The 139,958-nt window shown below is 36.7% G+C and overlaps 18 protein-coding genes across 27 annotated transcripts; 11 read left to right on the plus strand and 7 right to left on the minus strand.

Moving 5' to 3' along the window:
- The first annotated feature begins 894 nt into the window (after positions 1-894).
- Positions 895-2,889, plus strand: LOC118439364. Its single transcript, XM_035860614.1, has 3 exons — positions 895-1,255; positions 1,330-1,535; positions 1,750-2,889. Exons 1-3 carry the CDS (start codon positions 963-965, stop codon positions 2,499-2,501), a joined length of 1,251 nt encoding a protein of 416 aa, XP_035716507.1. The 5' UTR covers positions 895-962; the 3' UTR covers positions 2,502-2,889.
- A 5,594-nt stretch (positions 2,890-8,483) lies between these two features.
- On the plus strand, positions 8,484-12,457 carry LOC110860829 (oxygen-dependent choline dehydrogenase). The gene is made up of 8 exons (XM_022109945.2): positions 8,484-9,006; positions 9,086-9,294; positions 9,359-9,560; positions 9,624-9,749; positions 9,983-10,101; positions 10,453-10,623; positions 11,038-11,711; positions 12,133-12,457. The coding sequence occupies exons 1-8, from the start codon at positions 8,856-8,858 to the stop codon at positions 12,293-12,295; spliced, it is 1,815 nt and encodes a 604-aa protein (XP_021965637.2). The 5' UTR covers positions 8,484-8,855; the 3' UTR covers positions 12,296-12,457.
- A 378-nt stretch (positions 12,458-12,835) lies between these two features.
- LOC110860730 (oxygen-dependent choline dehydrogenase) lies at positions 12,836-17,420 on the plus strand. The gene is made up of 9 exons (XM_022109827.2): positions 12,836-12,975; positions 13,061-13,325; positions 13,404-13,612; positions 14,359-14,560; positions 14,622-14,747; positions 15,157-15,275; positions 15,648-15,818; positions 16,027-16,700; positions 17,097-17,420. The coding sequence occupies exons 2-9, from the start codon at positions 13,175-13,177 to the stop codon at positions 17,260-17,262; spliced, it is 1,818 nt and encodes a 605-aa protein (XP_021965519.1). The 5' UTR covers positions 12,836-12,975; positions 13,061-13,174; the 3' UTR covers positions 17,263-17,420.
- Positions 17,421-18,164: 744 nt separating this feature from the next.
- Positions 18,165-20,533, plus strand: LOC110860812. Of its 2 annotated transcripts, XM_035860639.1 has the most exons (4): positions 18,165-18,248; positions 18,435-18,742; positions 19,196-19,300; positions 19,393-20,533. In XM_035860639.1, exons 2-4 carry the CDS (start codon positions 18,665-18,667, stop codon positions 20,320-20,322), a joined length of 1,113 nt encoding a protein of 370 aa, XP_035716532.1. In that variant the 5' UTR covers positions 18,165-18,248; positions 18,435-18,664; the 3' UTR covers positions 20,323-20,533. The 2 variants fall into 2 exon arrangements, with proteins under 2 accessions (XP_035716532.1, XP_021965615.1); XM_022109923.2 differs by having other exon boundaries at positions 18,208-18,742.
- Positions 20,534-20,949: 416 nt separating this feature from the next.
- On the minus strand, positions 20,950-22,548 carry LOC118439385. Its single transcript, XM_035860640.1, has 5 exons — positions 22,310-22,548; positions 22,089-22,231; positions 21,605-21,798; positions 21,459-21,505; positions 20,950-21,390 (listed from the first exon to the last, which is right to left on the minus strand). Exons 1-4 carry the CDS (start codon positions 22,516-22,518, stop codon positions 21,479-21,481), a joined length of 573 nt encoding a protein of 190 aa, XP_035716533.1. The 5' UTR covers positions 22,519-22,548; the 3' UTR covers positions 20,950-21,390; positions 21,459-21,478.
- An 8,407-nt stretch (positions 22,549-30,955) lies between these two features.
- On the minus strand, positions 30,956-33,139 carry LOC118439316. The gene is made up of 8 exons (XM_035860552.1): positions 32,662-33,139; positions 32,387-32,581; positions 32,243-32,316; positions 32,042-32,178; positions 31,879-31,972; positions 31,468-31,803; positions 31,249-31,393; positions 30,956-31,161 (listed from the first exon to the last, which is right to left on the minus strand). The coding sequence occupies exons 1-8, from the start codon at positions 32,747-32,749 to the stop codon at positions 31,016-31,018; spliced, it is 1,215 nt and encodes a 404-aa protein (XP_035716445.1). The 5' UTR covers positions 32,750-33,139; the 3' UTR covers positions 30,956-31,015.
- Positions 33,140-35,023: 1,884 nt separating this feature from the next.
- On the minus strand, positions 35,024-38,957 carry LOC110860774 (oxygen-dependent choline dehydrogenase). The gene is made up of 8 exons (XM_022109872.2): positions 38,743-38,957; positions 38,092-38,300; positions 37,469-37,670; positions 37,265-37,390; positions 37,051-37,169; positions 36,770-36,940; positions 35,704-36,377; positions 35,024-35,326 (listed from the first exon to the last, which is right to left on the minus strand). Exons 1-8 carry the CDS (start codon positions 38,891-38,893, stop codon positions 35,164-35,166), a joined length of 1,815 nt encoding a protein of 604 aa, XP_021965564.1. The 5' UTR covers positions 38,894-38,957; the 3' UTR covers positions 35,024-35,163.
- Positions 38,958-45,309: 6,352 nt separating this feature from the next.
- LOC110860786 (zinc finger and BTB domain-containing protein 41) lies at positions 45,310-49,984 on the plus strand. Its single transcript, XM_035860605.1, has 9 exons — positions 45,310-45,381; positions 45,476-45,572; positions 45,695-46,180; positions 46,271-46,354; positions 46,427-46,459; positions 47,710-48,192; positions 48,526-48,759; positions 49,087-49,595; positions 49,811-49,984. The coding sequence occupies exons 2-9, from the start codon at positions 45,488-45,490 to the stop codon at positions 49,892-49,894; spliced, it is 1,998 nt and encodes a 665-aa protein (XP_035716498.1). The 5' UTR covers positions 45,310-45,381; positions 45,476-45,487; the 3' UTR covers positions 49,895-49,984.
- A 2,966-nt stretch (positions 49,985-52,950) lies between these two features.
- On the minus strand, positions 52,951-74,997 carry LOC118439341. Of its 3 annotated transcripts, none has more exons than XM_035860582.1 (3): positions 74,688-74,979; positions 74,418-74,615; positions 52,951-53,209 (listed from the first exon to the last, which is right to left on the minus strand). In XM_035860582.1, exons 1-3 carry the CDS (start codon positions 74,872-74,874, stop codon positions 53,175-53,177), a joined length of 420 nt encoding a protein of 139 aa, XP_035716475.1. In that variant the 5' UTR covers positions 74,875-74,979; the 3' UTR covers positions 52,951-53,174. The 3 variants fall into 3 exon arrangements, with proteins under 3 accessions (XP_035716475.1, XP_035716474.1, XP_035716473.1); XM_035860581.1 differs by lacking the exon at positions 52,951-53,209 and adding an exon at positions 67,108-69,556; XM_035860580.1 differs by lacking the exon at positions 52,951-53,209 and adding an exon at positions 72,865-73,788 and having other exon boundaries at positions 74,688-74,997.
- LOC118439340 lies at positions 53,205-57,388 on the plus strand. The gene is made up of 3 exons (XM_035860579.1): positions 53,205-56,604; positions 56,732-56,865; positions 56,980-57,388. Exons 1-3 carry the CDS (start codon positions 55,431-55,433, stop codon positions 57,124-57,126), a joined length of 1,455 nt encoding a protein of 484 aa, XP_035716472.1. The 5' UTR covers positions 53,205-55,430; the 3' UTR covers positions 57,127-57,388.
- A 928-nt stretch (positions 74,998-75,925) lies between the features above and the next one.
- LOC110860779 (zinc finger protein 37) lies at positions 75,926-80,866 on the plus strand. 4 transcript variants are annotated; one of them, XM_022109883.2, is made up of 10 exons: positions 75,926-75,978; positions 76,070-76,097; positions 76,630-76,664; positions 77,053-77,364; positions 77,459-77,889; positions 78,024-78,201; positions 79,171-79,425; positions 79,703-79,873; positions 80,134-80,302; positions 80,552-80,866. In XM_022109883.2, the coding sequence occupies exons 4-10, from the start codon at positions 77,070-77,072 to the stop codon at positions 80,628-80,630; spliced, it is 1,578 nt and encodes a 525-aa protein (XP_021965575.1). In that variant the 5' UTR covers positions 75,926-75,978; positions 76,070-76,097; positions 76,630-76,664; positions 77,053-77,069; the 3' UTR covers positions 80,631-80,866. The 4 variants fall into 4 exon arrangements, with proteins under 4 accessions (XP_021965575.1, XP_021965577.1, XP_035716471.1 ...); XM_022109885.2 differs by having other exon boundaries at positions 75,940-76,097; positions 80,552-80,642; positions 80,714-80,866; XM_022109884.2 differs by having other exon boundaries at positions 75,947-75,964.
- Positions 80,867-81,262: 396 nt separating this feature from the next.
- LOC110860778 (zinc finger protein 599) lies at positions 81,263-85,996 on the plus strand. Of its 2 annotated transcripts, XM_022109881.2 has the most exons (10): positions 81,263-81,332; positions 81,428-81,455; positions 81,548-81,582; positions 81,654-81,968; positions 82,054-82,505; positions 82,606-82,783; positions 82,866-83,126; positions 84,705-84,872; positions 85,212-85,380; positions 85,720-85,996. In XM_022109881.2, exons 4-10 carry the CDS (start codon positions 81,686-81,688, stop codon positions 85,790-85,792), a joined length of 1,584 nt encoding a protein of 527 aa, XP_021965573.1. In that variant the 5' UTR covers positions 81,263-81,332; positions 81,428-81,455; positions 81,548-81,582; positions 81,654-81,685; the 3' UTR covers positions 85,793-85,996. The 2 variants fall into 2 exon arrangements, 1 of the variants encoding a protein (XP_021965573.1); XR_004837359.1 differs by having other exon boundaries at positions 81,299-81,455; positions 85,212-85,438.
- A 266-nt stretch (positions 85,997-86,262) lies between these two features.
- Positions 86,263-90,277, plus strand: LOC110860785 (zinc finger protein 629). Of its 2 annotated transcripts, none has more exons than XR_004837358.1 (7): positions 86,263-86,384; positions 86,596-86,922; positions 86,993-87,790; positions 87,853-88,095; positions 88,432-88,893; positions 89,160-89,557; positions 89,908-90,049. XR_004837358.1 is itself a non-coding variant. In XM_022109893.2 (7 exons), the coding sequence occupies exons 2-7, from the start codon at positions 86,628-86,630 to the stop codon at positions 90,077-90,079; spliced, it is 2,286 nt and encodes a 761-aa protein (XP_021965585.1). In that variant the 5' UTR covers positions 86,263-86,384; positions 86,596-86,627; the 3' UTR covers positions 90,080-90,277. The 2 variants fall into 2 exon arrangements, 1 of the variants encoding a protein (XP_021965585.1); XM_022109893.2 differs by having other exon boundaries at positions 89,160-89,475; positions 89,908-90,277.
- Positions 90,278-90,761: 484 nt separating this feature from the next.
- Positions 90,762-91,741, plus strand: LOC110860819. The gene is made up of 2 exons (XM_022109932.2): positions 90,762-90,919; positions 91,222-91,741. The coding sequence occupies exons 1-2, from the start codon at positions 90,837-90,839 to the stop codon at positions 91,643-91,645; spliced, it is 507 nt and encodes a 168-aa protein (XP_021965624.1). The 5' UTR covers positions 90,762-90,836; the 3' UTR covers positions 91,646-91,741.
- Positions 91,742-99,685: 7,944 nt separating this feature from the next.
- On the minus strand, positions 99,686-100,621 carry LOC110860826. 2 transcript variants are annotated; one of them, XR_004837384.1, is made up of 2 exons: positions 100,481-100,593; positions 99,686-100,290 (listed from the first exon to the last, which is right to left on the minus strand). XR_004837384.1 is itself a non-coding variant. In XM_022109940.2 (2 exons), exons 1-2 carry the CDS (start codon positions 100,610-100,612, stop codon positions 99,803-99,805), a joined length of 522 nt encoding a protein of 173 aa, XP_021965632.2. In that variant the 5' UTR covers positions 100,613-100,621; the 3' UTR covers positions 99,686-99,802. The 2 variants fall into 2 exon arrangements, 1 of the variants encoding a protein (XP_021965632.2); XM_022109940.2 differs by having other exon boundaries at positions 100,579-100,621.
- Positions 100,622-101,499: 878 nt separating this feature from the next.
- LOC118439318 lies at positions 101,500-106,834 on the plus strand. Its single transcript, XM_035860554.1, has 8 exons — positions 101,500-101,815; positions 102,302-102,562; positions 103,031-103,127; positions 103,367-103,542; positions 104,188-104,364; positions 104,469-104,600; positions 105,002-105,154; positions 106,514-106,834. Exons 2-8 carry the CDS (start codon positions 102,379-102,381, stop codon positions 106,609-106,611), a joined length of 1,017 nt encoding a protein of 338 aa, XP_035716447.1. The 5' UTR covers positions 101,500-101,815; positions 102,302-102,378; the 3' UTR covers positions 106,612-106,834.
- A 299-nt stretch (positions 106,835-107,133) lies between these two features.
- Positions 107,134-109,663, minus strand: LOC118439326. Its single transcript, XM_035860560.1, has 2 exons — positions 108,271-109,663; positions 107,134-107,570 (listed from the first exon to the last, which is right to left on the minus strand). The coding sequence occupies exons 1-2, from the start codon at positions 108,794-108,796 to the stop codon at positions 107,134-107,136; spliced, it is 963 nt and encodes a 320-aa protein (XP_035716453.1). The 5' UTR covers positions 108,797-109,663.
- Positions 109,664-112,094: 2,431 nt separating this feature from the next.
- Positions 112,095-114,206, minus strand: LOC118439361. Its single transcript, XM_035860612.1, has 3 exons — positions 114,110-114,206; positions 113,035-113,576; positions 112,095-112,605 (listed from the first exon to the last, which is right to left on the minus strand). Exons 2-3 carry the CDS (start codon positions 113,558-113,560, stop codon positions 112,346-112,348), a joined length of 786 nt encoding a protein of 261 aa, XP_035716505.1. The 5' UTR covers positions 113,561-113,576; positions 114,110-114,206; the 3' UTR covers positions 112,095-112,345.
- Between the last annotated feature and the right edge of the window lie 25,752 nt (positions 114,207-139,958).

Here is a 139,958-nt window from a genome sequence, read left to right on the forward strand (position 1 = left end):
ACATGCGTCCGTACTTGTATGTATCTTTATTGCATAAATAGCCAGTAGCTCTTGCAAGTCACAATCACATAGTTAGTTACATAGTTAAGTCAAATTTTAGATTATAATAATTGTGATAGTAGTAGTCAGGGGAGTAGAGGGAAAACCAGACTTTGGTGGTCGGTCTGGAAAACCTCTACCTGAACTGGGAATGATGCCTAGTTCACCATTCGGCCCTGACTACCTGTAAAACCCAGGTTCGACCAATGCAAGACAGAGATTATAGGCGATTTACATATGAGGAAAAATGGTGACATCCAAATGAATAGGCGCCGTGCTGGCGGAGACACGACGGGTTCTGGGCTGGAGCGGAGCGTCCATGGACCACAAACTAACCAATGACCCATCAGGGTTATGCGTCCGTACTTATTAAAATTATTTGCTAAGTTTAGAAAAGATCCAGCTTTTCGATTTCTACCAATATAAATACAGTCCAAGTATAAGTAAGTAAATACATCTAAATATGTACATATGTAAACGCTGTGGTACAAAATGTACCAAAGCGTTTATTTATAATTGATACCCATTAGAAAAAATACATATGCAAATATATTTCTCCGATTTGTCGACTTGGCAAGGTTTGTCCATAAAAATAGAAACACAACATGTCACAATGCTTATCATCTTCAAGGAACTGTCAACTGTTCAAGTCCCCAATTAGTGTAAACATGTCCTATGCAATTTAGAAAATTATCTGATGTTGCAAAAATACCTTACCTACTTGGTTTTACTAACCTTCCCGTGCACTAATTTACATATACCAATAATATGTATATAATTTACGAGACAACGGACAATTTGCATGTCGAATATGATTTTTTATTATTTGTGTATTTGCCTGCAAAGTGCATTCACTTGTACATTTTTAGTTCATCTTACTGCATTGTAAGTATTTTCGATACCATTTTTGGTAAAAAGAAGATATGAAATCTAATCTTGTGGAACTTTTCTTCCGAAAATTTTCCCAGATGCAACCCTTAATCCCAAACGTAACACGATATTTTAGTCTAGCATTTTTTTCGACAAGTTATTCCCAAGGTTTTAAATTCTTCTTGGCAGAGTGTCCCCTCCTTATCAGAGTGCTGCCGTTCAATTTTGACCAAAATGAAGGCAGACTTACTTCTCCGAGGAGGAGAAAAGTGGACAAAATCGTGTTCTGGGCGTCATATGCGGTGATTATCGTTTACACCGTGTTTTTCCTTTGGAAAATCTTGGGGTACGATTTTGAACTTTTAAAAAAATACATAAATCAGCTTGTTTTTTTTAATTGTTAAAAACCCTTTCTTTTAGGCGGCTTGGAAATTATGAGGGGACTTCAATCAGTATATCGACCCCAGAGGAAGAAGGAGAACATCAGACCATCATGTTTCTGGGAACGCTAAGTTGTTGTTTTTTCTTCTATGACACGACACTGTTGTTACCTGGAGAAACGGCTGCAGTTTCGGCCATGATCACGGAAACGTTTGAAATAGAAGCTGATTTAATGACAAGAACAGGTATATAAATGAATACATGTTTGTACGAATGTATGTACATCTGATTTTGGATTTAGGACATATAACTAACATATTTGTAAAAATTTCGCACAAAATGTGTGAAGTTTTGCGGGCAGACATGCCACGCATATGTACATTCATATTTATGTACATACATATGTAAAAATGTAATAACTAAAATAATTACAATGTCATTTAAAAAATAATTTCCTAGCTGGATCGCCTCCCCACGTCGAAACCATCATGAGGATCCTTCTCGCCATGTTATTCGCCTCAAGGACGAACCTACCCTTAATCATGGCACTCTTGAGCATCATTATGCCCCAGTTCGGTTTATCATCTCTTTTTCCCGCAGCTAATTTTGAAACCCACTTATCAACCCTGCTAAAAACCATGCTGGTCATTGTGGAAGGTTGGTTCTGGTGGAGTGGCTGCTGTTCCGTTCTCTTCACAAATATGATCGGCTACATGGTTCCCGTCATGGTAATTAAGGCCATATTGGATCAAGAATTGGGGGAAAACGGTTCAAACTTTTGCAGCCTAAAAACTAAATACCAGAGATACCGCGGACTTCAAATTTTCGTCAATGTTTTCAACTCCTGCTGGGAATCGCCTTTTATCCTGATTTTCCTCCTGGGCTGGACCATCGTCATTACTCACAGCTTATTCGTGCTGATTCACTACCACGAGAAAATTGGAATTTTGACCCTAATGGTTTTCGCAAATTTGACCATTTACGGTATAATTGTGATTGGAATGTTGCACATTTTCGCGGCACCGTATAAAATGTCGCGGGAGGTGGTGCGTGAGTGGGGGCGAATGGGGGGAAATAAGAAAATTTTACGATCTTGTGCTCCATTAAAAGTTAAAATTGGCCGTGTAAATTTCTTCGATAAGTTTACTTCGCTTTTGGTCTTGCAGTTTTGTGTGACGGGGGTGGTGAATTTGCAAGTGGGGATTGGATAATGCCCTTGTAAAACTCAGGCAGGTAGTGATTTCTCGGTAGTAAATCTGGTACCGCTGAGGAGTAAAATTATACCGGTCCGTAAAACTTTGCTACGTATATGGTAAAACGTTAATACCGAGCTATTACTATACCGTATTACTAATCAATACCACTTGATGTTACTTGAATATTGGATTACCTATAATCGACATAATCGTTAACCTCGACATATATTACTCTACCGGTACGGTAATAACAGGAATTACCGTTTAGTAATGTTGCACAAATGAAAAATTTACAGTTCAGAAACCAACTACTTGGTTACTACCAATCGGGTAGGAACTTATTATAAAATTAATACCAGTACGGAGCGTATGTACATATGTTGCTCAACCAGATTTGTAATAGTGTAGATGGATACTGATATAGAATAAAAACTTAACAATTCATTTTTAAAATTACTGCCAATTTAAAAAATGCAAACCCATTTGCATAACTTATGCACATGACATATGAACATACATATTTAAATATTACATATGCACACCTTGGACACATGAAAATGAATTTTACTTGTTTAAAAAAGTTAATTATCTATTTGTCGGTTCACAGTTTTTCTACGAAATTATGGAAAGTTTTTTTTCAAAACTGGACAATATGTAACATATATAAAATTTAAATATGTCCCTGTTAATGAAAGTCGTTTGCTAAAATTAGCAGAAGGTCAAACTTTTCAAATTCTATCAATATGCAATCCTAGTCTATGTATGCAAATGCATATGTATATGTAAGTAGATACGTACACAAGAATAACCTGATACCAATGATACCCATAAACAAACAAATATATGAAACATATATGCAAATCTGTATGATTTGGCAACTTGGCAAATTTGTCCATGGAAATAAACACATAACATTTTGCAATGTTTATCTTCTTCGAAGAGTTGTCATATATGTACAAGCCCACAATTAGTAAATATGTCCCATGCAATTTAGAAAATTGGCTGAATGATATTGCAAAATCCTCTAGGGAACATGCATAAATTATATTACACAAAAAAATCCGATTTCTCAGACCCTACCTCTTCCTTACATGTTACGCGTTACACCCCTGCCTGTCACGCGGAACCCTTACCCCTCCTCAGCCATGCCATAATTTATGAACCTCCCCTTACTTGACTTACTGTAATCATTTATACCCCGAATTCGTGATAATTGACGAGACAACGGTTATTTCCCATGTCGGATATGATCCTTCATTATTTATCCAAAGTAAATATGCGTATCTATGTACATTTGTCCCTTTTTAGTTCATCTTAACACAAACATATCTTCACAGCACTTTCGATTTCATTGTTGGTAAAACAACATGAAATTTACTTTTTTAGAATATCTACCCCTAAAGTTTTTCCAGATGACAATCTTCATTCCAAATTTCAAGCGACATTTTAATCTAGTATTTTTTTCGACGAGTTATGCCCAAGGTTTTAAATTCTTATTGGCCGAGTGTCCCCTCCTTATCAAAGCATTGCCCTTTAATTTTGACCAGAATGAGGGCAGACTTACTTCTCCGAAGGGGAAAAAGGTGGGCAAAGTCGTGTTCTGGGCTTCATACGCGGTGATTACCGTTTACACGGGATTTTTCCTTTGGAAAATCTTGGGGTATGATTTCCAACTTTTAATGCACAAAAACACTCTCTTAAAAATAGTTCTGCCATTTTGAAAAGGAAATACACTCTAAATTCTAAATAAACTATACTAAATCCAAGGTAAACTTTACTCTTTATCAAGTTAACATTACTCTGGATTTAGCATATTTTACATAGAATTAAGAGCGCATTTACTTATCAAAATGCTGGCATTATTTTTAAGCGTGCATACACAAATTAATTTTTAGCAATTATTAAGAACAATTTCTTTTAGAAGCCCTGGCAGTAATGAACTGAATTCTATATCGACTTGTACGGACGAGGGGGAACATCAAACGATCCTTTTTTTGGCGACGCTAGCCTTTTGTTTTTTCTTGTACGACACAACGCTTCTGTTGCCTGGAGAGACGGCCGCAGTGTCTGCCATGATCACAGAGACTTTTGAAATAGAAGCGGATTTGGTGAGACTAACAGGTAAGTAAATGCGCCTGATCATAACTTAATTTATAAGTATGTACGTACATTTACTAAAATACGCAATTATCTATTTGAGTCTCATAAAATAAAATAATTATCAGGTGGGTCACCTTCGCATTCGAAACCATCATGAGGGTCATTCTCGCCTTGGTATTCGCTACAAAGACGAATCTACCCATAATTATGGCACCCTTGAGCATCGTCCTACCCCAATTCAGTTTATCATCTCTTTTTCCTTTAGTCCATTTTGAAACGAATGTTTCAATCTTGATTAAAATCATCCTTGTCATTTTGGAGTTCTGGTTCTGGTGGAGTGGCTGCTGCTCTGTCATCATAACAAATATAATCGGTTATATGGTTCCTATAATGGTCATTAAAGCCGTATTGGGACGAGAAATGCTGGAAAATGGTGCAAATTTTCGCAGCCTAAAAACTAAATACCAGAGATACCGCGGACTTCAAATTTTCGTTAATGCTTTCAACTCCTGCTGGGAATCACCCTTTATCCTCTTTTTCCTCCTGGGCTGGACCATCGTCAATATTCACAGCTTATTCGTGCTGATTCACTATCACGAGAAAATAGGGATTTTGACCCTAATGGTTTTCGCCAGCTTGGCCATTGACGGAATAATCGTGATCGGAATGTTACACATTTTTGCAGCCCCGTATAAAATGTCGCGGGAGGTGGTGCGTGAGTGGGGACGGGTAGGGGCGGGAAATAGGAAAATTTGGCGGTCTTGTGCCCCACTCAGGATTAAAATTGGAAGTGCTAATTTCTTTGATAAGTTTACGTCACTTTTGGTCTTGCAGTTTTGTGTGACGGGTGTAGTCAATTTGCTTGTCGGGATTGAATAGTGAATTGGACATGGTTACGCAGTTAGAAATCTGGTATCCCCAGGCAGATATTGCTCTCCCAGTCTTAAGGTTGCTACCGCTTGGTATTAAGATTATACCGGTCCGTAAAAATTTGCTGCCGATATGACAAAACTTTTCTGCCGAGCTGTTACAATTAATACACCGTATTAATACACGGTATTACATACATTCATACATATCAATACCAATTTTGTGGAGTCATAAATACATGATTTAGGCTTGGTATTATTATACTACTTGATTTCGGAGAGTGTTCATAGATAAATACATACGAAGATGGAAAACTTTTTTCAGGTAGGAATATCGGATTTTTGTTTAAATTGATTTAATTAACTTAAACGAGTTTTTCCGAGAAGTTTGACCCCAAAAACAGACAACATGATCAATGGATAAAATTAAAAATTGAAGTTGTTGACAAAGTGGAGTATGCACATAAATGTGTACCTTATTTAAACACAGACCAGTCAGGATTAATTGTTTTTGGTTCAGTATTGTAGAAAAATTTGAATTTGGAGTGCAAATATTGGACGTAAATTGGCAATAAATGACTAGATGTAAATAAAATCCGTTTTTTGACAGTTCTATGAATGTGTATAGGTATGGATAGTTTTATTTCACGAAGCATTTTACTTTGTTAATCAGACCTATAGTTTGCATGGACTTTCATCAATGGTATATGTATGCCTAAATAATTCGTGTCAATTTACACCCAACAATTCTCTATACCAATCTCGCCCCACAATTCGGACTCTATATCAATTCTCACTTATTTAGCAAATACATGGTCCATCCATAAAAATGCCCCCACCTGAACCCTAACTCCTTTCATACAATAACCTCCTTAGATATGGGTGTACATATGTACAGTATAGGCAGAAAGTCATTATACCCTTATACTTTTTGTACATAAAGCCTCATATTGTTCGAGAAGCTTGAGAGGATGAACTGCAATTTTGCACAATTACTTACTATGATGTAAGGTTTCCGGAACCATACTTTGGATAACGGCGTGGCACAAGCAACGACATGGTGAAATTATATCCAAAATTCCGACAGGAAAAAAGTCTTTATACCCCAATTAAAGTTTAATAAAAATTGTGTTCATAATTTGTTTGTGTTAAATAACAGTCAAATTAGCACCTGGCATGTCCTCCCACATCCTTTAGGAGGCAAAAACACATCTTGGCATCGAGCCAAAAAATACGCTAGTGACAGAAGTGTCCTAATTCTCCTATTCAAGCTATATGGCGAGGACCAGTCCTTTGAGGTTGGATAGCATGTGCTGTGTAATTTTGGGCTTCACCATTGACCATAAATGTGCATTATCATGCTGTCCGATGATTATGGATGGCAATTCAACAATCAATCTCCTTTGTTGAAAACCAAATCTTCAATAATTTTGATGTATGCTTTGGATCGCCTTACTATTTGAAAATATAATTAATTCCCAACGGTTATTTCCTCACGTTACCATCAAATTCCAACTCAGAACGTCGCAGTAGTAGTTGGAGTACATTATTACTCCGATTGTACTAAAGTTTTGGACGTCCCTCCAGAACGTCACGCCCAAACAATTCGATTTTCACCCCATTCTTAATGGTCACCGTACTGTAGTTGATTTTGTCAGCGTCTCGTTACTGAATCCATATTCCACTGGTCCCAATTTGAACCAAACAGGTTGATGTTGACGTCGGCGCACAATATCAGGAGTTTCTAACATTTAGCCGTCCAATTATCGTTATTTTTAGCCCATCTAGAGCTGTCTACAATATAGGCCTCGCGGAGAAATAGAATTTTCCATGTTGCTCGCTATGCAAATCCATCTTACGCGATCCTACCCTTTGTAATTCGCACAGAAACTCGAAGATTATATTCTTCCCTCGTTTCCAAGTTGATTTTTGGTGAAGATAACCGTGAAATCTTTGGCTTTTGGAGAACTTGCCGTGATCCGTCCATGGGGGCGTGATCCATGTACATGATAAAGCTGTTAAATTCCATTCGATCCCAAACATTTTGCAGTTCTGGACTATTCTGGCAACTCATCCATTCTCAATGGGTAATTAGTCGGAAATTCTTTGATGTCGAAGCCTTTCATCATCAAAATTTACGACAATTTGTCTCAGGCCGGGGTTAAGGTGTTTTTGAGTGATTATGAGCTTATATTAGTAACAGACAACTAGTTCAGCATTAGACAAATGCTATTTTTCAATTAATGATGACTCATTTGGTGCGTGATGAGCGATTTAAGAGCATGTGTTCAAAAATTATATTAACAATATCAAAAAGTCAAAGGGTGTAAAGACTTTTTTCCTGTCGGAATTTTGGATATAATTTCACCGTGTCGTTGCTTGTGCCACGCCGCTATCCAAAGTATGGTTCCGGGAACCTTACATCATAGTAAGTAATTGTGCAAAATTTCAGTTCATCCTCTCAAGCTTCTCGAACAATATGAGGCTTTATGTACAAAAAGTATGAGGGTATAATGACTTTCTGCCTATACTGTACGTATGTAGGTTTCGGCCTCAAATATTTAGTAATGAGAATGTCCAATATTCTTTCACAAACATGAGTATAAACTAATTAGGATAAGAAAGGCAAGTACAAGAACAGAATACGTATAATCCTTCCTACCTTTTTTTTCCTTTTTGGTGATATACCGTAAATACTCTATTTATTGCCGGGCTAAAATCCAACAAAACTGGGGGTCAAAGACCCGGCTACAATTAGAGACCGGCTAAATTTTGTTCCGCGCTAGTTTTTATTTTTAATATTATTAAATCACATACAATTAATGTTGACTCAATTTGAGTTCTCTTATTTAACAAGATATGCCACCAGTAAAACAATTCAGTTTAAGTTGAGGTTGGGTTTAGCTGTTTGTTTTTTTTAAATTTTTTCTCATCATTAAATGTATTATTGGTCAAATGAAATTAATAGTTTTGTAAATTTTGGCCTAATTCGTAAATTCACCGAATGTGCAGCATTTTGTTTTGGATGGGCTATGAACCGGGACAGAGCTGACAAGACAGGTCATAATTAGAAACCCGGCTATAATTGGAGACCGCCCACAATTAGAATAAGGCTATAAATAGAGGTTCTACGGTACGAACATATGTATGTACTTATGCTCATCCACATTTTTTCACCCACATTTCATCTCATCCACATTCATGTCCCTGCTTATGTTGGCGTAGGCTCAACGTTTAATTTACTCCACTTATAGCTGCATTATAAGTTGCAAATATTTGTAATTTAACCTATGTATGTAGTTCTAATTACAATTTGAGACCTCAACCTCCGGCATTGCCAAACCTGAGTGTACAGAGGACATACCACGGGCTTTGCTCCAATTACATACTTGATTAACTAATGGATTTAACCACCTTCGTATTTTCCGGGCTACCCGTGATAATTCAACATTATGCAGATTTCTACAAACAACGCGATTTGGACGCCACGCTAAAAGAACTAGAATCCCAACAAGGCCTACCTAAAATTGAGGAATATGACTTTATTGTGGGCAAGTAAAATAAGTAATTTTGAAATGTTTGAAGTTGGAAAAGTAAATATTTTTTAGTAAACAATTATTTATGCTAAAGTTGGCGCCGGAACGGCGGGAAGCATTGTGGCGGGCAAATTATCCAATAGGTTCAGCGTCCTTTTACTTGAAATGGGGGGCGACACACCCCCACCCATTTATCCGGCGTATATCGGCTCCATCAAGTCTTACGATATAAGAACACATCCTGCAATCAACGAAATTTATAACTCAATACCTCAATTAACGTCAGCGTTGGATGATAATGGGGTAAGGTGAATATCTGTAGATTTGACGCTAGGTCTTTATATTTAGTGATAACGGTGTATTGTAGATTGCCACAGTCCACGCGGGTCGAATGCTGGGTGGTTCAGGTTCCCACAATGCCAACGTGTACAACCGGGGTTCTCCGTTGGACTTCGACAATTGGGCGAAACTGCTCGGTGACCAGAGTTGGGATTATAAAAACATGCTGAAGCACTTCAAAGATTCGGAAAATTTTGTGGGGCCACTGGTCAACGAGGGGCAACGCTACGGTAAGCAGAAGAATTAGAAAATTTAAATTTTCAAAACTAAAAATTTCCGGTGATTTTTTTAAGAATACTACGGACAACGTGGACCCTTCAGGGTGGGTGTGGACGTTCCCGACTTTTTGGAAAATTGGAGCAAGGCTGCGAAAGAACTGGGATTTAACTTTAGCGATGCAAATGCCTACCAAACACCTTGTAAGTATGTAGGTTGCCCCGGGGTAGTAGGAATATTTCCGGTATCCGGCATGTTTTTCTCAAAAATTGGATAAGATAATATTTTCCTAGATTTTGTCAAATTTTTCGTAAGATTTTGAGTTTGAAGCAAGAAAATTGAATATGCAAATTACTCAGCCGATTCCAGCCAGATCCGGGTACCGGGATATCCCTAAATAAATTGATAAGTGATTAAAATCTGTTCAACTTCTTAGCATTTACTGCTCAATCGGTTTCCCTTCGCAATGGATTAAAGGAGACCACTTACGACGCGTTTATTAAAAGGAAGCTTATTTTGAAACCCACAATTCACAGATACTCGCAAGTGGAAAAGGTAAGCCTTAAAAAGTAAAGTGTGGTCACACGCTATGTACAATGCAAGATTTTGCTAAGATAAAATCCCCTAAATCTCCTTTAGTTACGGATTTGGGAGTAAGGTTTTTATTAGAAATTGCCGGAACAAAGAAATATTTGGTGACAAAATTCTTAACATGTTTAATTTCAGAGACAATTTCGGTTACTAAGAGAGATTTTCGAATTTTTCCCAAATGAAAAATTTTCCATTGTAGCGAGACATTTAAACCACCCTGTACACAATTTTTTCCCCCAAATATGTAGCAATTTAATCCGAATAATATAGATGCTAAAAGAAATTTACAAATAGTAATACTATGTAAATCTACAGATTTTAATTGATGACAACAACACCGCTTATGGAATCGCTTATACTCGTCACGGAATACCGCAAATTGCTCATGCCAAGAGGGAAGTTATCGTTTCCGCGGGGACATTTGGGTCCCCCCTCCTTCTAATTAAGTCTGGAATCGGACCAGCAGATGTCCTTCAGGCTGCTAAAGTAAGAAAAAAATATTTATTTGGAAATTCTAGGACAAAACTCGGAAAATAAATGTAACAAAAGTTTTTTGGGAACAGTGAGACAAAAATTATTCAATAGAGAGCATCGAACCCTTGAATTTTTAAAAACCATTATTTTTCTGTTTTTATGTAAAAAAATACAGAGATTAACTATTTTCATTCCCCGTATCGTAAAATACGTAAGTTAGGACGGTGACGTTAAGATTTTATTATCGAAAATCGCCTTACTAGCACAATGATTTTAGGGGGAAAAAGTGTGACAAAAATTATTCCACCGAGACCTTCGACCCTTCTAATTTAAAAGACCGTTACTTTTATCGTTTTCGTACTAGAAAGATTATCTTTTACTAAAGTACAACTGATCTACACAATCTTATACCTATTTTTATAACAGATTCCAGTTAAGAAAGATATGCCCGGCGTCGGCCAGAATTTGTGGGATCATGTCATGCTTATCATCCCCTTCCACAGGAATGACCCCACCTATCGCGACCCCAATTTCGAAGAGGAGCTCAAAAAATTCCAAAATAATACTAACAATCGCCAAGGCATTTTCGCACATCACCATAGAACGCAAGGCTTTGTGGTTTCCTCGTGGGCCAAATCGGACGGCGAGGAAGACTGGGCAGACCTTCAAGTTCAGCTTATTGACCAACCCTTCATCAAAGAAAATCCAGACACCGTTCTTTGGGAGACTACTTTATCGCGCCCAAAAAGCGTGGGGGAATTCCTCTTCAACACGACCGCCTATCTCGCGGGGGAAACTGCGAATGGAAAATTGGGGAACAGCAACTTTAAATATTTTAGTGATCCGACCGATGTGGACGCCAATATTGAAGCTATTGACCTTGGCCTAAAGGTTATGGAGGGGACGGAAGCATTCAAATCTGGCGGGTACAAGTTGGACGAGTCTCATATTCCCCAGGCTTGTCGGGGACTGCCCAGTAGGTCGGCGGAAATGTGGAAGTGTGTCCTTCAAAGGTTGGGGACAACGCAGTGGCATTGGTGTGGGACTTGTAAGATGGGGAAGGACAGTGATCCTATGGCTGTGGTTAATTCGAAAATGCAGTAAGTTTTTTTTCAGGAATTTTACTATAATAGTAATATCCGCTCCGACCGGAATTAAACCCGGGCTTTTACACTCTTATAAATCTGGTATTAAAATAATACCCAGCGGAAATATGACTCTGCCAATATGGTGTTGATATTATCAACATTACTTGAGCAGAGTCAGCCAAATTGCTTGTCACCTTATCAACTTGATAAGCAATATTTAAGTGTACTATTAGATAGCTCGGAATTAAAGTTTTACCATATTCGTAACAAATTTTTATGGACGAGGATAAATAATTTTAATTAATACCAAGCAGTAGTAACTTAAATACCGAGAAATGAATATCCGACTGGCTATACCAGATTTATTAGAGTGCGGATTGCAAGCATTCATACTGATATTTCAACATATTTTAATGAAACTTCTTTCTTTTAGGGTACTCGGGATTACAAATTTGCGAGTTATTGATGCGAGTGTGATGCCAAAGATTACAAACTCTAATATAAACGCGCCCACGATGGCGGTTGCGCAGAAAGGGGTGGCAGAAATATTGCGGAGGCATCACGTAAAGGAAGGTGTGACGGAGGAGGAGGAGTAAATACATACGAATTTTTACTCTCCCTTGTCGAAGTTCATAAAATTTTCATGTATATAAATATGTAATGTTTACATCGTTAAAATTGGTTAACAATTGTTGAGTACATATTTATTTAAATCAAAAACTTGTGAATTTAATAAAATTTAAATTTATTTAGTATCAAGAAACCTAATGATTATTGAATCAATTTATCTTATTTATTTATGTATTTGCTGCCCGAGGCTGTCAACTGATGATGGAAAAAATGACAGATTTTGACGCCTTTTGGATATGTCGTAGCAAAAATGCTCACCCAACAATGCCCACTCAATATGGGTTCCGTCCAGCCATAAAAATTCCCCCAGCAGAAACCTCCTGACTCCTTTGAGACAATTGCCCTTTTAGACATATCTATATTTATATTAAGGTTTGGGTCTCAAACATTTAGTCAAAAGGATTTCCAACATTCTTAGAATAAACTAAATTAGGGCTGGGAAGGTAGCTATGTACAAGAATAGACTACCCCACTACCTGTTTTTTCCTTATTGATGATACATATGTACGTTTTGCCGTATCCATACATATTTAAATATATTTAATTGGCGTGCACATTTTTTCACCCACATTTTTTCAACCCTTTCAAATTCATTGTTTCGTCATTCTCCCTGGATCCTAAGTAATCAGAGCAGTCCAACAAATAGGTAAGAAGCGAAATGTGCATGTGGCATGGCATCATAGTCTAATTAACTAAATTATAATCTTGAAATATCTGGAATTCAATTATAGATAAAGCCAGAGGATAAAAGAGAGTACAAATTTGCCCTTAAATCCACCACTGACACAGTTATCCCCCAAATATTCAGGGCATACCAAGTTTTGTCCCAATTCATTAATTAACCAATGGATTTAACCACCTTTGTATTTTCCGGGCTACCCGTGATAATTCAACATTATGCGGATTTCTACAAACAACGTGATTTGGACTCCACGCTAAAAGAACTCGAACCCCAACAAGGCCTACCTAAAATTCAAGAGTATGATTTTATTGTCGGTAAGTAGATAAAATAATTTTGAAATGTTTGAAGTTGGAAAAATTAAATATTTAAACAATTTTTTATTTATTTCAAAGTTGGCGGCGGAACAGCGGGATGTTTGGTGGCGGGCAGATTATCGAATAGGTTCAGCGTCCTTTTACTGGAAATGGGGGGCGACCCACCCCCACCCGTTTATCCGGCGTTTATCGGTTCCAAGATGGCGTATGATATAAGATCACACCCCTCAATTAATGAAATTTATAAGTCAATACCTCAATTAACCTCCGCTTTGGATGATGACGGGGTAAGTTGAATCGTTTTTGAAGAAGTCTTACATCGGAATACTAAAATGCTCTCCATTGCATTCATTCGCACACAGTTGAACTTTTACAGAAATTGTGTAGGAATGAGAAATAACGGTATAGTGCAAAAATTTGGTGACCCCGGTCTCCATCGAAGGAAACATTTCCCGGTATAGCCCCAGACGTACTCCTTTGTACTACGCGACCACCATATCAATGCACCCGTCAAATCTCACTCATACTTTTCTTCCCCACAATTGGGAATTCTGAGAAACTACGCCACTGTCAGTCTCGAAGTTCCCCGTCAACATGATTTGAGGGAAATTGAGACTGGCAGTAGCGTAATTTCTCAGAATTCTTAATTTCTGTAAAAATTCAACTGTGTGCGAATGGAGAGTATAAAGACGGAGGGTAGCCACCACCATGGCCTAGCACGCAGGCTTTAGTGCTTCCATCTTACGCATCGGTATTTTTAGGGCACACTCAATTTAATTTGGTACCCCTTGCTACTTTTTGATCTATGCACAGTAAAAACATATTGTACTCCCAAGACCACATTTCATTATTCAATATTCTCCATTCAAAATTTATACGGCAGCTTTTGTTCTAAAGTTTTTAATGGAGGGGGTGCGAAACCTTTCCATAGAGATTTTATAGCAAATGAAACAAGACTATGACTTCATTTTAGAAATTTGAATCAGTGCGACAGCTACTTCACAATATTCATTTGACCCGATTTTTATCGCAGATTGCCACAGTCCACGCGGGTCGAATGCTGGGTGGTACAGGTTCCCACAATGCCAACGTGTACAATCGGGGTTCTCCGCTGGACTTCGACAATTGGGCGAAACTCCTCGGTGACCAGACTTGGGATTATAAAAACATGTTGAAGCACTTCACAGATTCTGAAAATTTTGTGGGACCACTGGTCAATGAGAGGCAACGTTACGGTACATAAACAGAACAATTAAAAACTAAAATTAAAACTAAAACTAAAGTTTCTTTTTATAGAATATTATGGGCAACATGGACCCTTAAGGGTGGACGTGGACCTTCCGGAATATTTGGACACGTGGATTCTGGCAGGGAAGGAACTTGGATACAACTATAGCGATCCAAATGCTTACCAAACACCTTGTAAGTAGGGTTGCCCCGGGTAGTAGGAATATTTTCCGGGTACCCGACTATCCGGCACCCGGCCTGAAATATATCCTGTGTGCACCGCTACCCGCCGGGTATTTATAATAAAAGGACCTTCGCAATTCTCTCTGAAATTTGCAAAAATTTTATACGTTTAAAAGAATTTTGAAATTTGTACGAGAATTACCATCTTTCCAAATTTACACCGATTCCTTTCAAATATTTTCTTTTATGCCAAGTAGAAAAACGTAAGCCATGGGATTGGAGATTTTTTCTAGGGTTTTGACTTTTACACAAGAAAATTCAACGTGTAATTACTCGGCCGGGTAAACCGGGTATTTGTATACTCGACCGGGTATCCACTGAAATGGGTGTCCACTGACTTTTTTTAACTCCTCTTTTTTAGCGTTTACTGCTCAATCCGTTTCCCTTCGCAACGGGTTAAGGGAGTCCACTTACGACGCCTTTATTAAAAGGAAGCTTATTTGGAAACCCACAATTCACAGATATTCACAAGCAGAAAAGGTTCGTACCGAATTTTTAATTAACCTTCCGTGCAACGTTGATTTCAAAAATATGTATTACACCTGACAACAACCAGTTAACATTTCCAACCACTTTCCAATTTTTTAACAAAAAAACAGGAAAAATTCACTTGTTAACATTGGTCAGTGCAGACAAAGTTTCAAAATTTTAGAAAAAAAATACCGAAAAAATTCCACCTTTGAGTTTTCCAAAGAAACATTCTTCGTTTTTATAAAAATTCTGGAGTCAGGGTAATTTATACGTGCTATTATGCATACATTTGTACTTTGTCGTTAAGAGGTTAAGAAACTCGTTAAATATGTTTTTCCATAAAAATGTTACAAGAAATTTTAAATATTAATTAATTCACAGATTTTAATTGATGACAACAACAACGCTTATGGAGTTGCCTATACCCGTCACGGGATCCCCCAAATTGCTCATGCAAAGAAGGAAGTTATCGTTTCCGCAGGGGCATTCGGGTCCCCCATCCTCCTAACGAAATCTGGCATCGGATCAGCAGATGTCCTTCAGGCTGCTAAAGTAAGACAAAATATTTATTAAGAAAAAATAAAACCTTATATAGTAAGGAAAAGATTTTGGGAAAACTGAGACAAAAATTATTCCACGGAGAGCTTCGAACCCTTGAATTAAAAAAAAAATCGGTCCTTTAATTTGCACAGTTTTTGTGTAAAAAATAGAGTTTTTGCACAATATTTTACTGATTTTTCTAAAAATTTCAAATTTCCAGATTCCAGTCAAGAAAGATATGCCTGGCGTGGGTAAAAACCTTTGGGATCACGTCATGCTTGTCCTCCCCTTCCGGCGGAATGATTCTTCCCATCGCGACCCAAATTTCGAAGAGGAACTCAAGAAATTCCAAAGGAATCCAAGCAACCGCCAAGGCTATCTCGCGCATCAGCGCAGAACGCAAGGCTTTGTCGCTTCCGCGCGCGCCAAAGCGGACGGCGAGGGAGACTGGGCAGACCTCCAAATTCAGCTGGCTGACCTACTCTTTCGCGAAGATTATCCAGATACCGTGGTTTTGGAGGCTTGTTTAGGGCGCCCAAAAAGCGTGGGGGAATTCCTCTTCAACACGACCGCCTACCTCGCGGGGGAAACTGCGAATGGGAAGTTGGGCCTCAGCAATTTCAAGTATTTTAGTGATCCTACCGACATGGACGTGGTTGTTGAGGGGATTAACCTGTGTATCAAGATTATGGAGGGGACACAAGCTTTCAAACCGGGCAGGTACAAGTTGGACGAGTCTCATATTCCCCAAGCTTGCCAGGGGTTGCCTAGAAGATCGGCGGAAATGTGGAAGTGTGCCCTGCAAAGGTTGGCGACAACGCTGTGGCATTGGGCGGGGACTTGTAAGATGGGGAAGGACAGTGATGCTATGGCTGTGGTCAATTCGAAAATGCAGTAAGTGACATATTTTTTACGAGTTTTACATACGTACTTAAGTACCAAAATTAGGGTCGGCCTATCCGATCCGATAATATCCTATCCATCGCGAATCGGATAGTTTTATCTGATCCTTTACTTAACATGGGTCGGATCGGATGGTATCGGACCAGATAAATGTTATAACATGTAAATAGTCGGATAATTTCGGATAATCCGATCCGCTCGGATTGAGTCGCAAATTTTTACGGACCGGTATAATTTTAATATTGTATGAATGAAGCGATAGCGGCTTTTTGTACTTTGAAATCAGTGCCTTCCTGAAGATTTCTAAAACTACGGGTTACAAGTATTTACAGGGAGATACATATTTCACCAACTCAGCAAATTTTAATGATACTATTTAATTTTCAGGGTATTTGGGATTACAAATTTGCGAGTTATCGATGCGAGTGTGATGCCCAAGGTGACAAACTCTAATGTGAACGCCCCCACGATGGCGGTTGCGCAGAAAGGGGTGGAAGAAATATTTCGGAAGCATCACTCCTTTCCGAAAGAAGGCATGACTGAGGAAGACTAAATACACATTTTATAGAAATTCACGCTTATCGAATATGAGTTTTATCTACATTAATATCATTGAAATTGGCTAGTTATTGTTGAGCATTTACTTAAAGCTAAATACTATGGACAAATGTTTAAATCTTTATTTATTTAATAAAGGTTGAGTTTATTTGGTATAAAAATTGTTAACATGTAATATGCAATTACTTTTTAAATCTGGATTTTATTACCCCAAATAATTGTTACATAATACATCGTGTGAGGCATTAATTTAATTTTTCTTAAAATATTCTTGAAGATTTCCTGACCGTTATCTTTCAAAAAACGAAGGCTGAATTAAATACCCATTTATTTTTCTAATATTGTTAAAACCATACATTACTATATGTATGTACTTACATACATATATAAGTTGTAAATATGCATATGTATATAAAATTATTTCCAGCTCAGGATTAGCTAAAATGCATGTCTGACTGTACTTATCTAAGAACTCCTTCTGAACTCGAACATTGTTTGCATCTCTCCATCGTTATCAGCGACATTGAATTAAATCCCACTTGTTTAATAAGTCAGAATCATGCTATCCATTACTCACCTCAGCTTCAGTCATCGCACCATTGGAAATATAATAAAAACCGTACAAAAACAACAGTTAAAGTGTTGTACATTATTCATTACAGCTCAACTCGGGATTTCTGATGTTGAAATGGCATCATGTATCATTGACGCAATTAATTACAATAGGATATCGTGACGATGTTTCATTGCATACAAATATCGTATTGGACATACGAATATGTACCTGTAGCAATCAAGATAAGCAATCCATTAAATATTTCGTCACGACTTGACTTGACTTGTCCTGTCCTGAATGAAATGAATGATTCATCACGATCACAACTCGTTAACAAACACTTGACTTATTTTTATGTACAGTGTCACATCCCGATAAAAAAGGTATTTAATATCCATCATTCGAACAGGAATGATCAAAAAAAGGTGGAAAAGTTTCCCAAATTTGTAATTATTAAAAAATTCCTAGAATAACCTATAACTAAATTCTGATCAAAATCACCTAATCAAAATTTTACAAAATGTTCCAAATCAAACCAATTGTAGTAATTGTATCCTCATTTTTGGTCTCTTTCCTCATCACACAAGCTGACGGACTTGACTTTATTCTAGAAAGTGACCAAGATTTCGAGAAGTACGGATTTTACTGTTCCGTTCACAATTATCCGGACGAGACATGTCAGCTGAAAAGCGTCCCTAGTCCGGACCAATTGCCGGACTATTTTCAACCCCGATTTCGAAACCTTTCCTGGACGGAGGAGGATGTCACGCGAGGTGGGCGAGTGTTTTACGTGGAAGGGAGCGGAATTGGAAAAAGGTTCCTCTTAAGGACGAATCGGACTATGATGCCAACCGCGAAAATTATTATGATCAAATCCGCCAAATTTTATACGGAGGTGTATCAAGGGTTCGGAATCTGGGTAAGGGGTCAGATATGAATCATCATTACCAAAATTAACAATAACTTCTCAGCTCTGAGAATTTATTTTAAAATTCTGGACGAAGAATTTGTAGAGCAGGTCGTTCCTACATAATTAAAAAAAATATACACTCCAAATTTTGACCGGTTTTGACGGAGATTTCAAGTTTAAGAATTCTTCAGAAAAATTGGAGCTCATCGAAATTGGCATTAAAACTCAAAGCCATTCTGTTAATCTATTTACTTACTGAATACAAATTCGGTGCCATAATTTTAAAATGCATTCCTAAAGCAGAGAAATGATTAAAAATTTACTAATTTTGACGGTGAGTCACCGAGCCTGTAAATACCATGATGCATTTATTGATATTTACATTGCCGTATTTGCATAAAATTCATGTAAAATGTGTATCATTAAAAAATTACGCATTTTTCAATTTGTATAAAATTACAGAAGGGCTACGAACCTGAGCAGTGGTACTTTCCTGGCTCCGATCCTGACTTTACTGGGACCTGGATCGCAGCAAAGAAGGGTCCAATCGACGCATTTGGCGATATGGTAAATAGAAACTTCCCGCTTTGCATAATTTTATACCAATTTTTATCATAATTTTACCCTAATTGCAATTTTATGTTAATTCTCATCTTCAGATTGACATCATCCTAACCCACAACCAGCTCAATGAACTCACCGTCTTCACCAGCATCCACATCTTGCTAGACCCACCTCCCGTCAAAACCGACGAAATCACCCAGCCCGCCGATTTCGCCCGGCTTGGCTTCACTTTTTCCGCGCCCGACGCCGAAATCCGAAACGTCTCCAGTGGCACCGGCCTTCCCGCCTATTTCCCCGAAGCCTACAAATCTTTGCTCGTCAATGACGGCGAAACGATCATGTGGCTCGAAGTTGACGCCACGCTGCCCTTTCGTCAACACAGATTCCACTATTTCCCCGAATTACCGAATAGCCCCGAAAACATGCGACCTTACCCGGCCGTCGTGCAAATTTCCTTTTTCGGACGTACTACGCCCCTGTTCACAAGTAGTTTTGGCTATGGCCCGCACATGAATTGGGTCGGGGACAGATATTTGTACACGAATTTTTCCCTGAATTATGACGAGTGGGGGTTGGGCGTCAGTGGGAACAAGGCGATGCAGCTGTACTACTTTATCGAGTGGGATGGTGTTGGATTGTTCGCGTATAATAATCATATCGATGAGATGTCGGTATTTTGGAAGATTTCTTTTAGTTATTACTATTGGGAGGAGGATATCGTGACAACGACGACGACGACAACGACGACGACGACAACGACGACGCCACGACCGACGACGTCGACTTTACCTACTACAACGCCCACTACGACCGATGGAGAAACGACTACTCAAGAAATTACGACGCTTATTGTTCCTTCGACGAGCATTGAAACGACGACTACGGCGACCACCACAACAACCATGACTACAACATTGTCCACACCAGCGACAACTGCGTCCACTGGGGTCACGTTAATTGATAATTTGAATATGCTTCTATTTTCGTTGTTGACAACGGGATTTTTTGTATGCAAATTAAATTAACTATTAAATTCAGTATTAAATTAAATTAATATTGACATTCAGCGATTATAAGTTTGACTTATTCCATATTAAAATAGAGAATTTATGGAATTAAGCGATACTTACAGTATCGCTGTATCGGTGCATGCAAAAAATGTAAAAAAAAACATTTGTAAATTTGCCTTGTAAAAAGTTTACAATTTGTATAATAAATAAGCATAGTTTAGGTGGAGTTGACCTATGTATCCATGTATTTATTTACATATCAAAAAGAATGAACACAGAACTTAATTAAAATATGCAAACATTTCTTAAAACTTGACAAGTTATGCTTTACACTCAATTTTAGAGAGATATGAGAGAGTTTTGACAAGTATGTCCATTGCAAAAAAGACATTTTCTGTGCAATTTTGTTTGATGCAATTTCATATAGAACCCACATGGGCTCCATGTGAAATTACATGTAATCATACATACATACACACATATGTAATTACATGTCTTTTATTCACTCGGCCTGAGTGACACTCATTACTTAAGTGAATATTTGCCAATTCTTCATCCAAAAGTTAGCGAATTAGTCCTCTGAAATTGTGCTTATTTCTCAGCTTTCGATTCATATGTAATCTTGGTAACAACACAGGAATAGATGATTAAATGCTTTTTTAATATATATACATACATAAATACATGATTTACAAAATCTTCCTGGTCGTAATGGTTTAACAATTTAATGAAAAATTAACTTGATCTTTACGGATTCATCAAGTCAGTCTCTCGCTCCTCCAATTTCTTCTGAAACCAAGGCCGACATAATATTCTGAAGATAATCACATAACGGAGTATCATACACGGTAATGAAATATAAAAAAGGTTGGAAAATAGTCTGCACGAGAAACACGATGCTGAAAGAGATGCCCACGATTTTATCCGGCTTCTCCACAACGGGCAGGATGATGGGAGGCTGGTGAGAATGTGGGTAAGATTGAAAGTTCCAACAGGTACCCAGGTGAGTATGAAAAATATCATATGACAAAACACAAAGCGGACGCGTCGGATCAAATGCAACGGAATGTTGGTAGGTATCGGCTAGAAAAAATTGATTAAAGCTTACTCCAGACTTTCATCTACTGATATTTAAGTAAGTAATTACTTACCTTGAATATGAATAAAAATTTCATACGAAATCCGATCCGCTGCATTGCTGAGATTTTAATTTAATCAGATTTATTTAATATAAATATAAATAAATATATAAATAAATATAAATATAATAAATAATTACATAATTAAAAAATCTCACCCGCGCACATGTCCCACCATTCTGCGAACCAGTGTCGTAATTATAAGTCCAATATACTGGAAGTGAGATTAGAATTGCCGACATCCATGGAAACAGAAGGAGAAAGCTGCCCGATAGAGATTTACTTTCTCTCGACTTTGTCAACTCGGAGAAAATGACGACCATGCAGAATGGATAAATTGAGACGAGACTTCCTAGAAAGCGAGATCAATTTTGAGACGTTTCATCTCAACCTTCGTTAGGCACGTGCATATATAAGTTTACGAAGATCCGCTTACGAACGAAAAACATGTCTTTCATGTTTAACAAGTTTTTATAATTTCGGAGGCAAAAAATTTCTCAGAAATGATCAAAGTCTCCTCATAAGTTAACGTGGTTACGGAGTTACGATGGTTGACATGAAACGCTTCATTAATTAGTTTAATGCTGTCCTAGTATGAAATGCATATGCAAAACTGTCTGTATTTACATAAACTTGACTTACGAATCCCCACACCACACAAACCGCAGCTCCATTCCCCCGGGGGAACGAGATTAAGTTGCCTGATTAGACGGAGAGTTGGGCTCAGAACGACGAAGAGGAGAGAAACATTCAAGTTGAAGAAGGAAGATCGGCTAATTACTTGCCTAAAATTAATTAATTGGTTTAATTAAATTAAATTAAGTGACAATTTGTTTAAAAGCAATATTTATATATGTACACACCGGAAGTTTGTATGTTTCAGGATGACAAGAAATGCACAAGTTTCTAGTGAAATGAAAAATAATCCTAGTAATGTTAAGATAACGACGTCCACGTACTTATCCGCGATAAGGTCAATGGTCCTCAGGCTTTCACTGACAAGGATTAAGTCGTCGTCGGACTTTGATGCTTTGATGGAGGACAACGTTTTATTACTGGGAGGACAACCCATGCTGATCTTTTGTTAAATAAATATGTATCTACTCTCCATTCGCACACATTTGAACTTTTACAGAAATTGATAATTTTGAGAAACTACTGCACTCTCAGTCTCAAATTCCATCAAATTATGCTAACGGGGGAACTTGAGACCGACAGTAGCGTAGTTTCTGAGAATTCTCAATTTCTGCAAAAGTTCAACCATGTGCGAATGGAGAGTACGTCTTGATTTCTTGTCTTGGCAGGAGAAAGTGAAAAGATGCTCACGGTAGGAGGGTTCATGGCAAACTGAGACGAACATATTCCGTTACTGTACATATGTATGTACATACATAGATAAAATAAGATTTGGGAGTGTTTGATGTGCAAACTGAATAATTTCGTTCGTTTTTTCGCAGTCTGTCTGCTTTCACTTTATTTCAATTAGCATCAATGCATACATTTACATACGTGTGTATCAGTGTTTCTGCTGTTAAAAATATGTACCCACACGAAATTAGAGGATACAAATGTTTCTTAATAATGTCCTGGTAAAACAGCTTATTTATGAGATTTTGTAACCGTCATACCTAGGATTTTACCCATAAAAAATCGCCTTACAAAGCTTATGATTTTGTTTTTTCGTAAATTATTTTATGTGTAATACAAACGATACGAGGAAATAACGAATACCCATATGCCAAGTTTTTCAATACTTATGTATGAAAGTCTTGAGAATATTTATGAAATTCCCTGCACGAATTGAATACCATCCATTTCATGCCTTTTTCTACATTTTTGTGCACCATACATACATAATAATAATGTTTTCACACAAAATACACACTGTTACATATACATGGGTATGTACATATGCAGGCAGGAGGTGAAATGGGATTGGTGAAAGTGCTGCTGGAAAACTTGATCTGCACGGGAAGAGCAGCATTATTCACTGTTAAAAATCCGGTATTGCCACGCAGGTATCGATTTCTCGGTATAAAAGTTGTTACCGCTTGGTATTAAAATTATACCAGTGTATAAAAATTTGCTGCCAATATGGTAAAACTTTAATACCGGGTCATTATTACACGGTATTACTTATCAGTACCGTTTTGTTAGAGTCATATATCAATACCGCTGCGGTATTACCGCTTGGTATTACTTCAATACTGGATTTCTAAGAGTGTAGATGTGCATGTAAATCCGTAAAAGTGTTATCTAACCGATAGAAAGTTCACCGCTGTGGGAACCACTTACATAAATAAGTTCAAGTGCATATAAGTATAACGCACGTATTTAGACAGGTGCCCTGAAAGTCACGTCTCTTAAAGAAGCTACTCGAACTCAAAGAAGGTGCTCGGAGCACTGTTTTATCGAGGTGGTTGGTAAAATTGATAATTTGATTGACAAATAACTAACGGCGTAAAGCAAATTGTGCATGGAAGAAACCGTCACAATTTTGGCGTGGAAAACAAAATATGTAACAATTTCTCCCATATTGCGTACCATTGTAGCATTAAGTCCCATTAATCTGTGTCAAAACTTAATTAGGATTAAGATCTGCGTATTGACCGTATATAAACCCAATGCCAAGCCCGAGTTATGTATACGTGCCCAACGTCGCATTTGCCTTCCTACTTAATCATGTATCACACCCAATTTCTTCCCCTGCTTAAATTACATGTAAAAATTTGTCAATTTCTGCAATGCGTCGCAATTACGTGGGACGAAAAGGAGGAAACATTCATACAAACTAGGAGCCCTAAGCAAGCACGAAGTTTCAAGTGGCAATGTACCTTGTCACTATTTTATTGCGGGGCAATGCTCCTCCACACTTCATTTGGACGCTTCTCACAAACGGATAAGTTCCAAGGGGCCTTGTTTCTAACGTTGGCTATTCTAGCCACAGCTTCGCGTTTGGTCATGGACAATTCCGGGGTTCAGATACTTAAGGCGGAATAGCATGCTGGCTGATGCGGGGTTTTTTGTTTGAATTGTTGTGTCTCAACTTTCCCTTCCTCCATGTATTCAAATGGCGATTTTGAAAAATGTTCACCGCCTTTCGTTTTTAACAATATGAAGATATTAATTCACCTAAAAATCGGTAATTTTTAGGCTTACATAGTTAGGAGATAAAAATTTTGATTTTTTTCTTCAATGAGGAAATATTTAAATTTTATTGATTATTTTTCATCTATTTTATATTTATCTTCTTGTTGAAGAAAAAAATCAAAATTTTTATCTCCTAACTATGTAAGCCTAAAAATTACCGATTTTTAGGTGCATTAATATCTTCATATTGTTAAAAACGAAAGGCGGTGAACATATTTCAAAATCGCCATTTGAATACATGGAGGAAGGGAAAGTTGAGACACAACAATTCAAAAAAAACACGTGATACAATGCCACGTTAACAAAAACTGACGAAATATTCACCCCTTCTTCAGCAGGTTGTTATGTTTGAATAATTAAAGTATGGGTACCATGCATACCATAAAGCAAAGCGGACCAAGTGTTTTGACCTCCTAGGGAATTATATTGAAAAGTGATAAGGTAAATATTTCACATTTATTGCGGGATAATGACGAGGCCGATTAATTTTTTTCCTCCCCTGGCTCGTACATACATATATAAATATATTTAAAAATACGAAGTGCGTGATTTGTGATCTAAATATAGGTAGCTGCATACATATATGTAAATTGCAGAAAATGCCTTGATTCGAAAATTTATGTACCTAGATATATACATACCCGATCCGCAAATATCATTGAATTTGCGCAAAAGTGATATAGCAAATCGGCTGCAACCGATGGCCGCCGAATTTGTGCAGATTTGTTGGTAACTGTTGCGCAAAATTGATTATCAGTTCAACGCATTATTTGCGGGAGTTTTAACGCAGAAATCATTATGAATTATTGCGCAATTTCTGCACATATTTCTACCGTGATTTTCATGCGAATTATTTGCAACTTTTTCATGATTCTTTTATGCAATTTCTATGAAGAACTTTAGAATATTTTGAACGGATATAATATATTAAACGATTTATTAGTAGATTCGAACAAATCCAATAATCAGTTATTCAAAAACTCCATTAAAACTATAAATAACTAAGCCTAGATTTTAAAATCATGACCTTGCTCGGAACAATAATGCTGTTCTCAGGAACCTAATTAGAAGAATTGCCCGATGGTTGCCTCTTTCCTTAAAGCTGGTCGATTATTTGAAGTAGCATCGGGGTCCGGGTCAACATTTGATGTTTCCTCTGCTAAGATGAGCATGCTCCTGGCTTCTTCATATATTTCTAAGTGGGAATAAAATTTAAGTTTAGCTCTGACTAGATATATTTGATGGTAATGCATTTTTACCATAACTTCCTAAAATTCTGGAGTAAGGAACTTGTTCCCAAACGTCTTCAGATCTTCTTTCATTTATTCGGCCATAGGGACGCCACAAGGTCAACAGGAATAGAATTCCCACTATCAGGCATAACCTCGTCGATTGAATACTTACAATCCATATTTTATGTCTGAACTCTACCCTTGATAACAGGGCAGAGGAAGTCTGTACGATTGACCACGAGTTAAAAAAGAAATGGCGAAGGGGAAATAATTATGCAAAATATTCGCAAAATCAATGCAACTTTCTCGTCTTCCCTGAGCGAAGAAATGTTGTAACTTTGACCGCAGAATTCACGCAACTTTTGTGGCCAACATCATCAATTTATCACTTCATCGGTGGCAGGCATAGAAGTTGCGTGGTTTATTCGCAGGCTACTCTCAGTTTTTAATATATGCAATACGATGCACATTTTCTTCGTCATTTTTCAGTATATTTTTAGCAGATCATTAAGTTGCTCATAAAGTACGCAAAATCTCAGCACCTTATGGCAATTTCCGCATTGCAACTAAATGCAACGCAATTTTTGCGTAGTTCTCATATTTCGATGTTGATCGGGTATTTCGATATTTTCCGTAGATTATAAGTACACTAAATATCTTTACTCAATTATTTAATAAGCAAAAATCTGATCATTCGTTCCGGCTACAAAATATCTAAAACTTTAAATTAAATAATGTAATAATCGTAGATAATTGCATAACCAAATTACAGAATATACAACATATGTATCCAGATGTTCCGCATAAAAAAGCACAAAATAAAACCCATAATCTCATTTTCAAATGAAATCTTTTTTTAATATGAAATTGACGATCTTAACGAATCTGCATACATTTGTACATACATGCATATAAATAGCTTTACTCTAAAATTTATACACAAATATAAATAATTTATTACGCACAATTGGACAATATTTTATACCTTAAGAGGTATTTTTTCGGAACTCCTGAACAAAACAAATTAGTAGTATAACAACGAAATCCACATATTCTGAGCAGGTACTTACTAACTGCTCTTTGTGCACTCTATCGTTTAGATCAGACTTAATTCTCTAGACAGAGGTTGAAAAATTAACAAATCGCTAAACAAGCTTTACGGACAAGTCGCAAAATTTCAGAAATTTTGTTTTAGATCATTACCACATTATTGAAAATGTTGGTTGACGTGGCTATCCGACATTTTCGACGAGAAATACGTAACATAGAACGCAACTCGTTCCACCTATTCCAATCTATGTACACTCTTAATAAAATTTTAACCAAATTATAACCAGAGCGCACAAGTATACGACTCTACCGGATTGGTAATAGTCACAACCAGTTGGTTATAATACTCGGACAACCAGCATGGTTAAAATTATAACCACGGTGGACATAAAAATAACCTTGATGATTAAAGGATGCATGTATTTATGGTTATAACTTCTTAATCCATTGGTTATAGAAACAACCATGTCGGTTGTATTTATTTATTCATTCTGGTTATACGTATTACCAATTACACAGATATGCATGCACAATTTGGTTATAAACAATGCATTTGATGGTTATAAAATCTAGTTATAAAAATGTTTTATTTTATAATAATAATATAATACATGTATAATAACACATTTTATATTACATATCGTCGTACTAATTCTATAAAGACCGAAGTGCAGTCGATAGTTAATTTTAAAAAGACCGAAGTGCAGTCGATGCTTAATTTTAAAAAGACCGAACTACAGAAAAAAAATTCTAAAAAGACCTAAGTGCAAGCATGTATTTACTTATGGCTAAATCGCGCGATATGTGAAGAATCGTTCTGGCAAGATATAGCCATAAGTAAATACATGCTTGCACTTAGGTCTTTTTAGAATTTTTTTTCTGTAGTTCGGTCTTTTTAAAATTAATCATCGACTGCACTTCGGTCTTTTTAAAATTAACTATCGACTGCACTTCGGTCTTTATAGAATTAGTAGTAGAGCTTATAATATACATAATTGCTTAATTAAATATTACAATACAATATTTAACAACTTATTTAAATTTATAATAACATAAAAATTACTTTTCTAACATAGAAAATTAAATATGATGTCGAACAGATATAAAATTACCATTTACTTTACTATTTTGCATAGCTTCCATGCAATCATGTATTATCAAATCCTTAACATTAATGAGACAATAAATATCTTTCGAATATGTTATTTTATAGGAAAAAAAATGTCGGTCAAAGTATTCAACCTTCAAATCTTGAACAAGAAAATAACATGTCTTATCATTAGCTAATATTATATCTAAAATTATTCCAAATTTAGGAAAGACATTACCCATACCATAACATAGAACATAATTAACTTTGTAACAATAATTTCTAAAAATAATTTCATTTGTTGTATATACTTCTGTCTGCAAATCACATTTTTCAAACCCTGAGACATTTCTAAGCAATTCTATAATGTCAAATGAGTTTGAAAATTGAGTCAACTTTAAACAAAATATTTTGTCTGCTTTAAAATCGTTCATAGAAATCTCTCTAAACATTACAGAACTATATTGCTGATGACGCATTGCAAGGGAATAACAAATGTTTTTGAAATTTTTAATATTATTTGCCAATTGGGCAAAATAATTGTGTTTCCCTTCGAACCTCATTGTCCAAAGAGAAACTAAGGGGCCAGTTTGTCGTATCACATAAGAATAGTGACACATGAAATGATGTTTTGGAATCAAACGTAACTCTGGAAAAAGTTTCAAAAATAGTCTATGATGAACATAAACTAATTCATCAAGTCTAAGCAAAGTTGCTTCTGAAAATTTTCGACAAAAAACTAAACTTAAAATTTCTAAAAGTTGTAAAAGTAATTCCCAATATTTCTTTTGTTCGGTAGTAATAATTAAATCTCCCAAAATTGTGGGCAAGAACCTAATAAGGCACCATGCTTGTGCGGCTTTTTGCCCAATTTTGTTACCAACAGAATCTAATTTTACAGGACTTGGTTTATTTTTGGACTCGATATAACCAAAATTAAATGCCAAAATCCTTTGGTTAACAATATCTAAACAAAAACAATTTAAAGTAATTAACTTTTTGAGAACAATTTTGATTTCATATGGTACAACTCCCTCCAACAGATCGTGCATAATATCGACTGTTGGAGAGTCAATGAAATTAAAATATTGAAGTTCATTCAGAACACAAGGATGTTGAACTCCATAATTTTTTTGAGATAAATGCAATTCATAATTGTTTTTATCTCTAATTGTCATTTGAGAATGTTTTAAAATTATTTGCGCTTCATCCTTGCTTGTACAACATATTCTGCAATAATGATTAGCATTAAAAGATTCAGAAAACCCTAAAAGTGAGTTAGCTCCTAAATTGTCGAAAACTAATGTGCAAACGCTTCCTAAAACGTTTCCCAAACCTTGAACGTTAATCCCAACTCTTTCTAAAGTTTTTAAATCTGGAAGCAAAAATTTTAAAATTGAATTTATTCCGTATTTTTTAGCGTCTTCGGAATAAAATAGTGCTAGCAAATTTATTTTATTTAATTGAGAATTAAAGTAATCGGGGAAATTTCTCAAAATAAAATAAATTCCACCAATTTTATGGACCCCACGCTTTGAGCCAAGTGGATTGACCGTCTCAAAATCGTCATAAAATATTTGAATTTGTAAAGCATTTTGATGATGCGCAAACAATCTGTTATTTTTGAAAGATTGGGAATCACTAAAACTTGAAATTTGTCCAATTTTGTTTAAACTTTCTTCACAATTAAAGAATTTGAGATAAGCTGGGGTTGAGAGAATACTTTCTAAAGTTTTGAGGAGAGGTACATACATAAATGTATCGGCTACCATTACTTGATGCCTTTTGAAATTTCTAACTTTTTGCTCAACCCTACTCCCTAAAGTTATTTCAACTGGCAATAACATTTTGTCATTCTTTTCAAATAATTTTTGTCTTTGGTACGCGGATTTAACTTTCTCAAAAGCTTGTAACAAAGATTTTGTCTTGGTTGAAAAATTTTCAAACTCTTTTTCACAAAATGGTTTACTAATTTTTAAAACTATTTCCAAAGCTTCTAACTGTTCAAAATAAGGGTTTAGCTCATCTGCTCAACGAGTACATTTAGCGACTACTTTATTTAAGATCAAGTCATGTCGTATATAAGCAAGTACAATTAATGCATTCATAATGCATGCATAACCTAGCAGGTTAATAAACTGATGCAAATCCACCCATAATAGTTGGTGGTCTAATATTTGATGCTATGCACATAATTGACATACATCATTGGCAGATCATATCATGATTATTTTTAACACTAACATGGTATGCTTTAATTCCCTTACTATTAAATCAACAATTGAATTATTAATGCCGCTTGCTACTAAATTTGAACAAAATTCTCCTAATTGTTTAACTAATAAATTAATTCCTAGCTCAACAGAAAAATTTTCAGTTTCACAAGATTCGTCTACAACTACTTCATTCTGAAAATCCGGAATTTGTGAAACAATTTCTAAATCTAATCCTAAATTATTATTATTAATTTCATTTGCATTACTATCGTGAGATTTTATGTGACGCATATATCCACTCCAAGTATTAATTTGAGCATCACAATTTCTATAAGAGCAAATTTGACTTTTAAAATTTACCTCACTAAAATTATGAATATATTTAACATGATTTTGAAACTCTCTACTAATAATAATAAGTTTGCTACATATATTACAATTAAACATTTTAAATACTAATTAAAATATTGTTGCAGCTGGCAGAAAACTTGCTTCACTCTGGGTGGCAGTGGCGAATCCAAATCAAGTTTGTATACACAGGCTTGAAGAAACTTCCACAATCCTTTTAAGTTGTCGTCATATTCGATGCTAAATACAATGTGGGTCTTGAAGAGAGAGTCAATTGCTTCCGTTGAATTTTGTGCTGCTAGAGGAAGGATGTGTCCGTCGCAGTAAACGAAAAAGCTTGAGAGATTTTTCTTATTATCTCCAATGCAGATTAGACTTGGCTGAGTGATTTCTGGTTTCCAAGTGTCGAGGATTGATTGTAGAGGAGTATTAGTCTGCAATTGATTAAAATTCATTAGTTATTTTATAATCATGATTATTTAATTAACTTATCTTTACCTTATAAAATGATATAAGGCGGCCGGCCGCTTCATTCAATTTGCACCTTTTCCCCTTTCCTTTGCCTTGGACAGTAGGTGGAATGAGATGCAGCAACGCTAACAATGCACCGATGCCGCTGTCCCAATTTGCTGCAAAGAATAATAATTAATACAATATATTAGAAGAGAACTATATGCTTTTCATATTTCTTTAAATCTAATTAAAATAATAATTACAAAATTCTTCTGCCAAGAATTTTAAAAGGGCTGGCGCATGACTTATTTCCTTTGCTTTTTCAACAATTCCTTCTGAAAGGGCCGGCCAATTTTCCAAAAAACGATTGTCATCATTGGGATGCATCAATGTAAACTCGTGATTGATCTAAAATTATAAAAGAACAATTAAAAATCTATGAAATCATTTATTATTATAATTTGAAAATCATTAAAAAATACCATAAAATCACACTCTTTGAATTTTGGATAAATCTTCAAAAATAAATTGTCTCTTGTTGAACGCAAGTAATTTCTGTGGTCTAATGTTGCACCCATCAACTCCTTGATAAGACCTCCTCCGTCCTTTGTGCTTGCAGAATTCAAATCTTGAACTAACTTTTCATTAAATTCCGGGGATTCTGCTACAGCAGTTTTTGAAGTTTTTGAATGAGATCCCAAGGTTTTTATTTGAGATGACCTTTTACGATTTGGTTGCTCAGCATTCAATTTCTGATGAATGGCTCTTAAACGGGATTGGATTAGGCCAGACCGATTGACATCATCAAATAAAATATCCTAACGAAAATAAAACAAACAAGTTAATATTTATGATTAAAATTATGAAACATTCAAAGTTTTTAAAAAACTTACAATCCCTTCAGCTGACTGAGGATATCTCCAACAAGGGAGAATGTTTAATATTGATATAGCAAACAACCTTTGATCAGCTGTAGAGGGCGATGGCCTAAAAAGGTTTTAAAATTTATCATTAATATAAAAATGATGACAATAAAATTATTAATAAATAGTTTACCCTTTAATTTCTATCAATTTAGTCACAAAACAATTAATTAATATTGTTGATGATTGCTTGTTGACAAATCCTTTGGAATTGCACTCCGTGACCAAATTTTGCAATTCATGGTTGCTGTCGACTGTAGATTTTAAAATCTATAAATAAATAAATAATACTTCAATTTAAATCTTTTAAGGACTATTTTTTTAGTATACTTACCTGTGTGAAATCCAAATTTTGCCCAAAAGTCGTCAAACTGCTACAAGAATTAACTGAATCATTTTGACTGCCAACTAGAATGTTTATAAAGTATTTAAAAATTTACTAGAATAAATAAATAATGTTTAACTTATACTAATTTACCATGAGATGATATTCCAGGGTCAAGGTTAAAAGATAATGGAACCTCATTTTGAAATTCGTCTTTAATGATGAATTCCAAATTTGGTATTAGAACTAGATCTAAGAGCACCAAAAAAACATCTGCCTGGATTTCTGCCCCCTGGTCATCTTTCAAAATTACTTCAACGTCAGGTTCCAAATCGAATTTTGCTTTAACTGAAAGAAATATAAAATAATAAATTAATCATTTAAATTATAAATAAATAGTTGATAAACTTATTAATTGATATACTTACCTTCTAATAAAAATTCGGAATAATTTCCGTTAGAAATTAGAACCTTTTTTCCACGAGTCAAATTGGAAACACGAACTAATTTTGACATTTTTGACGATGCGAGTAAAAAGTAAAGTGAATCAGCGCCACTTGCGTAGCGTCAAATAAACACTGCATATAACCAATAGGTTATAAATCATACAAATGATGCACATAATTATAACCATACGTAATTTTCATTATAACTAAATTAAAATTCATTTGATTCACCTTTGGTTATGCTTTGGTTGTAATAAAATATTATTTATTGGTTATAATCATAACCATTGTGTTTACAACTATAACCAACTTAGTTAAACTGCATATTACCAGAACGGTCATTATAGAATTTCTCTTTGGTTATAAATTGGTTACAATTTTATTTACATTTTGGTTAAAGGCCTGATAACCTGTAGCTTGGTTATACGAGTTATTAGAAATTTATAACCGAATTATTAAGAGTGTACTGGGATGAGAAAGCTGAATTAATAAAATCTATGCCTGTCAACCATCCAAAATACAAACATTTCCGACGATTTGCCTACATTTGTCCGGTAATCGTCATTCCGCTGCTGACCTGGAGATGCTTCACTTTCTACACAAATCCTGGAAATGAGGACCTATTCGCTGTCCTAGCTACACATATGGCACTCGCCTTAACAGTGGTCATTATTCCTTACGGATCGTTCGCAATAAGTCCACGAGGGTTGAAAAAATTCATTCATTGCTGCAATGCAACAATCCAGATTGGCAAGAGATTTAACAGTAAGATTCACAATGGAACACAGCGAGGTGTTCACTAAATTAACTCTTCTGTACGTTCCCCCCTAAAGGGGACGTTCGTAAACTTTGTTGACAAGACAAGAGGGGTGGGTGGTCAGGGCCTAATTATGCATATCGTGCCTATATGATGCTTGATAAAAGGGGTTGAGTGGGTGTGAAAAAAATTGTGTTATGAAGTTTACGAACGTCCCCATACCGAGCTGAGCAAAATTTAGCAAAGGGTTGCCCAGGTCTTTTTTCTGTGAAGAAAGTTCGGCGAAAATCACCCGCATATAACGCCCGGTTTTCGTTCACAAATAATATGACAATAACTTTAATTTAAATAGCCTTATATACTCGATTAACATATTCAAGGATAACGACATACATATGTAATTAATTCCTTTTTCATACATATATGTATAGTGTCAATTCCTGCCCAGCTAAACCTACAAGGGAAGAAGTCTATCAACCAAGCCATATCAGCAATCACCACCACGGCTGATGTATTCTTCCTCCTAATTGACTACATTTTCCCTCTTCTCATCGTTTTCACCTGCTTCACAAAATACTCTCCGGCATACACCTTACTTCGATCGATATACAACTTTGAGCAGGACGGGGGACTATTCACTGCGACAATTCAAATCGGTAGCGGCATAGCCATCAGCTTCGCGGCTATGATAACCTTATCGGGGTGCACTCTATGCGTAATCATTACAGGGTTTGGACTAATCGTTCTCTATCTGTGGACACTTTTCATCATTCCGCAAGATGAGGAAACAAAGGCACGAAAAATTTTGATCCCCCCTTATTTTTTTGACAGAATTTTGATCCATAACAGTCTGAAAATCATGGCCATATTTCATATCGAACTATGCCGAGCATTCGTCATTAGTCGCTTGCACCATTTGTGTGCTGTTGTAGTGTCGTCTGGGTGTTTGTATTATATTTTGGTATCATCTACGAGGGGTGGTGAGTCAGTTTTTCTGGTTACGGCGACAAGCCTGATAATCATCGGAGTAATGACGTTCGTTGAATTGTTTGCGATTTACTTCATGTCGAACGCGGTAACAACTTCGAAGCAGTTCCTTCATAGGGTGGGGTATATCTATGGAACGCACAAGTATGCGGCAAGGGTGCTGAAGGGATTACTGCCGAATTCGATGAATTTAGAATTTATTACTTCATTGTGCACACTGGTGAATGGGATAGAAATGAATTATTTTCTGAACTATGTGGAAAGAGTGACGGATAATGCGATCACACTGCTTTTCGCGAGTAAGTAAATAGTTTCTTAGAAATGTAAGGATGGTAATAGGTGGAAATTTTGTATGACCATGTTATCAACCTCTTGACGGCGAAATATGCATAAATTACCCTAAATTTCTTTGGTTTCTTTGTGGAAAAATTGATGGTAAAAAGTGTTTTTTTTTCGACATCTTTCTTCTCTAATTTTGGAACTTTACTTTTATGTTAAAAAGTGGATTTTTCGTGTTTTTTCGCCAAAGCTCAAAAATTGGAAACTGTTGGAAATTGGAAATTTTAATTTGTATGAAATCAACATTGTACCGAAGGGAAATTTTGGTAGTACGATAGAGATTTAAAATTTTATTAAATAAATATTTGCACAATTTTTCCTAATTAACTTTAAATCAATGCTGAACAATAATTGTAGCCAAATTTAACAATGTATGTAAATAAGTGACTAAATATAAATATTTATATCTCCCTACTCTCTGCATTAGTTCGGAAGGGATTCTTATTTAATATTTCTGTCACCCCTTTCTGTGCAACCGCCATCGTGGCCGCGTTCAAGTTAGAGTTTGTCACCTTGGGCATCACACTCGCATCGATGACTCGCAACTTGTTAATCCCATTAACCCTGAAAAAATGAAACAAGTTCCATTAAAATTTGCCGATTTGTTAAAGTATGAATGCCTGTAACCCTAAAGATTCACGGCGAGTTTGGCGAAAAAAAATCGCCAATGTGGCAAAAATAAATTGGCGAAAATAGTGTCACATTTGACGAAAAAGCAAAAATCCATGGTTCTGCGTGAAACATCATTTTCACAAAATTCTCACTTTTGCCAAGACACATTTGACCTAAAGTAGTGCAAAATGAGTGAACTTTGGTTTCGCCAAATGCGATTATTTTATGGTGAAAGTTTTCGCCAAACTGACTTTCGTTTAAGATCCCGAGTATAATTCCAAAAAACAATACTGAATTTTGGCATTTAAAATTCCCGAAAAAAAACTTACTGCATTTTCGAATTAACCACCGCCATGGGATCACTGTCCTTCCCCATCTTACAAGTTCCCGACCAATGCCACTGCGTGCCCCCCAACCTTTGAAGGGTACACTTCCACTGATCCGCCGACCTCCTGGGCAATCCCCGACAAGCCTGGGGAATAAAAGACTCGTCCAACTTGTACCCGCCCGATTTGAAGGCTTGTGTCCCCTCCATAATCTGAATGGCAAGATTAATCCCCTCGATAAGTGCGTCCATGTCGGTCGGATCACTAAAATACTTGAAATTGCTGAGGCCCAATTTCCCATTCGCAGTTTCCCCGGCGAGATAGGCGGTCGTATTGAAGAGGAATTCACCCACGCTTTTTGGGCGGGATAAACTGCACTCCCAAACAGCACCACCTGGATTTGATTCGATGAAGGGTTGGTCAATCATTTGGACTTGGAGGTCTCCCCAGTCTCCTTCGCCGTCCGCTTTAGCGCGCGCGGAAACCGCGAAGGCTTGAGTTCTGCGCTGATGAGCGAGGTAGCCTTGGCGATTATTTGGATTGCTTTGGAATTTTTTGAGTTCCTCTTCGAAATTGGGGTCGCGATAGGTGGGGTCGTTTCGGCGGAAGGTGAGGACAAGCATGACGTGATCCCAAAGGTTTTTACCGACGCCGGGCATATTTTTCTTGACGGGAATCTAGAAAAGGGGGGTTGGGAAAGGTGAGATTTTTAGAAAAATAGTTAGAAGATTGTTTAGCAGTGTTAAAAAATTGAGAGTATTCAAAATTTATTTGCATCCTCAGGATCTTAAAATTCTTTACGAAGAAGAAAGAAGGGGTCAAGCTACTTTAAATCGTAACCTTAGCAACACGATTTTTGATGAAAAATTATACGACGTTTGAAAAATCTCGTAACCGTCATAATTTACTTTACGATACGAAGAACACTAATGATAGTAAGAAATATTGAAAACCGTCTCTATTTTTTAGTACAAGGGTTCGAAACTGTGGAACAATTTTTGTCTCATTGTTCCCAAAATCTTTTTTGTTGCATTTATGAGTTTTTTCAAATAAATGCTTTGTTTCTTACTTTAGCAGCCTGAAGGACATCTGCTGGCCCGATGCCAGATTTGGTTAGGAGGATGGGGGACCCAAATGCCCCCGCGGAAACAATAACTTCTCTCTTGGCATGAGCAATACATGGGATTCCGTGACGAGTATAAGCAACTCCGTAAGCGTTGTTGTTGTTATCAATCAAAATCTGTGGATTTATAAGTGTTTATAAATTTCTTTTAGTATTTTAGTTACTCACTCATTACTGCTGAGAGTGTACTTGGAAAAAATATTATTAAAAAGGTTCGGAAGAGATACCTTGTGGGCTTGTGAATACTTGTGAATTGTGGGTTGCCAAAGAACCTTCTTCTTAACAAAGGCGTCATAAGTGGACTCCCTCAACCCATTGCGAAGGGAAACCGATTGAGCAGTAAATGCTAAAAAAAATAAAAATATTTTCAGCGTAATTTTAATTATTTACTTTAAGTGTACGCGGAAGGCGTGGGGACATCATGGGGCATTGATCACTTACAAGGTGTTTGATGGGCGTTCGGATCACTAAAGTTGTACCCAAGTTCCTTTGCAGCCTTACTCCAGTTTTCCAAAAAGTCGGGAACATCCACGTCCACCCTGAGGGGTCCGATTTGTCCGTAATACTCTAAAAAAAGTAAATATTTTATTAATTTAAAAATTTTAAGGATTTACTTAATTTTAACTTTTTAATTGTGCTGCTTACCGAAGCGTTGCCGCTCGTTGACCAGTTGCCCCACGAAATTTTCTGAATCTTTGAAATGCTTCAACATATTTTTATAATCCCAAGTCTGGTCACCGAGCAGTTTCGCCCAGTAGTCAAAATCCAGCGGAGAACCCCGGTTGTACACGTTCGAATTGTGGGAACCTGAACCACCCAGCATTCGACCGGCGTGGACAGTGGCAATCTGCAATAAAAATCAAGTCAAGGGAATATAATGAAGTAACACAATAGCGATTGAAATTTATTTTAAAATGACCTCCCATAATTATGTACTTTTTGACCTTTGACCTTTGGTTGGCCAGAGGTCAGAAATATTGAACGCGTTAAATTTGTGGAGAAGTGTTTTCTTAAATGACCTCGAACCTGCGTTGGTCGATTTTTAACTGTGTGCCAAATTTTAACTCGATTAAAAGAGTTTGATATCGAGACAATATAGTAGACAGATTTCAGACAAAACGAGTGCATAAGCCCCAGACTTGGGTTAAAAGTAATATTTGGAAATTTTGCCCAATTTTTTTTAAAGATCTTGCAAATAAAATGATTTTTTGAAAAATTAAAAGTTTCTGAAATCCTATTCAACTTCTTGAAAAAACAATTTAACTTACCCCATTATCATCCAACGCGGAGGTTGATTGCGGTATCGACTTGTAGATTTCATTGATTGCGGGATTTGTTCTCATATCGTAAGACTGGATGGACCCGATATACGCGGGATAAATGGAGGGAGGTGGGTCGCCCCCCATTTCGAGTAAGAGGACGCTAAATCTATTCGATAATCTGCCCGCGACAATGTTTCCCGCCGTTCCAGCCCCAACTTTAAAAATAAATAAAATTCGGTTCAATATTTAACCTCATTTTGATCAAGTTCGTCACCTTTGTGAATTTCAAAATATAAGAGACCAAATTGTACCGAACAAATTAGGAGTTCTCAAAATCTAAGCTTTTCTTCGGTACTTTGGGCAAAAGTCGGTGATAAAAAGTTGATTTTTTGTCATTTTTCTTCCCATAATTTTGGATTTTTCTCTATACCGATCAATGTTAAAAAGTAGACTTTTCTACTACATCAAAAACCTCAGAAATTGGAAACTTTTTGATAAATATTTTGTCTTTCATAGGAAATTTAATTGGCTGCTATCAGATTATAGTTATGAAATCAATATCGTATTCAAGTGAGATTTTTTTTAAGAAAATTATGACAATTTAGGATTATTTTTTCCCAAATTTCAAATCATTCCAAAATTATTTTACCCACTTACCCACAATAAAATCATACTCTTCAATTTTCGGTAGTCCTTGCAGGGGTTCGAGTTCTTTTAGCGTGGCGGCCAAATCGCGTTGTCTGTAGAACTCCGCATATTCTTGAATGATCGTGGGTAACCCCAAAAATGCGAAGGTGGTTAAATCCATGATTAACTAATTTTCGGAGCTAATCCTGGTCCGCTCTCTGGTTCGGGATTAACTGTGCCAGTGGCGGAATTAACAGCAAATTTTTATTGAGTTTTCCCCGCCCTTCATTTATAATTACATAAATGTTCCGTTATTTACACACCTGGCGTCTGAGATACAATCACCCATTAAACAACTTTAATGGCACTAAACTGCAATAATTGATTGATCTGACTGATTTATTACAATAGAACAATCACTTCTGGAACTATATAACGGTAATTTTACTGCGCAGGATGAGGCTGGACAGCAATTTGTATGATTTACGTTTAGGTAAATTTATCCTTGTTGGCGGAAAAAAGCTTGTTCCCTGAAAAAAGGTGTTTAATGTCAGGTATAACTTTCCTAAATAAATAGATCAATGGAAAGATTTTAAACTTTTATGTATGTAAATGTATTTTCTCACTTATGTAAAACGTCTATATGTACATGTGTTCAACCAGACAGCTACTTAAGGCACGTGGACAAATAAAAAGCCGGAGGTTGAGATGTCAATAAATTATTATAATTGTAGGTTAAATTCCAGACATTGCAAAATTTTGAAGCTATTACAAGTAATTTAAATGGCCAGACCACATGCACAAATATGCTTTGAATGTCAAGGATTTTTCTCAAAATTTAAATATGTTTTACAAAGATTTATACACTTATACAGACCATTGTAAGATGGGAACGCCACCAATGGGTTTTTTGGGTTGGATTTTTTTGTTAAAAATATGTACAGACTAGCCTATAAGCCCGTCTTAAGGACGGTCCAAATTTAGGGTCCTAAACGAACCAACCAAATCATAGGATCAACGAAGTAAATATGTAACTGGCGCGAATTTTGTTAACGGAATTTTGTTAACGTGGCCAAGGAATTTGTTAACGTTGCTAAGGCATTTTTTAACGTTGCTAAGGAATTTTTTAGACATTGCTAAGGAATTTTTTTAACGTTGCTAAGGAATTTTTTGAACATTGTCAAAGAATTTTTTTAACGTTGCTAAGGAGTTTTTTTAACGTTGCTAAGGAATTTTTTTAACGTTGCTAAGGAATTTTTTTAACGTTGCTAAGGAATTTTTTAACGTTGCTAAGGAATTTTTTTAACGTTTCTAAGGAATTTTTTTAACGTTGCTAAGGAATTTTTTTAACGTTGCCAAGGAATTTTTTTAACGTTGCTAAGGAATTTTTTAAACATTGTGAAGGAATTTTTCTAACATTGCTAATAAGTTTTTTTAACGTTGCTAAGGAATTTTTCAAACATTGTCAAGGAATTTTTTAAGCTTGCTAAGGACTTTTTTTAACGTTGCTAAGGAATTTTTTTAACGTTGCTAAGGAATTTCTTTAACGTTGCTAAGGAATTTTTTAACGTTGCTAAGGAATTTTTTTAACATTGCTATGGAATTTTTTTAACGTTGCTAAGGAATTTTTTAACGTTGCTAAGGAATTTTTTAAACATTGTCAAGGAATTTTTCTAACGTTGCTAATAAGTTTTTTAACGTTGCTAAGGAATTTTTTTAACGTTGCTAAGGAATTTTTTAAACCTTGCTAAGGAATTGTTTTAACGTTGCTAAGGAATTTTTTAACTTTGCTACATAGGAATTTTAGGATTTTATTTTTATTTTATTTTACTTGGGTAGGGAGAATTTTTCAGGTAGCTAACGAATACTTTCAGGATTCTTTAAACCTAAATCATAACAGAAATCACAACCTAAATCGTAACCGAAATCACGACCGTAATCATAACCGAAATCATAACCGGAATCATAACCGAAATCATAACCTAAATCATAACCGAAATCATAACATAAATCATAACCGAAATTATAACCCAAATCATAACCGAAATCATAACCTAAATCATAACCGAAATCATAACCGAAATCATAACCGAAATCATAACCGAATTCATAACCTAAATCATAACCGAAATCATAACATAAATCATAACCGAAATCATAACCGAATTCATAACCTAAATCATAACCGAAATCATAACATAAATCATAACCGAAATTATAACCCAAATCATAACCGAAATCATAACCTAAATCATAACCGAAATCATAACCTAAATCATAACCGAAATCATAACCGAAATCATAACCGAATTCATAACCCAAATCATAACCGAAATCATAACCTAAATCATAACCGAAATCATAACCGAAATCATAACCGAAATCATAACCTAAATCATAACCGAAATCATAACCTAAATCATAACCGAAATCATAACATAAATCATAACCGAAATTATAACCCAAATCATAACCGAAATCATAACCTAAATCATAACCGAAATCATAACCGAAATCATAACCGAAATCATAATCGAATTCATAACCTAAATCATAACCGAAATCATAACATAAATCATAACCGAAATTATAACCCAAATCATAACCGAAATCATAACCTAAATCATAACCGAAATCATAACCTAAATCATAACCGAAATCATAACCGAAATCATAACCGAATTCATAACCTAAATCATAACCGAATTCATAACCTAAATCATAACCGAAATCATAACATAAATCATAACCGAAATTATAACCCAAATCATAACCGAAATCATAACCTAAATCATAACCGAAATCATAACCGAAATCATAACCGAAATCATAACCTAAATCATAACCGAAATCATAACCTAAATCATAACCGAAATTATAACCCAAATCATAACCGAAATCATAACCTAAATCATAACCGAAATCATAACCGAGATCATAACCGAAATCATAACCGAAATCATAACCGAAATCATAACCGAATTTATAACCTAAATCATAACCGAAATCATAACCGAAATCATAACCGAAATTATAACCGAAATCATAACCGAAATTATAACCTAAATCATAACCAATCATAACCGATATCATGACCGAAATCATAACCCTTCTCTGATTGGAGGATCCATAATTTCAACAGCCAATCAGAATACAGGGATGTCACGGAAAATTCCAAGGGACGGACTTTTTGGAAATTATAATATAGATATGCAAATGTGTGTGTGTTTCCACGTAGACAAAAGGGTAACATTATTTTTAAGTGGGTAGAAAATTTTCACGTTTGAGGGCAGAGGATTTTTAACCTTTTCCCAGGACGAAGGATTAGAAGGGTACTTTTTTGCTTGTACACATGTATGTACGTATGTATGCAAGCCCGTTTGGGACACTTTGTATGGGCATAATTCTACTCAGCTTGTACGGTCACTATTGACCACTTAAATACTTATGAAGTATGATGTCGATGTCATACGTATTTACATAAATATGTACATATGTATGTATGAATGTTTTCTATATTATCATAATGTTTAATTAAGATCTACATACATTACATCAGTTTAAAAATGCCCTTCAACATGATGATTGTCACTGACATTGCTATGTGGTTTGTGGGATCAAATCTCGGAAAAACCTGCAGATTTATTGGGGTTTTGCGGATTTTGATAAGTTTTTTTCTGGCGTTTTTGCAAGATTTTGGCAAGGTTGGTACAAACTTCTTCGAAATCTATGCTAGAGTAAGACTAATTAAAATTCAGTCTGTAATTTAACATTAAAATAATAGCTGGTTTGCTATTTGATTTGCTTATGTATATATTAAACACGAACTAAATATGTACTTTAAAGTTCAAATCACTGGTTTTGATTTTTTGTACAGAGGTTGTCACAAAATCAATATTTAGATATGTATGAAATTGGCTAGTTCGATAAAAAATAAAATCTCCAGTAGTTTTGTACCTATGGCGCCGTCCATAAATTACGTAACGCTTGCTAGCATGGGCAAGATAGGATTTTTTCCCTATCCTGCTCATGTCAGCCAGCGTTACGTAATTTATGGACGGCGCCTATTGACTTTGTGGCACGTGCTCAACCTATGCACACAAAATCAAACCCAGTGATGTGAACTTTAAAGTACGAAGTTTGTCTGTTCATCAAATACGAAACCAAGTATGGTCTATGCATAGGTAGACCAGAAACATGCATGTAAATGTACGTGTTTTTCTTAAATAATGATATTTGGAAATTCAAGTTAAACATGGAAATTTATACATTTTCATACTGAATCCTAATATTTTGAATTAATTTTACTTGTTCATTTATTTTGAAAAAGTTTGTTTCGACCCGTGCAAAATCTTAAAAAACTACAGAAAAAATTCATAAAACTCCGCAATAACCCATTAACGGGGATCAAAAAGATCTTTCCTGGATTTTATATCCGCAAAAACCTTAACAATGTTAGTGAAAATGATGAAGTTGCTAACGAAGATTTTTAAACTGATGCACGTAAATGTAGATTTATTAAACATCGTGGTTTTAAGGTTTTGCCAGAAATAGTGAAATTTTCACAGAAAAATTATGTTTTTCCCTTTCACTGAAGGTCTTCTTTCAACTCGTGATCATAAATCCTTACATTAAACTCAATTGTCCAATTTTACTTCACATTTTTATTAGAAATAAATAAAGTATAATGTTTCTTAATATTCATATTGTATGTATGTATATATTAATAACAATTTATTTTCTTAATATGAGATGTATGTACACAAGTTCCTCAGAGAGAGGCTTTTTTCACTAACACAGCAAGACTACAAAACTGCCGAAAATTTGTCCTTATATACCTCTTATTATTGTTAAATATGATAGTAATATCGACGAATTTGTGGATCATTAACATTTGGCAAAAAATGCAAAATTTCCGCTTCAAGTATTTTCTATTTCTGTACTATCGGTCAGTACAATTGTTTATTTAAGTACTCACAATAATATGTACACTCTTAGAAAACTGGTATTCAATCCTTACTTACGTGGGTACATATGTATGTATGTATGCATATATTTAATTCTACATGTCATGTCATTTATGTACATATGTACATAATCCTATGTACATGCAGACACAATTATAACGGGTATTTCCGTTTAGTAATATTGCGGTAATGAAAAATTTACCACTCAGAAACGAACTACTATACCAATCCGGTAGGAAATTACTACCAAATCAATATGCACATACATACGTGACTTTAACAGATTTTTAACAGTGTACGAAAAGATTTGCACATATGTACATACATAAGGACGTGAGTGTTATAGTCTATAACACTATGTATATAAAAAGTCAAAACTATTATTTGTTTAATTTGAAAATCCAAAATTGTTAATTTTTTGAAAATAATTTTTAACTATGATGGGCAGCATGCAAATATGAATTATTAAGAAATATAAAGACAACCAGCACCAAAACTCAACCACACGTATGTACATGTATGTATTTAGGGTCAAGGCATGCGAAAGATCTCCATAAGATATTGTTATTTTGTCAATAACGGGAGGAAGTTTTGGGAAAAACATTTAAGTTCGGGACGTCCCGTCCCGAACCGGGATGGACCGGGACGGGATGACCTCGTCCCGTCCCGAGATTCTTCGGGACAAAAAATCTTGTCCCGTCCCGAGTCCCGTCCCGCGTCCCGTCGGGACGGGACGGGATTGTCCCGTCCCGTGGGAAAGCCTAGTTATAGACATTAAATTGACACAATTCACCCAGTCCATAACATGTACAATGCATGACACGTGCGTACAGTACATGCATACACCTACTTCGATAAGCATATCTTACCTGCATACGTGCATTCATATGTGTTCAGCCTTCATTTAAGAACAAGATGAAGTGCCTAATTCCAACACGTGTTCTGATATTTATTACTTACAAATTTTATGGCTATTTAGCCAAGCCATTTAAGCAATGACTTGTTCAAGTGCAGGATTAAGACGTCATTAAAACAATGACTTTTCACGCTCGTGCAACTTTAAGTCATAAAGGCTAAAACTTGTGACTGAAATATTAGGCATACATATGTACATATGTATTAGCAACGGTGCGTAATGCTAATATTATCGTTACATTAATTAAATTCTTAACTGCACTTACACGGATGTATTTTAATGATGACTTAAAATATTGATGTGGTGATTAAGTTTCAATTAAAGTTAATACATAAATGTCAATTTGTTAACTTAATGGAATTTTTTAAAATTTGTGTATTAGTAATTAAACTTGCTCCGTCAAACCATGCGTTTTACCTCCAATCTGCGAATCATATTTTTGTGATATTGGGACACCCTCTTGTTCTTAAGTCATTTTTGAAACTGAGTTTTTTCGCATTTCATGTCATGTCATGTTTCAGATGTCACTATGCGCAAAATTTGGAACCGAAATTCCAACCCCTTTACGAGCTTATCGACGATTTCAATAGTTCATTCTTAACGAATAAATGCTCACTATCAGTATGAAAACATAAAACATTTCATTTGCATAAATATGCATATTTACATATATTCACATGAACAAAGTATTTAATTACAGTGAACAGTCTCACATTGCACACTTTCGTGGGAATCTGGCTCAGCTGTTTGTCGGTTATTTTATTTTTCACATCGTGTTTCCATTCGGTAAAAAAAATATTTATAAAATGAAAATCAATTAATAAAGGATAACTTCAATAAACATACAAAACATTTAATTTAATCCTGTCCACTATTTTAGAGTACAACAATTATGACGACAATAGCATGTGATAATTGTTGTTCCGCCAACAACCCGTCAAATTTAGTGGGATCAATTTTGCTACATAATTCCGAAGGTATATAGGAAAAAAAACTTATCATAAATTTCTGACCTTATCACACTTTTGTGATAAGTTAATACAATCCTTGAATTTAAAATAATAATCCTAATTTCATTACGTATTTCATCTCTCCTTAGGAGAACATGACGGAGCCACAATTTCTATTTCGGACGGACTTTCCTCCCTATTTTCTTACTGGGTGGGTGCAACAGCACCAGATAAACTTGGTCGACTCCAATTTTGTCCCGGATGCGCCCACATATTTCGGAAACTTCACAAAATTTCGCTACAGTTTCAAAATTTGACTAAGATGGAGAGCCAGGTCGCTAAAAGTTTGGCGCAGTTGAGGAGGCAGGGTCAAAAAATCACAAAAATTATTCCCCCACCACCTCCTCCCCGCACTTTTAATGGGCAACAACAACAGGTCAGGCGCTCTTTAAGGAATCAAAATAGCAAGGAAACAGTCCAGCCGGTCGCAAAGGAGAAAAGGACACAAAAAATTGACAAGCGCCACGTCCGTGGCCAGAAGGAGGGTGACATTTCATTTAAAATTAAGGAGGAGGAGGAAGATATATGTTTCGTCCAGCTGTGTGAAGATGGACCGTCGGATTCTCTAGTTTTTGGTAAATTTTTGCCAATAAAACGAATTTACTAATGTTTTCAATTAATTTCAATAAACTTTCACAAATATTTCTATTTATTTTACTACGTAGAGGAAGTTATGGGCGAAACGAATGATATTGAAATGGACAACGACGCCCAGCTCGAGTCTCCTTCTAATCAGTCCGAGCACGATGGTAATTATTAATTAGTATGCAAATTATAGCCCTTTTCAGCAGTGTTTAACAGCCATTTACTGTTTTTCTTAGTGAGGCAAATACCTAGCAACAAAAAATTACTAAGTATGCATTTGACCCTCCCCAAAAAAGTGACCACCCAGTGATATCTCAGTCATTTCTCAACCGATTTGGATGAAATTTTGCACCGATCATTGTTAGATAATTTCAAAACGATGTGCGAGTCGCCTTTTGGAATTTTTGTTTTTTGAGAGAGTTATTGGCAAAAATACGCGAAAATTTGCCCCTTACTGAACATTTCTTTTCATAGCTCATTAATGGGTCATCTAAACAGGTTGCCTTATTGAAAACATTGTAGACAAAGTCATTCCGGTTATTTTAAGTCCAAGATTATCCAAATCCGTTAGGAACTTAGAAAGTTATTCAAATTTGAAATCTAAAAAGCGCAATTTTTTAGTGAACAAAGTGGCAACAAGAATTACATATTGTGTGCATTGACCCCACCCCAAAAACTGACAGAAATAATTCAATATCTCAGTCATTTCTCAACCGATTTTGATGACATTTTGCACCGATTATTCTTATGAAATTTATAAATGACATTCAAACTGATCCGGATGATCAAAATCGGTTAAGAACTCGAGTGATTATTAAATTTGGAAAACCTTCAAATTTTTGCAGCGACGCAAAACATTAATGTTTTTGACAATAAATCTTCTAATCAACTCCAGCTTATTATTAAATATATAAAGAACTCAATTACAAGTATTAAATAAACAAGGCCCCAAAAAAGGGAAATCTTAGTGAGGCTTGGTGCGACTACAACCAATAAATAAAATTAGATTGCAGAATTTTTGCATCACCGCTCTCCGTTCTTACTGGATCCAATATAAATTTTGTTTTGCATACACATGCATTTTTACATTATTGAATTAATTGGGCTTTTAAGAAAACGTTTTTACTAGTGAACGAGAAGTTTGGTAAACTAACTGGGAACAAATATAATGGGTAAACAATTCTGAACTACGAATCTTTAAGTTTAGGATGCAAACAGTTGCAAATATGCTACAAAAGTTGAAAATATCTAATTTTAATATTTTCTGGATAATCCTATAATCTGGATACCCTATTAATTCTTATTCTCATGAAATTACAAGAATGTTTGAGGGGAAGTATTTATTCCAAATGATTACTTAGTGCTTCCAGTAAAGAATGGTACAGAGAGCGGTGATGCAAAAATTCTGCAATCTAATTTTATTTATTAGTTGTAGTCGCACCAAGCCTCACTAAGATTTCCCTTTTTTGGGGCCTTGTTTATTACGTCAGAACCTGGAATTAATTCTATACTTTTTCAGATGATGACTCAATCTTTGACGAACCAGACGACGTACAAAACATGTCGGATGACGAATCCTCCAATTACTCTCCAGACTCTGGAGACGATTCGGATGCCGAACCTACCAATCCGCTCACGTGTTCAATTTGTTCTCAAAAATTCGCCACCGTCGAAACAAAAAGTCGCCATGTTCGACTCCAACACGACGACACCTTCACTCGCATACCGTGTCCGGCGGATGATTGTGATCTCGCTTTTAAGAGATTTGACCACTTGAGGAATCACTTAAAAAGAAAACATCCTGACGTATCTTTCCCAAAACTTAGGAAGACTGGGGACAATGCCTCGCCGAGCAAAATCCCATGTCCTGTCCCCACCTGCGACAAAACTTACTCACGCAACGACCACCTCAACATCCACATCCGGGCGGCACATCCAGACGTTCCGGTGGAATCAAGGAAAAAAGCGGCGAAAAAGTCGAAGCGTAACGAGAAAGAAAAAGGTAGCAGAAAATTTGTATATAAATTTATTAAACAAAGACTTGATGACAAGGTCCTCAAATCGTGGGGCATAATACTCCCCCCAGGAAGAGATTTATCCACACCCTTAAAAATAAGTTGCCATTTTGAAAAGTGAAAAATGCACTCTGAACTTTAAATTAAGTAAACTGTACTAAATCCAGAGTAAACTTGGCTCTGTATCAAGTTTACGCTACTCTGGATTTAGTATAGTTTACTTAATAAAGAATTTGAAGTGCATCTTCTTTTCAAAACGGTAACTATATATTTAAGATTGCACAATTTCTAAATTCTTGCATTTATGACTCTATTTTCAGATAACTCTCCACCTTGCCCTGACGACGACGGGATATTCGACCCTCTCAAGTGTTCTGTTTGTTTTAAAAAATTCAGCTCGGTTGAAACAACAGATCGCCATTTTCGACATCAACACGACGAAACCTTTATTCCTTTATTGTGTCCGTCGGATAATTGTGACCTCACGTTTAAGAGGAGGGACCACTTAAAGCGTCACTTGGATAAGACACATCCTGACTTTGTCCCACCGAAGGGTAGGCACAACTTAATTGATCAAAATTTACAAATTCAATATTAAAATAATAACAAATATGTACTGAGCCAATTCACCCAGTCCTGGGTAACTTTAGCAAATTCTGTAAATTTTCAAAGTTTTACAAAGTTAGACAAATATTTCACAGAAAAACTAGCTTAATTTTTTGTAAAAAATTTGCTCAGATTATGTGTATTTTTATTTTGCAAAAGTCTACAAAATTATTTTACAACATCTACGAACTTTACAAAGTTACCAAAACAATCACGGCGTGAATTGTCTCCTTATAAAATCTAAACAAATGATAAATCACATTACAAATTTTCAGCCGAACCCTTCCCCCCTGCCGATTCGGACTCTGCCCCCAATCCGCTCAAGTGCTCCATTTGTTTCAAAAAATTCGGCACCGTTGACACAAAAGAGCGTCATTTTCGACACATGCACGACGAAACCTTTACCCGTTTACCATGTCCCGCTGATAACTGTGACCTCTCCTTCAAGAGGAGGGATCACCTACACCGTCACTTAAGAAGGAAACATCCTACCGTCCCTTTTTTCACCATGGGCAGCAGGAGCCGACCCGTCCGGAAGGACGATTTAGAACACATTGGTGACAGAATCCCGTGTCCGGTCGCCACCTGTGAGAAAACTTACTCACGCACGGACCACCTCAACATCCACATTCGGAAAACCCATCCTGACACACCGCTAATAAAGGGGTCAAAGAAAGGGAAAAAATACGGATCAAAAGTCCCGGAAATAAAACCATGTCCGGTTTGTGAGAAAGAGATCAAATCCTCCAGGATGAAGGAGCACATGGAAACGCACGCGAGCGAGGTCAGTTTTTAGCAGGGGCTGCGGAAGCGTGGGGACGTAACGTAGGGGCAATGACCCGACGGCACATTATATATCCATGTTATATAAATCTCTCCCTCCCTCCCAATGTTAACGTCCCCTCGGCTTCCGCGGGCAACCATTTTTATGCAAATATTTCCTCAAATTACATATTTCTGGAAAGTAACATTTCATAAACTTCCTTCTTCCCCTCTTAGAAAACCCACCTGTGCAACACGTGCGGAAAACTCTTCCGGACCATGAAATCCCTTCGCCATCATTTGAAGACGTGTGTCAAGTAACTGACGATGATGTGTAACATAATCTGACATCATATTTGAATAAAAGAAGTGTTGAATAAAACTAAATAAAACATATTTAAAAAACCTTTATAGTAATTTTACTCGTGGCACTTTTTTACTTGATTTTTTTTAGTTATATACATACTTATGCAAAATAAGATGTACAGGGTGGTTAAAATGTCACGCTACAATGGAAAATTTTTCGATGGGAAAAATTTGTAAATTTCCATTAGTTACCAAAATTTTGTCTCTAAAATTAAATGTTTTAAGAATTTCGTCATCAGTTTTCCATCAGTTTTGATAATAATTATAAAAATCTAAATCCAAAATCTTGTAACTAATTGGGATTTAGGGATTTTTCCCATTGAAAAATTTTCCATTGTTGCGTGACATTTAAACCACCCTGTATAAAAAATATCACCATTCTTCATAAACCTCTCTGAAAATGAATTCAGAAATGCTGTAGGTAATTAGCATGAATACATCGCATATTTATTTATGAACAGTAAATAATTTACCAAGTATGTATTGGTATCTGCTGCATACAAATAGAAGAAGCTCCCATAATAGCATTCTTTATGGAAAAACCCAACATGGCATGACAAAAGATGCATAATTTGTATCTATTTATATATCCTTAAATAAATAAATTAAAAATTCATTTAAGTTTGGAATTTACGCAAAAAATACATTTTTTTATTGTAAACATAAGCATTTTCGGTAAATACTATTTTTCTGGAATCGGGAAAATTCAAGATAGCAATATGTAAAACTGTATTGCGGACGCGTATTAATTTCCCGACGTAATATGTACTATACATATATACATACATAAAAATGTAAGCAATATAAATTACATCGCTAACTATATATATTTGCATACGAGACGAACATGACTAAAGGTTCATTTACATCGCGTGAGGGACGAGAATAAATAAATATGTAACTCATCACAAAAAATTGTGAATACATATGTACGTAAATATATGAAAGTCTTGGGAATTTTTTTGCTTAGGGGCCGTCCATAAATTACGTAACGCAAGAGGGGGGGAGGGGGGGTCTAAGGCTCCAATGATATCGTGCCTATGTTACACATGTTAAAGGGGGGAGGGGGGTCTAGAAAATCGCGATTTTTGCGTTACGTAATTTATGGACGGTCCCTTATGTATTTTTTTTACTTTCCACCTCGTGCTCTGGGTCAAAAATAATTTTAAATTTGAAACTTGCAAACTTGAATAATTCCAGCTTCTGAGCTTCCCGAGCCTAAAATTGCGGTTGCTCCCCGTCAGCCCTATCCACCCAGCACGTCGCCAATCAGCCCGGCTGGATCGCCGGAACCCCTCCGACCTGCCTGTCCCCCTCGCCAATCTGAGACGAAAAGTAAATTAGCCAAGTTTCTGAAGGATAGGCGAGAAGGTCGCAATGCACCCGGGACACCAAAGGGACAAGTTTCGCCACCAATCGTCTCGCCAGAACCACAACGACCGTTACGAGTCGATTCTGCGACCATGGCGTTTCGCCCCATGTCCACTGGTATGTTTCTAAATGAGTAATATTTCCATTAAATAGATTAGAGAAATTTCCAAAATAATTCTTAAAAGAATATTAAGAAAATTATTATGTGAGTTTAAATAATTAAAAGGGCATTAAAAAATTGATTTGGAATTTTTAATTTGAAAGGTTTCCAGAGATTTTCCTATTTTAAACCAGCCAAATCTCTACAAATGTTTGGTGGTCACATATGCATGTGTGTAATTACAAGTGTACTAATAATTGTACATATTTTTTTTTAGGTTTTTGTGGATGCATTGTGCAGGACAACGCAAAAAATAATTTTGGACGCCGTCGGACGTAAGCTTTTGTCGCCCACAAGCCAGCACGTTTTCCAGTTGTGGTCCGACTCACCTGACGTCCAGAAATTATTTTAATTGATAACTACATTAGAGTGGAAATCTCCCAGCGTGCTTTACTTGTCTCTTCTCTGGATGCAAACCAGAGCATTTTCAGATAATGCGAAATTATGCGAAATTTGCAAATGTCATAATTATTAAATTTGTGACCAATTTAGCTAAAAATGGTGAGCATACGCTGGGAAACCTCTATTTATGTAAAATTCTTATCACCTTAGGACTTGTTTTATTGATAAAAATCGCGCATGCTAAAAGTAAAAAATAAAATAAAATCATTTTTATATAAAATACTTATGACCATTTTGGGGATTTTTGTGGTAATTTTTCATTCATATTTTGAGATTTTATCCATCATTCATATCTATCCTATGTCTGGTAGTTTGCATATGAATGCACGCAAACGTTTCGCCATCTCCAAAATCTTCAAAATTTTCGACACGTCTCAAGTTTACAACTTTACTAAAAACTCGTCTCATTCATGATTCTCCCGAGGTGGGTTAGACTAATGCGAATTAAGGATGTTCATATTTTTACAGGTGAGCGTCCCTGCAAATGTGACTTTTGCGCAATGAAATTTCGACGTAAGGACGGGCTCCAGCGTCACACAAGGACCGTCCACAGAGGCGAATTGGCGTCTTTTGTGGTGAACAAAATCCAGACTAATTCGCCTGTTTCGGAGTTAAAATTCGACCCAGAGGATATGTAAGTCAAAGTCTGATACAAATATATAACGATACAAATATAGTCAAAATCATGCAAATTTTATTAAATTCAAATTTCTGTACACGTTTCTGAACATTACGGGATAAAAAAACCGGATGAAAATTTATTTCAAATTTATAAAACGAGCAGGCTGAACAATTTATTTTAAATATTTAAAACGAAATTGTGCTTAGTTTTTAAAAAGTTTTTGAGCGAAAGATGTGATTTAAAAATCTTAAAATTTAAATACAAACAAACTTATGTCATGAATTTCTAAATTGTGCAAGAAAAATCATGCAATTTAGTTCTATTCAAATTACAGACTTGAGGAATTTCTCCCGAAAAGTGAAGTGGAGTCGGATGTCAACGATGAAGATGATCCACTATTATTTAATGTGTGAATTAGTACATGAATATGATAATAAGTATGTAATAAGTAGCAAATTGTTCATTATAACGGTTTTAATATATTTTTATATTGGCAAGAAGATCATACAAAAATACTTATAGCAAACTCCGTCCGCATTAATACATAAGGAGCGTCAAGAACAGATAGCTTACAAATCTACCTCGTGGAGCAGTTTGGTGGCCGAAAACTGACCCCACCGCACGGACTCCCGCCCCCAATTCCGCCCCGATTGTCTGCAAGCCAAGCGAGTCTGCACTTTTCAGAGATTCCGTCGTCGCAGGGGTGCACACGCTGCTGTAGAAAAAAAAAATTTTGTTGTACTGTTTTGGATCAACTGTTTAAAATTATGTATGTATGCCGAAATTAAGACAATTTTTTACAAAGTTATGTTGTATGGGCAATTATGGACTTAGAAATTGATGTGTATTTATGTATGGAATTTTGTATTTTTATTAATCGTGATATTTGATGCAATCCACAGAATTCCCATAATTTTTGGGCTTTATATGTATGCTTTGAGGAAACTGGAAGGGAATTTATGTAGGTAGTTCGCATAGCAAAAATAAAATAAGTATATGATAAATGTTAAGTATGTGTGTATATGCGATTTCTTGCTGGAAAATGATTCACTTTGCTTTGAACCCGATTGGAATCTTGATGGGCTCAAAAAATTTTCTTTCTGTACTTCACTTTGTACAAATTTGCAAGCTACAAAATTTACGGATTTTGCATAAATATATATACCTACATCTGTATGGTAGATATGTAGGAGTATGTAAGTCCTCAGGTACACTGTATGTAGAGCTATGAAGTCTGCCTGAATGGAGTCAATTTGACATCGAATCGATTTGGTTATCATATTTTCCACAATGATTCGAAAACTAAATGCATAAACATGTTCTATTCATAAATATTTCCTACTTATTAATAATATTATATGTGAAAGAAAGGCGAAAACGTATGTGTGGTATCAACAACCGGTTAAAAATATTGAGTTACTTACACGTACACCCTTTATAAAAACATTGGGATATATTTTTCCTCCAATATTCTTCAGAATAATATGTTTTGGAAGTTCTGGAAGGAAATATTAATCCCAGCTTACCAAGAAACTTATTTCAGTACCTGAAACCGAACCCTTCCTCAGGTACCCGATTCGGCGAGCAAATGACCCTTCAATTTTCATGGCCTGCTATTTATGTATCTGACTGCTTCCTACCACATTAACTCATCATTGACTGCCACCAGTAAGTCAAAAGTCCAGCATTCGATATTCAGTCTTCATGAGTAATTTTGTCCTCGATCAGTACACATATTTTATAGCATTTTAGCTAAAAAAAAATCAATCCACATTCCAACCAAGGCGTAAAACCTGACAATAAATCTGTCCCAGATTAAAGTGAGCAACTGAAAAAGTATAAATGAACAATTTAATCTTGATAAGTGCGTGATAAGAAGAGAACTTTTAAGTGTCTATTATGGAAATCGCTAACCGTATTGTCCCGGGACGCAGCATTCACAACCAGGGAACAAGTTTCAACGACAACTACAGGTCCCAAAGGATGGAAAAGATTTCGCCTCAAATCTTCTTAGAAGACCAACAACCCCTCGTCGTCGCCGAGGAGGAGGCGACAACCCAGCGAAAAACAAACCCGCTCCTGATTGCGGAGGTGAGTAACTAGATCGTGGTTTTAGTTTGTAATTAATTTTCATGCATGCACAGTTGAGATTTTATTGGACAAGAAATATTCCATGAGATTATTTACGCCGTCTCATACGACGGCTAATTGTTTCGTTGGGTTATCAAGTTGTACAATTGTATGTATTTGCATGCGTTGTTTAGGTTGGGTTATAAGATTTGATAATTGAATTGCATTGGTTGCCTAAAAATACGAGATTTTGGTGGAATTATTCAATTCAGAAAGTTGTTGGCTACATACGTACGAAGACGGTTATCATTTGTTTATACATAGTTGAGTTATTATGTATGCAGGTGCGAGTTCAGAAAATAATTAGTCAAAACTAGGAAAGAGTAAATTAGTAAATATGAGAGGCAAATTGAGACATCCAGTGGTGATTTGCATATAAAATCATTCAATACGTAACCAAATGTAAATTAAGAGGCATATTGAGACTACTTAACATATACAAAATTAAATTATAAAAATTGAGTTTTCTCTAATATTTAATTTTACTTTAGTGCAACCATTTTATCAACATTTGTTTTTTACAAAATATTCATCCAATATTTTGCGAGTTTTATGACTAATTAGGTAACAATAATGTAATTATAAAGTAGCTAATATCCTCCAATTTATCTTGCCAGGTCCTCGACGTCATTTTCCCCTGCTTGGACCACGCCACCCTGAAGACCTGCCGCACCGTGTCGTCCCTTTGGTCCGTCCTGGCCACCCCGCTGCTCCGATCCCGCTCCCAGGTCAACCTCGGCGATCCCCTCATCGACGAACGGAGTGACGCCTTCCTCTCCACGATTTCCTCCTCCGCCACCCTGCCCATGGCCAGTCTCACCTACAAACTCTACCACACCCCCTCCACCTCCCCCCTGTCGGACAGAGCGTCCCATTTCTTCACCCAATTTGGTCATTCCCTCACCTCGCTTACCCTGCAAGCCTACGCCTTTTCCAATTCGAAGGACTATTTCTCCATCGTGTCCCACCTGGTGGGTCGCGACTGTCCCTCCTTGACCCGCTTGGCCTTGACCCACCTCCAACATCTCGACTACAAAGACCCCCTCGACCCCGCCATCCTGAATTTCACGTCACCTTCAATCCGCCACTTTACCCTCTCCTTCGGATCGAACTTCTTCCCCGGACCGAGAAGTGTGTCGAACTGCGCCGCAGTTTTTAGCTCCCTCCTCGCCATCGTGCCCAACGCTACGAGTCTCACCACCTCCTGCCCCGGTGGGGGTGAAACCTTCCTCAGGACGTTGAGAGACTACAATATCTCGGCCCACCTAACCAGCTTTTCCCTCACCAGTGCCCCACTCGACATGGGGGCGATGAACGTGCTAAATTCAATGAACTTCGGAAAACTCACCTCTCTTAAGATCAACACCCAATTCACAGTGCAGCCTGAATTTATCCACTTTTTAGAAAAGTTGAGCCCCACTTTGGAAAAACTTGTCATTCATGGCGACAAATGGGGGGTAATGGCGACATATGGTAACGGATTTACAATGGATTTCCCCCTCATGCCAGAACTCAGGGTGTTTCAGCATGAGAGTTATGAATGCTTGCGAGTTGCGGGGGATGATTTTCTACAAAGATTGCCAAATTTGGGGGAGCTGGTGATTCGCGATTTTCTATCCTCCTTGGTAGATATGAGGCGGACCGTGTACGGAACAATGTTCAGCCCGAGGGGGGAAATGAGGCCTAATTATGCCAACGTCCATGTTAAGAAGGTCGTTCTGGGTGTCGTCTTTGTCCCTTCGGATGAAAATCTGGGGGTGATGGAGACACTGCTAAAAATGTTTCCAAACGTGGCAGAGTTGGAGGTCGCGGTCAGTTTTGCGTATCAGAACGTGCACGTGGGTCAAGTTTTGGACACGCTGGCCAAATCGAAGATCAAGAAACTCAAGATCACGTTTTTACAGTGTTCTGAACTCATTTCTGAGAGGGTTGCAGCATCATTTCGTTCCGTGTTAGGGAATTATTTGCCCAAATTTTCTGGTAATTTAATTACTATTATTTACAAATATGTAAATACATTCGTATAAAAACTGTTGAAATTAATTGAAAAGTCTAAAAGGATTTTTAATTTTTAATGGAAACTTTACATATTTTTTCTAAATTATAGAACTTCAACGGGTCGAATTTATTTTGGACGACATGCCACCAATGGCAAGATTCAATTTGCCACTTGGCATTGTCAAAGGGATTTTGTGCACCAAGTCGTTGAGCGTCCTTAACCTGACCGGATTTTCCCTTGGGGTGAGTACTTATTTATTTATATATATTTTTGAGATTATTTCTTATCAGTGAAGACGTTTATAACTAATACAAACAAATCTAAATTTTTATATCTTTGTATCTGACTGATTTCAGGAGAACCTCGAAGAGACGGAAATGTGTCGCCAACTCGTTGATGAAAAATTGGTCCAGTGGAAACTTAGTGAAGGTGTCATCACACGCTCACTAATTTCACTAGCTTCAAATTTTAGTAATTTCGAGTATAAGTTAGTAGATTATTAGATTTTTGGCGTCTCTTTGCAAAAGTAATAAACCGTAGTAACGTTAGAAGTAGCTCACCCTGTCATAATGATTAGACAGAACTTGGCACCGAAGGTGCGGAATAAGCCGGCAAAATAGATCATAACTCGTATATATTCTTGCACCCATGGTGCAACAAAAACGACTAGCCGTTGCACCATTACTGCATCATTAGGGACGATCCGGCATTCATAATTTTGAAAACTTTGTCAAAATTGTATGACCATTTCTCCCGGATATTTTGCACTATTGGTGCGTTTTGCATCCCTTGTCCCAATTATTTCGCATCATTTTGTGTTACCGATTGTTAGATATCAACGGTGCTATTAATTTATTAAAAAATTCGATTCCGTTTGTTCAATACCAATGGTGCGCCTAATCGGTCCAGGGGATTTTTAAATAGCATCAATTGATGCAAAAAACTCGTTAACAGACGGACAGACAGACGGACGGACAAGAGGAATTCAATAGCTCTCATGCTACGCAGGGTGAGCTAATAATGTAGGTTTGATTTTTTGTGGAAACTTTAGGCAGATTTTGATAATCGAGGAGGTTCTTTTTTGAGATAAGTATTTTGAAATATTAATCTTTTCATATCTACTTGTTTTTATTTCATTTTTTTCTGATTACGCTATACATAATTCAATTATAAGATGTTTACATATTTCATTGGTTCGGAATTTTTTACGTATGCATTTTTATATCTTTTTCAAACCTTGATCTTGATAACCTTATTAATTTTTTTCAGATTAATTTTTGATTTTTGACACACGCTATGCATAATTGAATTATTAAATATAGGTATTCATTTCATAGGTTAAGAATTTTGAACAAACATATTTTGTATATCTGTTTTGACATATTTGAATTTAGTTAAATTTACCTAAAAATAAAATTAAACGTTTTCAAAGAATTAAACAACTTTTACATTGCTCGCGTTAAACGAGGCGGATCGCATAATTTCTATTATGCTTCATTAAATAAATACTTATGTACATATGGCATACATGAACTACTCAAAGGCATAAAATTATGAAAATATAAAGTGCATATACAAATACAAATCTGATCTAAATATATACATAAACACGTATTTAAAAATATTTCCATAAGTTAACGACTCATCCAAAATTTATCAAAATATGTAAATGCATTTTTAAGCATTTCTGGGCTCGGAGTTTATTTTAAAAATTCTCCCCTCCTAAAACTGACAAAATTTGGAGTGCATATTTTTTTAGTTGGCAACGACTTGATCTACGAGTTTGTCATCCAGAATTTTTAACTATGTAGGTAAATTCTGAGAGCCGTCAGCCGAGAAATGATTAAAAATGTAAAGTGATCGAATCGTACGTTAGCGTGCTAATTTTCCTATTTTTAGGTGCTATATATATGTATTTTGTTTCCACTGTACATACGTACACGTCGGCCCATCCGATGACTCATTCATCTATTTAATAGAAAACCACCCACAATTTCGTATGCGTGAATCGCTGTACTAAGGCTATGTACGATTATTGTGAAGCATGACCCTTTTTTTCATCCTAAACTATTTTATATCTCAATATCGACCCGGCGAAAAGACCTGGGTATGAAAGCAAAAATGGATAAAGTAGATTTATGGCCGTTATATTTTGATAACGGAATGGGCGATGGAATCGTTATGCCCCTTTTCCTTTGTCCCGTGCCACCCCAAAGGTTTCCATTCTACAGAGCCTTGAAGGATCAGGGAAATGCATAAAGGTTATTTTATCGCGAAATGCACGGGTCATCCCGGCAAATTTATTTATGTCACGTTGATTTCGTCCCGAAAGTCTGGACTGATCCGGACGGACCGATTTTTAAACTCGGATGGAATATCGTTTAAGAAATATGACGCCTGATTTCAGAGCATTGGCGGCGGAAGCAGGGGGACATGTTCCTCCCATATTTATGTGTATTGAAAATAATATATATTTTTGAAAAAATCGCCGAAATATGTAAAAACATATTTATGTATATCAAAAAATGCACATTTTCGGCAAAATCGTCGAAATATGTTAAAACATATTTATATGTACCAAAACCTGGAAATATGTAAAATATGTGAAAACATTTTTTTGACCGTGTGACCTATGCCTGACCAGGAACTATATCCCAAGGTTTCAACCCGATCGGGTTATTGTTAAAAAAGTTTAAAATACATACATAGCCGGACTCTGGCATCTTGAAGACCTCGGGGTGGTTAGTAGCCTCAAAAATTTTGAGCGAGATCAACTTATACAAGGTACAGGGGCGTAAATTTGCACAATCATCCGATTCTTCTTCACCAGTATCTTCAGATTCTTCTAATAATCCACTATACATGAAATTAATTTCCAGTCTTTTCAAATTTAGGTAACAGTTTTGAAGTACTTCTTACAATGTTGGGATAAATTCTGCATTGTCACAGGTCACCGTAAAATTTTCTATAAACTGACCAAATCGACCGGAAACGTGGATCAGTTTCGATTCAGCGGATGAAAGTAAGTTTGCAGGCTTGTTGTCAAATTCATCATGTTGACTTATACTTCTTGAAAGTCTGGGCTCCATCTTGATGCAAAATATTTGAAATGGGGTGGCATTGCAGTAAGGTTCTTTCTTGTCATTCCTCCATTCAATTTGTGAACAGCTTTTCATGCATGTAATAAATAATTTGCTCAATAAATAAATCTCTTGAACTAACAATTTGAATTTTGTATATTTTCTATATATGCATTGATATTTTTCCAAAAATCTTGGGGACATTTTTTCCACTTTTTCTACGCATGTCTTGAATGTCAGGAATTCAAGAAGGCATTTGAAATATTGACAAAATAAACTCGTTTTAAGCTTCAGTAATCCAAAATCCAATACTGTTGATTGATTATAAAATTAGTGCAAACCCACCATTATAGAAGTAGATCAAAGCCAAGCTAATTATTTGTAATTAATTTATGATTTATAAATAAGTAATTATTTTTCATCAATTACGGATTGTAAATACAATTTTTTTAGACTTTTTAAAACTGAATGGATAAATGATTGAATGCGAAATGAATTAATAAAATTTTAAGGATAAATAGAATTGAGCTCAGAAATTAATAAATAGTTTTGCACTATAAATATTATTAAGTTGATAAATATTAAGTTATTGTACATATGTATTATCTGAGTAAATTTCTTTGATAGCTTTGAAATTTCTTATAAAATGGACATTATTTAAATTCTTTAAAATTAAAAGGAAATGGTTTCTGATTTCGAAAAAATTAAATTATGTGCAACTGCCCGCAGGAACCTTAGTTACTGAAACCTTCTCCAACTATTTCTTAGTCAAATATTTACATAATTACATGCGAAATTACGACCACTGCAAATACCTGACCGGAATTTTATTTTATTAGCAATCGTGTCATTTTCCACGGCACCCTGGATCTCCGTCCTGCATTATTGCATTTACATATTATTATATACACTGACATTTCTGCCGACCATACATATTTTCACCAGAATTTCGCTAAAATTTTGTCCGTTGGTGAGGTTGACACTAGAAATAAATATCTAGAATGGAGCCCTTCACTTCCTGCTTTGCGTGATTTTCCACGGGTGTAAAATATGAGTCAGGCATGGTGAAGGGTCCTTCACCATGCCTTGCTCAGCATGGAAAATGGTGGACTCTGGGTCGAGCCTCCACTTTCCCACATTTCTCCAGCGAGCCCTTCACTCGCATTTAAACCCTTCTCCTCACCACAACTCATTTTCCAACTCCGCCAGAAAAGTAGAATTTTTGCATAGTTATTTTTTAAATACAGACACATCAATTAATAAGTGCATAAAGAACTGTTAGTTTTCCAACAAATAAAGACATCAATATTGATTCGAAATGGAAACCGTGACCACGGTCGAAACTAGCGTCCGGAACATCCTCCCGATTGGAATGGAATTTGCCGAGATTGACTGTTCTGGGATGAATTGCAGTCTTTCGGAAATTGATGTCAAGGACCTCGTACCAGATATGGGTACGTAGCAAGTGCTTTCCTGTCAACTTTAAATAAGTGCATAATTTCGAAGAAATCCAGTATTAAAATAAAGTCAAGTCAAGCCGTAGATATTTATCTGAGACGTTAGAAAAGTGGATTTATTGGATAAATTTGTAAGTAATATCGTGAAGTAATAGCGCGGTATTACTTACAGTTTTATTATATCGGTAGCAAATTGTAGTGGTAAATAGATATTACTAGATAGTAAGTAATAGCGCGGTATCATATTTAGTGTTATTATCATCGGTAGCAAATTATTACGGTGTGATAAATAAGATTTTAATACCAAGCTATAGCACTTTGAATACCGTGGAATTAATACATACGTGTATTATAGTACCTAGCATGGGGCACTTATACTGAGAAGAATTCAAACGCTCGCGCGAAAAAACTGGTACAACTTAAACAAACCCTGCCCACACTGTTTGATAGACAAACCAATTAGATAAGACTCTGATTTTTTTCTACTCAAAATTCTGAAAAATGGCTCTTCCCTGACCATTTTAAGTGTTTTACGCTGAAAAAGTTTTCCAGCCAGAATTACACCGGAAATGTGATAAAAAAGGCTTAATGCACGTGGGAATAAAATTTGGTTGGCCTTAATTTATGGAATAATAAGTATAGAAGGTGTTAGAACACAAGCCATTAATCAGGGACTGCCTCTTCCCCCTAAAACCCGCCCCCTAATAAAACGGTCGAAAAAGCAAAAAACGAAGCTCAACGGTTTGATCAAGCAGGAAATTCCAAAGAACATTCGCAGCATGGCGAAACTACTAAAATCGAATACCACAACTATTCAAAGAGTCATTAAAAGAGATTTAGACAAAATCAAACGAAGGAGGACAAAACTGCACCTGTTGAACGAGCGTCACATCGCTTATCGCACGTTTCCACGCTAAAAATCGGTACTTGTACCACCCTGTTGGAGGTAGGGAGGAATAGGTGGTCACAATCGTCGAAGCTTTATCCAGGGTAGATGACTTTAACGGGACAAGGTCAATTTGCTTTGCGGCCAGGAGAAAATGTACGAATTAGTTACGACTGTAGATGGAATTTAGAAAACTCTTAATGACGAGTTGTTAAAAATAAGCCTTCAAAAGTGTCAAGAAGTGTTTTCATCAAAGAATGAGCGCTGCAGACTTGTAGCCCAGAATAAGGGGCATTATATCGAGCAAGTTAATCATCCAAAAAAAATTAAATGTACATAAGAAAAATTGTTGAACTCTTCTCAGTGTAAGTGCCCCATGCTCTGTATATGTGAAATGTCTGTATAGCATAGATTTGTAAATTTGTAACAGTGTAACCCATAGGAAAATATGTACATATTAGTTCAATAACGATAATTATTTAAATTTGTCATTATAGTACATATGTAGATATTTTAATGTGAGATATTTCCCCCACAGTCAAACCCCTCGACGATGTTGGCGTCGAAAAGCTGCTGGCCGATGACAAAACCAATTCCTCCACGGCTATGGACCTCAGCCTCTACTAGCCTCAGCCCCTAAAAGGCGGCGACAGCAGGGTAGATTTTCATGGTGTCAAAGACGCGGAGGAAGTTACCAAGAGAGAGAGAGCAAACTTTTCTGAAATGGGTGTAGTGGGTCAGTGAGTGTGGACGGGCAGTGTGAAGGTGAAGAGCAGTGGCTTGGTCAGATTACAGTAGCAAAGTGGAGGTTTCAGATTACTCGTGGAGATTCTTTATGCTGTTTGGCTGGGGTATACTAGATATACATTTCTTGTATTTGCGTAAGGCAACTGTTGACAAACCTTGCAAATTTTAGGCATTCCTTCTTCGAGTCGGGATTGAGGATGGAGCAGAGGTCAGTACATGACGGTGATGGTGTATTTTTGAAGAAGGCACTCCTGCTTTCAACATGCAGTGGGCAGCTACATAGTATATGCCAGAGTGATTGTTCCTCATTCTTGTTACATATGTTACATATTTCATTGTAATTGATGCGAAGTACACCGAGTGGTGTGTAGAATGTTCCTTGTCCGAGACGGCATTGGGCAATCAATCGCATAGCTCGAAGTGGAATGGGAAGGCCTGTTGCTTTTTGGTATTCTGGGGTTAATGAGTAGTAGTTAAATCTTTCCGAGTTGTTTACTCGGTTGACGTCATCTGTCCTCTGCTGTAGTTTACTTGCGTCTAGAATTCCTGGTATAATTTTGGTGAGAGAGGGGGGAGTCATATCTTGTGTAGAGTAGTTTGGTGAGTATTGCTTAATTAAAGAAGCCATTTGTTGTAGCCAATTGTATGGGTCGGAGGTGGGTCCGTAGGAGGCCCTTAATTACAGGGCTTGGAGGTTTTGGCTTGTATAGCGGGTGGTTGGATGGCTCAATAGTTTCCACAAATAACGCAGAGATTGCAATAGCTTGTCTGGTACTGGGCCGATTGAGCCGATTGAATTGTCCTTTCTATATACTGAGGCCAAAATCGTTCAATTTAATTTTTAAGGGAAAATCGGCTTAAGTCAAGAATGTGAAAAGAATGACTAACCTAGTTGACCATTAAGTATTTACTATTTGGGGTTGATTTATTTTTGAGCCAATTCACGCATTTATTAGTAAATTGTCACCGCTCGTTTTGTAAGCTAATTTTCGTTAAGAAATTTCCAAATTTGTGTAAAGCTTATACACAAGTTTACAGAATTTACCTAGGCCGATGTGAATTGCTTTATTAAGGGCATTATATCCATTATATGGATTGAATATGTGCATAGATATACGGATCAACGGTATAAATAGGTCTTTTACTGAATGAGCGACTTTTTAACTAAAAATCAATGGCATGTTTAGTCATATTTTTATCATTTTCGAGAATGTTCCATACACATAAAATTTTCCATGAAAATATAATTTTCCATGGGTAAAGTTCCTCGTAAAATCAATGCATGTTCAACCCACCTTTTTCGTAGGCTGGGAAGCTGAGTGGGAATTTCATGGAAGAAGTGAGCCGAGCACGCCTTGCTGACCCTTCACTCATGGCTGCCTTATTTTTATATAGGCTGACCGACACCCTATACCTCACACAAAACCCTGCCTCTGAACTCGTAGCATTAGGCTACATTCTATTTGGACATTTTCTCCAGAAAATTCTCCAGAAAAGACGCGACCGAACTTCTTCAGTCGCGTTTTAACCATTCTCCAAATCAGTATGGTATTCATTCTGTTCTCGCATTTCCAAAGTTGACAGTGTTTCATAGCTATTCGCCTACACCTAGACAAGGAGGACATGACCTTCTACAGTGCTGACGTGCCCCCCACTCCCGACATTCCCCCCACGGTCGACCCCACCGTCGACATCCCCCTCGACAACCTGCTGGCCAATGGAAATACCAATTCGTCCATGGATATGGACTTCAGCTTCTCTGAGTTGGTCGACTTCGTGCAAAGTCTCGGTGAGAAATTTTGTATATAAAATCTTAACCTAGCCGTGTCATATAAGTTTTGGATAAGCAACATAAATATATCGAAAATGGCGTGTATTAAATTTGCATTTTTTAAATAAATATTTTGGTGAATAATTAGTTCTCATTTGTACAATATTCTTCTACGGTAAACTTAATCTCGGCCATTTTTCAGCCTAAATAAATATGTTAAATAAGTAATGATACAATTCATGCAGTTCTTCGTAATGTTGTAAAATCCGTCAATTCTATGAACTTTTACAAAATTTTACAAATATTTCTGAGGAAAGTTAGCTCACACATTTTGGCAAAATTTCCTTATCAACTGAATCAAGAAGTCTCTTTATTGTGTAAAAGTTTGTAAAATTATTGTACAAATTTGCGGATTTTGCAAAATGTTTGCAAAACCACGCGTTTGAGGGACATTTGGAGCGTTGTCTAATTTTTTGATAAAATCGATGTTTTTCGTCTCAAGGTACTTTCTGTATTTTCGTCCATTGCCTGCCAAATCAAGATTTTCTTTGGAAACTTTGCCTTGGGCTGGACTTTATCTTCGTATTTTACATCTTCTGGACTAGTGGCGTGAAAAAATTTACGACCGGGAATATCATCAGGGTCAATAGTCACATAGGTCTCGTCATCAATAACGAGGACTTTGCTCAAGCTTTTTTTGTAAATTTTTCGGCATCCTGTTTTAGCTCGCTCCTGCTGGGTCCCAACATATTTTGGTGCAGGTTGCTTCACATACCCTTTCATGCCCAATTTGTGAAGTTTAATTCGACATATCGTTGACTTCGATATTTTCAGTTTGGTGGATGCTGCAGTCATGGAAGTGCTAGGACGCTTCTTGAAGAGCTTCTTAACTTTCTCCACATTTCTTTTCGTCGATTGGGTAGCCGGACGACCTGATAATTTTTTGTAATTGGTGTCACCGGTAAGCTCACATCTTGTAATTATACGGTCGATCACGAATCTGCGTTTTCCTCGCCTGGCGAAGTGGTCAATCGTCTTCTTATCGCGATCGAACAAATTTTCGTACGAGTGAAAAACCACCTCCGCGAACTCTTCGTTTTCGGCTCGTGTCATCCTGAAACAAATTTTTTTTATAAAATCTGACAAAAATATTCGTAATCTACGTGAAATTACCTGTCAGATGAGTTATCTCACGACAATTTTTTCCCGCCTGTACCCTAAAAATCAATGGCTGAACGAGCTGCACTTTACATTTGGGATGCACTTTACTCGGATCACATGGGCGCATTATACAATAGTCGTCTCTGATAACACCATTGATACACCTTTTCTAAATGTCGGGATTCTGTGCGCGAAATGTGAACGCTTTGCATAAACCGGAATCCGTGGAATCTATGGCCTGACAAAACCGAAAAGTTTAAAATACATCATTTACATTTCGAAAAATTTGAGACCTACTTTGAGAATAATTTCCCATTTCTTTGCAATTTTTCGTATGCATTATATGTATGTAGATATTTTAATGTGAGATATTTCCCCCCACAGTCAACCCCCTCGAAGATATTGACGTCGACAAGCTGCTGGCCGATGACAATACCAATTCCTCCATGGCTATGGACTTCAGCCTCTACGATGGGGACGCGATCCTGCAAAATTTAGGTGAGAAATTCAGCAAATTGTGTATTAAAATCTTAACCTCACCGTGTCATATCAGTTTTCATAGACATGCAAAATATGAGTTTTGGCGTCTTGTATTGTGAGAAAGGCATGTACTGCACCTTCCGTTTTTTCCAGGAGCTGTTCTATTTTGGTGAATCTGTATTACGCATTTGTACAATATTTTCGCCACACGAACTTGATCTCGGCATATTGAGGCTTCATTCACGATGAGGGAGTGAAGGAGAGGGAAGCTGAGTGAGGGAGTTGAAAATTTTGATCGAGTGAGTGAAGGTGAGTGAGGGAGGCCCAAACGAGAAATGAGTGGAATGAAGAAGGGTGAAGGAGATGAAGGCTTCATCACTTCATGTCTTTCACTCGTTCATCTCCGGGGAAGAAGGGTGAAGGAATACAGGGTAGATAATTAGTTTACATACTCAAATAAGCATCGAAATATTCACCTAGTACCGTCCCATATTACCCCAGGCAATTCTCACGGAGCCCCAGTCAAATCTCACGTTGCCCAAGTCCAGTCTCACATTGTCCCAGTCCAGTCTCACATTGTCCCAGTCGAATCTCACGTTGCCTCACCAGATGGCGTCAAAATATTTCATTTATGATGACGCGAGAGACTGAATTGAGTGAAAGAAAGAGTGAAGGAAATAGATGAGTGAGGGGAGTGAGTGATGTGAAAGGAATGAGCGAGTGAGAATTCGATGTGTCAGTGAGTGAAGCCTCACTCAGCCATCCTTCACGTGAGTGGGGGGGAGTGAAGGGAGTTTGACTCGAGGCGAAAATGAGTAAAGTTGAGTGAAAAATGTTAAAATGTTAAAATGTGACAGTTTTACATCGCCAGGACTCAGATTTTCTCTGCTTTTCAGCCTCAGATGGCGACTTCTTGCCATAATTTCGTAGCAAGTTGTCTCATCCCCACAGAGAACGGACTCTGCTAGGGGCTGTACACAGTGACATTGCCATTCCGTATGGCTGGGCTCACCCTGTCACGAGACAGCACCTACCCCGTACTAACACCGAGCCGAGTAGGATGAGCAATAGCTTCCCGGCCAGAGGAATCGAACGTGTGACTGCGTGGTGACAATCCTACCCTCGTACCTCTGAGCCATAGGGCCTTGCTTACAGCTTACTTGCTTGAAGTGAAATTCACTTGCACAGCTATGCACCTGACATGTGATTAATAATGATGCAATTCGGTCTGGTCTTGGTAACGCTGGACATGCATAAAACCCATAAATTCCATGAACCGTTAAAATATTATCAAATATTTCTGAGGAAAATTAGGAAAATTTGTCATGAATTCAAATAACCACAAAATTTGTATTTATCATACTGCATAGCAAACGGTGTTTCATTAATTTGCAAACCTCACCGATACAAATTTGTTCCCCTGTAATTGAGGTACGAATAGCGATGACATTTTCGGTAGCAAATCTTTGCGGGAAGAATTCTCCCATTGACGCCTTTAATGAAATTTACATCCATTCACAAAGAGTAGTTGTATCCGACAATGACATCCTTGACATCCTAAATCATGTTTCTGATCATGCCCAACTGCTCCAACATAAGCAAAACTCAATTACAGAACATTTTTCCACCGATGAAGAATGTAAGACACTAACAGGATTATCCCTTGAAGACTTCAACACACTCGACGGTATTACTTCTCTAAAACTCCATAATTCGAAGTACCGCAACAAACGAGTCGCACTTGGTGTATTCCTTGTGAAGTTAAGACACAACATTTCCTTTAGCGTTCTGGCAATGTGGTTCAAACTAGGAAGAAGGAGGTATGCTTGTAAAACGTTCAAGAAAGTTAGTAATATTCTATACAAAGATTGTCCCTCAACATCTTGGCTATTCCCACATATCTCACGATGACTTTAGCAGTTCTCATAATAGCAAACTTGCAGAGAAGCTTTTCGAAGGTAGTCCCAACCGCGCAATAATCATAATAGATGCTACCTACATATTTATTGAGAAGCCAACCAACTATGAAGCATCAAAGAAAACATGGTCTCAGCAAAAGAACGATAGATTGCTAAAATATTGATAAAATATAATTGATAAAATGATGATAGTTTGTGGCTGTGATGGTTACATTCTCGGGGTTCATGGTCCATATTTTGCAGATGGCAGAAACAATGATGAAGCAATTTTCAAAGCAATTACTGGGGTACACAACGAGGGATTCGCCCAATTTTTCAAAATAGGAGATCTGATCATATGGAATCGAGAATTTAGATACGTCATAGAGTTGGCTAAACGTTTGGGCTTTGAGGTAAAGATGCCTCATTTTATGAAAAAAAACCAGAAGCAGCACAGTTCCCAAGAAGCAAACGAATCTCGAGCGGTCAAAATGATCCGAAGGGTCATCGAATCTGTAAATGGGCGAATAAAAAATGTCTTTAAGTATTTTGCTGGAACTATTCGCAACTTAACAATTCCAGGTTTTGTAAAACTTTTCAAGATTGGCTGTGCCCTTATCAATGCTTTTATGCCGCCAATGAGACAGAATGAAGATTATGATGAATATCTAGCACAACTTGTCATCAACAGAACCAATCGATCAAACATCTTTCAAGCATTTGTTGAAGCACAGAAGTTGGTCACCAGAAGGATCATATGGGAAAGTATTTCACAAGATGAACTAACTGATTTTCCAAAACTGTCGTTGTCAGATCTTCAAGACATAACGTTAGGAACTTATCAGAGAAAGCTGGCACCATCTTATACTGCTCAACACCACTCCGGTGACGGTAAATATGAACTCTCGTATTACAAAGTGGAAGAGTATAAGAACATTCTCCATGTAAAGCTCCAGTCTCGCCATAAGGGGTACATTGAGTACAAAATATTCATAAGGTTTTGTAACTGTTTGTAACTCTAAAGATTTGACAAGGCGTTGCATTAAAAACATGACTATTTGGTGATTAAGGTACCAGCCGAATGAAGAGGGTATTGAATCCATCACTGGTTGGTATTGTACTTGAATTCTCCCTATGTAAATATATTCTTTAAGACCGTAATGAAGGGTTAAGGGTGGTGACATCAAAACATTTGTATATTTCCGAATAATGAGGCTATTTCCGATATCCATTCCCTCCACGACTTATCGAACGAGGATGAGAGCAAGGGAATAATTTGCATCCCTCCTGTCAGCGCCATTGCAATGTATTTAGATCAACTTGGAGATATCTGACAGCATGACCGCATCGTAGTCGTCGCCGATAACACGCCGCGCTTTTTGATACGCACTTTCTTGAATGTCGGGATTTTGTGCGATAAATATGAAAGCTTCGCATCCGTGGAATGGACGACCTGACAAAACAGAAGATTTGAAATACTTCAGTTGCATTTCGTAAAATTTAAATAAGTAAGACCTTCTCAATTCGAATATCCGATTTGTTTGCAATTTTCAACATTAACCAATGCACGATCGATTTACATAATGGTTACTTTTTTTGTGTCCATTGATAAGTACTTTTAAAACCTTAATATGTACAATGTGTAAAGGAGTGCATTACAAAATTAGCTAATTTCAACAAATTGCCTTTTTAATCAAACTTTTTCACTCCACCAAGCACCATTTTGATTTATTAAAATATCCAATGACCTGTGAAGGACGTTTCCACTTAATAAAATCCCTAGAAATTTACAATTAGGACTTTTGCATTCAACGCGATTGAAGTATTTTAGTAGTAGAAACACATACCTCAAGAAATACATAAATTACAAATGTTTGGGAATGTTGTTAAAACTATGATATAATAATTTCTCATTTTGACCACTTCCAGCTAATGGAACAGAACCGAAAGTGGTGCAAATCGCTCCACCTTCCCCTCAGCCGTACATTCCGGACACGGACCCCATCAGCCCACACGCATCATCTGAACCCCCCCCCCGTTCTTGCCCCCCTCCTGCACACCCCAAGACGATGAGCGCGTTGCAGGCTGCGGTGAGGAGGAGGCAACCAGCTGCAGCTGGTGTCACGGTGCAAGCCCCCAAGGCCAGCATGCCCCCGGCACCACAAGTGCCTGCCGCAAATGGGCAGGATTCTGGAGTCAGGCCCCCGTATCCATTGGTAAGGCTAATTTTCTGTTATTTTTCGAAAAAATATGAATTTCTAATTCTGTAAATGGGGGATAATTTTTCTTAAGAAACCATCAAATTCGTGCAGCAATGACAATATATACGTACTGAATATATACATATGCACATATGTATATGTATTGTCAACATTTTACAACTTTTTACCATTCTACTACTTTTTAGCACTTTTTACCATGCTTTATGAGGTGTTAAAAAGTGTCAAATTGTCAAAAATTTACAAAATGATAAAAATAGGTAAAATGATAAAATGTGGAAAATCGATAAAATAGTAAAAATCGGCAAAAAGCGGTAAATAATGGTAAAGTTTTTACCACTGGGGTAAAAATCAACCCAAATGGCAAATTAAAAAAAAACGATTCATATACATATTGTAGAAGATAATCCCCTAATTACAAAATTTTTGTAAAATAATTATTTCAAATTGCATCCACTAATAAATATTTTGTAATTTTCTTCTACCAGGGTACTCTGAATTTACCCTTCAGGACAACTCTAGGACTTCTATCGCGCATCAGCCGATTGCCAATGTCCCATTGACACCGACCCACAACCGGACAGCCTGTCTGAAAAAGACGTATTCATGTGGATGTTGGGCCTACCTCAAGAAAATAATACCTCCAGCTAAATTAATAACAATGCGATGGTATGAAGTATAACGATCCGATTTTGTTGAAATTTTGAGTCACGAGTTAAAGTCAACACAATAAATGTTCTTGACGCAATTTGTGCGATGGTTCGAATTTGTAAAAATATTTGAGGTAAAACTTGTTAACTTTTACCTCAAATATTTTGAAAAATTTTAACCATTTCACACCAAACATTGGTTGTGTTGACTTTGTAGAACTGCATAATTTCAAAATTTAAACAAAATTGAGTGTTGCTCTTCATACCATCGCATTCCAAGATTTCGGTGATACATCTGAAGATGATCACATTAAGATAACCTGAATATTCATAATAAATCTAGTATGTACATGTATGTATGGCATATATATACATACTGGATACAAATATATGTACATATCAGTAAATTAAAAACATATTATAATTTTTTTTACTTTAATATACACAGTATGCCCAAGTTAACTGTAAGTAGCTATTTTCATCGAAACCGCTAGAGATAATGAAAATCTGATGAGTGCATTGGATTCCCCGTGCGATTTTTGCATAAGTACCAGCAATCAGTTTTTTTCTAACTGCAAAGCAGATTAGCATGGAAAATATTGAATGGAAGCGGGTGGCGAAAATTTTTCACTACAAAAATAGGGAGAGAAGCAGTCAATTTCAAAATTGTGCAGGACTTGAACCTGCACTTTAATTTAGCCCAACGGGCTATAGAAACGTTTATAAAGACCAGATGGACTAAGAACAGTCGAAGAAAAATTTTTCGAACGCCTCCAAGGACCACACCCATCGTGAAGGCGCTGAAGGCTTGATTCTGAAGAAATTACCGAAATTTCAACGGAAAATAGCCTCACAGCTGACATTGTCGATGCACATTGTCCAACGAATGCTCAAACTGAAACTTAGGCTGAGGACTTTGAAATGTGGTACTTGCCATCTCCTGATCAAACCCTTAAAGAAAGCCCTACTAAAGAAATGAAGGGCTTACCTCAAGCGGTACGCTCCAAAAAAGTGAACAGGATTCTTTTTACAAATGAGGAGATTTTCACATCGGAAAAATCTTTTAACAAGCGAGTTGTCCTAATCTACGCAAAATCGGTCAGATACATCCCCCCGATAAAGACAAAAGGTCAGAAAGTCACATTTTCCAGGTTTTTTGATGATTTTTGCAGGTGGGAGATAATTGGGGTAATTTCTCTACATTTTGCTGAAAATTGGGGGGAGGTGGGGGAATAAAATTTCTTAAAATATGTTTTTGAGTCCGTGGTACATTCCCTAAGTGAGATCCAATTCAATGGAATCGATGGGACCTCTCAGCAGGACTTAGCACGAATTTAAACTGCAAAAAATGACCCAAGCGTAGCTAAAAAACAAATTCTGGACTTTATCTCCACTTTGGATTGGTCGTCTTCCTTGCTGGACTTAGGTCCCCAAATTTTGAAAAATGGTCAAAGTTAAGGGCAAAGGTGTGTTCTAAGCCCCATAGAAGTGTGAAAGCTTTAGAAAATTCTATGACCACGAAATGGAATAATTTGTTCACGGATTCGGGCCGTGCTCCAATCGAGGGCTGTAGGCCGCCCCAGAAAAAACAAATCAAGGGAAATTTAAATTTTATTCCTGGGAAATTGAGACGGGAAACGTACTAAGTTGTGGCCGCCTCACCCAGAGTGTTTTTGAATTGGAAACCCAAACATTTCCCGACCATTTTACTGAATGTGATAAGGTTATATTACCTAGGTTTATCTGTACCATTTCCCATGCGTTTTATTGTAGCTAAATTCTACTCCGCATTTCGGTTCCACTAACGTAAACCAATGGTTTTATGCAGTATTTACACGGTCGTTTTATGACTGGCATATTAATTGACGCCCAAGATCTTTACAGACAAAAAATGTATTCTCTCAAGCTTTATTTACGTACACTGCTCAATCTTTATACATTAATAAGTCAATTAAGAGCTAGTATTACTTCCTAAGTATTTAATCATAAAAATATCTATTCCTCCAACATTGGAATGGCCAGCAAATTTTTAGATTTTGGATAAGGTAAAATTACACATTTGTTACGTATTATATCAATATTACAAGTTCCACTAAATTCATACATTCTCTTCAGCTTCCTAATTCCAAGTAACATACTATTTATCGGATATTCACGAACGGGCTTTCCATCCGTGAATTTTTTGTATTCTATATTTATAGTTTCATTTTGCTCAAAAATTTTTACAACTTTAATAACGTTATTTGTATTAGTCAAAAAATAATTATCACCTCTTTTAACTGATACAATAAAATTTTTGTAAGAAATTTTTATAATAGAATTTGAAGATTTGCTGTACATTCTGATCAACTTCAACTTTTTGATATTTGAACCAAGTAGTTCAAATTCTGAAACCCTTTTAACAATCTGCTCCAAATGAAGTTTCTGGCCTCGAATTAGTTTTTTTAAGAATTGCATATAGTTTTCAAATGAGAATGCTGATACATTATCTAAATTACCATAATTAAGTGCATCGTTACTTATATGAAGCAGTCCATGCACATTATATACAACGGACTTTTTTCCATACAATTTAACCATACCATGTACAAATTGCTGTAAAATATCTTTAGCAATCTGATTCCAATCACTTTGACTAGCAGATTTAGAGAGCAAAATATACATAGAGCATTGAAGTAACATAAAATGATTATACAATGTCACGGGTAAAATATTTTTTAAGCTAGTCATACTGGTATACAATAAGAACAACCGAAATTCAGTAGCCTTAAATCTTTTTATGTCTTTTAAAGAACGTGGCTTCCTCCCGAACTCGCCTGGAATCAATTTTGTTATATTACATAGATTTTGTGAAATTTTCTCAACGTCCTTATTTGGAACTCTAGTCTTTAATGGGCCCGATATCCAAAGGTTGATCAATTTTCGTACAACACCAAGACAAATTAAATGCATGTAATCGAGTACAGTTTGCGAAACTAAACCTACTTGAAGAATAGCCAGTGGAGATGTTCCTACATGATGGTCTGTATCGATTTTATTAAAAAAACTACTATCTGTTCTAGGTCGTGAGGAAACTGCTGAATAAATCACTCTTCCTTCCCACTCTCCCTCATCTTCACAGCGCTCACAACTGTGATAAGCATTATGTGTTTTAATACACTTAAAAAAACTACGTGCTGGTGCATCAGCAATTATGCAGCTAACTCTGACAAAATGAGTGACACCATTAAATAAAATACCTTCATGTTCTAATATTTTTACTTCCTGTGTAAATTCTGCTAAAAAACTGCTGATGGATTTAGGTTTAGTCTCTCCACAAAATATACCTGCGATCATTGGACAAATTAACGTAGATTGGTCTATCTTAAATAAAATTGGCCAGAGCGAAATATTACTACTTTTGCTAATGGACGAATTAGACAGTAATATATAGTTAAGAACTAACCTTGGATTACTTCTGAATCACCAGATGACCCCGAAATATCAGCTTCGGAACTACTTACTGGAGACGTTGGTAATTTGTTGTGCACTTTCGGATTTTTACCTCTCTTCTTTGTCAAGTTTGAAACCTCTGAATCTGTCGAATTTAACTCTGGGTCTCTCGTCGCTGCTTCTTCAAGTTGCTTTCCTGTAGCGTAGTCATCTGTAATTATGCAATAATATTTAATAATTGAAAAGTGTGTTAATTGAATTAATTGAAAACTTTAGCGCTTACCAGAGGATTTATAAAGTTTCACGGGGAGCTTAATCCAGTCGGTTTTTGGGTTTTTACGATTTTTTATTAACGAAGAAATGTTTGTGCAAGGCCCAGGTGGCCACTTGCACTTTGAATCTTTCGTAATCCAAGTTGAGGGCACTAATTGGACACTTCCATCGCTTGTAAATTTTACGACTCTGTACATTACTATAATTTTGTGAAGAGCAATTTTTATTGGAAATATAAAGGAGAAAAACTTCCGTATCCGAAGAAGGAGAGAGAACGACTGAGGCGACCACGAGGATGACGGAGCAGAAAGTCGTTCATTTTTTCCGCTACACAAATTCCCAATGAAAACCCAGTGGTAATATGACACAGCTTATGTCTTACGGGATTTTATTTCAGTAACCCTGAAATTTCCCATAGTTTTTATTGCTAGATTTTACTATCGGGTTTCTCGATAATTTTAGTGCTGTTTAAATGGTGTTACTTGCGAGTGTTTTATTTCGGTGAGTTTTATTCATTTCATTGTAGATTTATGTACTTTATTAAATATTTATTTAAATCTAAGTATGCCCTGAGAATTTACTGGAATTTTATACGACGCCTACCCATTCTAAATATTTCCCACAGGGTTTACAGCCTACCCAGGCAAATCCCAGAATTTGTATAGACTTGGTTCTTTCTGGGGCGTCTTCAGCTCTGCATTAATGTTGGAGGAGGAAATTTACAAAACCAAAAATTGTTTTCTACTCAGAATTTAACTGGCTTTCCACTAAAATTTACTAGAAACTTGTAACACAAAAACTGTTGAAGCTACAGCGTTTCATTTCACTTACAGTTACCCTGGGCATGCTAAGTATACATTACTAAATTTTTATTTTTTTAAAAATATAAGATAGGGCCAATTTTTGTGCGGCGCTGGTCGCCTATCTTTTTGAAACATTCTTTTATGAATGATACATATATATGTAAAATTTACCACTTACTCTGCGAATATAATTTATACTCCAACGAATAAAATTGTAAGAAATTAATATGGAAATTTTATATGGCATATATTAAAATTCACTTCAGCATTCAAATTCACTTCTACAAAATAAATATATTCATGTTTGTCGAAATTTTCGACACGTCTCACTCAAGTTTACAACTTTCCTAAAAACTCGTCTCATTCATGAAAATTAAACAAAATCTCACTTTCACTCATCCTCAGAGTGTGCATATCCGCGAGTAGGATTCAACTCATTTTCATATGACTTCCTACATGCTTCCTACACAGCAGCAGGTGACAGGTGTGTAAATAATGGTAATTTTAATTTTAAACTAAACCTTGCTTGTTATTTACAAATTGTAAGAGTTAATGGTAATACATTGCGTTAAATAATTCGATTTCCAAGGAACCTTCGACATCCAATGTTCTCTAAGGTATGTGACTTAAATATTTTTGTATTATTTTATTATTTGTGGTAAATTGCATACTAAATTACTGAAGCTGGGCTCGGATCTGCGATGTCTAAAAAGTCCTGTTTTGATGGGAATCGAGCGTGCACGCGCTCTCACCTATTTTAGCAAATTTTAAACTTTGACCTAGAGATGCGAAATTTGGCATGCACATGCACCAACATATGCTGCATCATAATATAACATCAATTCCCGTTCCGTTCGCTATAAATTTTTCAGGAAAAATCAAAAACCAAATGTCACCCTTATTCCGTTTGGTTTTTGATTTTTCCTGAAAAATTTATAGCGAACGGAACGGGAATTGATGTTATATTATGATGCAGCATATGTTGGTGCATGTGCATGCCAAATTTCGCATCTCTAGGTCAAAGTTTAAAATTTGCTAAAATAGGTGAGAGCGCGTGCACGCTCGATTCCCATCAAAACAGGACTTTTTAGACATCGCAGATCCGAGCCCAGCTTCAGTACAAATCGTGCCTTCTCTCACAATTTACAGTTGCATGGATCCAGGTCAACCTAACTTTAATTAAGGTAAGTTAAAAGTTTTGGAAAATGTGGTAGCGTTTATTAATTTTAATTTCCATTATTCATTATCAGTGCAAGGCAAGGGCGAATTTTTACGGCTTTAATTTCAAAGTTTACATCAAAACAGGAAACGTTGTAAATTGGTTAATAAGTAACCTACAGTTTGGAATATTATAATAATTTTAATTTTACAGTATTTATGTAATGATTAATTCGCAGAGAGCGATAAAAATACAAAAATTCGTTCCATGTGTAGATTCATTAATAAACGTAAATAACGTGTTATTATAATTTATGACAACCAATTCGTCCATTATATTACAAATTTAATACACATTAGTGTTGGTTATAATAGGTTTATCGATTTAATACAAATTTAATTGTTTTTATCAAGACCGGGAAGGGAAACCGATGTCATCCTTCGTGGTGACGACGACCACCACCACCACCATGGCGCCATTTGGAGAATGTTGTTCTCTCTGCCTTACCCAGTTACCCATCCCCCCGACGAAACAGGCTTCCTTGGCCCCCACCTTTCTCCGCCAGCTCGTCGACATGCTCGGTTTCGACGTGGCGCTCCCACTCTGCGACGGCTGTCATGGCGACGTCTTCTCCGTCCTTGAGATTATTCGACAACTGGACACACTACAGAAGGCGTTAAGTCACGGCGTGGAGGGTATCAGGGACAAGAAGATAGTTAAGACGGGTGGGTCGAGTTAATTGTCGCTTGTTAATTTTAATGACATTAACTTAAATTAGGTTACTTAATGTCCATTATGTTAATTTTTGTACTAATTTAGAATTGGTCGAACCCAGCATAAACGGTGCGGAGGGAATGTCTTCAGGAGCAATAACATGGCTTATTCTACCAGAAGTAAAGATGGAACAAGAAGAAACCGAAGAATGGAATACATCCGAAATTCCTTCGGAGGGAATCATAATCTCGCTACCCCCTCCGACCATGGGACATTTTTTGGAGCCTGCAGCGACGACATCTCAGCAAGATAATAATTACCAAAAACAAGATGGTGACTATGACCAAGATCTCGAAGTTAGTGAGGACGGGACCGACTCTTCTTCCGATGACGATAACGAAAGTGGCGTCGATGAAGAATCCAGCCCTCCCCAAGCCATCAAACCATCGACATCAACTCCTCATCCGGCGAAACGAAAACCATCAAACGTGACAAGAAATTTCGGACTGTTGGATGAATTAATAACTACTTTATCAGTAAGTTTTGTTTTACAATTCTAGTCTGGTTCTAAACTGATTTTGATATTAGTATGAAATATATTCACACCTCATAATTAACTTTTGGCTAAGTAATAAGTACATATTTATTATTTACATTTACTTTTTTCTAGTTAAATCCACCACTATTCCAATGTAACGCGTGCTTGAAAAAATTCAAAACCAAGGCGAACATTAAATACCACCAATTTTGTGGGAATGCTGATAGTGAAAAACCGTTCAAGTGTGACCAGTGCGGAAAAGGGTTCATTAGTAAATCCCACTATGAATATCACCTGAGAACCCATACAGGTAATTAATTATACATTATCGCAAAATGTTCCTGAAATTGTGAAATAAATGTTTGAAGTAAATTCTTCTAAACTTTTTACAGGGCTGTTGTACTTAATTACTTTTGTACTTAATTACTTACTTAATTACCGAACTTGAAGTAATTGGTAATTGATAATTGATTTCAATTACTCCGGTATTTGTAAAAGTAATTAAGTACTTAAGTACTTGAAGGACCTGAAGTAATTAAAATTGGAAGTACTTAATTACTTGGCCAAGTAGTAATTAGTAATTGAATACTCAATTACTTTGATCAATTACTTAATCGAACATACTTGGAATGAAATGCGACAAGTATCCCTCTCCTGATGAACTCGAATTATGTAAATATCTTTTGTTGTGAACGCTTTGGTCATCATTCCCATTCAACCTTTGCACTTCAAGCTTATTACAATTTTATATTACAATTGTTTCTACTGGCTGTGTTGCATGGACTGCAAAAATTACCTAAGCAATCTCGTTAGTCAGAGTCAGGTAACATACAAAAGATAGAAATGTACGCATTAACAATTTTAATGCTGTGATTATGGGAAGAAAAGGCCATTGTCTCTCTGGAGACAATGGCCACGGCAATTTTAAACTTTTGGATCATTTAGATGAACTGTTTGCTGTACCGAGATATTTATAAATGTTTTATCCTGTTCGGAAATGAATTTGGTCGAAAGTTAGCCTTTAAATAGTGTTTAATTAATTTCGAGTATGAGGATTAAGTAATTAGTAATTAAGTAATTGACTTTCAATTACTAATAAGTAATTGGTAATTGAAAATCAATTACATGCTTGAAGAGTAATTGTAATTGATAATTAAGTTCAATTACTGGACAAAGAAGTAACTGTAATTAGTACTTAATTCTCATTTTGGCAGACGGAGTAATTAAGAATTAAGAATTAATTACTTCTACTGGTAATTGAACAGCCCTGACTTTTTAGGTGAAAGGCCATACCCTTGCTCCGAGTGTGACAAAAGTTTCAACCAAAAGAGCAAACTTACGCGTCACATGTGTAGCGCTCATGATGGAGAAAAACGTTATGTTTGTGACACATGTGGAGCTGGATTTGCAACAAAACAAAGACTGCAAGCCCACGATGTGACTCACACTGGTCAAAGGCCTTTCTCCTGTGTACATTGCGGAAAAAGATATGGTGATGGGGCCAGCTTACGCAGACATATGAACACTCACGCAGGTTAATTTTCCTTTAAATTGTGGGTATTCATAAATAAACTTCGCAACTTTGTGAGATTTTCGATGCAACAAATCAGATTGCTATATTTTTTTAATGAAATATTTATTACCGTCGTAAACAATTTTTCGCAAAGTCGTCGTCCAGAGAATTGTAATTTCTCTTGTTACGACACCGATTTCACAAAGTTGCGAAGCAACGTTTTTGAATGAATACCAAAACTTTCTCTCAAATTTTCTCCATTTTTTAAATTTCATTTTTGTTCATTAAAAATAAACAGGTGAGCGACCCTCCCACGTGTGCATTCATTGTGGAAAAATCTATCAACACAAGGATACTTTGGACGCTCACATGAGAACACATTCGGATGTGCGACCCTTTGCGTGCGATCAATGTACGGCAGCTTTCCATGACAAGAGAGATCTCAAAAGGCACCTTCTCACTCATACGGGTATGCAAAAATCCTTGTCTGGTTTTTCCGATTTTTTGGGAAAATAGCTTCGTTCGTTTTAGAAAATGGTTTTCAATTTTATAAAACCCTTTTCCGATTTTACTTACCTAAGCTCCATTCGTTTTTAATATTTTCGAATGAAAAACCGGTTTACTAAAATTTACCAAGACTGGAATTATGGAAACCGGTGTTCAATATGTTACGATTTTGAATGCCATGGATAATACGAGTTAAAAGATATGACTTGTTTACTTTTTCAGATGAACGTCCCTTCAAATGTGACTTTTGCGCAATGCAATTTCGCCGTAAGGACGGTCTCCAACGTCACATTAAGAACATTCATATTAAGGGAAAAAATAAGCCAAATCTGAAAGACAGAATTCAAACGAACTCGTCCGTTCCCGAATTAAAATTCGACTCAGCCGACATGTAGGTCAAAGTTTCGCATTGTCAAAATCACATTAAGTTAAAAATTCTGCAAATATTGTCAGAAGTTATTTGAGATTACCAGAGAAAAAATCAGGAAGTTTAAACGAGATGGTAACTTTTTAGGTTACCAAAAAATGTCTCTGGGGTGAAAGCTGTGTTTTAAAAAACTTAAAATGTACAAACAAACTTGACAGGAATTTGTAAATTGTACAGGAAAAATTATTAAATTTAGTTCTATTAAAATTGCAGAAATGAAGAACTTCTCCCGAAAAATGAAGTGGAATCGGATGTCAACGATGAGGATGATCCACTGTTATGTAATATGTGAATTATTACATAGGTATTATGAATATGATAAGTATGTAATCAGTTGCAAAGTGTTCATTACATTTTTAATACTTATATTGGCAGGAAGATTGTACAAAAACATTTACATAACAAACTCTGTCCGCATTAATACGCTACATATATTTACATACTATCAAGTACACATTTATATATGTTGATGAAAACAAATAGTGCACCATTATATTGAATAAAAAAGTGTTCAGTAAAAAAAATGTGGATATGTAATAATTTTTACTTCATTTTTGACTCAAAATAAGCCTAAAATGTCCCCATTCTTCATAATTCATAAACCCTTCGGGAAATAGCTCTCCAAAACTTCGATACAGAAATGTTATATAGCATACATATATTTAAATTCACGTTCATTCAAAAAGAAAAAGTTTTTACGTGTCGAATATTTCGACATTTTCGACAAACAAAGGTAAAATATTTAGTTTGGAGGGGAGAAAATGTTGATTTTTTTCACTCAAAAATAAATATTTTGCCTATTTTTATCGAAAATGTTGTAATTTTAGATCCGTCTCAAGTCACAACTTGTCTAAAAACTCGTCTCATTGAAAAATGAGACTTATTTTGTCTCATGAAAAAGAGACGAAATCTCACGTTCACTCGGAGTGTGCATATCCGCGAATAGGATTCAATCTCATTTTCATATGACATCCTCTTACTTACACAGCAGCAGGTGTGTAAATAATTTATTTGTTTACTAAGACTTGATTGTTACAAATTGTAAAAGTTAATAGTTGAAATATTTTGTTACATAATTGGATTCCAAAGATTGCTTCGACATCCAATGTTCTCTGAGGTACGTACAGACTTGGACATAAATATTATTTCTTTTTATGCTATTTTATTTTATTATTTGTTATAAATCGTGTCTTCTTTTGCAATTTACAGTTGGATCCAGCTAAATAAGTCTAACTTTAATTAAGGCGAGTTAAAAGTTTTGGAAAATATGGCGTAAAATGCAACTTCAATTAATTATTTTAAATTTTTGCCACAGAAATTGACCTGCACCGAGAGGGGAAATCGCCCATGGCGACAGCGACAACTACCACGACCACGGAGGCATTTAGAGGATGTTGTTCCCTCTGCCTTACCCAATTATCGGCCACCCCCACGAAACAGGCTGCCTTGGCCCCCACCTTCCTCCGCCAGCTGATCGACCTGCTCGGTTTCGACGTGGCCCTCCCACTCTGCGACGGTTGTCATGGCGACGTCATCTCCGTCATTGACATTATCCGACAAATGAACAAACTTCAAAAGGCGCTGGGCCTTGGCGTGGTGGGGATAACGAAGAAGAAGAAAGTCATTACGGGTGGGTTGGGTCAATCTAACAATTTACGATTAGTAATTGTATATCTTATCTAATCTTAATTTTGAATTGAATATTTACAATATAGTGTTGGTGACGGCCAGTTTAGACGGTGTCGCAATGTCTTCAGAAGCAGAAACACTGATTATTGCACCACAACCAGCAGTGAAGATGAAACAAGAAGACATCGAAGAATGGAATACATCCGAAATTCCTTCCGATTGGATCTTGTCATCAAATGTGACCGCGCAACCCCCTCCGACCATGGGCCATTTTTTAGAGCCTTTCTCCCCCTCGGCGACGACGTCAAAGCAAGGCAATAACTGCCCAAAAGATGATGACCAAGATCCCGACGTTAGCGGCGACGAGACAGGATCTAGTTCTCCCGACGACGATGATGACCGTGGCGACGATAAAATCAGACCATCTGATTCGCCATCACTTCCCCCAACGACATCAACTCCTGGTCAGGCGAAAGAAAAACGTCCCGGCCTGGCAGCAAAATTCCCGGGATGGCAGAAATTAATAACTACTTTATCCGTTAGTTTTTTTTACAATTCCAATGTTTAAATATAATCAGGCTTCATAATTCACTATGATTTGGATAATTAATACATATTTACTTATATATTTTTTATAGTTAAAACCACCACTCTTCCAATGCAATGCGTGCTCGAAAAAGTTCAAAACCAAGTCTAACATTAAATACCACCAATTTTGTGGGAATGCTGATAGTGAAAAACCGTTCAAGTGTGACCAGTGCGACAAAGGGTTTATTAGTAAATCCCACTATGAATATCACCTGAGAACCCATACAGGTAATAATTGTAGTCGAATTATCGTAAATGTTCTTGAAATTTTGAAATAAATTCTCTCAACAAATCCTTCTAAACTTTTTAGGTGAAAGGCCATACCCTTGCTCCGAGTGTGACAAAAGTTTCAACCAAAAGAGCAAACTTACGCGTCACATGGGTGCCGTTCACGACGGAAAAAAAGAAAAACGCTTCGTTTGTGACTTATGTGGAGCTGGATTTATAACAAAAGGAAAACTACAATCCCACGATGTGACCCACACTGGTCAAAAACTCTTCCCCTGCAAACATTGCGGCAAAAGATATCTTGATAGACCGAGCTTAAGAAAACATGAGATCACTCATACAGGTTAATTTTCCTTTCAATTGTTAGTATTCACCAGGGTTGGCCAAGATAATTTGACAAGATACAAGATATCAGATACAAGATACAAGATATATCTTGTATCTTGTATCTTGTGTAACGGAGTTTATCTTATCTTTTATCTTGTATCTGAACGTTTCTCAAACAGTATTTTGTATCTTGTATCTTGTATCTGGAGAATTTATTTCGATCAAATTTTATTTGAAATACTAGTCAAGATACAAGATAAATTTTTAGTGAAAAACCGGGAAACTTGCATATTTGGTAGTATTAAAACTTGGAATTATGAAGATTTAAAAACCTCAGTGTACAGCTTTGTCGAGCCGGATGCAAGGTTCTGTTGTATAACGTCGTAATATTTATTTATCCACAGTAAATTAACCCTCGCACGTTGGCAAATTTTGTAATTTGCATTATATTCCTAATTTGTACAACCATTAGAGCAATTATTCCAAATTTCAACTGAATATACTGGTAACAATAATTTCAGCTCCATATAATAATTTAAAAAAATCAGTATGGGTCACTACATATGAAATCCTCACATTTGTTTATAAATTGTAAACATAGGGTGAGGACTTGCATTATAAATTACAATGCAAGTTACGAGTCTATACTATCATTATTAATAAGTTACTCGGGTACAATACAAAAAATCAAGTGGTGCTTCGATATTTCATGTTTTTTTGCAAGCTCCGAATAATTTATCTTGTATCTTGAAAAAATTATTTCAAATAAATATCTTGTATCTTGTATCTGGGATCACAGCAGATAAAATCTATCTTGTATCTTATATCTTGTCTAACTCTAATTATTTGTATTTAGTATCTTGTATCTTAAGGTTTCGTTCAAATATTTTGTATCTTGTATCTTGTATCTTTGAAACAAAGTATCTTGGCCAACCCTGGTATTCACGTCAACTAAGTAAACGTCGCTTCGCTTGGCACCATATTTTCGCAAGTTTGGGAAGAACTGCGAATTGCGACAAATCAGATCGCTGTTTTTTTATGAAATATGCGACACAAAGAAGCATATATGTATGCATGGAGCGTACTCACGATAACATGTTATTTCGCATCGCAACTCATTTAGAAAACTTGCGAAGAATTAAAAAATTGTGCCGAGAGGGGATTTGCAAAATGTAACTTCGCAAATCTACTAAAGACGTATGAATTTTGATGTCGTTTCCATGAATTTCTGTAATTTATCTTGCTGATGATGGTGAGGATGAGTTTGCGAAACAATAACATACCCATTTTCTGGGGTAAATTTACGAAAAAAATCCCCATGGTTTTCCAGCAAAATTTGTGTGAAGTGAAATCTCGGCAGATCTCGCAAAACTCATATTGCTCTGCTCAGAGAATTGCGAAAGTTCAGCCTATCGTCGTGAGGTATTTCACGCAAACTTGTCCCTAAGTGAATTTTTCACCTATCTGCTTAGGTATTTTCATGCAAACTAAGCGTTCACGACGCCGTAAAGTTGCGAAGCGACGTTTTTGAGTGGCGTGAATGAATACCAACAATGTCCTTTATTTTTTAAATTTATTTATTTTTTCATTTCAGGTGGGCGACCCCACGTGTGCAGTCAATGTGGAAAAAACTTTGCACACAAGGTTACGTTGGACACTCACATGAGAACGCATTCGGATGTGCGACCCTACGAATGCGATCAATGTACGGCAGCGTTCCATGACAAGAAGGATCTCAATAGGCACGCTCTTACTCATACTGGTATGCAAAAATCTACCCTGGTTTTTCCGATTTGGAAAAAATATTCTCAGATTTTGTGAAAGCGCTTTCCTACTGTTCAGCCAATGTTAATAATCTCGATTCCTTGTAAATTTTTCTGAAAGGTAATTTAGTTTTTTTAAAATAAATTAAAATTATCTGCCCGGAAACCTTTCAGATTTTTTTCAAACTATTAATACTGGCTGAGCAGTAAGCTTCTTTCGTTTTAATGTTTTCCAACGAAAAACCGGGTTACTAAAATTGGAAGAATGGAAAACTACATTCTAGCGTTCAAAATCTTCCTACTCAAAGATATCATTTGTTCAATTTTCACTTTTACAGATGAACGTCCCTTCAAATGCGACTTTTGTGTGGGGGAATTTCGCCGTAAGGACGGTCTCCAACGTCACATTAAGAACATTCATATTAAGGGAAAAAATAAGCCAAATCTGAAAGACAGAATTCAAACGAACTCGTCCGTTCCCGAATTAAAATTCGACTCAGCCGACATGTAGGTCCAAGTTTTACATTGTGAAACTCACGTGACAGCCAAAAAAGAAGATGATTTGGTGAATTATAAGTTAACAATTCCGCAAACATTTCTACAAATTTCTTAACAGTAAAAGTCGCAATTTACGAAAAAAATAATCAGAATAACAAATTTAGTAGACGAACCTTTAGATTTATAATTATTAATTTTCAATAGTTAAAACCAGAAATTGCAACGCTTAGTTTATAAAAATAGTTTCTGAGTGAAAGAAATGATTTATAAAACTTAAAATTTACAAGCTAACTTAACATGAATTTATAAATTGTGAAGAAAATTAATTTAGTTTTATTCAAATTTTAGGATTGAGGAACTTGTCCCAAAAAGTGAAGTGGAATCGGATGTCAGTGATAATGATGATCCACTGAATATGTGAATCACATATTTAGTTTATTTAGTTACTAAATGACTGTTCAGTAATTTACATAATGTGAATTCATACATGAATATGGTAATAAGTGTGTAATTAATTGCAAATTTGTCATTACATTTTAAATTAGATTATACAAAAATATGTATAGAAAACTCCGTTCGGATTATTAATAATACCGTTACAACCGCATGTAACAAAGAGGTGAAAGCTGTTTGTCATATAATCATATTGTTTTTGCCGTCGAAAATTCATTATCAAGAATGATGTATTTTTCATAATTGTGACGTTTGGCCTGGTTCACACGGTAATTAGGTGTCACAGGGTTATCATATTAGTATGTGTCGAGGTCACCAGTGTATTCGGGGTTACATTTTTTATTATTAAATTGATAATTTGGTATATTTTAATTTTATAACTGGTTGAAGCATACATTTTTTCACTTTTGCATAATGAAAGCATTTCCACCTCGATCTGCCCCACAATCCGCGAATCATACATGTGGGACATTGTTTACTTTCTCATCATCTGCAATCTGTACTCGCTCTAAATTTTCACTCGTGTTTTTTTATTTCCAATTGAAATCATGGCAAAACAGGTAATAATAATTTTGAAATTAAAGTTGACAATAGTTTTAAACAGTAATTAGTGTAAACTAATTTATTGTTTTAATATTTGAATAGTTTAAAATTTGGACTTCAAATTTATAACTTAATTGTTTATTTTATGTATGCGTTGCCTATTTATCGCTTTTTCATATGTATGTAAACATAATTAAACATTATTTAACTTTTTTTCTTACTCGGCAGTGTAACACTACCTTGACCAACTAGGAGAGGAAATGTCATCCTCCATGGCGACGACGACGATCACGGCATCATTTGGAGGGGGAGGACGATGTTCCCTCTGTCTTATCCAATTACCACTCCCCCCGACGACGGAACAGGCTTACTTGCTCCCCACCTTTCTCCGCCAACTCGTCGCCTTGGTCGGTTTCGATGTGACACTCCCACTCTGCGACCGTTGTCATGGCGACGTCACCTCCGCTATCGACATTCTTCGACAACTGGACAAACTGCAGAAAACGTTACGTCGCGGCGTGGAGGGAATAAGGGACAAGAAGAAAGTTAAGAAGGGTGGGTCAAGTTAACAATTTGTTACTTGCTAATGTCAATTATCTGAATTTTGTCCTGAATAAATATTTAGAATTGGTCGCTCCTATTTTAAACGGTATGGAGGACAAGGTCGCTCTGACCCCAGAAGCAACAATATCGTTTAATCCACCACTAAAGAATGAACACGTCAATGCAGAAAGTATCGTACCTACGCCACGGGTTGAAATTTCTCTCCAAACGGTCGTGCCATCGTCTTCGTCACCGACTGTGTCGTCACAACCAGTTCTCACTCTGTCCACCGAAGGTTACTATTTAGGACCGGTACCATTCACCCCAACCACTCCTCCGATACCACACCAAACGAGCAATTATCAAGAACAACCTGTACAAAATTGTTACCAGCAAGATATCGAGAATGGTGACCAGGATCCCGACCCAGAATATTTTCCTGATAATTCTCCTCAAAATGACGACGATGACGATGACGAAATAAGTGACCACGCTGAAGAGAAACAACCCTGGCCCGTTATGTCGCCACAAAATCGACACTCTGGAAGTGACATTTTACCACCACCCCCCTCCAGGGCCGGTCCAAATCAGAGGGCGCTAAAACCCACAAGAAAACGTCCCGGCCCGTGGGACCCAGAAAAGAAAGCTCTCATCTTGGCGAAAAGGAAAGCCGCTCAGGTCGAGGTTCTCGGCCCGATCGAAACCGCTCCGGATGGACGGTTGTACTTTGAGGGGGTCGAAATCATTAAAGTTGGGAACTCCTACTCTTGCTCAGCCTGTGACTGGAGCGACGCCAAAATGTCCACCTTGGAGCCGGAAAAATGTGCCAATTGGGCGAAAGTCCGTGCCATCAAGTTGCACGTGCGAGGCATACATTTACGTAGGTCGACAAATTAATTACATTTCCAACTTGATTGATAACACCTTATCTATTTTGTTCAGGTGCTTACCGCTGCGACCCGTGTGGCAAACATTTTACTTGCCCTAGATCGCTAAGGTCGCATTTGGCGTCGAAACTACACGCCGAAAATGTGCCCACCACCTGCCCCATTTGCGCCATCACATTGCCCAAAGTTAAGTTGGATTCGCACCTCTTTTCGCACAAAAGTCCGGCAGAGCAGGAGGCCGAGCTTGCGGCGAAACCGGAGAAGCCGCGCCGACCAAAGAAGAAACCGTCGAAAGAACGTGAGTTGTTTTGCAAAAAAACTGCTTTTGAAATTTTGGAAAAATTTTTAAAGGAAGTGACAAGTTGTGTCTTTTACTTTGATAAAGCTTACATGTTCCAATTTTACAAAAATTGAGAATTTAAATTCGACTGAAATGTATTTTCTTGGTCGTAATTTTATCAAAATGTCATAAAAACTGTATAGATTACAGTTTAATTTCTGAATCCGATATTTTTTATAACGTTTTCCTGACCAATAATTTTTTTAAGTATGTATTAAACCATTTTACAAATTTGTAAAATGGTAAAAAACTTTTTTTACAACCTAAAGAAATTAAGATTTTAAACTTCCCCAGGTGTCAGGATCCCACGGAAGAAACCTGTCGACCCATCGACCCCTCGCCCCGCTCAAAGTAGAAAAGGTATTAAAAGAACCCGTCCCTTCGCAAGACATCCCAAAGTGCCCTGCGAAATTTGCGGCCGTCCCAGCTCCGCCGTCTACATGCCAAATCATGTCTGGTCGCATAAGAGCGAAGCGGAAAAAGAAGCCGCCCGCAAATTCGGTCTCGCACCGAAAATTGTGACCCAGCCGAAACCGATCGCCCCCCATCCGAAGGTGGAGTGTCCCATTTGCTCGAAATTCGTGTGGAGATTTTACCTTGACCGGCACATCGAGACGCATCAAGCCCCCGAGGAGCGCCGCACCTTCGCCTGCACGTGGCCTGGCTGTGACAAAAAGTTCAAACAGAAAGCCTTCATGCGTGGCCATGTCAAATTCGTGCATCAGACGGAAAAGGTTGACCACCACGTGTGCACCGGTGAGTGATAAATGAGGGCGCAAATTTAAAGGAAACTTGTTGATAAGTAATTACGTAATTTATGACCGTCCCCAGGTCAGGTTACAAATATTTATGCCTTATCCAGACTTATATAATTACACGGATCAAATACTAAAATCTTAATTTTATTAGCTTTTTATACAAGTTTCACGATAAGGAATCAAGGCGTTACATATTTTAAACTTTTTTCTTATTTCAAATTTTTTAACTTAAAAGTTTCTCATTATTATGTATTTTGTATCCAGCTCCCGGCTGCTCGAAACGCTACACTTCTCTGAAAACACTTCACCAGCATGTCGCCACGTGGCACAATCGAGCCTTGAATTCTCACCATTGTCCAATCTGCAACAACTCCTTCTACAAAAAGTATATGTTCGAAAAGCACATGAAAAATCATCCACCTGCATCCGACCACACCCACTTCTGTCCCCATTGCCCGAGAAAATTCGTAAATTCTAGTCTACTCCAGGGTCATAGGACGCACGAGCATGGGGAAAAGTTTCCCGATAAAAAGATAACACGCGTCCGACCCAAGAAGAAGAGGACCAAGGCCAGAAATATGTAAGGCGTGTTCGAGATTGTCATTAGTTTGAAAAAAAATTGTACACAAATTAATTTAGCGTTGAGCTCATCGCCAAAATAGGTACATTTTAAATCATTTCTCGGTGCTGGGAATTTATTTTAAAGATCTGAACGACAAATTTTTGTAAATCAGATACTGCCGAATTTAAAAAAAATATACACTCCAGATTTGACAGTTTTTGATGGAGGAGATCTCAAGTTTAATAGGCCTTCATAAAAATTGAAACTTAAAGAAACTGCCTTAAAAAACCTTACCAGTAATTAATTAACTTACTGACTACAAAGTCGGCCAGAATTTTAAATTAAATTCCCAGAGCTGGAAAATCGTTAAAAAAATGTGTTGATTTTGACGAATTTAGTGATTAGTCATTCACCGAATCCTACCTTAATTGTGTACAAATTATATTACAGAAGGGAACAATTGTCTTGCTCCGAAAGTGAAGAGGAGGAATCCGACGAAGAAAATTATGACGTCAAAAACATCCGGAAAACGACGCCAGTTTTACATTTCGCCGCCTCCCAGCCCAGCTCCTGGCGGGGACGGACATTAAGGTCATTTCAGACCAAGTCGTCAGCCATGTAGGAATCGGTGGAGAATTCGAAATCGTTGTATTAAGCTCAGATTGATATACATATTTAATTTGCTACTCCAATATTTTTCATGATTTTATTTCGACGAGTACATGCATGTACATGTTATAATTTGTCGTTTTGGATTTGGCATTGCATTTATATTCATGTAATTTTACAAGAAAATAAAAATATTACATGATAATTAGTATTTAGTTTCGGGAAATTTAATAATCACTAATTTCGAATTCAAGTCAACTTCGTTCTGCCCCACGATTTTCAATCCGTAAATTTTGCTAATACCAAAACATGCGCAAGTTAGAGCAGACCTAAATTTTACTTTGATCATTGTCTCTTTAAAAGAAAAGCACATTCAATTCAAAACTTGTTCATACATATCTGGAGCTTCATTAATGCAGTCGTGCTCCAAAATACTGCTCTAGTTTGTTACACAAAAGAATAACCTGATGCGGCACACAAACTCATATTTGACTGGATTTCAATTTACCAAATTCCATATTTACCATTATTCCATGTTATTGACATTTGATTTATATAAATGGAACAAAATCTGACACGCAAGATAGCCTTGACTTCTTTCTTGAAAAGTTTGTATATGCTGACGAATTAATGAAGATGAGACAATGAATTTTGAAAAATACGTTACTTACTTATTTACCTATAAATACCAGGTTTAAATTTTGTAATCATTTTAAGTGCCAAAACATTGCTCAGCATAGCGCAAGCATATATATTTCAGAAGGGAAACAATGCTGAAACTGATTGCGAGTTTGATCTATATTTTAGGAATTTTGCAAGCCCATGGGTCGACTACAGCGGATCCTAAGGAGGGGTGAGTTAAGACAAAATTAGAATTTTTTTGCGTTAGGCATTTTTTCTTTTTGCATCCCGAGCCAGAGATATTCCACAGTCCTATCTCTGGGCCCTTCCGTCTGTCTTACGAACCTTTGACATACATACTTTTTTTAAAAACCTGGTGCTAATCGTCCGACAAAAATCGGGCTTTCAATTAAAAATGCACAATACCCCAATATTAACGAAATTATAACTATTTAATTACATTCTAATTCATTACGTGAAACTTTTATGTATAAATATTTATCTAAAAGATATCTCTAAATTTCTCTATATTAGAGAATCAACCCGTGAGTCCCGGGTGAGAATCAGGGTCGGAGAGGACAACGGGTTTTCCTACGAGGTGAATGGCTACACCCCATCGCCATACCGCATCTCAACTTCCGGAGAATATTACAACAATGCCGACACCTCGGCGGGTGGGGTGCGTCTCTTCCTCAGTGTCGAAGATGACATTTCCTTCACGGACATTTCGGCGGATCGCGACGTGCTCTACGTCTACTTGGAGACGCGTCGAGGCTACGCGGGCCACCCGAACTACTCTCAATTCTATTTTGATATCACGTGCCCTTATCCAGCTGAACCGAGGGATCTTTATGTAATTCAGATTAACTCGACCTCCGTTTTGGTGGTTGGTCCCTCGAGATCGACGGCCGGACAGAGAAGGGCGCTCAAGAGTGGGTCGTTTTTAGTAAAGGAGTGAATAAATAATTAGGGGTAATATAAGATCTGATAGAAAAATTATAGTACCAATGTAATTACATAAGAAAAAGTTTGAATAAATGCAAGTAACGTTTCATTTGGGTGCATGTATCATTTACAAAACCTGTCGTAAATCATACTCGGAAATAAATAACACCTTGTGTTAGAAAAGATCAGGAAAATTTATCTTAACAAATTGGATTTCAAAATCTGTTAAAATCGACACGCTTTATTTGTCTTGGACATTTGTGACCTTTGATCTCGTCCCCACCGTCACCTGGTCACCGTAGGTCAAATCGACCTATTCCGTTGGATTTCGAGTCCTCACAAGGGATCGCTTTAAGTTAAGAAAATCGTGAACTGTGACCTGGCGCCATGACCTTGTGCGTTACCTTCATCGCCTACTTTCGAATCAGGTCAATTTGTGTCTATTTCTGTTTCCAAAGTATGTACATATTTTCCATATATTTTTCATAGATTGACCCGCTCGATCAATTTGCGATGGAAATTATGCATTACTTAATACTTCAATTCTGGAAATAATTCATACACATGACTAATTTTGAACAGACAAATTTGTTTACTTTAGAAAAATACTATTACAAAAATTAGAGATCATTACATTACATACATAAAACGTACAAATTACCTAGTCGGGTACGAAATTCTTTGATAAACGTTTTTTACTGCAGAAAAACAACGGGTAAGAATTTTTAATTAAAATTTTATACACGGATGCATAATATACCTGTGTATAATATAAAAATACTAAATATCCAAATTTCCTCTTCTGGAGCACACACACTTACAAAATCTGATGGTAAAATGATCGCCTGGATTACGCACACTTTCCTGTGGAAACTTATCCCAAGCTTTGCGTAAATTTAACAAGGAAAATTAAAGAATTTGCACTATGCAAAAATCATACATACCCCTGGCAAATAGAAAACGTCGAAGATCTCATCCCCCTAAGTCTTTGATGGTTTGGATTTGAATTAATCTCCTGGAAAAAGCGAAACCCCGTTTTTCTCTAGAAAGGGTTACAGCGCAAGCCAAGAATTACATTACCAAAGTTGCAAAACTTAGTGTAAAACCTTTGAAGTCCGGTCTATTGAAAAATAGAAACTGAATTTCTTAAAAGGTAACGGCTCAGCCATATTGTGCAAAAATTGTCGAAAATTGACTCTGAGCTCATTTCATCGATTTTATTTGGTCACAAAAATTCCATTGGTAATAGCAGACCTTAATCATCTGGATTATTACTTGCGGCTTAAAATTTAGACCATGGCCTGCTCTAAAACTTCCACTGGTGCGGAAGTTCTCAAATTTTGTTTCTCAACGCTTGTGACCATTTTCCGGTAAAAACCGTGCGTGCTCCAAGCGACCGGCCGTCCATCAGATTTCTCTAGCGTGCGTACTCCAGGAGAGGAAATTGGGAAAGGTAGTATTTTTATATTATACACAGGTATATTATCCATCCATATGGAAAATTTTAATTAAAAATTCTTACCCGTTATTTTTCTGCAGTAAACAACGTTTATCAAAGAATTTCGTACCCGACTAGGGACATCTAATTACACATGTACATATGTATGTACATACGCATGACCTTATGCATTTCTCCATATTAAGTAGTTGTAATGACGGTAAGTGGTAACGTTGCCAAGTACATATTTATGTATGTATATAAACATGACTTATGTAACTTACACAAACCTTTCGCAAACTAATACATACGCTAAAATTATGAAAATACCAAAATTTTAAACTATTCAGATTCCTACATATACATAAATTAAATCTAATTCTGGAAGAACCTTGTCCTCCAAAAATAGGAAAAATTCTGTTCAGTGATACATATGTACATACGCCGTTAGTTCACTTCGACTACCAAATTAACTGAAGTATATATTTTTCGAAAAGTAAAAAATGTGGAGTGAGGCCGGTCTCCGATATTTTCGGCGAGCCGTCAAATTCACCCTGCGCAGTTCCTGTTTCACTTGTTTCACTTTAAAATGGAACGACAAAGATGGCAGGGCAGAACCTTGCCGCAAAAATGCTTGCCAATTTCGAAACTTTCAGATCTATACGGGAATCATGACACTGCTCGTGGTGCCGATCTTTTTCGCCAGAACTTATCAACTCCTCACATCGGCACAACCAGGGGAAAGTCGAGACTTGAAAGTGTTCCTTGTAACATTCTTAGTCACAGATTTGGTATTCATTTGCACACCGTATTTGTGGTTCTTAGCGAAACCGACGAGCCCCCAAAAACTCGTCATGTGCTATGAAACTGCCCTCCTTGTGGATTCACAGATACAAAGTAGGTGGTACATAAGAGAGGCATGTACATAAACCGGAAGTTTACTATCTAATATAAAATTTCATAATACGCGAGTCTAAATGTAAACTTAGTTCGTTTCCATAAGAAAATAGGCGCAAATAGTATGAAAAAACTGCAAATTTCATAGAAGTACATAGCACAAGTCAGGCATATTTAGCTGCGATTATCGCGCAATCCGACTTTCTTGCATAAAGTTTTATCGTAATCACATATCATTGATATGATATCAATAAATTTAAAAGAACAAGAAATATTCAGCAAAGTTGTAAAGACTTTTTCGAAGCGGAATTTTTGATTGACGTGAATACCCACCCTATTTTTTTAATTCCTTCCGGTTTTATGCCAAATTAAAGCTTAATATTGGCCAAAATTTGATTTTTGAAATTTTCAAAATTTAGCCCTACTTTTACCAAAGAAGAATCCTGCCCTCAACTTAACCAAATTTCTGGGAGACTTCTTAGTCAACATTTGCTATTTCGGACTGGACTTTGTATTCCCACCACTCCTAATTTACATCAATTTTTTTGAACCACAGTTCAATCCTGTTTATTACTTTGTCCAACATTACCCGACCCTTGTAAAGAGATGTGTCCAAATATTTTCCTGCATCGGCTGCAGCATCCTCGTCTCCATGACGGTACTCTGCCTGTTATCCATCCTGAACGGAATCGTGGTCACCTACCTGGCTCTTAAGTCGCTCAATTCATCAATTCGAATAAATTAGAGGGTGTTCCGGATGTAATGCAACTTTGGTCAAATGCATATATCATCGTGATATCAATGTGCCCCAAATTCGAAATGGCGGGATTATTGTAGTACAGGCATCCATCAAGTCGAATCCGAAAACCAGAAGTCGGTATCTCCAACCGTTCCAAAATGAGGTCAAAAACCAGCGAGCAACTAGGAAGGGACGTCTGCCACTACTACGAAAATGTGGTATCGCGCTCCAAGAAATTGACCTACAGTCACTTCATAGATCAACAAATTCCAAAATCGACAATTTGTCATATACTACAGAGGTATGAGCAGAGGGGAACTGCTGATTACAAAAAAAATCTGGCCGTTCAGTCCGTGTGGCTACCCCCAAAGCGATAAAAGCCGTTGACAAGGAGTACAAAAAGGATCCTGGAATGTCGGTGCGAAATTTAGCTCACAAATTGAAGTTATCGCCTACTACCGTACATAATATTAAAGTTAAGAAGTTGGGCATCAAATCTTATAAGGCTATATCAGCTCCTAAATACACCGAAGAGCAAAAGAAAAGGTCAAAGACCAACTGCCGGAAGATTGCAGAGAAACGACTCGACCCGAAGTTATCCAAGATTCTTGTCATGGATGACGAGACTTACTGCCCAATTGATCCAAATGACGTTCCTGGCACCAAGTACTACTCTTCAACTGACAAAAAAACCGTACCAGAAAAATATAAGTATAAATCTAAGTCAAAATTTCCTAAGCGGTACCTAGTATGGCAAGCGATTGACTCTTTGGGAAACGTTTCAAAACCTTATGTGACCAACGCCACAATGAACACGGAGAGGTATTTGAATGAGTGCATAAAGAAGAGGTTGGTCCCCTTCATTAAAAACAGGGATGTTCTTTTCTGGCCGGACATGGCAAGTTGTCATTACTCTCGTCCAGTTGTGGAGTACTTTGCGTCGAAAAATATCGATTTTGTGGAAAAAAAATAATGCACCAAACGTACCCCAGGCAAGACCTATTGAAAAATTTTGGGCTTTATGTAAGAAGGAATATCGTAAACGAAAAACTCCAGCCAAAAATTTGAACTCATTTCGCCAGATTTGGTCAAGAATCTCAAAAAAGGTAGCCCAGAACAGTGGCCGAGCACTAATGGGTGGCGTCCGACAAAAAATTCTCCAGATTGGACGGAAGGGGGTGTATGGACCATTCGAAGCAAAAAATAATTAGTTTCAACCTTTGTCTTTTGTTGACCAAAATTTTGTTGAAATAAATTTATTAACTTATGGTATATATGTATGGTATATATGGTATATATGCATTTGACCAAAGTTGCATTACATCCGGAACACCCTCTACGTTAAGAAACAGTTCCAAATGGGTCTCGGGTTCGAAACGGGGATAAAAATCTATCAAAATCTTCACATTTTGACCATTATTCAATCCGAATTGGCACGTGATTTAATAGTCCCTTGCCTCCACCATTTTCACCTCGTTTTAATGTCAACTATTGCCATGTACTATTTTATTTTGCAATTCTTACCAGGTGGTAAAATTTCTATCTTTATTGTTGCAACTTCATTTTGGACGTTGGTTGCGGGATTGGTGGCTGAATTTTTCGCGATCTGTTATGTCGCAAAGGCATCCACACTGTCGAATGAGTTTAGGAGAAAGATTTTTACATTTTATGGTCATGACAAGGTTAAAAGAGTTGTGATTGCTGGGTTGCAGCCCCTCGCGATAAATTTAGAGTTTTTAAGATCTGTGGATACGATTGAGCATGGGGTGGGGATGGATTACTTTTTAAGATATTTGGAACGGGTAGGGTATCATACGGTTAGTTTATTGCTAACTGGAAAATAAATAAACCGTTGTAATGTTAGAAGTAGCACGCTGACAGTAATTTTTCTCGAATGATTGAAAACTAGTATAGAAAATAAACCGTAGTAACGTTAGAAGTAGCTCACCCTGTAATAATGATTTGGTTTTGGCCCCCAAAGGTGCAGAAAAATGCAACAAAATAGATACATAATTGTTTGGCAATTATGCACCAATGGTGCAGAAAAATCCAACAAAGTAGATCAATAATGCTTATGCAATATTGCACCAATGGTGCAGAAAAATCCAACAAAGTAGATCAATAATTTTTATGCAATAGTGCACCAATGGTGCAGAAAAATCCAACAAAGTAGATCAATAATTTTTACGCAATAGTGCACCAATGGTGCAGAAAAATCCAACACAGAGATCAATAATTTTTATGCAATAGTGCACCAATGGTGCAGAAAAATTAAACAAAATAGATCAATAATTATTATGCATCGAGGAAAGTCCAAAAATTTTGCATCACTGGTGCAGAATTACCTACCAACGATCAACGATAATTTTGAAAAATTTATGTCAAAATTGTCTAATAAACTCCGCCGAGTAGTATGCATTATTGGTGCGTTATGCATCCCATCCCCCAATTATTTCGCATCATTTTGTGTTACCGATTGTTAGATATCAACTGTGCTATTTATTTACTAAAAAATTCGATTCGGTTTGTTCAATACCAATGGTGCGCCTAACATATTCAATAATTGTCAAGGGGATTTTTAATTAGCATCAATTGATGCAAAAAGGTCGTTAACAGACAGACGGACAGACGGACGGACAGGAGGAATTCAATAGCTCTCATGCTTCGCAGGGTGAGCTAATAATTTGGATATGATTTCGACTTATGAAAGCTTGGTGTTATAATTATGGAGCTATTTTTTTCTGGCTATTCTGCACTTTCTCTTTGTATTCCATATATAGTAACCCCCCCTTGTTTCTCACCATTTTAATTAAAATGGACTCCTTGTTAAACGGAATCAACTGGAAAACTGCTGACGGTGTGAGCATTAGTTCTAATGTTACGTTTAATTTATGTTCCGTTGATTCTGTTGCAAGATGTATGCTACAAGGACATAAGCAATTTAATGGAAAATATGGATGTAATTGGTGCACTAATTCAGGAAAATCTGTTAAAAAGGGTCGTGGAAATTGTAGTTTTTTTGCCAGACGAGAAAGATGTAATTTTAAGGAACGGAAATTCCTACAAATTAAATGCCAACCAAGGGGAATTCGTACTTGGCCAAAAATTTCGTAGCCCATTGTGCGATTTAAAATACTTTGATCTGGTTAATGGTTTCAGTGTAGACTATATGCACTGCATTTTTCTTGGAATAGTTAGAAGTTTTACCCAACTGTGGTTAACAAATAAATTTGGCAGTTATTATTGCGGAGATAGGTCTGAACAAATCGACGCTAGGCTGATGAATGTCAAGGTTCCATCAGAAATAGTACGATCGACTCGGAGCATTTCCACTAATAAACATTGGAAAGCTTCCGAGTGGCGGACGTGGCTATTTATTCTACCATGTATATTGAAAGGAATATTGCAGAAAGAATATTTAAAGCATTTTGGAAAATTGTCCCGAGCTATTTTCCTCTGCTCACAACGTTCCATTGTAGAAGCAGAACTACGAACATCTGAAAAGTTAATTTTCTCGTTTCTAACAGATGGTTTGGAATTATATGGGGAAACTTTTTACAGTTTTAACGTTCACCAACTGCAGCATTTAATTGCCACAGTAGAAAATTGGGGTCCTTTGTATGAGAGCTCGTCTTTCCAGTTCGAATCTTTCAATGGTCAGTTGAAAAAATATATAAAAAGCTCTAATGGGGTAGAAGCAAGTGAAGCAAATTACAGACAGTTTCTTGGATATGGAAATATGTGAATTCGTTCAATCTTCCAACTTGGATTTGCCTGTCCAAAATTTTTTATCCAAACTAAATAAAGCTTTCAAGCGAAATAAGGAATTTAATATAATTAGACCTCAAACAAAGCCGGAATTACTCCAAGACTTTCGAAGAGAGTTTCAATTGGAAACAAATTCAAACTTTGTTTGCTCAAATGTTGGTGTGATTTTTTATCATCGATTCTGGGCAAAAGAAACTTATAAACGCTGCAATAACATTGTTTTTTTAAGAGATGATACTCTCGGAAAAATTGTGCAATTTATCGGAACGAAATGCACTTGCCGTGTAAACTGTTTATGCGAACCTCCATTACTAATTTTATCTACATTTAAGGTTAAAAAGTTGAAACAAATGCCTTACATATATTATTGCGCAAACGGTGTTTCCTTAACACGGGAACTAATTAGCTCTAAACTCTTGTTACCTTTAAAAAAGTTTTTTGTGTATCGAAATGATATAAAAACATATTATATTGATGTTGTAAATTTGTTCGAAACAGATTAAAAACTATGTAAATACAGAATTTGTGAATGGGATTTGTCGTTTTTTGTCATGCTACATACATATGCAAGAAGTAAGAACTCGTACTGGGTCATCGTAAATTCGGAATCTGGCTTTATATGCATAGTTTCAAGATCAAATAAAATTTCATACATTTATTTCATATTTCATGCATTTTCGTCTAAATCCAAAATGATTAATTCAGATGGGATATTGAGTTATATAATGCAAGCATGTTCCAATCCGATCCCGTTAATGTTAGGAATTCCATTGGGGACCTGGCAGTCATTTTCCTATATGAAAATTTCCAATTGGATTTTTTACATGAAATGCATATATGCATCACTTCTTATTGGAAATATACTGTAATCATAAGGGATCCTTCAGGATCCTTCTACTGTTCAGATTCCCCAATGGATCCCAAGTCTCAGAAACGCACGGGAAGTTACCGATTGTTCGATGGTGCATCTAATTCTGTAATTTTGGTGTATATCATGTATACATATGTATTGTATCGATTCCCTACCAGCAGCATAATACATACGTACATACGTCAGTCAGCCTAGAATTGGTGGACGTTGGGCAAATCTGTAGCCGGAAGTATAGGATGAACAGAGAATAATTTAATGCCCTCAAAACGTGGTCAATTTTGATATGTCGTTTTATGCGTCTCATGGTAATAAATTAATCAATCAATCAATTCTTTTTAAGTTATGCCCCGTAATCTATTTACATACATACATAAATACTTTTATTACATAACAACTCTTCTATAACTGTGTATTAGTTGACCGCATTATTATACACGTCATCATGCTGCCCATGACATTAGTATGGATATGACGCGACCTTCCAATCATAATCCCTAGAATCGGCACACGTCCCATACACGACAAAGTTATACCCCGGAATCCTCCTTAAACACTTGCCACGTTTATTCGCAATGGCGACGATTCCCACCCTGCCCGACTTCCTTAAAGTCCAGACCTGCTCGGACAGTCCGGCCTCACAGGGCGCCAGCGTTACCAGGCCGCCTACCCGGTAATCCGTAAGACAAGACTTCCCGTCGTGCATCGTTATCGTTCGATTGGAAGTGACCACCCAAACAGAATTGGGAGACGACCCGCCACCCCGCTTCGCAACGACGGAGGGGTACATGCTGCTCGATAGGAACTCGCCGGACTTCTGGTACCTGAACGTGACTGGAATGTCAATCAGGATGTCTTTCGCCGCGATCAGAGAGGGGCCACATAGCGCGAGGCTCACGAGAAGGGGGAGTAGAACCATAGAAGTAGCTGGGGACGACTTGGCGATTTCTGCAATTGTTAAAAGTGAAAATAGACAAAAATGATTGATTAGTAGATGCACTTTTAGTGTACTAAATCAATACTGCCCTGAGTACATTCATATTGCTTTTACGGACATGGTAATAACGAGCATTATCATTTGGTAATGCAAATTTACTGCTCAGAAAAAACTACTACCACTCAGGGAGAAAATTATTACTTAATCAATTCCGGTACGGAGTGGGTAGATGATTAATCAGATTTTTTTATAGTGTGATGAATATTTCCAGAAACTACTATTTTCTCTTTGTTCCTCACCTTGTGAAGCTCGATGGGAAACTGGATGTTGCATAAATAATTTGACTTGATACCCACAATTTGTTACTACATAGTTAGCCTAAATACATACATGCATCTAACGGTAGAACTGTAGAACACAATGGGCTTGGAATCCCAATGATTGCAGACATCTGGAAGATACATACCACGTACATGATGAAAAAATCGGCAACAAATATTGAGGGCGGCTTCGGAAATTAAACGTATTAGTTGAGACTGATGTGCAGAGCGGCATAGAAAATTATAAAGGCAAGCACCAGATCGATAAGGTAAATAAGTAAGGTAAATACTTCATAAATATAATAATCCAATTGACTATACATACATGTGCATTTATTTAATTACATGATTCATTCATTTACTCGGATAATGAATAGTAAATTTACCCACAAAATCTAGTTTCTTCCTTTTATAGGTACACCAAACTGACTATACGTCTGTCAATGTATGGTATGCATATGAGGGTCCACATACATATGTCCTAAATATATAGATATTATGTGGGTATTATTTAAGTATTTCATCGTATCGTACAGTATAGTTAAAAAACAAAGGGCCAAGCTACGCAAAAATCGTAACGTTAGAAAAGCAATTTTTGCTGACAAAATCTTACCACGATTAAAAAGTCTCGTAAGCGTCATAAATTATTTTACGATACGAAGAATACTAAGGATTCAAATAAATATTGAATAAGTACTCTCAATACATACATAGGTACATATGCAGGTATGTATATGTATCTCTATGCGGAACCCTTGTAATTCTAAGTACAGGTTGCATAATGGTAGGTAACACAATCGTACATATTGACCAGTGCAGCAAAATGGTTTAAGTGAAGAATAGGCAAAACTTTCCCTGACAATGTAACCTTCAAAGGCCGTGCCTTATATACCTACGATTCCCTTTCCCTTTGTCTTCTTATTACAATACAACGAACGTATTTATTTCCAACTTCTCAAAAATCCTTCAGCATTTTGTACCCTAAAAATCAATCTTGTCCAGATAATTGCCTCCAGTCAAACGAGTTCCTTTGAACCGAATACATATTACAACTCTAAAATAAAATAAAATCTCTAAAACATTTCAACGAAAGGGATCTTGAAACCCCTCAAGAAATGGCGAATCCGTTGCTACATTGTTTCGCATATTTTACTCCTACTAATTTCAAAAATCTCCACAACACGGTCCGCAGCTACAAGTTTCGATTCCAACCTTGGTGAGTATTATGGTCTTTCAAGACAGTGAGGGAATTAACGCATTCCTTGGTAATATCGTAAAATCAGAAAATTCATTACATAAACGAACAAACTTTGACGAATGAAGAAAGTCAGGTTACAAATTTTTGTGCACTTACGCAGATCAAGGGGGTCTATTTAAAAACATATTTCACAGAATTTATGGATTTCATAAAGTTGCCAGAGACTGTGAATTGCCCCAAGATGCCGAGTGCACAGGGTGGTCATGAAATGGTGGTGCAATAATTAGACAATTTTTAAACTAGGCTTAGGCACTTACAAAATGTATGCATTTTTGTTTTGCATACAAATATTTTTATTAAATCGAAGTAATTTCTGTAGTTCCTGATACATGCGTAAATAATATTTTCGCAAAATTGTATTTGTAAAATTGTGGCCCCTTGTGGCACCCATTTTTCCACCTTGATCTCAACTAAAATACATAACACATTTTTTTTAATTTCCAGAAGAGAGGAGTTGCAACCGAACCGAAATTCTTGCTCGGGTCAAGGAATACTTGGAGGGGGAGGATTTTGCTGAAATTATGACTGAGAAGGTGAAAGGCGAATGGATGAATCCCCTCATATTTTGGAACAACTTGCAATTTATCAGTCTCAAGTCCAACATTTGTGACTCTGATGAGGCCAAATACCTTCGAAAATACTGCTACGACTGGCCTCATACTTCAGAGAGCTGGGGCGACGATTTAATGGACTATGATGCCACTGGTAAGAAAATATGTAGTTACAATTTGGACTTTTCGAGGCAATTCTCCGATTTGTATGAAAGCATGTATTTTATTTTATTGCGACAAATATGTAAGGGTTGTCCCGATTTTCCTGAGGCGCCCGATTTAGCTCTATTTACAAATAAATTTAAAGTCACTGAAATATGATTTTTTAAATTCTTTGATTTTTTTCGTTAACAAAAAAGTATCACAAGAAAACATGGCTTAAAAATTCATTCGCGGACTTGCACGCCTTCAAGGCAAATATCTAGTTTGCATTTTTTCAAAATTATGTTGCGGTAGGAACTCCTACATACATACATTTAACATAAGTAATGGAATTTTTAGAATTTTTAATTTTCACTAAATTTTTTAATCCTCGTTTGATAAAAATCTGAAAGCATACATACATACATACGTTGGAAGACCTCCATTTTGCATACTTTTTCACTTGAATACTTATTTGCAGATCAGTACCCAAACCTTTACCAATGGATTGAATTTACCCGAGCTGTGTTGAAAAGTCCGCTCAAATCCGGAAAATTAGCTGTGCATTACTGTCAACTGTGAGGAAGTGTCTCTTCTTATGTTCAGTATTTGATTATTTTTAGTGGCCGCGGAAATAGGGACAATGTCCCCACGGACGGTTATTCGATGTCCTCCATGTAATGCAAACCCATCTCCCCCCCATGCTACAACGTTAATGTCTCTCGATCTCCCCACCCCCTCCGCTGCCACTGTTTGCATATTTTAGCATAATTATGTGCATACATGTGTATTTAATTAGTTATTTCTAATTCTGCAGGATTAATCCACTTCCAGTGAAGGAGAAGGACTTTATTTTCTACGTTTATCAAGACAGTCTCCTCTCCAGGATGCTGTTGCCATGGACGGCGGAACAATTTGGGTTAGATCCTGCCCCTGGCGAGGCCGATATCAAGATCAACTTCAGTCCTTCAATTAAAGAACGGCTTAGAAAAGGTATACATTTTAAGTATCCTATCACCAGCGCGATTAATTATTTTAATTAATTAATACGCAATATTAATTAAGTTTAAAAAAAATTGGATAGTCAGTACACTCTTAAAAATAATATTACCAAGTTGTTAAAAATACACTCCGAATTTTAAATTAAGTAAACTATTATCCTAAATCCAGAGTAGCCTTTAGTCTTGCTCAAGTTAACTTTGCTAAGGGTTTGTATAGTTTACTCAATATAGACTTTAGGCTGCACTTGCTTGTCAAAAAGGTAACCGTATTTTTAAGAGTGTATCTTGTTAGAGAAACTTACTTAACGGGAAGTTAACGAAACATGGCAACCATTGGTAACTCTCCAGAAAGTACAATTGTCATTATAAAACCCGCTCCAAAAATCACAGCTATTGTCCTTGCCCATTTTTTAAAGTGTTAATCGAGAAATTAACTCAGCTCTGAATCTACATACACTCTAAAATCAAAATTGTGGAAAATGTACCCAAGGTTGAGTAAAAAAAATGAGGATGACGCAGCAATTGGGCAAAATTATTTTTCCCAATTGTTGCGCCTTTTTTTACTCAACCTTGAGTAAATTTTCCACAATTTTTATTTAGAGTGCATGCATTTAGGTACATATTTACATATTTGCAGAGCCTCGAGTAACAAAACCTACCGCAATGTTGTCGCCAGATTATGTCGATGTAGTGGCATTAATTACCAAGTATGTCTTAAACGACCCAGACGATTCTGACCACAAAACGAGATTGTTGAAAGCGACAAGCGATGTTGTCGAAGTCTATAAAAACATCACTTTAATGGTAATTAATGGTAATTTAATACATATAAAAACATCATATTTACATACATATGTAAATACTGGACTAATTTTTAAAAAACTTGAACACTTTAAACGACTAAAATTCTAAATTTAGAGAAAGTATCGCCGGAAAAGGAGGACAAAATTGACACATTCGTCCACCCTACGGCGACAAACTTGACCAATAACGTGGACAAATTAGAAATGAATTACCATAATGAAACCGGACCAGCCTCTGCATTTCCGCGTATGTAGAACTTACTTTTTTCCTCGCTGTTACATAGTCAGATAATCGTGTCTAACTTACAGTTCACTCTTAAAAATTATGTTGCCCTTTTGCACCCTGAATTCTATATTAAGTAAACTAAACGTTACAGAATTCAGAGTGCATCAACTTTTAGAAGGGTAACACCCGGGGTATTCATGTTTTCTTCGTATCCTTCGAATTCTTCCTACCATAAAATAAGTTACGAGATTTTGTAAGCGGAGTAAGATTTTGCCATCAAAAATCGAGTCACGATTTTACGAACATTCCCCCTTGTTTTTTCACCGTAAACGATTTACTATACTAGATAAGAATGCGAAAAAATAATGAATACCTTCCTTATTTTTAAGAGTGCAATGCTATAAATACCTCACTGTATTTAGAATGTTCGGCCATATGTGGGAAGTTGTCCGTAACGAGGATTGGATCTTTCTCTACACCCGAGATTAGGGAATGCTGCCATGTCAAGTACAACACTCACAGATATTCTGGATATTGCAAAAACGCCACCCCCATTTGCTCGACAGAAGGGGAAAGTAAGGCTTATTTATTGACACGCTACACTTTTTACCGTAGAGGCAATTCACCCTTCGTAAGTCTGTAACCACGTGAGCTTTCGAGGGTCAGCTTTCAAACAAAAAATGCCCTATATCTTCGTAAGGTTTTGCACGTTCGTGAGCCAAAATTGGCATAGAGATGTTTCTATACTCTTACGCAACTGGTATTGAATCATTACGAATCATTACTGGACTCACAATTCGAAAGTGTGAAGGGTAACCCTCCGATTTGGTTGAAATTTATAAATTATGTGGTCCATGTCAATACCACCAATGTTTCTTGAAGGAGTTTGTGCGATGGTCAGAATTTGTCAAAATACTAGGGGTCAAAGTTTCATATAAATCTTGACGGCGTGGTAATGTAGTGGTAATGAAATCTTTACCACGCAGAATCAAACTATAGCCAATCTGGTAGGGAATTATTACCAAATTAATACCAGTACGGAGTACATACATATGGATGGTTTAGAGTTTCGTCGACAATTCGTAATTTTTGTTAGTTTACATGGTTACGGATTTACTAAGGCGTTGTTAACCTAATAATTTTGATATGTATAAATTTAGCCTCTTACCCCACGAAAATGGGGGCAGTCCATACAAATATTTGGTCGTGCAACGCATTAGGGAGCGTCCATAAATCACGTGATCGATCAGAGGGGGGGGAGGGGTCTGAAATTTGTCACCTATTATCACCAGGGGGGGGGGTAATGGCCGGCAGTCACGTGACATGCCACGAAAAATTTTCTTTTAACTTCGGATGTGAATATTAAACTTGATAATATGTATTTACTTAATCGTTAATCTCTTTTATCTTAAATTCGAATACGGCATATTTTTAAATTTTTACTTGACAATCTTATGTAGGTCTGATTTGCATATATATACCACTCTCCCAAATTTCAGTGCACATTCATAGAACTCTCATTATTCTTTCAGATAATAAGTTTACGCAGTTGTCCTTAAGAAGTAAGAATGTTGAATTACTCAATATACTTACTGATTAGTATTAAATAGTTCTTTCAATAATTTTAAAATTTAATTTAACTACGGATTTGAAATGGCCCAGGAATATTATTTTTGGGTTAATTTGGCCATGTGTTTACCTGTCGGAAACAGGTCAGTTTGGCGAAAAAACTTTTTGCGGAAAAAAAATCCGCCACAAAAAATCGCACTTGGCGAAAAATAGGTTTAATGGGTATGCTGTCACGTGACCGCGGGGGGGGGGGGTAATGAATTTATCACCATTGGTCACCAAGGGGGGGGAGGGGGTCAAAATTGTCAAAAAATCGATCACGTGATTTATGGACGCTCCCTTATGTGGCCTTTCCGATTCTGCAGATCAAGCTCTGCTTTACCGCTGCTGTAGGAGGCATGGATTTCATGTGGGAGAATGCGAGTCGGCGACACGTTCACTCTGTTGGCACTTTGATCAATAAGATCGCATAATTTGAATCTGGAAATGGAATTAAAGGACGAAAATTGAAGAAAGATTGAAAATTTCAGTTATTAAGCTTGTGATTTGACTTTTAATAAAACAATTAAAGCATGTAATAATTCATGATAGCGTCTTCATTAATTTGAATAATTCAATTAAAACCACCCACCCACTACAATGATGACGTAATATATGTACGTTCCCCTTCTCATATTTTCATGACAAATGATTAGCCTGCAGTCTTAAAAATAATGTTATCTTTTAAAAAATAAAATCATTCTGAGTAAACTAAATGCAGCGTAACGTTAATTTTGTGAGGAGCAAAATTTATTCTGAATTTAGTATAGTTTACTTAATTCAGAGTGCGTTTACTTTTCAAAAGGTTGCAGTATTGTTAACAGTGTATGTAAGTGAATATAGTTGAAATATGTAAAATGAACCAGGAATATTCATAAGTACATTTTTATTTATGTGCATATATACATATTTACATACTTAATCCCATCGTTAACAAGACCACATTTTAAAACCAATTTGCCGGATTTTGATAATAATCCAAACCTTGCCACGCTTTCTCAATTTTCTCCAGCGTTTCAGTTGCGGCTTTCTTGTAGTGTGCCAACGCACTATGGGCAGGTTCACCAGATTGGAATTGTTCCCCCAAGTTATCATCAGGATTTGCGAAAGCCAAAATACGTGGAGTCGGCCGGGAAAACCATGAACAGAGGCGATCGGGACCATACGCTGTCACAGTTACTTCTTGCTCGGCCAAATGTTGCATTGCTCGCAAAAACTTGACAAATCTGGCTTCCAAATCCGTCCCCTCCGAAGGATGATTCGCCTCGAGTGTGACCAACTCTACGATAAGTGAGATCCCATGGATTTTGACGCCGTGCAGATTTACCTTGTTATTCCAATACTTCGCGACGCGAATAGCTTCCAGCATCGGTGACGTTACATCTGCATAAAAAATGTATTAATATGGCAGAGATGCTTCCAATATTCAAATAATTCCAAGCCGTAGTAATAAGAGTATGACGCAACCAAAGTGGCATTTATAACTAACGATATGGAATAATGGTTCGGTATTAAATTTTACCATACCGGTAGCAAAATGTTTACGGACGGGTAAAATTTATTACCGAGAAATCAATACCTTCGTTCATATACCAGATTAAAAGAGTGTGTTCAACATTCACACCCAACAAAAAAATACGGATCATGGCCTTCCACTAATGGCCTTTCACGAATCTAATTATCACTGGATTTTCCAACTAGCTACGCTAATATTATACTATGATAACTTTTTTAAATACTGTTAAAATTAGGATAAGTTAAGTATTAAAGAACATTGCATGTATTTATCACGGGAGTCTGTTATCATAGATGGGAGGCGAATTACCTGGGGGCTTTTCATTGGGCGATGACTGCTCAAAGGCGATTAATGGAAGGCGATTTGTGGGAGGCAATCTTCCGTAATTGAAAAAAACATACATACGTTATAAATCATTGCATACAAATAAGTTTACACAAGACTTGTGTGAATTTGTGGTTAACAAAAAAAGTACAGTTAACTGTTACAACACGGCAATAAGTTTACAAAACTTAAGCAGTTTACTGGTCAAGTTAATGTAACGTTAAATTTAAATCCTTTTATTACCTCGAAAGAATAACATCGTAGCTTCAGCAAAAACCGGGCTGATTTCTCGCAGTGAGGCTTCCCCACCCTCCTCCATCTCCAACGCAGCCCGGGTAACTTCGGTTTGCCCGTCGTCGACACGGGATACAATCGCTGATGCGATGCTAATGTCAAACTTCAAGTCGAACTCTCCAATTTGCGCGGATGCTTTTACCAGCTTGTTGTTCTTTCCTCGATAGTAAATCATCCCACCGGGGACTCTAGCTTGTCGGACGGCCTTTTGAATTGTATCAACAATGCGAGAAGAGAAAGGTGGTTCCACATTGTTGAGGAAGACGACCAAGTCAAAATCCGAGCTGTTAAGGGACGATCCTCTCGCAATACTACCCGAAAAACGGACCTCGGCCACGGATAAGTCTTCTCGTCGTTGTAGGCTAAGGGAAATTGCTTGAGCGGCTGCCCTACCTGCTTCAAAATGTTCAGGTTTTGCCTTCTGAGCGTCGATGAGTGCGCAGAGAAGCCTGGCTCTTTCGGCCTGCTGGGCCATCGTGGGAAATGCCAATCTGCAGAGATCCGTGATTAATTAATCGTGATTAACGGATTAAGGATTGGGATTAAGGATTAATAATCCTTAATGCTTAATCCCAACAAAAAAATGTGTGAAATCAATCCTTAATCCTTAATCCCGACGAAATATTTTTGCTCCATTAATCCTTAATGCTTAATCCCGACGAAGCATGCCCAAATTATTAATCCTTAATCGTGATTAGGATTAATTCTCACGAGAGATTAATACTGCGAATGAGCAAGGTAACAGTTATTCTCAACCATGTGATATTTTTCCATTCTTTCTACTTTCCTCTCCTGAAATTATCTAGCATGCATTATATTTTTTAACTTTATATTGTTGCTTCCATAAAAGTACTGATTCAATCGTTAATCATGGCGAACAGGAATCTAACTGAACTGAAAGGTTTGCCATTCGTTTTGACCGGCACATTTTTTGATGTCGAAGAACTTGACAAGTCTTGTGGCTCTGTAAAGGCCAGGGGCATAGCTTGTGCACCAAAACTTGCCGTAATTGGCGGGGATATTATTCCAACATTGATTTTTATTACGTACTTAACGCAACACTACTATATATTGCACGTTTTGTAAGTATTTGAGATTTGACACATTAATATCGCTGTGTCGATAATTCTGTGCAGGAAAATAAAAATTATATTAATCCTTAATCATGAATTAATCAGGATTAATTAATCCTTAATCCTTAATCCCGAATTCAAAAGCATTGTGAATTAATCCTTAATCCTTAATCCCAGCAAATTGAATTATTTAATTAATCCTGGACTAATCTAATCCCGGAATAACATTAATCCTTAATCCTTAATCCCACAAAAAAATTCATTAATCACGGATCTTTGCCAATCTGGAATGATGTTAAATGCGTTTTGAATTTTACATATTGCGAAATTGCAGGTTAAATATATGTCAATCTAAAAGAATTGCGAAATTGACGAAAAAAATTGTTTCAAATTAAAAAAAATAAAGGTATGTAAATATATCAGGTTCATTAGGTAACCGGGGTTTGTTGTTACTGCAACTTTTGTAGGAGTTGCAGGATTTTTCAAGATTTGTAGGAAAATCCAGTAAAATTAATAAAATACTAGAAAGTTTGTATGCAAAATAAAATGCCACAAATGTTTTTCCAGGTGTTTGTTTAAAATTCTAAATAGCAGAAGAGAAAGTGACCACATTAAATCACCGGTTAAGTTGCATACGACGTAAAATGTTCATCAAGGTAAGGTATGTTGATGTATGAGAAAAGAAAATGTTTCCTGAAATTTAAGGAATTTAGAGTACATGGTAAGAATGGACAATAAGACATGCCAGTCAGCCCAAAATGTTATTTAACACTCTTCAGTTTTTTTTTTAAATTCCCAAATCATAGCAACAATTTTCTCATCACTTAAAGTGTACTATACATTTGTCCAATTATGGAGAACTCTATTATTTTGTATGGCAAAGAATAAAGCTTGGTTTCAAAGCTCATAAATAATAAAAATACAAAATTAACCTTGTAATCCTCTCTACAATTAAGAATTTCCTTACCAAATATGTATTGCTCTTTAACAGGGGTTGAACGTTGATTAGGTATTTCGTTCCTTAAGGGCAGCTCTGGAAATGAGTCACACACTGTGGGCAAAAAGGACAGAGACCGACTGCAGCATTATTTCTGACATGCGATTAAACTATTGACTTTTGAGAGATGCGTAAATACATGTGCATATTGTAACTTTAACGCACAATGCAGAAAAGCATGAGTGAGACATGGAAAGTAGAAATTCTTCATCTGTATCGCATTGTGACTAGAAGAGCTTCAATACTTTCCCCTCTGCGGAGAGGGGAAAGTAGCGAGGAGGGAAAGCCCAGACCGACAAAATGACAGATTTTTATGACTTTGGGGTAATATTGTAGTAAGGGGTCATTCATAAAGTATGTAACGCGAGAGGGTAAGGGGGTCTAAGATACCGTGCCTATGTGACACACATTAAAGGGGGGAGGGGGGAGTCTAGAAAGTCGCGATTTTTGGGTTACATAACTTATGGACGGCCCCTATATAAGTACTAAATGTGTTTATTTAATTCAGTAACATTTCTCACAAAGAGGATTCAGAGTTTTACAAAAGTAACAGTATAAACAACGCCAACTTTAGACTTACACGTCCATTATTTTGATTGAGGCCATACTTATCTATACTTATCTATTCTCTTGCTAGTTGGGACTCGAGTCCCAACTTGGGAGACAAGTTGCACAATTGCAGCGTAATCGTCCCGAGATGAAAAGGTTCCATAAAAAAAGAACAACAATAGACTTTCGTAAGCTTCCTTTTGACAGGGTAACTTTCCAAGCTCGTACGCTACTCGCGACCGCCTTTGCATTTTTGTTACTAAAGTACTTCCTCATTCTCAAAAATCCACCAGTATTTATTTTCTACACTAAAAGACCCAAATTCAGTCATTCTCATCCAGTCCCTTAAATCGAATATTATAACTCTAAAATGAAACACAATCTCATTAAATAAAACATGTCAACGAAATGATACCTTAACACTCCTTAAGAAATTGCGAATTCATTCTCTTTTTCACATATTTAGATATTTACTGACATGCGTAGTAATTTCAAATAATAATAATAAATAAATAAAAATTGAACTTCGGAAAATACTTTTGCTTATAAAAGCTCTCATTTTGAAAAAGATAGTAAAAATAATAATTTCGATATAATTGCCACAATATGCTTAGCCGCTACAAGTTTTGATTCAAACCTTGGTAGATAAGTATTCTGCTCCTTTTTAAACAATAAGGCAATTCACGCTGTAAAATTCGTAAATTCTGCCAACTTACGTACATACTTGAAAAATTTTCCAAATAATTCAGATGCCAATTTTGGGCTCGACTTTGTCAAAACTTGCTCAGATCAAGGACGTTTCTTTATTTTGTAAAAGTTTATAAAATTATTTTGCAACGTTACGAATTTTCCAAGTTACCAACGACTGTGTGAATTTGTACGATATACATAAATATGACGAGTGTAGTCAAAAAATGGTGTCCGAACTGGGGAATTTTTAAACAAGCATCACTTGCAAAAAATACCGCTCTGCATGCAAATACATACATCGCAAGCTTACTTAATATGAAATTTCAACAAAACACTATCTGAGATATTAACATCCGAAGAGGACAAAACGCGTATTAAATTTAGGAAATGCAAAATTTGTCAACTTTACGGTGCCCTTCCTCCTGTTTGGACAAAGTGAGATTTATGCTAATCACTTGACAAGCTTAATCAAGAGCACAGACCATATTTATTTATTTACTTAATCCTCAAAAAGGGTTAACAAAATCACATTTTAAAACCAATTCACAGGATTTTGATAATTAGAATCCCAACCGTTCCGTCCTTTCACAATTTTCTGCAGAGTCGAATTTGCAGCTTGTCCGTAATAATGCAAAGCATTGTAGGCAGGTTGTCCGTATTGAAACTGTTCCCCCAAATTATCCCAAGGATTGGCCGGATCCATGATAAGTGGACGCTAGGACAGGACACGTGCTGGAATATCTTGTTCATTGTACTCCTTTGTCAAAATTATTTTCTGCTGCGCCAAATTTTCCATTGCTTGCAAAAACTTGACAAATCTGTCTTCCAAATCCGTCCCCTCGGAGATACGATTCGCCTCAAGTGTCACCAGCTCAATGATGAAGGAGCCCCCATGGATTTTAGCGTCGTACAGATTTACCTTGCTGTTCCAATACTTGGCGACGCGAATTGCATCCAGCATCTGTGGCGTCACATCTGCATACATAGAAATGTATTTAAATATCTGACCTTAAATAGTTTGATAGGCTTTACCCGGTTATGTTAATATCCCAGAAAAATTTGTGATAAATGAATATAAATTTACACAAATCGGGGAAATTTTGTAATTTTACAAAATGATTACATAGAATAAAATACGTAGATAAAACTTTGCCAGTTCACCTTTCTAGAAAAATTAGAGTCAAATGTAACATACATAATTCGCTCAATCATTCGTAACTTTGTAAAATGCGTGAACTTACGGACTTTTACAAATTTAGAACATTTGCTTACTTTAGTAATTGTTGTTCCCTTACTCTGATTACACGCGTTTATTTATTATATATCAAACTATTTTATAAAATTTACTGATTTTACAAAGTTACCAAAAACTGCGTAAGTTGCCTAATTAAATTGTTTCATTACCTCGAAAGAATTGAATCGTAGCCTCAGTAAAAACCGGGCTGATCTCACGCACTGAGACAATCCCCCTTTCCTGCATCCCCACGGCTACCCGGGTCACTTGGGTTTGTCCGCTGTTGACGCCGGAAACCAGAACTGGAGCGATGTTAACGTCCAATTCTAAATCAAAGGACCCAATATGTGCGGACGCCTTCACCAGCATGTTGTTCTTTCCCCGGAAGTGGATCACCCCACCGGGCACCCTGGCTTGTTGGACGGCCTTGTGAAATGCGTCAATCACGGCTGGAGAGAAAGGTGGCTTTTCATCGTTGAGAAAGACGACCAAGTCAAAATCAGAGCCGTTAAGGGACGTCCCCTTCGCAATGCTGCCCGCAAAGCGGAACTCCGCCACGGATAACTCTTTTCGTTGTTGCAAGCTTAGTAAAATTGCTTGAGCTGCTGCTCGACCTGCCGCAACGTATTCGGGTTTTGGTATCTGACCCTGGATTAATGCGCGGAGAAGTTTGACTCGTTCGGTTTGCTGCGCCATGGTTGAATATGCAAATCTGGAGAGACATTAAAATTATGGTAAATTTAAAAGAATTAAATATGAATTTGAAGGTATATGTACGAGAATGATTACTTAAATCGGGTTTGTTAGGTTAACAATTTGGAAACTGGTTTTAAGAAAATCTAATTAAGTAAATAGTAAATAGTCTAAAAAGTAAATAAGCTAGAGACTGTCCACCATAAGTTTGGCATACAAATGAAAAAGTCTTTCAAAAAAATCAAACCATTACAAATTTTGTTTAATATTTAAGGGAAACTAGGAAACAGATTTTTCCAGGTTTCGCAAATATTCCATATCCTTTGTTCACTAGTTAAAATGCAATTATCTGTACATATGTATGTGTATCCATAATGTATATTAGGGGTCTACTATAACATCCGTAGTGCAAAAGGGGAAGAAATAAGCTGCCATGATGCCTATCGTCGGTGTGACAAATTGTTAAGTATGCGGGTGTGGTATAAAAATAGGAATTTTTGGGTTACGTATTTCATGCAAAGCTCCCAAGTATAAAATTAATAAATTTTTTACCAATGATTTTCCTTCGAATAAAGTGAAACGCTGATTATTTCGTTAATTTCCGCAGGTTTGAATATTATGTAGTAGATGAAAATCTAAGGGCTAGAATGCCAGAGAGTGAATGAAGTTTTATTTCCAATCACAACTATTCAAGTACTGAATTTTTGGAGAAACGTTTACGTATTATTTTTAACGTGTATGCAGAATTAAAGAATAGCATGAGTGAGATAAGCAAATTTTTTGTCAGTATCGCATTGTTCGATAGGATTGCAATGTATACATACATATAGGTATATTATTTTCTTCTTATTGGAGAACAACAATTTCCAGAACGTATTTCCATCCCATGTTAACTATTTAAATATTTTGCATCATTCGGTTTCGAAGGTTCTGGATTGTTCCATGTCAAACAATTTGCTATCTTAATCACCCTAGTCTAGACCGATCGGTTTACAAGATTAAAATATTTGTCTGTATTTATCATGGATCTAAAGGAAGGGATAAATCGGCTTCAGTACTTTGTTGCCAGAGCAACATGTCGGATTTGGCCTGTATTCGGGGCTGAATTCAGTGAACGAGTTGAAAATCACTTAGTTAAGAAAAGCTTACGACAAATTCAGTACGAGGTGCAATAAAATCATCATATAATTAACTTGATTAATTTTGGAACTTATTTAATAATATTTCTTAAAAAAATTAACATTAATTCCATAAATACGCAGAAATTTTTGCAACTTCACTAATCTCATGTACAAACGATTAGTACACAAGCTTTTAAAAGCTGAAGTTGCGTTATAACGCTTGGAGTGGCAAATAGATGCGTAGCACCAAACCCTCGCCATCTCTCGGAGGTGCAATGGAATTGCCTGGAGGGCAACTCGCTCTTCCCGCTCCGTCAGGACCTGTACACAAAAATTTCATTAATAACAATCTATTATGCATTATGATTTACATGTAATTTGTAATTTTGACGCACGACGTAATCGATCAGTTTATGATCGAACAATCGAAAAATTGCCTCCGCAATTTCCAAATCGCCGGGATGCAAAGGCATGGTGACCTGTGAGAATAAACCATTATGCATTGTATTTAATATTTTTTATGTGCAAATAGTGAAGTTATATAATCAGAATCCACAGTCCAACTATGAAACAGCATTTATTTATTGATTAACAATTTTTAGTGAGATACAAGTCTCTTAAGGCATCTTAACGTGAATCAGTCACGTAGAACAATTTAAAAATAATCAGTAAATTATTCTAATATAATGTTTACATAATTTTTAACTATTTTAACTCCAACATAATTCTAAAGACAACTTCAATTAAACTAGGTAATCCCAAATAATGCTAAATACAACTTAAAATACATTTAAATAATTCCAAATAGTTGTAAATACTTAAAATATATTCTTAAAAATTATAAGGAGCATCTGTAAGATAATTCTAATGCGCTTGGGTAAATATTGTTAATTTGCCAAATTTGTGCCGTACAGAAGTTGAAATTTCTCGCATCTTTTGAAACCTATTTCCATGATCAAATAAGCGAATTTTCAAAAAATGCATCGAAATTCGAGAAATGAGATCAGACAAATGACTAGTTTCAGTTAATGGATCAAAGTCAATTACGTGATGCGTAAGATGTGGGAAAATTGTGGTTTCTAAGCATCGTGCAGTAACCATCATAGAAATCCTACGGTCTAGGTTAGATACCTTCATTAAACCACCAGAAGTTTTGCAAATTTGCCGATAACATGCATCAGTCAGCTCAACTATACGGAAAACGGAATGACAAGGGGTGAATAAGCCTCCGCTATCCTTAGCCTCAATTAGCTTAGCAAAGTGAGAAGGAAGAAGATCATCGTCTGTGTTAAGAAGTGATTCGGCACAAATCTCACACTTCAACTTCGTCCCAACTACTCTGACCACATTCCCGCTAATATAAGCTAGACAATTCCTATAAAAATCTGAATAATGTGGATCAGAGAGGGCGCTAAGATCTATAATGTCCAACGCATCAATGTCATCCATATCGAGCACCTTCAATTTCCGAACACGTTTGAGAGACAACATACCACCAGGAACTTCACCTTCGTCAATCTGCGCAATGCAGTTACCCGTGTTGGTGGACTTGAGATTTTGGTGCCAGATGGATTTCATAATGTTCCTAAACTCGACCACAGTTGGATTGTTGTTATTACCTAATCTTCCCCTCACGGTATTAAAAAAAAGTTCTAAAGGATCTTGGCAAAACCGATACGTCAGCACGAATTTGAAAGGATTAAACTCTCTGATCAGAAGAGCTTTGCTAATAGCAATGACTGACTTGATGGATATCATCATTCCTAATGCAGCCCGTCTTGAATCACTATCTATCAGCCTTTTCTCGTACACCGCACGTTTACCTGACCTCTTATACTCTCTAATTCCCACGTATTTCATTCCGTACACAGTCCTACAGAATTCGTTTAAGATGGAAGTCATATGGTCAAAGTTAAAAATATTTATTGCTGACTTGTCTCCTCTCTGACCACAGTTCCTCGAGTTTAAAATATTGAAAGTCGTGTCTAATAACTGCATGAAATATGTAGTTCCTTGAGATCCTCTAAAATCTTGCAAATCTAACGAGTCTCTGCAAAATGAAGTAGCATCAACTACAGATCTGCTAAGACTTTGGACAGCTAGTTTTACGCTCATTTTATGATTTATAAAATCTACATGATACCTGCCTAGTTTATTGGCTGCTCGAATTTTCTCAACTGTCTGGAGTTCGAAAAGAGCTTCAACAAATCCCCAAGAGACACAACGACCATCCTCCAATGAGATACGACCACCTTTTTCGAAAGAGCGACCCATCAAATTGCGCCATAATTTCATCATATGAACTACGTCATACATTGCGTATACGCTTTGAGAAGGATTGGCAGGATTTGGAAAACTGCAAGGAAAGTCACCATCGATTTCGAAAGAAGCCCCTTGTATTATGCTATCAGATACGCCATACCCTTCAAACAGTGATACGTTAGACGTACAGCCATCAGAAATTAGCGCCCAAACATTAAATTGCTGCTCCTCCAGTAACACAAAAGCTTTATGCAGAAATGCCCTCTGAGTCTCCCCATTAACTTTATCCGTGTATATGTACCCTATCGGACATTTCCAGCCACCAGATATCCCAGCAATCATGCATACTAAAACATTGCTAGCCAATTGAGGGTTTTCAGGCTCATCAATGTCAGAAGTGCCGTAATCAACGAAGCCAACATAGCAATGCTTAGATGAATCCCAAACTAAAGCTTTCCTTATAGCCATTTCGTCTATGATCATTACTACATCTGTCATGACATTATTTGTGTCAGAAAGTCTAGCCTCGCCTAATCGAGAGATAACGTCTAAATTATACCCCGGGCCACAATCTGAGGATTTCATCCAGGAAGCAATAGTTGATGGGTGCGGCAAAGTTAAGTAGTGACGGAAAAAACGATACGCTTTGGGAGAGTGATAATGAAGTGTAGCCGAGAATTTTTTTATCTCCTCATCATACTCCATTCCACTCTTTCCTTTAATACTAAAGGCTCGTTTTTCATTTTCTACGATATGGAAAAGTAACTCAGGAAACCTAGCATCCAAAGTATCTACCTGCCGATTACTTAATGCTTTAAGGCTTTCTAGACTATCCATGTGAGTCGACTGAGCACGATCTCGACGTTCAAGTTTAAGCTCTAATTGATGATACTTAACTCTAAGGTCTGCCAGTTGTTTTTTTACAGCTTTAAGTTCGTCTGCTGCCTGTCCTGGAGATGCGCAATAACTATGCTCGTTCCTAACAGCTCGCCTTGACTTTGGGGTGACAGTAATAAATGAGGGTGATGAGACTTGCAATGAAACGTCTGATGAAGGGTGGTCGACATCTTCTGGATCATGAAAAAGGCGCTTTCTGGACTTACTAGGGGGAAGATTTGGTTCACCAGGTTGGAGCTGATCCGTGGCACAATGTCCCTGAAGTTTCCCATCGATCTCAGTCACAGAAAATGTGTTGGCACATGAAGGGCAAGAGATGGTTCCAATGGACTTAGCTGTTGATGGTGTGACCTCCATCGGTTCTTCTGGAACTTGTGGGACGTCCAATTGCATTCCGGTAGAATTTACATCGGCTGCTAGTCAAACAAATTATTAGGAGAGGGTGATCGAAAGCAATGCTAAAGTTCTCGCCAAGTGACTTACTCATTGTAGCATCGTGAAGAAAGAGAGTTGGGACAGGTTGTCCTCTGAGCCTACGTAGAATACCGGCCGTATATAATTCTTCTGTTAGGAAGTGACGACTACATATCCTGGACTCACGAGTAGGTTCCCACGCCTCATCATTTCTAAGGTTTCGAATTATGGTGATCCAGTTAATTCGCATTTTCTGATGCATGGCCGAATTTGGGAACCTGTTAATTTATAGTTTTGTAATATTTAACTAATTTCATTAAAATGGAGTTCAGGTTGGACTTACAAATGCCATGATAAATCTATCTCCCGATTCCGATCGACCACCTTACAAGAAGGTACAACGCAAGTGCGCTGTTTGACACAGGCCATTGTTCACGTTGGACCTATGATTTAGACGTTTAAGATTTATGAAACTTATTTGTTTATTCAACTACATTCGCGTAAAATTAGAGATTGTATCCTACTTTGGTCTAAAAAGACTTCGGAATTTTAATTACAATTCGATCTTATTTTTCCAAAATGGGTGATAATGCTTACTTTCGGTGTCAATGAATTTGTAGCGTAAAATAATAGAAATGGCTTCATGAAATTAAATTCCAGTTGAAACGTAGGTAAAATTAGTCTTAGCTGGGCTTAAAGTCAATATGCACCTTGGTAACCATGGTAACCTAGCACTGAATTCGGCCCCTGCTACGTAAGACCGGCCGTATCCTAGCTCGCTTGCGAGGCCATCCATCCATTACGGTGTACAGAAAAGACTCTAGTTTTTACTCATTAAAAACTGTTTTAACCACTTCAACCCTAGGAGGCGAGTTTTTTCATACCTTTCACCCCTAGTAACCGCGAATTTTTACCTCCCTTGACCCCGAAATTTTTATCTACTGCATGACGTGAATTCCTGGGCCATGAATTAAAAAATGGTGTTCCCACCGGAATTATTCTGGACACTTTTTTATGAAAATTGATGTGAATAACCTTTCAAGAAGGTATTTTGAGTTGTAATTTGCATTTTTGAGTTGTGGCGAACCACCAATGTTTATAGCCGAAAATAGCCAACACGCCGAATTTTAAAAATGATTGTAATTGCATGAAAAGTTAGACAAGCATGGAGTAATACTTGCATAATAGTACGTAAACTCGCAAATATTGATTATAGCGCATAAAGGGCCTTAGGAGCCGATTTTGGGCGGGAAAACCAAAAATCCTTACAATGACTTTAAATAGACAGCAATGACAATGAATAATTATCCCGTGAGAGGAAATTGCTCGAACATAGACTATGGCGCATCTGGTGAATAGAAATCAATTTTAAGTGGGAAAATTAAATTCTACTAATTCCGGGCAATCTCTCAATTTTTAATTTTCCCGCCCAAAAGATATTTCAGCGGCACCCGATACGTAATGATTAATTTTGACGTAGTTTACCCTACCGGCAAGATTATTTGTGGTATATAATTAAATCCATGCAATGATGCAATTCATCAAACTTTTAGTTTTCTCGCCCAAAACGCCCGTTTGTGCTACATGCGAGCAAAACAATTTCTCTAATCTTATCGTAAAGCGTTGTTGAAATAAATCGGTGTCGAAATTTCCGTGCAAAAAACAGTTTTCACAACTCGGCGTGTTGGCTAGATATAGCCACTTGGCTATTAATTTATTTTGCATCCCTTTCTAATGTTATTTCCTAAGAGACAATTTATCTTCCCGCCTAAAGGGCGGGTTGTTGACTCATAACTCTTGCTTTGCTTTGCTTGGAGAGGCAATGACCTAATTTTTTCCGGATACGACACATAGTCGTAGGCCGGTGTGAACGGAAAATACGCCACATAGTCGTATCCGTTGTCAAGGGTCAATACGACACATCGTCGTATTCCGGTGCCAAGGGAACTTACGCCACATGGTCGTACTCGGCGTAAAGGTCAAATACGCCACATAGTCGTTATAGGGGTGAAGTGGTTAAACTAAATTTTAAAAACGTAAAATCGCATCGTACTGAATGGACAACCTCGACTTTCCTTCCACTTACAAATGCACACCATCAAATAATAAATATTCAAATAAATGTACGCAATGAATCAATTCAATATGAAAAAAATATAAAAAATTACCTATGTACTTACTGTGTACTGCTGCGATGGCCAGATACACTTTTTTCAGTATTTCAAAATATAATTTGCAATTATTTACAAGACTTTTATATTGTAAACAAGTGATGATGATGATGGATTTGATGATGATGATATGAGAGGAGCTACTACTTATGGCCTGTCTCCGCGAGAGGCCTCACCTTCATTCACTTTTATTTCATCTCCAAATTGACTATGGTGTTACGAGGCATTGGTATTTATGTATGTATATCTCTCATGCAAATGAAAGCATGTTTTAGCTTAGGCAAACACAATCCGTTATTTTCCAATTATGTACATACATTGTATACAAATTTTGCATGCAATGAGATTATACATATGTGCACTAAACAAGTTAATAATAAAAAACTACACTGTTAGAAATCTGCATATTTAGTATAGGCAGTAGATATTTATTTCTCTGTTCCAAGGTTCCTACCGCTTGGTATTAAAATTATACCGGTCCGTAAAAATTTCCTACAGAAATGGTACAACTTTAATAACGAGCTTCACCACATTACTTATCAATACTATCGTGGTAGTGATATTGAATACCGCTTGGTATAACTTTACTGCTGGATTTCCAAGAGTCCATATTCCAAAATTCATACGTACATATACCTAGTACTCGCTAAAGTTCTGTTATAAGATTTCCGGGTAAATTAAGCAGACAAGACAATTTTTTAGAAAGTTCTACTATTTTTTATTGAAATCTCCATGCAATTGTCCGTCAGAAACCATGTTTCTAAAACTTTTGTGACCCAAGGTGCCAAAATAATAGATAGGCAAACATGGTGTGTTTAAATTTTTCAGCAACATTTGAGCGAACAAAAAAATTCAACATTGTCTAATTGCTCAATAAAAATCGGAATTGATCGCAAGGTGGTCGACCGTACCATACAATGGTACACTGACACTGGCAGTGTCGACTGTCGAAAAAGAAGTGGAAGGTAACGATTACAAAGGTCACCAAAATTCACCAAGGCGCGAAAAAACTGGATTCGCCAGAATCCATGCCGAGCCCTAAAAAAACTTTCCTCGCAAATGAACAGATCAAGTAAGACTAAGTCCCGGGACCTTAAACTAAACCTTAGACTTATGTCTTCAATACATGAGGAGAAACACTTCCTAACTACACGCTAAGTAAAAACCGACCCATAAGAAGCCGGGCGCTGATCATGCGGTACGCGATTGAAACAAGGAAACCTACATTTTTAAAAAATGAGCCCACCTTTATGGGTGAGGTCAAATAAAATAGCAAAAATACCGTATTTGCACCGCACCCGTCTAGGCTATTCATACAAATTTAAAAAAGTTTGATGGGACCCACCATCCTGCTTCTGTGATTTTTTTATTGGACTTAAGTTGGATTGGGTCGAAAAAGTGATTTTTCTTTGTAAGGGGCCGAAATTGCGTGTTAGAAATTATTTTTACAAGTTCTCGAGAGAAATGTAAATGTGGAACCACTTAAGAAGTACCTATGCAAAAATAGCGAGCTAACACTCAAGCATTGCTCAGGTCCCGTTGATGAGGCCAAGATATTAATGGTTAAAATCCTAAATTCCTCATTCCAATTCCGATCAAGAAAAAAATTCACTGTCGCCGAACCTAAACCTGCTGGACTGTGACATATTTTTTAAACTTTAGCTGGATACATGTGCTAAACCCTACACAAGTTTTGAATCCATAAAAAATTCTGTCGTCAGGATATGAGATCAATCTCCCCTGAAACGGGTGCGTACTTCGATCGAGTGGTGAACACCAAGACTCCCGGCTCGTCTAGCCTTCTAAGATTGACATTTTAAAAGACGAATGGTGTTTCTTATACAGAGTTTCATTGGCTTTTCACTGATGTCATTAGTTTTTCGAAATTCGATAAACTGGGTTCAATAGAGTGAGTTGTTCTTATAACAGAACTTTTGCGACTACTAGGTATATGTACATAAATATGTATGTAGCATAACGATTTTTCTAAATTGAAGAACTATCTGTTAACTCGTTGCGCTTAACTCAAATTTGGAAAGGCTTAACTTATTGAGTGATTGCTAGCAAAATAATGAAAGCGCACTATACATAGTTCATTATTATAGGGCCTTCATAAATTTTCACAATTCTATTAAATATTTTGCGACGAAACGAGATGAGATGATGAGGGCATTATTAATTTTTTGTATGATTAAGCCTATACGCTATGTGAACATAAAATTATTTTGAAACGGTCAATTTAATGAACCTCACAACTTTTACTCATTTTTATTTAAAGTGCTCTCATAATTTTCATAACTCAAAATATTACACTTATATTGGAAATTTACAGATTTTTTTAGTTGAAATGAAATGATCCAATTCTACTAATTGTAAACGAATTCGTAAATATTTATGAAAGTAATTCAAATCGTTTACATGCCATTTTAAAACCAATTCGCAGGGTTTTGATAACCATCCCGACCTTGTCGCCCTTTCTCTATTTTCTCCAGAGTCTCACTTGCCGCTTTCTTGTAGTGTGTCAACGCACTGCAGGCGGACTTTCCACGTATAAATTGTGCCCCCAAATTATCCCAAGGATTGGCCGGATCCATGATAAGTGGACGCTAGGACAGGACACGTGCTGGAATATCTTGTTCATTGTACTCCTTTGTCAAAATTATTTTCTGCTGATCCAAATTTTGCATTGCTTGCAAAAACTTGACAAATCTCTCTTCCAAATCCGGCCCCTCGGAGATACGATTCGCTTCAAGTGTCGCCAGCTCAAGGATGAAGGAGCCACCATGGATTTTAACGCCGCGCAGGTTTACCTTGGTATTCCAATACTTGGCGACGCGAATTGCATCCAGCATCTGTGGCGTCACATCTAAATACGTAAAAATATATATGACATTTCTTTGCCAAGTTAATGTTATTAGCCCAGAAAAATACATTATAAATTATTAGGGGTATTCATTTAATTACTAGTTCATGTTAGCAACGTTAGCAAAAAATAAAGTTCGCAGGAAAGTTTGTCTTTAAAATTTATTTGCAAAAATACGCATTACCAAGGCGGGTATATATGAACGTATGTGACTATTTTTTTCCGCCCGGGACCCCCTTTTGGACTTTATTTTTTAATTTGAATGAAACCTCGAAAATCGTGTTCAGCATAATTGAATTAGTGGGTTTAGGCCAATTTTTGGTCTAAAAAAATTTTCATTTGGCGCAAATGGACGATAGTTAGTCAGTAAAAGGGGTTGACACCTCCCTGTTTTCTGAGATAACCACTGGACCGATTTGGTCCAACTGGGGCTTAAAACGATCACAAATACTTCCTCTTGGGTGAACCGGGAGATGGTACTGATCCGTGACCTCGATGACCTTGATTTTGACCTTTTTCAAATTTGTCGCAGGTCACCATAAAATCGTATATAAACATGAACTCCAGGCTCAAACAATTTATTTTGTGCAAATTACATCTAAATATGACCTTTGTAATGCGACAAAAAGCATGTCGAAGGTAGACAAAAAACTTAGTTTTGTACGGATTTTGGAATTTTTTGCAAGAAAACTGAACGGGTCAAAGTTTACACTGGGTATGAACTTCAAACCCAATATTCGAACGTGCTTCTTATTAAACAATATTCTCGTTAGACAGTGGGCTCAGACTGGACATCGAGGTTATTGGTCAAACTTACGTAATTGTACGACCTCTATTACGAAATAAACTTAAAAAAGTTTCGTGAGTACTCAGAAACGATTAGTGTAGAAGTTTTGTGAAGTTTGGAGCAAAGGCGATATAGCGCAATTAGTGTTCTCAATGGTCCTGTAGAGAACCGGGACCGCACCGAAGACCGAGAAGCTTGGACCGAAACCGGACTAAGACCGGACCGGATTTTATCGGACGGTCCGGTATAATTTCGTTCTGAAATATTGTCGTGCTAATTCTAACTAGACCTAGCAGTCGAACCTTTTTCTAGCTATTTTTGAATTTTTAAAAACAAAAAAACGTGAATTTTCTATTTTTTTTAAATTCACATTTTCTGTTTTTTTTCAAAACTTCTACATTAATCTTTTCTGAGTACTCACGATCGGTTTATGCAGTTCGGACGGTTATGTGAGCTATACATATGTGAGCTATCTTCCTCTCCGCATTTTACGTAGATTTGAAATTCATCTTAACCAATGTTATACATACATATGCCCACTTAAATTAGTGTCCTGTGATGGCAAAATTGTTAACCTCATACCATCTTTTGAGGGCACAAGTTTATTTCCCACTCAGACCCTCGTACGGTATTGGCGGGGCCAAGTTTGAGGTCGTACAATTACGTAAGTTTGACCAATAACCTCGATGTCCAGTCTGAGCCCACTGTCTAACGAGAATATTGTTTAATAAGAAGCACGTTCGAATATTGGGTTTGAAGTTCATACCCAGTGTAAACTTTGACCCGTTCAGTTTTCTTGCAAAAAATTCCAAAATCCGTACAAAACTAAGTTTTTTGTCTACCTTCGACATGCTTTTTGTCGCATTACAAAGGTCATATTTAGATGTAATTTGCACAAAATAAATTGTTTGAGCCTGGAGTTCATGTTTATATACGATTTTATGGTGACCTGCGACAAATTTGAAAAAGGTCAAAATCAAGGTCATCGAGGTCACGGATCAGTACCATCTCCCGGTTCACCCAAGAGGAAGTATTTGTGATCGTTTTAAGCCCCAGTTGGACCAAATCGGTCCAGTGGTTATCTCAGAAAACAGGGAGGTGTCAACCCCTTTTACTGACTAACTATCGTCCATTTGCGCCAAATGAAAATTTTTTTAGACCAAAAATTGGCCTAAACCCACTAATTCAATTATGCTGAACACGATTTTCGAGGTTTCATTCAAATTAAAAAATAAAGTCCAAAAGGGGGTCCCGGGCGGAAAAAATAGTCATGTAGCTACTGCTCGTTCAAAATTAATATGCCGTAAAAAACTAGAAAGGTTATTTGGCGGATACATGATTTTCCAGCTTTCACCAGACTAAATATGCGTAATGAAATATGTAGTTGCCAATTTAACAACTACGTAGTTACATAATTATGCATATTTATGTGATGATGTATTCCGTGATGAATTCCCCCAATGTATATTTACACAGGCCGAGGAGATTTGCAAATTAAGTCTATAAATAACCAATTTTAAGTCAGCTTTAACATTAAGTACATATTTGTGTAGTTTCCTTACCACGAAAGAATAAAATCGTAGCTTCAGTAAAAACCGGGCTGATTCCTCGCACTGAGGCTTCCCCAGTTTTCTCCATCTTCACTGCAGCCTTGGTAACTTCGGGTTGTTCGCTATTTACACCGGAAGCCAGAACGGGTGCGATGTTAACTTCCAACTCCAGGTCGAAGGATCCAATTCGTGCGGATGCTTTCACCAGCATGTTGTTCTTTCCCCGGAAGTGAATCACCCCACCGGGTACCCTGGCTTGCTGGACGGCCTTTTCGATTTCGGTAATAAGGGCAGGAGAGAAGGTGGTTTCTCATTGTTGAGAAAGACGACCAAGTCAAAATCCGACGTGTTGCGGGACGTTCCTTTTTCAATACTGCCAGCAAATCGTACCTCGGCCACGGATAACTTTTCCCGTTTTTGCAGGCTTAGGAAAATTGCTTGAGCTGCTGCTCGACCTGCCGCGACGTATTCTTTTTTTGGCTTCTGAGCGTCGATAAGTGTTTGGAGAAGCTTGACTCGTTCAATTCGTGGCTGCGCCATTGTGGAAGATCTGGAAAGGGTTAAATTGAATTCAAATTTAAAAGAGTTGCGAAATTAAATATATATTTATAGGTAGTAACGTCGGCTTCATATGTTTATGAATATGTGCACATATTCATAAACATACAAATAGTATAAGTAATTAAAACAAGTCGACGCGGCATTAACAAAATTCCGAGTGGTTAACAATACTTTGCGTTAATTTCAAAATTCTGAATTGGCAACTGGACATATCAGAAATCCGTCGAACATTAACATTAACATGAACTCCTTACTCATATTCTAATTTAGATTTCGTCATAGGTGCGCAGCTTGCAACAGCTTCCGCCTCCGGCGTCCGCTTCCGACCAAAGTTGCGTGCTTCCAGCTTACTTACTCAGTATTACATACCCGGCCTTCTTAGGATATCTGGCTCCAGCCGGGTATGCCGACTCAGGTTTTCGGGGTAGTGAGTAGTGGGTTTTTTTAGGTTTTGGTGTAGCAAATATTTGCAAAGCATTCGGGTTTTCGGGGTTGACCGGGTTTTCAAATTTAATAAAGTGCCTAATATGTATACCTATGTACATAGGTAATATTTAGGTATGACATTTCGAAATTATAGAGGCCAGATTTTTCATCAACTTACTGGGAAAATTGAGATGTACGTAATATCCCCGGCAATGGATTTCCTTTTCAATAGCAAAACCAAGGGGTTATCCTTACCTTGCTTAACCTACCCGGCCGACTAAATTACATCTTAAATTTCCTTACTTGAAGTTCAAAACCTTGAAAAAATCTCAAACCCGCACGGATCTCATTTTTGGACTACCTGCGGTCCAAAGAAAATATTGGGATGTAATAGATACAAGTTTTTTCAACTGCTATGTGCAAATTGTCATACGCATTTTAGAATTCCGTTGTATACCCCATATATATAATGGATAATATTTATCAACTTTGTGACGTACAATTTTTTTAGTCGAATTAAATCTTCTTAAATTTTAGAAAAACTTGATAATTTCCCTTTAGGATTAACATATAATTACCCAGCCTGGTAGCGGTAGCCGGCAAAGATTTCAGGCGGTCGCCAAGTGTTTCCCATACCCAGAGTCTTGGAATTAACGAAAGTAGGATTAATGATTAGGATTAGGGATTGATTTTTAAAAATTCGGGATTGAGGATTGAGATTAGGGATTAAATTAACTCGGGATTAAAATTAATTTGGGATTAAATCTCTCGAGGCATTCAATGGGATTAGGGATTAGGATTAATTTAGTCCAATTTTAATCCCGGATTGGGATTAAAATCGTATTTATCGTCGATCACATTTATATCTAATTAATGTTTCCAATGTTTTAATTAAATTGTTTGATAAGTCCTAACAGTGTGATTGAATATGAATCCTACCAAAACCTAACGACCGTTTAAATAATGACGTAAAGTGCGAGGTGTCGCTTAAGTGACAAGTCTGCATTTGATTAACATTGAAGTGTAAGTGAGTGGACACTCACACTGCACTGGCCACTCTAGGTTATTATTATAAGGTCATAAGAATATGCACTGTACACATTAGCGACATAAAGTATGTAAGTTTACTTATGTATTAAGTCATCACTGAACTAAAATCAACAGATAAAGTTTTATCCAATGCTTTTAGATGCATGAGCTATTTGTTTTATAATATCGAATTGTTGTTTGTGAATACAATGATGGAATTGCCGTAAATACATAGTTGATAGGCATAAGAAACATATTTCTCATTTAAACAAAAGGAGCATTGGCAAGGTCACCGAGAATTTTCAGCAGATGGAGATGATTTAATCCCATTTTAATCCCATCTTGTATTAAAATTAATCAACGGCTTCCGGGATTAGGATTGAGGATTAATTATTTTTTTCAAACTTCTTGGGATTGAGGATTAGGGATTAAAAATCAAAAGTTATGGATTCAGGATTGGGATTAAGGATTCATTAATCCCCCATCTCAATCGTCAATCCGTAATCCCGTTTTAACCAGACTCTGCCCATACCTGGGATATCGATAATACATCCATGGATAATTTAGACCATATAACGTGGCATAGCCTCTTACATATCTCTTTTTGTAAATTGATTTTATTTTATTCCACCACTCTCACTCTCTTACAGAATTAGCTATAGCTAAGCCTTACAAAAAATATCTTAGAATCAAGTGGCACGAAATATGGACCTCCAGCATACTTCTGAAATGTGGCTGATTTTAAAAACCTTCAAAGACCAGTATCACAATAGAAATCCCCTTCCGTATTCGGTGTCCGTTGAACGGGAAGAGTTAAATTACGCCCCGCTGTCCAAGATAAGAACGACGTTTGCCAACTTTTCATTTTTTACGTGTTTGATATACGACGTCTATTGCATTTTGCGTTTAGGTTGGGTATGGAAATCTGGGCTTCGAGGAAAAGATGAGTTGGAAATTATTCGAATTTATCTCCTCCTGTTTTTTACGTTCCTCCCACTCGCATTCATGTATATGGGATACGTTTTATCTTATCGACCCATGGTTGTGTGCAATATTTTGAATCACATGAAAATTCTAAAGACATTTGCTCAAGGTAAAAATTAATTACTTGGAAAACTGGTAATAAATAATTACTGACCCGGATACATGCTTAACTAGCTTATTCATAGCTTATTTATATGACTCTACCGGCATTATTATAACCTACATTATCGGTCAGTAATGCTGCCACAATGAAATTATTTCCTACTCCAAAACAAACTGCTACCAATACGATGGGTAGTTATTGTCAAATTTATTTGTCGAAGTTATTACCAGAACGGGATATTTATACATATGTACCTAGTCTGCCACGAATTCCTTTGACAAACGTTTTTTAGTATATAAAAAGAACGGGTAATAATTTTTATTTAAAATTTTCCACAGAGATGCATAATATACCTGTATACGGCAAATTAGTCGTTCGGATTACGCACGGTTGCCAGTGGAAATTTGTCATCGCATCGATAACAAATTTTTTGAGAACTTCTGCACCACTGGAAGTTTTAGTCCAGGCCTTGGTCTCAGTTTTAAGCCACAAGTCGTAATTCAGATGATTAAGGTCTGCCATTGCCGATAAATTTGTTATGACCAAATAAAATCGATGAAATGAGCTCATAGCCAATTTTTTATAAATTTTGCACTTTATGACTCAGCCGTGACCTGTTTTGAAATCCAAGTTCCATTTTTGAATAGGTCGGACTACAATGGTTGTTCAGTGGGTTTGGAAGCTTTGTCCGTATAACTCTTGTCTTCCACAGTAACCCTTTCTGGAACAAAACAGCGTCTCGCGTTCTCCTGCCGACTTGTTCTAATCCAAGCCATCACAGAGATATGGGGATGAGATCTTCGACATTTTCTTACTCCCAGGGGTATGTATGATTTTTGCCATCTGCAAATTCTGCTATTTTCCTTGCTAACTTTACGCAGAGCTCGAGATAAATCTGCAATGGAAACTGTGCGTAATCCGACCGACTAATTTGCCGTCAGGTTTTATAAGTTTGTGCACTCCAGAAGAGGAAATTTTGAAACACTGTATTTTCATAATATATACAGGTATATTATGCATCCATGTGGAAAATTTTAAATAAAAATTACTACCCGTTATTTTTATATACTAAAAAACGTTTGTCAAAAGAATTCGTAGCAGACTAGGTATATGTGACTCTATTTCTTAGATTTTTAACAGTGTAGACGAGAGCGCATGTTTACCGTTTTTCCCTTTTGTATCAATAAATACAATAGTAAAATACCCAAACATTAATACTTTTAGATATCTAAGTAGACGAATTTGTTGGATTCTTATGTAATTTAGTCGTTTGAAGAATTTCCAAAAAAAATCTTGATTGATCTAATTCCAGCCATCAGAATAAATCCAGTTGAGCTAACTTCTTCTCCCAACTATTCCAATTTGATAAAAGGGATGCAATTTCAACTTTGGCTGGGCAATTACCCACTACTCCTCATTACCCTGACCGCTGCAGCTTTCCAATTGGACCCCCTATACCCCGCTTTATCTGGACTGGTCTCATCGTCGTCAAACCTACAGATTTTGACATGTTTCCTTGTCAGTGATGTTTGGACAGTAATCTTGGCCGAGTTATATTTGTGCTAGAAATATGTTCAATATTAATAAAACTCAATGAGCATTGAAATTAGAAATGATTGCTAACAAGTAAAATTCCACTTAATTTACACTCTAAATAAAATCATTACCAAATCATTACCAAAATGCACACGTATATGACTCTGCAGAAACGGTAATAATAACTACCAGCTGGTAAAGAAATTAATTGAACCCGGAGTGGTAATAAAGAACACTTTTCGGAATAAAATTAATACGGTAGTGTATGACAGATGTACTACAATATGTAGTAAAATGTCTACCGCCTGGTAATAATCAATACCACTTTGTGCACGGTGTGCTATTCATACCGATATTAATGCTTTGTTTTAGTATACCCCATTATTACCAAATGTTGTGCAGATGTCCACCGAAAAGAATAGATTTTTTGCTTGTCTTTACAATAATCTTTCCATAAATTATATTTATTATAAAATCATTTTGAAACATACTTACATGATTATAAAATTTAAGTACAATGCAAACTATTGAATTACATACACATATTTACATATGTACATGAAATTCAAATCAAACTAAGTATTTTAGAGCTCTTGCTGTACGCTTATATAATTACCAACCGTTTAACAATTTTTAATTATTTCAAAGGAAGCATGTATATATAAATCTTTCGAGTTAGCAATACTAAACATAGAATCCGAGTATTTAACTTTAAATGAAAAATTAATTGGTCAAATTAAATATATTATTAAATATTGCGAATTCTTTAGTCACTCACCCTTTCACCTCTATTAACTTTGTTACAAATTCATTAACTAAAGTTGTCCACGACGTTTTATCGACGCAGTTTCTCTTTCACTCTGCAACTAAACGGGAAATTTCGGCGCTCTCAGTCACTGCAGCGTCCATAATTTTCAAACATTAAAATTGAGTTTATATAATTATTTTCGGATAGCTAAAAATATCATTTACTGAATGTAACCTGAGTGAAAATATCAACTTCATTGTAAATTAGGGTTCTTCTGAAACCATTATTGGACATCGGCGACTCATCAGGACGTGTAACTAAAAATATACGATATGTTGCAGACTAGAGAATAATTTAAGTTTAACAAATTACTCACCGTAAATATCACCGTAAATATTATTGATGAAACTTTTATCGTGGACCTCCCCCTGGTCGTCTTGCAGAAAAATCTCTGCTCCGATTTCCAACTCAAATCTTTGCTGCACTGAAAAAATAAACTTAAGAATGTTATTTACTTGTTCCTATTAAGACGGTGCTAGATGACCATGTTGATAGGGCACCTACATATGATAATTTGATACTTACCTGTTTCCAAAAATTCTACATGTAATTTCCAAAAGTTTTTATCAGTTTTTTCCGTCGGGCAGAATTGGACACAGAATTGATTAATTTCGCCATGTTGACTTGAGTTGATCGGAAACTAAAACTGAAAAATGCGCCACTGTGTAGCATCTCACAATTCATACCAAATGTATTAAAATTCTTACCTCTATGGTAATAAACTACACCAAGATGTAGATCTCATCAGCACCACAACGGACACAATTTGTACTGCACTTAATTAAAATTATGGTAAAGAGTATTATCTAAATTTGAAAGATATAATTACCGGCTTGTAGAAATTTATTACCAAATTTATAAAGATAGCTTAAAATATTGCGGTGGAAAGCTAGTTACCCGTCTGGTATTGATACGGTAATAACCCCGTATATTTTTTGTAGGACGCGTCATTACCACGAGCTCGGTAAAGACGTTTATTAGGAATTCTTTACCAAGTTGCTAAGAGTGTACCAGATATTTCCTTCTAAACCTACCACACACCAACTTAGTTTTGAATTTCAATAACCAGGCCTTCAAAATACGGTACAAATTTATCAGCATTATTCTCAACACCAAACGAACTTCCCACCCAAACAATACCATGCATGACGCAATCCCAATGAAATATATGACAAAAACGGATGCAATATTTCCCTCTATTTCCGCCCCTTTAAAGGTCTCCATCCCCTCCGCCAGAGACGAATTGATCCTGAAGGAGATCATCCTCTTAAACTCTAACGTGGTCCTCCATACATTAAAAATTCCAGCTTCCCAAACTTTCGTCAAACGTGTCAGAAATCCGTTATCAATTGGATGTTGTACCGACCATCCCACACTTCGCGAGAACTTTTCGTCATAATGCGTCGAAATCGTGACAAGACGCCGCCTCCGTTTAGACTCGATTTGCATTCGTTCTGTCGCCGCCTTAATTTCACTAGACCATCCGACATACGCCACCTGGGAACAAACATGTTCAAAAAATGTTTATTCATTCAAAGCCTTGAAAAAAAACTTCATTCATTATTCAACATTTATCCATTATTCATAATTCCTTTATTATTCAAAATTCACAGCATTAGATGAATTTCTCAACTTTCCCTATGTATTGAGCGTTGAGCAAAAAATTAATGATGGAAAAAATATTCATTCATTATTCATTCACAAGAATTGAATAGATATTCACTCAATATTAATTTATTCAAAAATCAGAATAAAATATTCGTTCAATATTCCTTTAAATTTTTGAATATTGAATGAATAATTTATTCATTCATCATTAAATAAATGAATGTGAACATGCCTGAGAGCAGTTCGCCACGATATGGTAAACCGTAAAGTTAGTCCATTTTAATTTGTAGCAATCCGGATATCTTGAGATTCTTGCCCTTAAAGTGACATTAAAAAATTTGTTATCTTTATCGTTCATTTCTTTCACCCTGTCCTTTTCGGAACGGATTAGTTCTTCGTATTCGGTAAAAGCCCGGGCGTCAAATTCTTCGTAAAGATCCCAAAACCCGACTGGCATTATGCCCTTTATCAATCCGGACTTCATTTCAGGGGGGCCCATGCACTCGATCCGGTTTCCCGGAAGATGTTCCAGGTAACCCTTTTTCCTCGAGTATATCGTGAAAACGGGCTTATCGAAGGCAAGCAATTCCTCCCAATTAGCAACTCCTCTAGGCAGTATGGGTGCCGATAAGTCGGTTATGTTTTTACCCTTGTATGCATTACTGATAACGACAGCGGCTAAGATAAGCGGCGCACAAATCCAGTACATGAACCCGAAACGTTTCGTATTAACGGCAACTTCATCACCTTGTTCGAGAAGGACGCGAAAACCGAGCTCGAACACGTTATGGTCTAATTTGAGATTTGCGCCTAATTTTGTGACAACAAGTGAATGGAGGAGAACCCCTAAAAGTCCGAAGGATAAGATGATTGCAATCCAGGAAGGGACATCGTAGGATGAATATAACCATGTAAAATTTATTCGACCCGGCTGCTCCCCGCCGCACGTGATGAAGCCGAAATGCTCCGGGGGATTTGAGACTAGGCGAGAAGAAAAGTCTAAACTCCATTTCGGAAAGGAAAGAAAGTACAGGTGTTCATGACAGGATAGGTTGTAATAGGAGTGGTAGAAGAATGAGGTATTGGGGTGATTTGCGACAAGGGCGAAGAGAGCTACTTCAATTTCGTCAGGGGTGGTGATGTCCACGCCGACGTGACGAAGGGTTGCCCGACTGTGGGACATTGAGGTTAGGATGGCTTGAAATTTGGACTCTTTTGGTCCAACGACATCTGCAAATTCGGTTAGTTCGACTCTCCAATTTGCAGATTTTCTTGACAGTCGGCTGATTTCGAGATCCAATATTTTTCTATTAATATCTGGTGACGAGGTTGGGCTTAAATCGATACTGGATTGATACAGTTTCACACCTCGGATGCGACATTTCAGGCAGATATGCTCCAAGGACAAGATGGATGTCGTTTCCTTGGATATCGTGAGGACCAGACCGACCGCGGGCGAGTCATCTCTGAACAGGCTGCTTGGGTAAGGGCCTTTCCACCATGTCCAGTTATAGTTAGGGTGGTGAATTAGGGTTTCAAACCGGTGGTAGGTTTGTAGGTAGGCGTCGTTCATAAAGAAATAGTAGTGACCCTTCCAAAAGTTAGTGAATGAGGATGGCTGCGGTTTAGATCAAGAGTTAACTATTTAAAACAGGACTTATTAATATGTATGTCGGTTAAGGCTGGCTAATCCGGATAAATACTTCGATTATGAAAATCCCGGATTTTTCGGATGTCGAATACTTCTGAATCCAGATATTCTTAATGTAAGAACTCATCCTCATTCATGATGTAAAGAAACAAATCTATAAATAAAGTGGATTTTTTGGAAAAATTCTGATTGTACATTGTCAGAAATTTTTAGAAATGATTGAAAATCTCAAAAAAAAAGCTGAAATGCAATTACGTATGACTATCTGTTATTTATCTGATTCATAAGGACATTTAAAATAACAATTTATAATTCAAATCCGGATTCGGATCCCTACGAAAACAGACAACTCGAAATCCGGATTTGAAAATTCGGAACGAACTTGACAGCCCTAATGCAGGTAGCACGGAAAACTTACCACTTTCAGAGCATAATATTTTGCACATTTAGGATATCCTTGATTCTTATACATTCTGGAATTCTCATAATACCCTTGTCTTGGTGGCGGGAATAAATAAAGCGTTGATGTGCACCGCCAAGCCCGATACGTGACCGTTCTATCGCGACGAGGAAATAGAGCCGATTCAAGAGTCTCATTCCGGCGTCTTCTTGCGTCTACAGAGTCCCCAAGATATTCAACTGGGTAGGCGAGGTAGTTGGGTGTGTCCATATAGAGGTATGAATATTGTTCACTTGGCCGGGAAAAGTGAGATGGCTCTAACAGGTAGACATAGCGTGACAAAACGATCGGATTCTCAAGCGGGGGCAAATTGACACCTTGATGATTTATGAGGTGTAGGAGGCAAGATGAGAACATGGCGATGTAGGGATTGAGATTAGCAATAATGGGGTTCATTTTTATATTTACTAGATGTCAGTAGACAAATTGAACATGCGAATCTTTAGATTTTAAAATATCTTATGAATGACAGAGGGAACTCAAATATCCCTAGAAACATATATGTATTTATCGAAGAGATGTCTTAGATATGTAAGAGTGGTCACACTACCATATTTTAAGAAACTGTTATGATTTTCATTAGCGTGAGTTGCACGAATGTATACAGATATTTATGCCCCTTAGCTTGCTTGATCCTTGATTGGAGCAATGTCGGCAAAGAATCGATAAACCCTCCCTCTATTTTTATAAGTCCGAAATGTCAATTAAATAAATGGATTGTCAAGTCACGTAGCCATAAACTTTTTCACTTTGTTTAATTTACTCCTTAAATATCTACGTGGACACGAAAAAAGCAAGTTGATTTTAAATAATTCAAGTGGTTCGCAATTGAATCGAAAAGAATACTTGGCTGAGAAGGATTCTGCTGGTATTAGTGTTCTCAATGGTCCGGTCCGGTCCGGTCCTGTGCAGAACCGGGACCGGACCGAAGTTTTTTCAGAGGACCGAGACCGGACCGGGACCGGACCGGACCGGACCGGACCGGATTTTATCGGTCGGTCTGGTATAATTTCATTGTGCAATATGTTCGTGCCAATTCTAACAAGACCTAGCAGTCGAACCTTTTTCCAAGCTAAATATTTTTAGAAATGAATTTTCATATTTTCAGTGAAGTAATTCTGAGCAAAAATTGTGTTAAATTTTTGTAATCTGGTTAAAATTCGAAAAGTTGCAGCTTTTTTAAATCCAGATTTTGGGTAAAAATTTTTTGTGAAAATTCCGCAACGGGCGAAAACGAGTCCGTTTATTTCTGACTGTGAACAATTTAAAACGGTCAAGATAACCAGCTTTTACCTCTCCATTGTAAGCATGCATTTGCCCCACCCAAAATAGTGAAATAATTCCACTTCTCAACTATTTCTCAACCGATTTTGAAGAAATTTTACACAGATCATTGTTACGGAATGTGAAAACGATTTCTGGTCGGACTAACAATACGATGGTGTAAAGTATAACCCTCCGATTTGGTTGAAGTTTTAAAATTATCTGGTCCAAGTCAATAAAACCAATGTTTCTTGAGGCAGTTTATGCGATGGGCCGAATTTGTCAAAATACTATTGTATTGGAGGTCAAAGTTGAAAAACGGATGATTTTTACCAGGCGGAGGAAGCGAACTCAATGTGATTGATATGATTACATAAATCAACTTATAAGTTGACATAATGCAATTCCCACGTGATTTCTAATTTTTAGCCTAATTTTTTGCACACTTTCTGAGCCATCCGCGTCCAGAAAAATTCTCAAATAAAATGCGGTTTTAATGAATTATATTTAGCAATAAAATTTTTCGGTCCGACCGGTCCGGTCCGGTCCTGGGAACTCAGGAACGAGACCGGACCGAATTTTTTATTTCGGTTTCGGTTCGGTCCTGCCTTGGACCAAGACCGGACCGAACCGGAGTTTTCGGTCCGGTCCCGGTCCTGGACCGGACCATTGAGAACACTAGCTGGTATCAAGATTGCATATAACAGCAATCTGGGAATTATGTATATTATTCGCACTTTTACAGCGTGCTTATATGTATCTATTTACTATGTCACGATGTTCATTAAATAATTGACACTTTCAATTACCACTATCCAGAGTTACATTACATATTTACATGTGTCTATGATTGGTAGATGTAATTACTGGCCTGCTATCAAATTTAACCCCCATTTTGTTCGATGAATACCGATCTAATTACATTGTATTCGTCTTATTTTAAATTTTATAGATCATTTATTGAATTTATAAAGCTTTGCGTACTTATCTTGTATATGTATATGCATTCACACTCTTGGAATTCTAACCGACTACACATACATACCTACATACTTATTTTGCTTTCTTTAAAACTAGAGGAGGCCTTTTCATCTACATGCATGTGTGTAAAATAAGTCACTATATACAATTTTCGTGCACTGCATAATTTCTTATATTCGTGATTGGTTCCAAGGTTTGTATAAATGCTTTATTATAATTTCTTAATTTCGGTTACAGGAATTGCAAAATTTTAAATTTAAATTTAGAATTATTTTTAGTTTAAGCGGTGACATAATATCCCCGTCCGGTTGTATCATTTATGTATTTGCAGTAATCTGTCAGTTCTAATCCGATGGTAAAATTTGTTTGAGTGCACGAATAAAAATATATTACACTACATCGTTCAAAAAAATTGTCCTGACAGCCCTAGCCAGGACTCGAACCTGGACCCCGGACGTGCACACCCGGAGCCCTGTCCCAAGACCCGGGCCGCCAATGTGAGTTACGTACTCCACCAAAGTACAGAACAACTTTCATATATACATCAAATCGTATGTCAAATCGAAATACCATAATTACATTCAAAGTAATTCAAACCAACTACCAACATGGACTTTCGTAAAATTATGGTTGCGATAACGTAATTTGCATAAATCTCTCAATGCCAATTTTTGGCGATACTTGCTTTCCATGGTTAATGAGCCCTAAGATAGAGCCTCTCTCTCCTGGTTAAAAAATACAAATAAGGTGACTTTCAGGAAAAATTTTATTGTGAACGCGTCTTATGAATTTTGCTAAGTAATGAGTATGAGTTTAAACTATAATTTCCATCTATATATATATTATGAAACATATGTATCTAGTATACATCCATGAACATAAAGAAATCAAACATATACATATATGTTCTACACAAATAAAAACATATGCTTCGTTTGGTTCTACTATTTTATTTTGTACATATTTTTCTTAATTAGTTTAACAAAGGTGTAATTCTGCTTTGAAGTCTGGCCTAAAAATCTTACACAACACACAAAAGCGCAATCAAACAAAATAGGCTAAATTCCGGCAGCCAAACTGGTCATTTGGTACCCCTTTGCATATAATAAAATAAAATGATGGACATTTTCCTCCAAAAATCTAATTCCCTGGCAAGTAAAATGGAAATCATTGTCGACATGTTCAAACTTTTTCAGGGTTAATCCACAATTACATACATATGTCCAACTTCGCATCAGTTAGTCGATATTTAATGAATATTATATGAAAGTTAAATGTTGTTATCACAATTTTGTCCTCTTTTCGAACTAACGTAGTTTGCAAGCAAATAGCTCATATAGTTTCTGTAATAATTAGGACAAATTTAAGTAGGTTGTTAATAATTGATGATACTACATATGTAAGCTTATTAATACCATACGTGTACATATTTCTAAACAGAATACCAGTTAAATTCAATATCTGATTGCTTCATGTTCAAAATGAAAACATTACAGATAACAAGTTGTTTTTCATACATTTTATTTCTTTTGCCACAATCAATTTTATCTGCAGGAAAACTTTCTCTTGAGTTTCCTGAATTTTCATCCTGTACATTTAAAGCCTTCTTACTCGATCCTGACATATTTTTTACCGACGTTTTTGAACTCGTGGTACTTTTGAATAATAAGAATTACCTAGTTTTAAAGACTACCAGTAAAATAAATGACACCTTAGAAGATAGCGACCTTCTACCGTACGATTTCTCCTTTCAGGAAAAATGTGTCTTGAACTTATTCCTCGTATCGGATCAAACGAGTTCCAGACTACTTCTATCTGACACGTTTCGTACCAAGTTCTCGACAATGTTGGTATTTACGGAAATACTTGGCAAGCATGAAATCTACTCGAGCGATATGCGACACCCAGTCAGGCATTTTTACGTCTTGGTTTCCAGAAATTTTTCAGAAATAAAAGGTATGTCAAAAATGTTTAGCAATGTGTGCAAGAACTTAATTATATACACTCTTAGAAAATTAGAATTTTATTACTGGATTTCTAAGCGTATAATGGTTATGTACATGTTTGCAACTAATTTTGCACAATAACTCACTTCTCTTTTCTCTTGCAGTTTCCCAAATTCTATTTCACTGTCCATACTGCATCGTGCGCTTCAAAAACGCAACTAACCTCAATCTTGGAACATTTTCCACCCCGAAATTCAGATCAGACTGGAGATCAGATATATTTTTGTACACGAATAAGCTGGCAAAATTTAATACATTTTGTTCCAACGGAGCTTACTCGGTTGGCACGATACATTGCCCAAGTTCTAGTCGAATTGTGGGGGAAACTAGTGCAGCACTAAATATTACGTTTAATAATGTCCCTCAATTGAACCATCGCTATGGCTACTACAGAATTGGTATTAGCCAGAAACGCTACTTATTCTACACGTCGAACACGTTCACCCACATGGATTCAATTTCTTGCAGTTTGCTGTATTGTAACTTTGTACTCCGGAGTGAAATTACATCATACGACCCGTGGTTTTTCCCATTTCCGGTCACAGTTTGGATCCTGACATCCGTTTCATACATTTTTTACATCACTTTATCACATATTTCTTCAGTGAAATACAGTGAGGGTATTCATTATTTCTTCGTATCCGTAGTATCGTAAAATAGTTTACGAAGAAAAAACAAGGGGTCAGGTTTAGTAAAAATCGTAAGCGTAGTAACGTGATTTTCGATGAGAAAATCTTACGACGCTTACAAAATCTCGTAAGCGTCGTAAGTTATTTTACGATACGAAGAATACTAAGGATACGAAGAAATAATGAATACCCTCAATATTTTATTTAGACGCGTGAAAATTAGAGGACTTTTATTCATAGTTGCGCCACCGATGGTGTATTTATCGATCGTTTACTCCACCTACATGACGA

Source organism: Folsomia candida, unplaced genomic scaffold (genome assembly GCF_002217175.1).
Source record: "Folsomia candida strain VU population unplaced genomic scaffold, ASM221717v1 Fcan01_Sc034, whole genome shotgun sequence".
In the NCBI taxonomy this organism is placed as follows: Eukaryota; Metazoa; Arthropoda; class Collembola; order Entomobryomorpha; family Isotomidae; genus Folsomia; species Folsomia candida.

Bases quoted from the DNA above. Each gene is read 5' to 3' on its own strand.
- LOC118439385 (XM_035860640.1), bottom strand. From the start codon at position 22,518: ATGGGTTGTCCTCCCAGTAATAAAACGTTGTCCTCCATCAAAGCATCA. The intron at 22,232-22,309 runs GTGTGTACATAT...AATTAATTTTAG, and splicing joins CTGAAACATACAAACTTCCG to GCAAGTAATTAGCCGATCTT. The intron at 21,506-21,604 runs GTGAGATTTTTT...TTAAAATCTCAG, and splicing joins ATGGTGGGACATGTGCGCGG to CAATGCAGCGGATCGGATTT.
- LOC118439364 (XM_035860614.1), top strand. From the start codon at position 963: ATGAAATCTAATCTTGTGGAACTTTTCTTCCGAAAATTTTCCCAGATG. The intron at 1,256-1,329 runs GTACGATTTTGA...CCTTTCTTTTAG, and splicing joins TTCCTTTGGAAAATCTTGGG to GCGGCTTGGAAATTATGAGG. The intron at 1,536-1,749 runs GTATATAAATGA...ATAATTTCCTAG, and splicing joins TGATTTAATGACAAGAACAG to CTGGATCGCCTCCCCACGTC.
- LOC110860829 (XM_022109945.2), top strand. From the start codon at position 8,856: ATGGATTTAACCACCTTCGTATTTTCCGGGCTACCCGTGATAATTCAA. The intron at 9,750-9,982 runs GTAAGTATGTAG...TCAACTTCTTAG, and splicing joins AAATGCCTACCAAACACCTT to CATTTACTGCTCAATCGGTT. The intron at 10,102-10,452 runs GTAAGCCTTAAA...GTAAATCTACAG, and splicing joins GATACTCGCAAGTGGAAAAG to ATTTTAATTGATGACAACAA.
- LOC110860785 (XM_022109893.2), top strand. From the start codon at position 86,628: ATGTCATCCTCCATGGCGACGACGACGATCACGGCATCATTTGGAGGG. The intron at 87,791-87,852 runs GTAGGTCGACAA...TATTTTGTTCAG, and splicing joins CGTGCGAGGCATACATTTAC to GTGCTTACCGCTGCGACCCG. The intron at 88,096-88,431 runs GTGAGTTGTTTT...AAACTTCCCCAG, and splicing joins GAAGAAACCGTCGAAAGAAC to GTGTCAGGATCCCACGGAAG.
- LOC118439318 (XM_035860554.1), top strand. From the start codon at position 102,379: ATGACTGAGAAGGTGAAAGGCGAATGGATGAATCCCCTCATATTTTGG. The intron at 103,543-104,187 runs GTATACATTTTA...ACATATTTGCAG, and splicing joins TAAAGAACGGCTTAGAAAAG to AGCCTCGAGTAACAAAACCT. The intron at 105,155-106,513 runs GTAAGGCTTATT...CCGATTCTGCAG, and splicing joins TTGCTCGACAGAAGGGGAAA to ATCAAGCTCTGCTTTACCGC.
- LOC118439326 (XM_035860560.1), bottom strand. From the start codon at position 108,796: ATGGCCCAGCAGGCCGAAAGAGCCAGGCTTCTCTGCGCACTCATCGAC. The intron at 107,571-108,270 runs GTAATAAAAGGA...TTTTTTATGCAG, and splicing joins TACGATGTTATTCTTTCGAG to ATGTAACGTCACCGATGCTG.
- LOC118439361 (XM_035860612.1), bottom strand. From the start codon at position 113,560: ATGGCGCAGCAAACCGAACGAGTCAAACTTCTCCGCGCATTAATCCAG. The intron at 112,606-113,034 runs GTAATGAAACAA...CTATGTATGCAG, and splicing joins TACGATTCAATTCTTTCGAG to ATGTGACGCCACAGATGCTG.
- LOC110860778 (XM_022109881.2), top strand. From the start codon at position 81,686: ATGGCGACAGCGACAACTACCACGACCACGGAGGCATTTAGAGGATGT. The intron at 81,969-82,053 runs GTGGGTTGGGTC...TTTACAATATAG, and splicing joins GAAGAAGAAAGTCATTACGG to TGTTGGTGACGGCCAGTTTA. The intron at 83,127-84,704 runs GTTAATTTTCCT...TTTTCATTTCAG, and splicing joins ACATGAGATCACTCATACAG to GTGGGCGACCCCACGTGTGC.
- LOC110860812 (XM_022109923.2), top strand. From the start codon at position 18,344: ATGTTCCAAATCAAACCAATTGTAGTAATTGTATCCTCATTTTTGGTC. The intron at 18,743-19,195 runs GTAAGGGGTCAG...ATAAAATTACAG, and splicing joins ATCAAGGGTTCGGAATCTGG to AAGGGCTACGAACCTGAGCA. The intron at 19,301-19,392 runs GTAAATAGAAAC...TCTCATCTTCAG, and splicing joins TCGACGCATTTGGCGATATG to ATTGACATCATCCTAACCCA.
- LOC110860826 (XM_022109940.2), bottom strand. From the start codon at position 100,612: ATGCAACATCCAGTTTCCCATCGAGCTTCACAAG. The intron at 100,291-100,578 runs GTGAGGAACAAA...TAACAATTGCAG, and splicing joins TTCCCATCGAGCTTCACAAG to AAATCGCCAAGTCGTCCCCA.
- LOC110860779 (XM_022109883.2), top strand. From the start codon at position 77,070: ATGTCATCCTTCGTGGTGACGACGACCACCACCACCACCATGGCGCCA. The intron at 77,365-77,458 runs GTGGGTCGAGTT...GTACTAATTTAG, and splicing joins CAAGAAGATAGTTAAGACGG to AATTGGTCGAACCCAGCATA. The intron at 77,890-78,023 runs GTAAGTTTTGTT...ACTTTTTTCTAG, and splicing joins AATTAATAACTACTTTATCA to TTAAATCCACCACTATTCCA.
- LOC110860774 (XM_022109872.2), bottom strand. From the start codon at position 38,893: ATGGATTTAACCACCTTCGCATTTTTGGGGTTACCCACGATCATTCAA. The intron at 38,301-38,742 runs GTAAGTGGGTAA...TTATTTTTAAAG, and splicing joins AGAGTATGATTTTATTGTGG to TTGGGGCTGGAACGGCGGGA. The intron at 36,941-37,050 runs GTATCTCTTCCG...ATAAATCCACAG, and splicing joins AGTATTCACAAGCCCACAAG to ATTTTGATTGATAACAACAA.
- LOC118439340 (XM_035860579.1), top strand. From the start codon at position 55,431: ATGGCCAGTCTCACCTACAAACTCTACCACACCCCCTCCACCTCCCCC. The intron at 56,605-56,731 runs GTAATTTAATTA...TCTAAATTATAG, and splicing joins TTATTTGCCCAAATTTTCTG to AACTTCAACGGGTCGAATTT. The intron at 56,866-56,979 runs GTGAGTACTTAT...GACTGATTTCAG, and splicing joins TGACCGGATTTTCCCTTGGG to GAGAACCTCGAAGAGACGGA.
- LOC110860819 (XM_022109932.2), top strand. From the start codon at position 90,837: ATGCTGAAACTGATTGCGAGTTTGATCTATATTTTAGGAATTTTGCAA. The intron at 90,920-91,221 runs GTGAGTTAAGAC...TCTCTATATTAG, and splicing joins ACAGCGGATCCTAAGGAGGG to AGAATCAACCCGTGAGTCCC.
- LOC110860786 (XM_035860605.1), top strand. From the start codon at position 45,488: ATGACGACAATAGCATGTGATAATTGTTGTTCCGCCAACAACCCGTCA. The intron at 48,193-48,525 runs GTAGCAGAAAAT...CTCTATTTTCAG, and splicing joins GCGTAACGAGAAAGAAAAAG to ATAACTCTCCACCTTGCCCT. The intron at 48,760-49,086 runs GTAGGCACAACT...ACAAATTTTCAG, and splicing joins TGACTTTGTCCCACCGAAGG to CCGAACCCTTCCCCCCTGCC.
- LOC110860730 (XM_022109827.2), top strand. From the start codon at position 13,175: ATGGATTTAACCACCTTTGTATTTTCCGGGCTACCCGTGATAATTCAA. The intron at 15,276-15,647 runs GTTCGTACCGAA...ATTAATTCACAG, and splicing joins GATATTCACAAGCAGAAAAG to ATTTTAATTGATGACAACAA. The intron at 15,819-16,026 runs GTAAGACAAAAT...TCAAATTTCCAG, and splicing joins ATGTCCTTCAGGCTGCTAAA to ATTCCAGTCAAGAAAGATAT.
- LOC118439316 (XM_035860552.1), bottom strand. From the start codon at position 32,749: ATGTCAAAATTAGTTCGTGTTTCCAATTTGACTCGTGGAAAAAAGGTT. The intron at 32,317-32,386 runs GTAAATTAGTAT...TAAACATTCTAG, and splicing joins CCCTGGAATATCATCTCATG to TTGGCAGTCAAAATGATTCA. The intron at 31,804-31,878 runs GTAAGTTTTTTA...TATTTTCGTTAG, and splicing joins CTCAGTCAGCTGAAGGGATT to GATATTTTATTTGATGATGT.
- LOC118439341 (XM_035860580.1), bottom strand. From the start codon at position 74,874: ATGTACAGAGTCGTAAAATTTACAAGCGATGGAAGTGTCCAATTAGTG. The intron at 74,616-74,687 runs GTAAGCGCTAAA...GCATAATTACAG, and splicing joins GAAACTTTATAAATCCTCTG to ATGACTACGCTACAGGAAAG. The intron at 73,789-74,417 runs GTTAGTTCTTAA...AATTGATTCCAG, and splicing joins TGATTCAGAAGTAATCCAAG to GCGAGTTCGGGAGGAAGCCA.